Consider the following 140,179-nt stretch of genomic DNA (forward strand, 5'->3'; position numbering starts at 1 on the left):
AATCTTGGAAACTTTTATTCTGTTTTTTTCTTCGTTTCAAGATCTGTACACAACAATCAATCCATTATCAACAAACAGTCCATGATCAACGACTCAATCGTACGAAATGCTTTCTTCTAGATAAAAAGTGAGTCATGATTATATCTTTCTATATACGTTCTATACAAAGACCAGATTGAATAATAAACTTACAGTGGTTTCATTGTGTTCTTTTCTTTAATTTCAAGATCTATCTCCAATCAATTGAAGATAGATCCTTTCGGTCATATTATATTTTCTTTTCTTTTGTTAAAAGTCGTCTTAACTGCCATCGTTAGTTTTCAAAATAAAAAAACGTTTTTCTATTTAGAAGTGAGTAATTCAGACCTCGTCAATGATCTTGAGTATAAACTAACAGTCCGGGATTCTTTTTAGTTCTTTTTTGTTTGAAACGATCGTTTAGAATCGTTATTCTTTATCATTCTGCTACTTATCTTTCAAAAAGAAAGTATTGGAAGATTCACTCTAGCTTATCAAAGGGTATAAGCTGATCTTTTAAAAAGTAAGTATTCAAAGATTTACTTTCGCTTATTAGAGGGTCTAAGCTGATTTCTCTTGAATTATGTTGTCATATTCAAGTTATTCTCTTTTTATATCACCCTCCTCTCCGCTACGATACCCATTCCGAGCGGAATGGCATCTTCCGACCAGCGCAAACGGCCGGAGGCTATGGCTCACGTAACTGGCAAGAAACGCAAACGCATTGCAGAGACGAGCTCAAAGGCGTCGAGTTCAGAAACTGATGACGCTTCTGTTTTGTCGGACGCCGACCCTGAGGCCTACGGGACACCATCCTCTTTACCCAATTTGGCCAATCCAGGTCCTAGTGAGTCTCTTTTCAGTCAACTTCACTTCAAAAATTGTTAATTTGTACTAATGACAACTTTTCTATCCTTTAGGCCGATCAACTGGGTTCGTTCGCGGCGCCACCCCAATCCTCACCACACCGCAAGCAACCTTGCTGCAGGGAAAAAAACAATACATCGAAAGGACAGCCTACATAGCTCAGCTTGAGCGCAAGCTCAAGTGGATAACTGACACATTGGAAGAGGAGAAATGCTCCCCGTCTTTTTTTGATGCCCTTCAGGAAAGCGGGCGCCTAGCCGAAGTGGATCTTATGAGTAAGTTTTTTTGGTTTCTCTATGTCTGTCAAGCACTAATCAAAATTTGCCCTTTTGTAGAACTCGCCAACGGAACCTTTCAAAACAACCTGAAGTCGTTGTTCCACGTTACTGGCCTTCTTCCCCCCCTCAAAAAGCCTATCTTCGACCCAAGCATCGAAGAAATCCACCAAAATGCGTCGTCTCAAGATGCAACCCAAGCTACATCCCGGACCTCGCCGCAGGCCAAGAAGCGCAAGGCCAACCCCGCACCCCCGCGTCCTCAACTCGACCGTGCCGCCAAGGGCAAAGCCATTGACGAGGGCTCCTCTGCCGGCTCAACATCAACCCCACGTGCCAAACGCCGACCTCCCCGCACGCCTAGTCAAACTACCTCGGCCCAAGCACTTGGCGACGGAGACGAGACCCCAAGTCCTGTGAATTCTCGAGCTTCCCCCCCAACTGGATCCCGAGGACCTACACCACGCCCACACTCTCCTACCCTCCCCCGCGGTCCACCCGATCCAACACCCCCTCGCCTTGACGTCAAGGCCATTGAAGAAGGGTATCACACCCTCATTAACGAAATAACCGACCTTTCTGCCCTCCCTTCGACACTCAAACCCATGCGTGTCTCCCTGGACGACCCTTTTTTCGCCTTTTTTTCTTCCTCGATGGCGTTTCCAACAAAGAATTCCAACGCTCCTCTTTTGGCTTATTTGAACTACCAGTTCGACAAGAATTTCCCGCGACCACAATTCCGGGAGATGTTCCCACGTGGTGAGCGGGCGTACACCTTTGTCACACAATTTTTCAATATGGCTCGACTTCACGAGGATTGGACCCCCGTGGACACTATGGGCATTATGTCCCGAATCCAGGCCATCAGAGACAATCTGAAGCGGGCCGTCATTCGAGATCCTCCTGTCGCGCCCCTTCCCAAGCCACCTCTTGCCTCTCCCACCACCTCAGCCCCCGAGGACACTGCCAAGCACACTGCTTTGTTTCACGACAATTCCACCAATCACCCTGACAACGACATGGACTTGGACGGTGATCCTGTGGTTCAGGATGATCATACCCTGGCCACAGGGGGCGAGAGTTTGTCTGATGCCAGCATTGGACCTGATCCACCCCTTCCTGCCGACCAGGAAGAACTCGTAGCTGCTATTGAAAAAGCTGGCAAGCTACCTTCAAATATTCCCTTGGGCCATCCCGAGGATGTGTTGGCTAGGTACTTCAGTGGCACATTCTTCTTGCCTGAAGATGTGGAGCCTGACGATGCTTGGCCATATCTCGACGGCGAGCTCAACGTGAAGATTGGGAAGGACACCTTTGACACTCTACTGAGGGTTGGCCCACACGGCATCGATGGCCTAATACGTGGGTGGTTGGTCAGGTCCCACCGAAACCCTGCTTGGAATGTTACCTTTGATTGGGGTACCAATGTCAAGCTCGGCGGAATCAAGGAGTACATGGCCAAAAAGGTAAAGGTAATCATGCCGAACAACCATGCTCCTCCTGCGACTCAATCAGTCACCACCCAGCTTACACCCTCCGCCTCTAACTCTGCTGGTCCATCTGACCTCGATGTCACTGAAGACTCCACAGACGCCACAACTGCGAGCACCTCTTTGCCGCTTGATGCACCGCCAACTTTTCCTGAGGCCGATCCTTCTCACTCTCAAGCTCAAGCTGACTCTCCTGCCACTCAACCAAGACCTCTCCAGTCTACAGCCGAACGTGAAGACACCAATCTTTTAGATGAATTCTTGAATTTCATGGATTCCCCCAATGCCCAACCAAACTCGCCTCGACGCGACTCGTCTGCTCCGTCTGCGCTACCGGTGCAAGCAACTACCTTAGGTTCTGCTCTCCCACCCCCAAACCCTCCTACGGCGGATCCAAGACTGCCAGCATCTCTCTCTCCTGACCAGTCTATGACGATGGACCCTCGACTCGAAACTTTGACAGCTCTGCCTGCCCAGCCCCAAGCCTCTACCGGCACTGAGACTATGGAAATTACCACCAGCACTCACTCACAGTCAGTTTCTGGCGTTGAGAAATCAGCTTCTCACCCACCTAGACCAGGCCAGACTCTAGGCTCACTTCCTATCAATCCGGATGTACGCATTGTTGGACCCGTCGAGAAAGAGCCCACCACCACCATTTGGAAAGTATCCGATGCCTCGGGGGTCATGGCTCAATCTGTGAGATTGGGAAAGATTGTCAATGAAGACGTGCCTTCCATCTTCACTGCGGTTCTCAGGCTCCTTGCTCTTCGGCGTCGATCTTCTGGAAAGTCCATTGTTACTGCGGAGACCCCAGTGGATGTGAATTTCAAGGTCGAGCCCGATTTGAACGCTGTCGAGTGGCTTTCGCACAAATCAAGTAAGTCTTATTCAATATTTCTTGTCCGTCTAATGTTTACTTATTTCAATTTCAATCTTTATAGACAAAGCAGTCTTGCTCCCCTCCGATTCCCTGGCCCATTGCCCAGAGATTTTCGACTTGACCATGGCCATCCCTGGATTCAAAACTCCTCACCAAGAAGAAAAAAAGAGTTCGATGATCAGAGGGATGTTGACACAGTTTGTCAAACCCACTCCTCACAACCTTGATCTCGCGCTCAAGTCCGTCCTTGCCGCCGTTGCCTATGCCAACATGGATTCTTCGGCCCTCATCACCACGACCAATACTTCCGATCTCGTCTTTCCAAGTAAAACCATCAAGAACGGCTTACAAGCAGCGGTTCACTTCCACAAATTGCAAGCCAAGGCTCCCGAGGAAGTGATGATTGCTTGCGTCAAGACTCTGTGGGAATTGCAAAACCAAATTTATGGTATGGTTGAAGCTATTGCAAGCATTCGCGCTCGAATTCGCCACAATCAACATGTCCTTACACTCCCTGTCGGTGATCGAGAAAGACTCAATGCAGAGTACGACGCCCTTATCAAACACCTTGGTACCGGAAGCCTCCCAGCTAAGACCCTTGGCCCTCTCGTGGGCTTCCTTGTCGGCGGGTTCAGAGGACTACTAGTCTTTTCTAAAAATGAAGGCAAGTTTGGTCCGGTCAAAGTCAGTTACTGTGCGGTGGTAATCAATGACCTTCAAGAAGACGGCCCTGTGGAAGAATCCATATGGAAGCACACCCAGTGCTTCATCATGGACTTGATCGAATCCAGCCTGTTTCCTCAAGGTTTTGAGAGTGCACTTGGTGATCCTGACAATGTGGTAAATGAGGATCAATGGCAGCATGCCAACTGTAACAAGATGCAGCTAGCCAAGTGCATTCAGATGGATCTTGGCAATTTCTTCAAGAGCCACGCCCTCCTCCAGGCTGATGTGCCCTATAAGCTTCCGGAGTTTAAACTACCTACTACCACTGTCAATAAGCCTCTCCCACAAAAAAAGAAAAAGAAAACCCAAGCCGCAATCCAAAACTGAAGTGGTTTTCCTATTCAATTTTTTTTATTTGTCTTTCAATACTTTTTATTTCAACTCTTGTTAGTTTTGTAGCCCTACTTGAGCTGGACTTTTTGATGGAACAGTTGTTGAAACTTTCTTCTTCACTGCTTACTATGTAATTCATTCTACAAACTCTTGTGCTTGCTTACTGTGTGATTCCTTATGCAAATGGATCTTCACATGTAAGTCATACTGTAGCTTGGGAAAACTGTAAATTCTTGTCTATAAACACAAGACTCAGTACCATGATTGGTTGACTTTCAGTATCAAGTGTGTTTGAATTTTGCCAATCACTTTGTGAAAGCATTAATTCCTTACGTGTGAGTGAATTTGACGTATCACCTTGTGAGAGCACTCTGCAAATACCATGTTTCAAGAGGGTACATCTTGAGGAATTCAAAAGCCTTATAGCCATTTCTCTCCACTTGCCAGAAGATTGACACTATATTTCAATCTTCTGGAGAGTGGAGTTGTACCTGTTGAATCTTGGTGTATTGAGTATAGAGTATGTAGTGTATGTAGCCATGCCAAATATGTGAAGTGGATGTGTAAGTTACATGTATGGAGAGACAACCCTAACCCTATGCCTCTACAAAGATAAATTGATTACATATGAGCATGACCATCAGAACCACAAGCTGGCCGTTGCCACTGCGGCCACCAGCTGAACACTTTACAAAGCATTGCGACTTATCCACTTTCTGCTACTCACCCCCTTTGAGTCCACAAACACCTTCATAGCACTTACTAGTCATGCCTCTCACATTGGGTCCACATGCCACCATGGTGGATAGCAATCATATTCTTTGTGCCTGTCCACAACACGGCTGCTCTGAAAAGACTATAGAATTTAGAGACAAGATACACAATGGCAGAATATTCAGTCGCAAGAATTATCCGTGTCACCTACAACAAGCTCCTAATGGTCAGCCATCAAATTTGAACACTGCTTTGCCCGGGATTCAACCTGTTCCATCCACACAGCTGCCAAACGCCCAGGCTGGAGTGAGTTCCTTTTGTTGCCACTCAAAATTCATTCCCTGGCACTAAATCTTCACACAGCCTTCAAATCAGGGCTCCACTATGGCCTCAACCAGCAGGCAGGTTATCACCCTTCCATCCATTGGGGCTGCGGTTCCAATGCGTCAACATCCACCCATCGGTGCAGCAGTGGCGGTTACCCAAGTTCTCCGCATTGGACCGGCAGAAGCAGCTACCAGCAAGAAACGTGGTAGAGATGATTCGAATGCCAATTCAGATGATGATTCAAGTGATGACGCCTCAGGGACAAGACGGAGTAAGGCACCACGTCGTCAACACACCTCCACATTCCATACAACATCAGTGCCACACCAGTTCTTGCAGCACCCATTGTGTCTGAGAGAAATGCTCAAAGTCACATATGACCATCTGTTTCAAGGACGTGGTGAAACTGCTTGTCGAAACAGTCTCCATTCTGCAGTGTTGACCAACAGCTCACAATGTCTGATGCAGTTGCCAAAAAGGCCATTGTGAAACAGATTCCGCTCAGCCTTCCAACACTTTTGAAAACTTGGCAACTCAATCCTGTGATACAATCTAAAATCTGCTGCCCCTACTGTTGCGCCTTACATCCATTACCTTTGTCCGAACCCAACATCAACCCACTTCTATGTTGCAATTACCCAAGATTCACAACCAAATCATCTGCAAAGCTTGCACGTTTACCTTGCGAACGACCTCTCTATGAACAATCTTCTGAGACAAAAATAGGGAAACCATCTAGACTATTTTTCTATCAATCGGTCCACTCCTGGCTGGGTAAGATGCTCAAGTTCTCAGACTTTGAGACCGCTCTTGATGCATCTCTGAACCGCCAATCTCCTCCAAATCACCAAATGGACGACATCTGGGATGGAAAGTTGTGGAAAACATTCCGAAAGTCAGGCTATGTCTTTACAGCAACCTCTGGAAAGCTAGTCTTTGGCTTGTGGTGTGACTGGTTCAATCCTGCTGGCAAGAACGCGGCCCAGAAGACCTCCGTCGGTGTCATGCTTCTCACATGTTTCAATTTACCACCAACCATACGTTACAAAAAGGAAAACATCTGTCTTTATGGAATCATGCCAGGTCCTGGTGAACCGTCCACCACAGAAATGAATCACTTCCTACGCCCTCTTGTTGAGGAGATGAAGGATTTCTGGAACGGTATCACCTTCACCTCCACCTCTAGATTTCCTCAAGGGCGCCAAATTCAAGCTGCACTTTGGCCAATACATGGAGATGTTCCAGCCATGAAGAAGGTTACTGCGTTTACCTCACACTCATCAACTCATTTCTGTTCTTTATGTCACATAACTAGAGATGAATATCGCTCTCAATCCCCTGCACCCAAGTGCCAATGTCGAACGTCTGCTGAAGTCAAGGTCCAAGCTCTATCATGGGAACGTGCGGTTACCGCCAAAGATCAATCTGTCCTGGCAGACTCTAATGGAGTGCAATACACAGTCCTTCAAGAGCTTCCCTATTGGAAATCAGTCGAATTCTATACAGTAGACATCATGCACAATGGATTCCTGGGTATGTTCAAAGATTTTTCAACCCAGTATTTACAAGTGCCTGCTGCTGGAAAGGGTTTGGCAGCTGAAAAGGAAAGAAAGGAGTTCCGCCAGCGTCAGTACCATACTCGACTATCACCACCACCACCACCCAGTCCACCACCCAGCCAGCAAGCAGAGACATCAGAGATGCGACCCCCACCTAAACCTCTATCACACCGTTCTCACGATACTAGATCAGCAGCCCCATCAGATCTTCATAACTTACCGTCATCGTCAGGTGGATCTGACCGCACCCTCCGGGGAAAGAAGAGAGCAAGGGTGGAACAATCACCAACACCCCCACCCCCAGTACCTGCTATTGTTCCATCAGTCACCCCCTATGAACTGAGTTTGCTTCAGCACTGTCTTGAAAGTGCCATTGCTCCCTCTTGGACCACTCGACCTCAGCCAAACTTTGGGATGGCCAGCGCTGGCACACCTAAAGCAGCTGACTGGCACTATTTATTCAAAGTCTATATAGTCCTTGCTTGGGTACCTCATTTCAACACTGGCGAGCCTGGGTCCACCTCTGCCAAAATACTCAACTGCCTCCTGCAGCTCATTCAAATTGGTAACATATGTACTTTGAGATCATTCAAAGATGGTGATGGTGAAAAGCTCACAAAGTTGGTGGAACAGCACCAAGCCAGCCTGGGAGATGGATGGCCTCATATAATGAAAAAGCCTAACCTGCATTTTGCTGAACACATTGGCTCCATCTCAACACTTCTTGGGCCACCTGCTTATATGGCTAGCTGGTCCGGGGAGCGGATAATTGGAAGCCTAGTTGCTGCGCACAAAAATGGAAATCAGAGTCTGTCCCTATCTCAATATTAGTCCTATAAACAATCAGCTGACATTCTTTTTCCATGACCAGAACGGGAGGGCGAGTCATTACTTCAGTACTATTCCAGGCGTAGCTTTTTCCAAGCCATGATGAATAACAATCATGTGGTGTTTGAAAATGATCCAGTTCTTGGAAAATACATCTTCAGGAAGCGCTTGACAAAGTGGAGAGAAAAACAACTTAGTCCTATCACCTTTGAGATGCTTCGAAAGAATGGTCATATAGGGGCAGAGTACACTGGACGCTCGAAATTTGATGTGACCACGAGCATCCTCATTTCGAGAAAGCCACATAGCACTTACAAGAAGATGCCTGGAAATAGCTACATCTCGTATTTTCACAACTCATGTAAATGGAAGGGATGTATCACTGACATTATCAAGCTTCCCAATTCCAAACATCCACTACTTGTTGTCAATTCATTGATACCTCTTTCTGATGATGACAACAAACACAAAAATCTGTACTATTCGTTGCCAGACTTGCTGAACGCCTCAGTGCTATACGACAAGCATGGAGGATATCATGTCATTGAGTGCGACAAGGTCATTGGGCAGCTAGTGGTCGTCAAGAACGAAACAGGCACTTTTGATATTCAACACCCAACAATCTCAACAGTTGAATTGATGAATCTGGTGAGTCTTTGTTGAAGATGAGTTTCTGATGTATACTGATTTTTTCAATTCATTCAGGGATTTGTACAAGCACTGGATGATGAGATGGATATGGACGAATTATAGTCTAGTTTACCAAAGACTTGAAATTCAATTGTAGAGGGAGTTGATCAAGGCACCATCTTTGTTCGAAAACACTTGTACAATTGACAATGACATTATGGCTGTACCTCATTCAGGGGACTGCCTAAGAGCCTGACAGACATTTCCGAATTGTTCTTCATTACTTGCCACCTATCATGAATGTAATCTTGAGCTAATACTGACTGTTTAGTGTGGTAGTGACTGGTTCATAACTTAACAATTAACAGTTGTCATCTGTCCAATAAATACCTCACATAAGTTTAACAAACGTATTATACATGTTCAATAAAAGTCTCATTTTTGCCCAACGTCAGTTGGTCACCCTGGCCTGCCAGTGACCTGTGATTGGGGGCTGTGAATGTTATACTTCTCTTTCATATTCTAACCTTCTTGAACCTTCAAAACAATGAATATTAACCTAAAAACCATGTTCCAACTATTATACGTATATTTTCATTTTTTTTCAACTTCCCTAATTTTGTCCTTTTAATTGCATTCTTCTCATAACAGTTTCCATTCTTAATGACTCAAACTAAATTTTCTTCTCAATGGATCCTTTTCTTACTAATTCTTTTTAATTTATTTTCACTCATATACTATTGTTATAAAATTTTGTCTTGTAATTGTTCTTATCAAATGATATAATCAATATAAGATTAAAATGTTAAGATACTATCTTGGTAATTGGTCAAAGATCATTATTCCTGTTTTGGCAATTGAAGATTATTTAGTGTAGGTTGTAGGAGCTCCTTTAGAAGGAAGATTATGTGAGTGTTGAAGTTACGCGGTTGGTAAAATTGAGATGTATAAAGGGGTAATGATGAAGACTAATGCAAGGGCTATTTGGAAGGAACAATTTTTGGGTTCTCTTATATACTTTTGAAATTTGTCTTTCTCCTTTTCTGATTCTTTTTGTGTCAAAAAGAATCAGTAAGTTTTTCCTCCAGTGTCATTGTCAACTTTTTGTTCTGTTCACTTTACTAATATCTCTACTATTGGTCCAGTAACTTTTTATGTGTTCTAAATCTTTTCCTTTACGCATGCTCTGCAACAATTCCTTTCGAGCATTGCAGGTTAGTACTTCTTGTTCACAACAAGACTACCTTAGCTTTAGTCTCATCTGGAACCTGTGCCCTCAGGTTAGTACTTCTTGTTCTTGACAAGACTGCCTTAGCTACACAGTGCCCGTTGAAAGTGTCCTCAATGTCAAGGTCACACCTTGTGTGTAGTTTTTTTCACATTTTGTTCACACAAAAGAGTTATCTGTCACACAGTTCTCTGAGACAACAAACAAAGGGGAGATTTTGCTCAGAGCTGAACGATAGTAACTTCACCCTTGGTCAACACCATTCAGCTCCTTCTCCCTGAGTGCTCACCTACCGTCAGTGACTCCAAGCCAAACTACTCACTTCCAACTCAAGTTTAAGTCTGATTCTAACTCAAGTTTGAGTTCAAAGTTGTGGAGATGTTTACTGAGTAAATACTTGTCTGTTTCACGCTATCCCATATCCAGTGAGGTTATACAATGTTCAACAGGCTATTTTAACTTGAATTCATCTTTCTTCTTGACCGTGATCAATCTAAGAACCTTTGACACCAATCAATTAAATCAATCAAAAAGTTCAATATCACAACTTCACATAGTATGGACTGTCTTCTTTGATCTTCAATTTCAACGTTTGATAGTTCTCTCCCAATGATTTCCTCAAGCTCAGTTTCAAAGTCTCCAGGTTTAGTTTGAAGCCGTTCATACATTGTAGGGAATTCTCTTGAATTGTGGCCTGTGATTTGCATCGATTACTCAAGAAGGGTAAAAAAACACCTGCCCAAGAACTTTTACTGTCCGATCTTTTTGTCCAAGCTTTCAACGACAGAGAGAACTTTTCTCACTTGCACACCGGCATCTTCTGTACTCAGTTCTGTAACCATGAAGATCAACTCATTGTTCCCCTTTTACAATTGATGATGAAGTTTGTCTGTCCTTAAACCTCAAGGCTAACTGCATCTCTATGAACGTTCTGAGCTTCTGAATCACTTGAGATCTCCAAGCTTCTTGTTTGCTTTGTTATCAAAATCCTGAGTTAATGTTATTAATGATGAAAGCTGTTAGTACTTATTGATCTGGATGTAAAGGAACATTAATGACTAGCTCATGTCATATATGTCTTGACAATCTACAAGACATCGGAGTTGTCTGAGAGAAAGGAGGAAGAGATCCAACACTCAATGAGTTGATCTCCCTTGACTCAAACGGAAGGGAGTGTATGTGTTACCGACTGGTGGAAATCTGAATGAGTTTGCCTACGTGATTTACACCTTCATGAGCCTTCATGTCCATCAAGAGTTTCAAGCCCCATATTACTCAGTAGATGTTGAGTTTCAGTCAAAGGCTAAGCCTTGACTGTATAAGCCATTATCCTCAGTTGGCTGATTCAATATTGTTTGGAAACAATTCAATTGCGAGCGAATCAAAAATTGGGTAAAATAATGTAAATGTCCAAAACTAATCAATAGAAGATTGAAGGGATGTGTAGTGCGCCTTCACAATAAGTAGATGGAACTATTGAAAAATTGAAAGGTGAAACAATACGATTCAAAAAGATGACTGCATCTAACTTCTGTACCCTCACATTTCATAGGGTAATCCAGCCAAAACAGCTCCCAATCACCTTTTGGCTAGCTTTTTGTTTGATGAGTGTGGATTGATACCTATTGATACCTCTTCATGTGTCTTGACCTCAACTGATTTATCACACCCAATATCAGATCACCTTCTAATTTATTACTTGCTTGTCCAAATCTCAAACATTTAACAATGGATTTTAGAAATCCAATTCCATTATGTTTAAAACCTCAAGCATTACCAAATTTAAAATACTTTCATTCTTCTATTACAAAAGAAAACACCCAATGTATGGCCAATATATATGAAACAACTAAAAAAAACTTTAAAATTGATTGCTTATTTACTTCTTACTGAACCTGAAGAAGGAGCTGAGGTGATCTTTGAATTGATCCAGGACAGACTTGAAGGTAAGTGTGATTTTCAAGACCGTAGTGCAAGAGAAGATTACAAGCCACTAGAACAGTCAAGGGTAATTTATCAGGCTTCCAAAACTGAATCCAATGTCAATTTTGATGCATATAGGAATCATCCAAAACCACAGCATAGTTGAAAAACCAAAGACTGTAAATCAGTATCAATTGGTTGTCAAACATCTAAGGCTATATGCCGGGATTGCAATTGGAAAAGAAAGATAGAAATTTGCCGTTGTGAGAAGCCCAAGTAGAATACTTGTCATTCGCTGGCTGTGGCTTTCAAAGATATCACTATGTGAGACTCAATATAAAGCTTGTTCAAGCAAATCTTGATCTTTGAGATCAGTCTCTGTTGGTGTCAAGAAATATCAAAGATATCATTAACTGTATGGGTACGTCAAGATTTCTCTCTTCGCTTGAAATTGAAAAGAAGTTGAAATTTTTCTGAGAATCGATTTGTTTTGAAGAGGAACTTCTGAGAGTTGAATAAAGGTGAATCGGTTGCCTTTGAAACATGTAGCACAATGCAAGGGACTTGTGCAAGAGGTAGATATCTTGAAAGAGTGGTGTCATCGTAATATTGAGACCAATCGAGATGAAATGTTGCTTCTTTTGGCAATATTCAGGGATATTTGATCAATGGTGAATGATATTTGACAGATTTCGCAGTGACATGAGGTGAAAACAGATGATAAGACGCTCCAGGCGCTGCAAGCGTCAAAGTGTGACCCTAGCGCCTGGGGCGCAGCGGAAGTAATTTCATCCAACAATACATTTGGAAAAGCGCTGCTCAGTTCACGCTTTGGGGTTTGAAAAACCCTGAAGCGGAACTGGCGGGCACCTCCGCAGTGCTGCCGCCAGCGCTTCAGCTTTTCCCTGTGCTGCTGGTCCACTGTTGGTTGCGGTGTCCAAGTCCACAACTTCCTTCAATCATGAATCTTGTTCACATTATGTTCACATCAGGTTCACATGTTACCCTTGAGCTGTACCATGCACAATATAGTATATACCACATAGATCAACAGCTCACCGCAAAGTGCTTTGATGCAACCCTTCTGCCAGCTCTGCCAGTGAGCCTGGAGTCAAAGATGTTGAAAGACAATCAAGACCAACGTCAAGAGTGTAATCAAGTGTGAAAGGTGTAGAAGGACGGCAAGGTTCCCTTATTATTTCAATCTTGTCTATGAGTGATTTGATGTTATGTTTGCGATGCTTGTTTTGTTCTTTGTGTTTTCCCCAACCAATGTTAGCGCTGATCTTTCCCAATGATTTTTATTCAAGTTATTGAGATATATATGTTATCACTTTCCTCTCATCTGAATCTCTCTTTCCCCATCTATTGGAAAGAGAGTACGTCTTTTATCATACTTTAAACTCAAATCAGTACTAATGTTATCGCACTAAAAAGAATCCCATAGATCACGAGCCCCTTTCATTAGCTCACTTCTATATTATTCTTGTTTTATTTTCCCTCCATAAAACTTAGGTTAGTTTCCCAGGTCTGCATACCTGCGTGTTGGAGAAGAGTGCTAAGCGTTCAAGCACTGTCTTACTAGGTACACGGTGTTGTTAGCCATTTACAAAAGACTAGCACAATTGGGCGGCGGGCGCCGCACTGACATTTTTGTCACAACCTGGAGAATAACTGTGGGGTGTGTCAGTAGATATTTTGAGAATTTGGTGCACTCCTAGGCGCGCGTGAACTTTGACACCCCTTTTTGTGCTTTTTGTGCCCCACCCTGAATGACTGCATGGTGAAAAATGTGTAGATAAAATTATATCCTGCCTCAGGATGAGCCCCAAGACCCGACAAATCGGGGATCCCCGCGGTCCACCCCGGCGAGTCAGGGGGTTGTTCTGGCCTCCGAATGGGCCCAGAACCGCGGGGAGAGTCGGGTCCGGGGGTTGTTCTGAGAGTTGAAAAAAAGCGATTCTCCTCGGGGACCCCAAGGAAAATATCTGTGTGAAAAGCAGACAAATCGATGTTGGGGAACGGTCGTGCGCTGCGGTATTTGCCGGGTACTCAGGATCCCTGTGAATTCTCCGGGAAATTAGTGGCCCGTCGGGGGTCAGGGTACAGGTGCCGGGCTTGGTTTCAAGGAGAGAATAAGCTTGGGGAATGGCGGGGTTGGTCCTTGTTCTGCCTTTTGAAAAACATTGGTCGCCCGGGCAGCGCAATCCCTGGCATTTGCGGGTCGGGGCTCATCCTGAATCCTGCCCCAAGCCTAACCTTCTAATCCTAACACCCTAATCCTAACCCCTAATCCTAACACCCTGGTCCTAACACCCTAATCCTAACCACCTAATCCTAATGCCCAAATCCTAATCCCCTAATCCTAATGCCCTAACCCTTACCCCCTAACCCTAACCCCTAACCCTAACATTTCCTAGCCAGTTTTTTCTTCTTCAGTCTCACCAGAAGTTCAGTGTGCTTATCTGGAATAGATTTTCTGGTGTGCAAAAATTACAAATATCCAATCAATGATGCCAAATGATAGTTATTTTGTATTTTCTTTCAATTTATAACTTTTGTACTTTGCAAAAGGTTTGTGTTTCATAGCTATCTTGCAATGGTTTTCACAGTATTGCAAAGGATTTGGGTATGGCCCAAAGAGAAAAACCATATGCCTTAATCTGGCACATATTGCACAGATTTTCCAGCAAGGAAACTGCTCCCCTCCATGAACAAAATTGCTTCAAAGTTTTGGCTTCAATAGTTGTACATGTAGACCACACATGTAACCACTGCAAATGGGAAGTTCCGGTGACACCACCGGAATCAATTAGTTTAAACCCCAATTGAACCAAATTCCACCACCAACATATTTATCTTGGATTTTGTAATCTGAGGTATCCTCGGATGCAAAACCTCGGACAGAAGCTTCCCGAGGTTTTGATCTGAGGTAATTCTCAGGGCAAAAAAATACCTTGGGCAAAAACCTCAGACAAGGTCTGTCCAAGGATTTGCCTCCGATGATGCCTTGGATTTCTCAACCCGAGGCATCTATGCTGGCAGTGTTCTGGTGTCCGGGTTTGAAATTTCCTTGAATCATGAAATTTGTTCACAACCTGTTTGCAATACGTTCGCCAATTTCCCTTGAGTGGTACTATGTTGGACCAGCGTATGTATGTACAAGTAAATGCAGAAATTATACACCACCCTGTAGTGATCTTTTGGCCCCAAGGTTTTTGTATCTGTTCTGCGTCTACTTGTACAGCTTTATCATACAACAACAACCCCAATTCCAACCATTCGACCATCTTTCCTTTGTCATGCACTAGAGCATCGGTGGGCGGCCAGCCGCCCCATCGGGTCAGGCATCACTATAGAAATGAAGCAACGTAACGTAGATGTAGACTTAAGCAACGCGCTTAGATACGGTGCAACCAGCAGCGGCACACAAACAAATACCCGGAGGTAAGGATTCCGCCTTTTTCTACAAATCCTTTAGTGAGAATTTCCATTGAGGTCATAACGGAGACCAAATTCTCCACGTGAGGCGAGGTTTTTGCTCAGCAAATTGTATGTGCAGCCATTGTCATTGAACACAGAAGAAATGTAATGATGACTTGGAGATCTGCTCCTCAAGGCTTTAGATATATAGAGCTAGCATTGTAAAGAGTGTATGGGTAACGCACATCGACTCAGTCGCAGTCTTTCAGCGATCAGCAAGACCGGCTGTTACATAGTATCATCGCCACAACCCTTCTGCTTCTTTCGAGATGACACATCATCTGGAAACACATCCTGTGGTCCACCCACTCTCACAACTGATGTGAACGCCTGACGCGAAGTGCGCTTATTGCAAACCCCAATTTCCTGCTTGCCAATCACGTCCTTGATTCCTTCCTCAGGTCTAAAGGACAATATCAAAGTTAGCTGTTGATTTGCCACATCGACCAATCGAAGTCAAAAGGCTTACATCGGGCTCAAACCGTATCGAACCTTATGGTTCCTGAGCCGACCACGACATGATTGCATTACATTCACCTGCGTGAGAACCAATTTAATCATGGTCACATTCAGCATGCAGGATGCGAAGAATACCTTGCTGATCCACATGGAGGACTCCACATCATATCCTGTGATGTCGCCTGATACGTAGACAATCACACCAATCTGCCACATAGACTTCGCGCTTTGCAATGTCGGCATCCTTTCAAGATGGTGCTTTGTCATCCACATGACAGGCCTTTGACTCTAGTAAACATACATCGTGGTCAGCCATGCTTATTAAATGAATGGAGTCTACATCGTAAACTGACTGTGGGATCGATATCAGTAGATTGTAGCGTAATCATGCAGCCATCGGATGCACCAGGCAGGGTCGGTGGCATTGTTTTGATCGCCATGACCATACCCCGAGTCGTGAATGACACTTTGTCGATGGTCGTGTTCAGGAAATTCTCACTGACCTCTGCCATAGGACCGTGGTTGACACAGGTTGAATCATCGACGTGTAAGTAATCCGGCTTCGCATCATTGGATGCAATCAATTTGCACTTCATGGTGTATAGATTTCCGACCTTGATTCGACTTGCGGTTGATTTGGTGGTAATGAGGTTGACGTCGGTACTTCGGATACCTGCGTTGCCGACACCTGATGTTTCTATGGTGCCATGATGAACAACAAAGCCATCATCATTCAGAGACATCCGCGGAATCTACACAGTGAAAGCATAATGAAAACATCAAATCAACCATAGTGCGTTATATAGATAGCTATTCACAGTCACCTCACGACCGGCACGCCCTATGAAATACACATCGATTGGGTGGATGCGACAGGTGGCTGTGTTAAGTGACATGATCAAAGTCGAAAATCAAGATACGACGGTCGGGTGACTTGGAAAGAGTGGATGCACTCGGATTGTGTGGTTCAGTCAGGAATGAAGCAATGAATGTCAGACGCGATCCAATCAGCGGGAGCGCAATGCAATCGATGAGAAATATATTATAACCACTCACGTCGTCTGTTGCTACTATATATACACTATCCCCATCGCTGATGATTGTTCATGGTCGAAGTCACAGTGGGTCAGGCCCTGATCTCCGGTGAGCCTCCTACTACACCTACAGTGACAACTCCTTCTGTCTTAGCAATCCGTTGCCCACCCATTAGAATCAGATTTACACCTTTTTAGATAGCCAGTGTGTTGAATGAGCAATCCCATTCCTCAGCAGCCGATGACCCGGAACTTCTGCCACACCACATCAGCCACGTTCCACAGAATCCGGAGTCCCACAGTTCATCTTTGCTCAATCGGTGTGTCCAGTCATGCCTTTGCCTGCCGACATTCCGATCTCAATGTCTCGTCGTGTTAAAAGGATGGAGTCGAAGCCGCGACAAATTCGGTCATTTGGAGGTATCCATTTATTACCCTAGCCCCAAGGAGAACACCAACCATACACAATTCAGGGGCTGTCACGCATCACTCTACTTAGCAGAAGACTGACCGAGTTCGCACGGGTGGCAAATTGCGGGCAGGCAGTGAATGGGACATAAATGCCTAAGAAAACCATTCCATCACTCGCTTCACCAACTGCAAAACAAAGGAGGTGTTACCATATCCATACTGTGGTACATGCAAGCGATCACATGAGATAGTAACAACCCAAAAAACCATTTCAACACATGCTGGAATAAACGCACGACACAGCCACCCTGACCTCATACTTCCAGGGCATCACATGAAGTACCCCATCAAGAGAACTCCGCACACGCTACATTATCGAATTGCGTCTGTAGAGCCTCTTGCGGGCCGCGTCACGACCTGAGCCCATGTGGCGAGCGCCATTACGCATACCAATGCGTGCCATGTTCCTACTGGCATAGGCACGTATCATTTGTTGCCAGATACCATCGTTGGCAGCAATCACCGCCCTGCAATGCGTCACAGCAGAAAGTTAGTCAGTCCACGTGTTGCACACATCAATAAACATAAAGTACTGACCCTTGTCTTATCTGACGTCGAGATCTACGAACACGTTGGACACCGTTGGCATCACCGGGACCGACAACACTAATGCAGTTGACCTGGTACAAAAAGTTGAATGTCAGTAGTGGAATCACAGGAGTCGAAACAAAGCGGCATACACTACTGATCCACATAAACGACACCGAATCGTATCCTACAACTACCCCAGAGATATGAACAATGGCACCTTCTTGCCACATCCTCGCAGCACTCTCTAAAGACGGCATAGGGCAAATATGGTGTTTGGTAAACCACACAACAGGACTCTTTGTCTGCCAATATAAACGGTCAATATTTACTCAAACCGCAAGAAGAGTAAAAGTCGCTTACGATCGGATCAATATCCACAGATTTCAAGGTGATGGTACAGCCAGACGGATGGTCAGCATCGCCAGGAACGATCTCTTTACCAACTATGGTACCCAAAGCGGTGAGTGAGACTCTGTCGACAGCGCCACGGATCAAGTTCTCACCCACCGGGTAGACAGAGGTAACATCGAGAGAAGTGGCGCTGTCGAAGTGCAAATGATCCGCATTGGCGTCGTTTGAAGCAATCAATTTACAACTCATTGAGTACATGTCTCCGACATTGATTTCGTTTTGAGACCAATTGAAAGCAGTCAAGTTGACGTCGGTCGAAGTAATGTGGTTACCCTTCAGACCTGAAGTGTTGATGCTGGCGGTATGAGAAACGAATCCTCGGTTGCGCAAAGAGGTCTGCACAAACTATCATTGGTAACATGACATCAACATCACGAACAAAATAATTTGAAGGAGGATTTGAAAGTGGTTACCTCACGCCCAGCTCGACCAATGAATTGCAACTGAATAGGATGCTGTAGAATGCTGGAATTGACTATTGACATTATTACGGATGAAAGAGTGACTTCGAGGTGATTAATTGTGAATGACAAAAGAGTGTGTTGTAGCAAAAGAATGCACGTCGTGGTTGCGGCCGGGAACCTAATTACCTGTTCGTGGCCACCTTTTATACCAAGGACCGTTAGCCAAATCATGACGGCCATCACTACTGAAAGAGGTTGTTGCCGGCAACGACAAAGTGACACCGGTAAGCTGAGTATTGTCATCAGGGTCTCACTAACGTGCAGCTCACAATTGCTTTGCTCCGAGATTACCCTGGGGCCTCTCCACCAGATTCCGAACGTTTTCCGATCAAAGGATTCTGTCCCAACTGATCCACATGGCGAGCCACGTAGTGTCATCGAGCCCAGGGTCCACCAACATCGTCAATCAATATTCAGTCTTGGTGGCTTTGAATAACTTACTGCCGTCGAGGATGCCGATTCTCGTAACGGTGTTCTGCGGAGTTGATTGATCACGGAAAGTAAGTACCAAGGTTGGGGTCGCATTTTGAAACACTGGCTGACGCTTGCGCCCTTGGCGATGATTAAATATCTCCTGCCCAAACCCTTCACAATCAATGAACTTTGGGGGCCTTCTGTGAAATCCATGTGAAACGTACCGATGTCGTCATGTCACCTTTCATCAACGTTCATTGCACAGGGCCACAGCTTCGAATTTGGTAGATGGGCCTCCATCGCCGTCATGAACTCGTGTCAGCATGATCATGGAAAGTTGAACGATACTCATGACCTTTCCCGCTGTGACGGATGACTATAAATTGAGTCCACAAAGTTGTGTGTTGATCTCATTACCCCCAACCACATCATCAACAAAAAACGCGTTGATTATGCCTTCATCGCCAAATGCCGAGGTACTTTCACCTACCTTCACCTCTTATCTCTTTCTTTCCTCGCCCAGAGCTGAAATCAACCTTGTTGTTACAATTTCATTCCACAGACAAATGACACCCACCAAACGATGACTCCGCAGACACCATTTTGGCAGTCTTCTCCTCAGCGAATTCCACACAGATGCATCTTGCAAACACGTGAAGATTCAAATGATGGCTCCTCGTCATGCCGATTCCGGTACTACGTTTGCACTGTGTCCTATGAATTTCAAAATCGTGGACCCCCTCATAGTCATTTTACAATCATTCCTATGTTCCATTCGAGCCAATGAGTGTTTCATTGTTTGTTTCCAGTCAGAGAAACATTTTCAGACATCATTGTAAATACCGCTGTTCACTCGCCATTGTTAGCATTGGAGTCTCCATAACATGTCATTAACCAACCATGAAAAGTTTTCAGCTCCATCTGAGGAAGAGTTCACCGTCACCCATCGCATACCGTTGTACTTATACCGTTGTACTCATACCTCTTAGAGGCCGGACTGTTTCATGCCGTGTGATCACAATTGCAGTGCCAAGTGCTTTTTCCTTCCACATAATTGTTAATAGCTTCTGTAGCGTCATGCTAGGTAAGCGCGTCACACGCATGCTCATGAGCCTCATCTTCACTTCATGCAAAGCACAATGAGAAACGTTCGGCATGTCTACAACTGAACCATTAATGCAAACCACCCATAACTCCTCTCTGAAGCATCAAAGTTGACCTCGGTCTCGGTCATCACAAATTCTACCGCGTGGTTGACATGCAATGGAATTTACAGGTCAAGTTCAAATCCAAACCAAAACTTCCATCGCATTTGGAAATAACACAAAATCCCATTGAGCACGTCACACATTGACTAAATTATTGTTCAAAATCCAGAGGCTCATTTTCTAAAACATGAATTCAGACATCAAATAGAACACATGGTCTTGCCGGCAGCCCGCGTAAGTGTCGACTCCGACGCAAGTTGGGAACCAATCCGAACAGCAGGACCTCAGTTACCTATTGTAAACGAAGGACATGATGAGTGTAGTTAAGGTTTGAAAACGACGACGCAAACTGACGTTAACAACCCATTGAGCTTCATGGGCATCCCCATGTATCACATTGCCGACAAATTGCACGACATTGTCACGCTTTAATGCATGCCTGTTGAGCCACGTCACCTCCAAGTTACATTCATATATGATACGAAATTCAATCCAGGTCAATGTCTAAGAAAGATGGTCAGCCGATTAATAGAAAGATGGTCAGCTGATTAATGATTGATTTCGTCGTCGAGATCAAGGTTAGCTCACAGTTGGGTCCCAGTCTCTATGGATTGTAGTGATTGTCACCCCGTCAAAGACGCCTGCAGGTGTCACTCGACGGGCAGAGTCAATAATGCGGCCTACGCTAGTTACAGAGATCTTGTTTGCCAAGGATTTGACGCGGACTTCGGCGTCGTCAATGAAAATGGTGTTGTTGGGATTGACTAATAACACCGTGTCGGAACGGGCAGCCGTCATGATAACTGGACCTTCAATCCGGTAAGCATGTCGAGATTTGAGTACGGTCTCTGAAATCCCTTCGGCAAGCAAGAAGCGGAAAGATTCAAAATTTTCATGTTTTAACACGGTGTTGGTTTCGAAATACCGTTGCGCAACGTGTGCATACGGTGGGCCGTCGAACTAAATTAGGAAGTCAGTCTGTGTATTAAAACCAAAAAGTAGCATAGTCTACGCACTTTATCACCAACCCAGCAGATGCTGCTCCACCGCATTGGTAATCGACGGAGAATAAAGTCGCGGTCCATGGCCGCAAATGTAAGAGAAGATGAGGTTGATAAGGTCAATGAGACCTTGGAGCGACAAAAGATGTGCAGTGGTTCGTGCAACGCAACACTATTGACAGAATAATCTCAGAGATAGGAGAGGCCGAAATTGAATGTCGTTACAGCCATCTGTCGTATGGCGCTCTTATGTACGCATTTGCACCATAGAAAATTTCCTCGGCCACCATACTATCTCAGTAGGCGTGGCCAATTTCACCCAGTGAACCGTGTCAAATCTCAGTCGGTCTGCGATCAAACACCCTCAGCTACTTCATTCTTTTGTGAGGCATGTTAACAAATCTATATCCGGTCATAATACAACGCTTAGTGGTCCTGGCGAATACCATGAAGATTACTGAATCACACGTCAGATGGTTTACCACGACATACAATCAGCTTCATTCTTGCGTGAAGCACGTCGCCAATCCTGCTCGAACATTCGGCATACAATACTCAACACTCTTTAGCCCTTGACTTACCATCAGTGATACACCACTGGGACCGAGCAGATGTGTCACACATTTCCACTGATTCGGATCATCATTCTCGGTGCCTCGGCCTGTACCTGTCCTGATGTGAGTATCACGTCATTACAAACTCAGCAGCTGTGACTTCAATGAACCATCCAACAATTATCGACGGCGATCGGGAGACACTTCGTGTCAGTATCAACTTGAGGCAATGTTCCACCCACCGGGTTACCCTCCACTGCACAGGTCCTGTCCTATACATATCTCAAAAGGATAGTGAACAGTCTCAAAATTTTGATTCACGATTCAGGACTGAATCCGACCGCGTACAAAATAATGCGGTGCTTACCACCCAAGATACAGTTCCAGCCAATCCACAGGCAACATCAATAAAACGGCAATATCTTGTCGCGATGTTATAGCGATGGATGATAAACAACAAAAGTCATGTATGAAACTTGATTAAGACAATGTCAAAATCAGGCTCCACAAACGTCATTACTTCCATCATTATAAATAAAATGAGTGTAAGGTACCAAAGCGAATGTAAAAGAATGACAAATTTTTGAACCGACAGAGACCTTTGACACATTGATCCAGTGGGAATGACTTCCCCGGCAAACACGGCACAACATCGAATCATGATACACATATGCGTTCATCATCACTATCAGATAATTGAGGCTTTGAACACGGGTGCTGCAACAATCACATTATCGAGTTGCGACGACGTTATTGCTTGCGCTCAACGATCTGTCGGCCTCGCCAGGCTCCCACTCCACCTTTGTTCATCAAGCGGATTCTTTGTGGATCCCCGTGCTTAGCATTGTAACGGCGTACAAATCCCTGGTACCTGTGCGCATTGAGAGCATTCCTACCCAGGATCAAGGTCAGGATCGGTGCTGACATTGATTATCTGTTGATGACGATGCTCACCGTGGGTTACGTTGGAACTCTCTCTCCATCATGACTCGGGCTCCAGGAATTTGACCCTTGCAGATAGCGATGGAAGAGACCTAGGATAAGAATCAATCAGTAAGTGTCGCATGATGAGATGTAATCTCGCGCTCACCTCCGAGTGCCACATGAAGTCAGTGTTGTCATAACCCATCACCATTCCCGAAATCTGCACCTTCTGACCAACATTGAATATTTCATTTGGATTCTTTCCGTTTGGGCGTGGTAGCACATGATGCTTGCTAAGCCACTCAACGACGATTTGGCTCTAAGGAATTCCAGAGGTTCAGCGCAGTATTCCGAATGGAGTCAAGCGGAGGGGTGGAGTGGACAAAGAGAGCAGGGACTAACCACCGGATCCATATCAGCTGATTTCAAAGTCACAATCAAAGGATATACACCCATACCCCAATCTTCATCGGTTTGAAATTTTGACACAATGGTACCGTAAGCCGTCACAGCAACCTTATTTACAAAGGTATCGTTGGACCTCTGCAGAAAATCATCGCCGTCACCGAGATGCATGCGCGCGGCGGATGTGAAGTGCAATTGATTTAATTCGGCTTTGTTTGATCCTATCATCTTGCAGTTGATTGTATAAACATCTCCTTCTTTGAGACTGTTTTCTTCCATGTCTACAGCAACCAGTTCGATTGGTGTCGAAGCATTAGAGAGACCTCTTGATCCAGACGTTTCAATGGAGGCAGCGTGCACCGCAAAACCACGCCAATTCAAAAGGTCCTTCGCCACCTACAATTCGAAAGAGTAAGAATATTTGCGCGTTCTGAGTGAAGTAATCAGTGGAGAAAATAGTAGTCACGAACTTGTTTGCCAACACGGCCTATGAATTGAAACTGCATGTCTTGTAGGTCAAGGGGAACGTCTTGGATGGAGCAGAATGATAAGGAGTTATTCGCTTCAGAAGTGAAAAACGCAGTAAAGAATGTAGAGGCGAAAACAGTGCAATTCGCGATCCTACCACGGCTATATAGATCCTGTTACTGTCTCATCCTCCGCTTCAAAGATCAATACTATGCATGACAATGAAATCGGTTGCAAGGGTCCCCCTCCTCGCTCATCAACATAATGCTTCTGACGCCTTAAAACCCCAGGGTTTGCGCATTTGTAGTAGATCGGTCGCTCTTTGCGTACGACGCTTCGGACGGCACGATTCTTGCAATGCACCGCTGTGGTCTGCCTGGCTTTCACCTCTCGCGGCAATCATAGTAACCACCATGTATGGTTGCCATGAAGCCAACTTTCAAAGCCAAGTCTCACTGCCCCCAAATACGCATTCAGCCTCGCGATGATTCGCAAGCCTAGAGACACAACATATTCAATCTTGACAGCGAACGCTGTTGAACCCTGTTTTTTGCACAATTGTTGTCTTTTGCGGAGCGCAGGGCCGCGTACATATCCACCAAATCTAAATTTGATTGCAGCAGAGGAACTCAAAATCATTAATAACGGTATCTCATCGTGATGTAGCTAGTAAACTCGGTAAGAAACATGACTTGTGACAATGATCTATGCGACTAATGCTCATTGCGACAAACTCCGCGGCATCAACGGGTGCCACGTGTTAGTATATTCCTGAGGACAATGTTGACTGTGCTTCGAACGTCCTCCGATTTTGAAATACAAACACTGATACCTCCCACGTCCGTGCATCTTGACAGAGCAACGTAAAGTTGTCCATGCGAGAACACAGGACTGGGAAGGAACACTAAGACTTTATTTAGACTTTGACCTTGAGACTTATTAATTGTCATACAAAAGGCAGAGGCTACTGGAAACTGAAATCGATAGAATGGTAATGGGCACATGGAATTACCCGGGTGACGTAGATACATCCTTGGAATGCATACCTCCGTGCCCCTCCGCGGTCCAGTGATTATCCTACACGTTAACGTGGAATCACCGACTTTGACGGCTACCAATCTCGTCCCGTTGCAGAGCCCTTGTTTCAGATTCAAATTCCTGAGCAAGATGATTGGCATTCCAACCTTCAGCTTCAATATATGTGCCGGGAAGTTTGGTACGCAAAATGAGTTCAGGACTTCGGGGGTCAAGGGCTCGCAAGTTGTTGCCGGATCATTCGAATCCAAAGACTTCCGTATCTTTTCTTCACTGATAAGACCACAGATTACTTCTTCGTTGACCAACCTGACGGTTTTATTGAGAGGCGTGACAATGCACCTTGCAGCGTAGAAATCCGCGAGCGCGGTCCAATTCTGACGATGTATGTAATAATTTGCCTCCGCATAAAAATTGTTTGCCATCCGTTCGTCAAAAATGGATACTGGTGAGATCACCTTAATCTCAATGTGCTCTAAAGCTACCACTTCCGCAGTCGTATCTTGCAAGTCACCCGATCCAAGGGCCAATAACCACTTTGCATACTCGGCATTTCTTTGCGACGTGTCTCCAGGGCTTGCTTCACATCCTAATAATCGCACGTTCCGCGTTAAGGCGTATTGTTTGATAAGCCGCCAAAGATATGAGTTTTTCAGTGAAGCTTCTGCTTGCTCTTCAATTGTCAATCTTGGGATGACGGGTAGCGTCTGACGAAAATCCCCAGAGAAAAGCATTGTAATACCACCAAAAGGAGCGTCATTGCACCGAAGAGCTCTCAATGATCTATCGGCACAATGTATGTCAGCCTTGTTTTGCATGGATATCTCATCCCATACTATTACTCTACACTGTCGAAGTCTCTCTCCAAGTGAATCACAGGTAGAGAAAAGGCATATCGATTCCTCTGTGCTGTCAATTGGAATTTTTAACGCCGTATGCGCGGTAGCCCCCTTGTAGAGCAGCAGCGCGGCTATTCCTGAAGATGCCATCGCAAGGACCGGCGCGCCAACCACGTTACAATAATGCAAAACTGCATTTAACACAAAGGTTTTTCCTGTCCCACCCGGGCCGTCCAGAAAGAAAAGCCCGCCTTTCTGCTCTTGGATCGCCCGTTTGACATCCACAAACAACGCCAGTTGCTCGTCGTTCATTCTGTGGACCGCCGGTTCGAGATAAGCAAAGCTCTTGTCACTCGTCATTTCATCGTCATTGTTACTGCCTATTAACGTACTATATCCCGTCAATAAAGTGAGATCCGGCCGTGGCAGTGCGGTCCCTTTGAGCGTCAAACCAACTTCCTCTAAGGCGACAGACATTCGATAAAGCCCCAAGGTAAGCACCATCGCGGAGGTTGGTTCTTGCCGCGGTTGAACCTTCAACATAGAATGCCGACAGTCATCAGAGAGCGAGACCGAAAACATTTCCCACAATTGCAGAGGATCGCTCGGAGGGCCGAATTTGAGAATAAGGGCAAACATCGAGCGTAGTTGATATGCACTCTGAACCAATGCACATTCTTTCATAGCCGCTATGTAATGATTGTTGTCCAGAAGCAATCCGTGGGCCCTGGCAGCCTCGTTGAATGTGGGATAGATGACACCATCAACAGTCCTGAGGTGTTCGAATGATTCTGGACCCGGTACATGAAATAGCAGCAACCTCAGATAAAACCTTTCTCCCTGCGATATGCTGGCAAAATAAACTCTTGAGATAGTCTTCCAATCCTTTGTCCTGATTTTCCAGTGGTTGGTTTTTTTAACCCAACTGAAATACTTCACAATTTCAGGGTACGTGAGAGTGTTGATTGTCGAATTGATCTTTGGAACCTCCACTTTATTCTTGCACATTTCGCAGAACTCAGTCAAGGGCGACCGTGCTGCTCTGCCAGAGTCGATTTGGCGACGCAGCGTCTCCGTGCAGTTAAAGTACAAAACGTTATCAAAAGGCAGATGAAGAGGTAGTCGAAAAACCGCCGGATATCTTGATGACAGTAAGAATTGGAACAATCTCCAACAACCTAAGAACTCAGGTTAGATCACATTTCTATCCGTTGAATGGAGATGGAAACTAACCTTCGGTGCCAGTTAAACTGCGTCCATTTATGTGGACATCCAGCTCATTTTTTGCAACCATTGACAACGCAGCCCTGTCATGTCCCTTTGTAATGTACTTATAAAGGTACTTGAGAGCTTGCATACTGACAGCTACCTCAACATTGATATGACAGTTATATTTCATTAATAAATACGGATTATAAGGCACTACGTCTTGATTGGTATATGTATAGCCATTCTTGGTGAAGGTTACACCGTTGTCGGAGCGTCGATATGTCGGATAGGCGTCATCCGTCATAGTGGTATGCTCATTGAATGGCTTTGGATAATCGAAACAACATCTGTCGGTTTTCCAACACGGACTACCTTCCTTGCACGGACCGTGCAGCATGAAATTTGTCACCGCCTTGTATAGGTCAGGTTCTTTCACCCTATCGGGAATCTCAGCCCTGACCACCAAGTCAATATTATCTGGAGTTCGAGGAGCACCACCAGCTGCCATAATTGGTATGAAGTGTGCATGTGGGCGGCCACGGTTCTGAAACTTGATGGTATGGACATGCGAAATTCCAGGTCCCAGTCGTTCCTTATGATTTATATCCTCCATTAAGTCCCGCAACTTCAATTGAAAAACCCTAACTAAAATATCAGGTCTATTGATTGCAGTTTGACCATATCGGAGCTCGTCTTGTACTTCCTTCCAGTCGTCATTGGCTGTCATTGTAATGAAAAACATCGGCTGGCCATAATGTTGCACTAACGCCATAGCGTCATGGTAAATTTGCACCATGTGCCTTGCACCTCCGGTATGAGACGCGGGAAGTATGACTGGTCTACCGATCTGTTTAAAATCATTGCGGCCTAATGCTTCTACTGCGCCTGAGTACAATTCAGCACGTATTTCTTGTTGATGAAATCGGAACCAAGTGAGTCTTTGATTTTCAATGCAGGCGTAGAGATCCGTACACAACTCCTGGAGTAGCATGTGGGACGATAGGACGATTGAAAATTCTTGCGCGCGTTGGAAGAGCAGATAAGCAAACCATTGCAGAGTTGACACCGTCTTTCCAGTACCTGGTAATTATCGCCCAACAGAGTGTCATTAAAATAGCACATCAGCACCAATGTATTCAATCGCGCAAAGGGGATGCACTCACTGGGGACACGATAATATTCATCATATCCTGCCTGACCAAAGGGAAACAGAATTGGGTATCTCAAGGGGAGATATCCAGTGTGCAACTCCGAAATCCGCTTAAACTTCCCATCATTACTGTGCAAGATTATATCCCTATCACCCTCGCCTACGTCACCACCACCGCGAATCACCATCGCAACCTCTGTAGCTGATGGTCGTGCGTAAGTCCGGATGTCATGGCCGGCTGAGTTCTCTGCTGTTGCCGGAATTGATTTGAGTCTCAGCGAGATTGTCTTGTATTCCTTCATGATGTTGCCCGCGTGTTTAAATTGCTGTGCGTAGGGATTATACTTGTACATAAATCTCATGAATAGTTCCACCAGCTTAGGATCTATGGGGGATTGTGAGACCTTGACCCTGTGTAAAGCCTCAGCCGCTGGTGCGGCGTCCATCATATAAATCTGCGCAAATGCAGCCTTGCCTTTGGCGGGCTGCATTATTGTACCGAGATCATGATATAATTCCCCATCAATCTTGAAGCATCGAATGCCGTAGGGGCCATTGACCAATTGATCAATCTCAGCTCCCAATGAAGTAAAGCTCAACGCATTGTTGTAGCCACGGATATGACTACGAAAGTGTTCCGCTTCTATGAGTGGCATATAGTCAGCTACGCCCGGCTGATAAAAAGCTAGCCACAAACAACGCACGCGGTGTGTTCAGAGTCAACAGATCGATAAGGAACTGAGGAGCCGGTGGGAAATCAAAGTAATGTTCAGGTAGCTCGACCTTGCCACCCTGACAGCATATCGAGTACGCCAATCCTCCTGCAACCGCAGTAGTCCGATATTTTTCTCCCTTCCAATGGGAAGCATTACAACAGGCACAAAGCTGATCGCAAACGCCAAGCGAGTGGGGGATCTCTGACTTGAATTGGTGCTTGATGGAGAGTTCGTGGCCTTCAGCCGGAAATCGCACTGCTCGTTTGCCCATGGCAGTCACTCCATGGTATGTCAAATCGCTGGGAAGCGCGAAGCAGAGAGTCCAAGTTACAGTTGTGAGGTTTCTCGGTCGTTTGATATCTTCAGCGTTACAATCCGCTTTGCGTTCGTAATGTCAAGATGTCGATAGAAGCAGGATGTGAGTTGTCTATTCTAACGAAGGACGATAAATCGTGAACAACTTGATGTAGGCCTTGAGTCTGACCAATCAGTTTGTGTTTAAAATTTTCCAATGTCTCACCCTCCAATACCGGTACGAAAACAGAGACTCCCGGTGAGCAATGGCATTGGGCCACGCATGGACGTGGGTCTCACTTGGCCAACAAATATCCATCCCACGCAGCACCTAGTGTGCCACTTTCATATTTTCTGTACTCGAGTCTCGAGCCAATGTGCGTTCATAAGTAACTCCCAAGAATTTTCAGCATTTCTGTCGGGACTAAGTTGAACAGATTGCATAAATCTCGTCAAAGTTTTTCACTGAGCATCACCATGTGGGGTATGATGATTACCGATAATTTGTCTCTGCAAGGGTTTCCAGCTATTGATCCACAGGCAGTGACCGAGTTGAGTGAAGTTGTGGCGGAGAACGTGAAGCGGAACACCCAATGTCTATAATTGGGGTCTTGCGGCTATAAGTGGCAATGCATGAAGTCAATAAGGTTTTTTACTCCTACCGCAGAAGACTGACAACATTGGCAATAATAGCCGCTGACTTATGACCGTTGCAAAGCTTCAATGAGGACCTCGACTGATATTTAAGCATTGTTGCCGAATTCTCCCTGGCATAAAACACAATTGCACGCTAACCCAACAAATAACAAACGTATCAATTCAATTTGATTTCGGAATTCAAAGACTACATATAAAGGACCGCCTCGGATGGTACAACTCAAGAGGTGGAAGAACACCGATAAATCTAATGAGTGGAACGGTTGAGATGTTGTGATGGAACGTTGATTGCAGGAATGTGACTAACCTCACCAAGCAAGGGAACAAACAGATAGAGAGAAATAGATGCAGAAGGGATTACAAAAGCGCAAACACAATTGACAACTTGTAACGGCACCGCACGCAGTCGAGAGCACTTGTTCACCCCAAGCTTGAGCGACACGCCTATTCCCGACGACGCCATTCACACCTAACCACGACGGAGTCTCTTGCTCATGCCCAACACAGCACTGTCCTTCTCAAGAGCGTCGTTCTCAATCCCAGCGTTGGTATTGAGCCTGTTCTCAATGGCACCATCAACGCGTCTGCCCGGGCTGGATTCAACATCATCGAGCTTGAATTCATTGTTGTCAACAGCGTTAGTTGACGTACTGGCGACATTGGAAGCCAAACCACGTTTCCTGCCGGCAAAGCAATCAGCAATGCCCGCGATAATTCCAGATCGAGTAAAGCTCACCTTCCCAGCGGGATTTGGCCACCGTTTGGCATTCCAGGCTTGGTGGGGCTGGCGGCCGCACCAGTAAGGTGACCGCTGGTGACACTGATCGCATTGACCTATACAAAAATCAATCATCAACCATAGTGATGATCGCATCCCTCGGAAATGAAACTTACTTCAATTTCCCACATGTGATTGTTGGTGTCGTAATCTTTGAAAACCCCGACCAACTGGAGCTCCCTCCCCAATTGACAGAGGTTCTGAGCTTTCTCCAAGTTTCGGAGCGGCGGAATGAAGTGTTTCATTAACCAGCTGACAGGCCCCTTGGTCTAAAGAATGAGAGCCGTCAGTCATGGGAACGGTTGAGGGAATGCGGATTGCAAGACAATGAGTCGCTCACAATGGGATCATAGTCAGTCGATTTCGTGGTCACCACTACCGTTGGCTTGCCCTTGTAAACAGGATCCTTGATGATATCACGGGCAACAACCGTACCCAATGCGACTATGCTGACCTTGTCCATCAAGCTGTCACAAAAACTTTCCGGAAAATTCTCAGTAGGGCCCCAGTTGATGCGGTGGGCGTTTTCAAAATGTAAATGATCATCACGTTCGTCGTTTGAACCGATGAATTTGCAACTCATTGAGTAAATGTGTTGCGGGATCAATGCTTCGGCAGTGGAGCCGTACGCAGTCACATTGATGGGGTTAGCAAAGTCTTCACCACCGTTCATGCCAGAAGTGGAGATCGATGCGTGATGAGATATAAAGCCCTTGTTCTTGGAGAGCAGAGCCGCAACCTAAAGAAACATGTCAGGTAGTTGACACAAACAATGTCAGGGAACACATAAGGATGACGAACTTCAGCGCCAGCTTCGCCGGTGAAATAGACTCGGATTGGATGAGAAATCGTGCGTGATTCAGAGCGAGACATGATTGACAATGAAAACAATGAGTAAACGTTATGGGTTTAAGTGCTGTTAGGGTACTGTGGAAGCGAGATACTGCAACTGGATATGCAATGTCAGTGTGATAATGAAAGGAATTATTATAAATGAGTGTGTAGTCCAGTGAATGTCTATCTGCAGCTGACTTCTCCTCCGCCAGACTAAGAGGCCATGCAATGCCTTATATACGCATGCTAATGCTTGCACCGGAACTTCGAAGACATTGGCTGATGCTTCCAACGGAACCTCGAAGACATCGCCTGGGGGGTCGCCCTGATTGGTTTGAACAACATTCCATGGGAAAGTGTATTCCGAATCGGTGGTGAAGACTTCGCCCCAGCTGAAACGTTTGCTGGAATGAAATTCCAGAAACGATTGTACGTACTGACTGCCGTGAATTGTGGGAGGAGACAACCTGCGGTCGTGCCAAACTCAGGCTGACAGATTATAGACGTCAGCATCGAACCATCGCAGTAACATTCCGGGAGTAGTGTATAGCCATGATCTTTTTGAGCACATTGATCAGGAATGTTGTCCTGACGTGGGGAGGGTCCTCCCGGAAGCCACGCCAATGAAGACAGATGTCGTGGGTCCCGATCCCAGCCAGGTTGTTCGACGATTAAAATCGCTAACACCACTGCTTTTGACAGTCGATCCGGATGGCGACGAACGCTATGATGGTGGTAGAAAGCTTAGGATTGTCTCGTAAGACCAAGATGAATACGTCGGTAATGGCAACATTCCGGGCGTAGTGTATAGCCATGATCTTTTTGAGCACATTGATCAGGAATGTTGTCCTGACGTGGGGAGGGTCCTCCCGGAAGCAACGCCAATGAAGACAGATGTCGTGGGTCCCGATCCCAGGCAGGTTGTTCAACGATTAAAGTCGCTAACACCACTGCTTTTGACAGTCGATCCGGATGGCGACAAACGCTATGAGGGCAATAGGAAGTTTAGGATTGTCTCGTAAGACCAAGATGAACACGTCGGTAATGCCGCTTTCAAACGCTGATGCCTTGGTATGGAAATGATTGCATCATTGTGGCGGCGCCCTGCTATGCGAAGTATCGATATTCGACGGACAGAAAACAGCGATGGGTTCACAGAAGAATGGGATACGCCGAAGGCAAGCATGTATACAACGTGTGATGCTGAGGGCGAGTATCACACGCAGATCAGAGAGTCCGGGTTTGGGGCTAAGGTCACGGGGTACCGGGCAAAGGTCTCGACTGAGGAATGTATTTTTTTCAAAAACATCGGATTTCCTTCTTTATGTGTGATCTTCAGTCTTGGTCCTTTGTACAATTGGTGACTCTGTGGTGACTGATGTTGAAAGGTGTTGTTGTTGTATGATGTGTGAGCAGAGTATTGCTTGAGGGAAATCAGCAAACATATTGCAAAGAAGTTGTGAACAAAATTCACAAGTCAAGGAAACTTCAAACCTGGACACCAAAATTTGGTTCAATTGGGTTCTGAACTGATTACTTCCCGTGGTGTGAGATTAGTTGATTTTGTTCATCTACTATCTGTGTAATAAGGGTGCTTTCCTTGATGAAAAAATGTACAATATGTGCCTTATGTGGCTCATATTTTTTCTCTTCGGACCATGCCTGAATCCTTGGTGTGGAAACAGATAAAGGGGATTGAAGGATGCTCCCTGCAAAACCGGACGTTGTTAATATTATGAATCCTTGAGATTTTTAAGGAAAAAAATTATAATTTGATGTATTGATGTCAAAGTAACCATTACCTGTGTAGAATAAGTTTGAGGACTGTAGATGATGATGATTTGAAGTGGATAAGAAAGTGATTGGATTAGTTTGATTAAAGATGATCAAACTTTGAAAGAAAAGACTTACATTGGATGAGGTTTAGGTTGAGATTCAGCACGGGGAGTAGATTGAGTTTGCTTTGAAGGAGAAGAAGATTGTTGAAGTCAATATTGATAAAAAATCTTTGATTAGGTGGTAGTCGGGAAATGAGTCATGACTGGCAAACCAAGTCAAATCTGTGATTGGGACTATGTACCATCATAAAAAGTCAGAAACATTAAGTACTCAAAACTATCAAATTTTTGAGCAGGTAAGGGGTTTTGCCTAGTTTTGTTCAAATTGATGGTTCTCCTTCAATGTTTATGATATGAATGGGTTTGATGATGGCTGATACTATGAAAGGGACTATTATGTGTGTATATATGCTTTGTACATACAGCAAATAGACAGGGCATATCAAGGGTAACCTGTGAACCCATTGTGAACATATTGTGAACCAAATCCACAATTGAAGGAAGTTGCAGACTTGGACACTGCAACTTCCCTCAATATTTGGGTTTTGAACTAATCCTTTCTTGCGGTGTGACAAAACTCCTGACAACAGATACTGCGGCTTTCCACATTTCAAGTAAATTTCATCACATGTTGGTGTTGTGAAAGGCAGTGAAACATCTCAAGGACTTGTGATGAAACTCCAGACAGACAAAACAGGATAAAACCTGTCCTTGAGTTATGGGTGAAGCCGGGGACACACTTGGCGTTTTTTTTTTAGTGCTTTTTGCTTTTATTGCATACAACACTAGCTAAACAACTTAAATTAGAGAAAGACTATTTTACCTTGGAGAGACGGCCATATAGTCGGAGCAAGGGATTGTGTTGACTTTTTGGACTTCAGATTATGAACTAGTTTTTTTTTTAAAAATTTATGACCACATTGTAATTTCCTCGTATTGAGAAACTTTTGTGTTGAAATGTGAATGTTATTATCTTTCCTTAAGGAATTGAGATAAATGAATCATTCAGAGTTGGAATATTGAATATTTGTAACTTTGTTGTTAATCATCTTTAGGCATTTAGCACCCGAAGGAGGCGATGATAGGACCCCGGAAAGCTCCCCTTAAACCTCCCGACGTGTTTGGTATGATTTGAGTGGTCAAGATTTGGTCATGTTACCGACCAAACTGGTATGAAAATGGTTTGTTAGTCATTTATCTTACAGACGTGCCCGGTATGATTTTCAAAATCTCATCTTCATACCAACGTTTTTGGCACTGAATGGCACCAAAACATAGCTTTGTAGCCCGGGGCTCACTTTTGGTACTGAAATGTTACCGACCAATTTGGTATGAAAGCTCCAAAAGTCCGGGATTTTTGGGTATGAAAATCCTCAAAATCCGGGTTTTACATCGGTTGGTTCAGGGGGAGCTTTCCGGGGTCCTGCGATGATCCTCTGCTTCTTTGCGTCTATGTGTGCACTAAGCACTCCCAGTTTTGGGATTCAGCGTTGAAGGTGCAAGTCATTTAGACTACAAAATTCTTCTGGTTTCACAACATTGCTGAGCAGGCATTTGGTCCTCCTTCCCAACCCCCTATCCTAGAGTCAACCGGAGTCACGGGGGAGAAGGGAAGTTGCTTGTGGTGTGAGGTAACAGAGATGAACCGTACCAAGTTATTGGATGGACCAAACAAGTACTTGTTTGAGCTAAGCATGGATCTGTCTCAGTGGAATTATCTCCACCGGACCCTTTAAATGGGATTGAACAGTCCGAGACCCTTGTTCTGCGGCTGTTCTCCTTGGTCTAGGTCCTGTATATAAGAATGGAAATGCATAAATCTTTTAGTTTCTAGTATGTAAGTAGCTAATAAAGGAAAAACTTTTGGAGTATCCAGCAATTTTGTTGTATTGTTCCAATTGACCTTGACACCCTCCTCTTTTATTCTTGTCCTTAGTCGTTTTCTTGCTTTCAAATATCTCCTGCAATAAAGTAAAAAGTGATGACTATTTTCGATCATTCCACACTTGGCACAATTTGGGGATTCAGTTAGGTTTCGTTTGAAGAGGTGAGCATTCAGCGGACTGTGGCCCGCTCTAAGTTGACAATTTGTGGCTGTTCCTCCTTTTTCAAGACCTGCAAGGCTTTCAGCAATCAATTTAAGGTTAGTAGTAAAGGCATTTTTCCCCGGTCTAAAAGGAAAGTCTTTAACATCGAAATTTTCTCTTGTTCTCTTTTTCAAACTACCAATGCTTGTGGGCAGGGGTGCAGGGTTGACTGGGTTACTTAGCGGTTTGCCAGGGGCTTATCTCCGCAGGAACTCAAAAGTCACTGTTGAGGTTCAATCAACACAAGCATACAAGTGCTGTTTCCTGGATTATGCTTATGGCAGATTCACCCCAATCTTCTTACATATATATACAATAACAAACTATCTTCGATCAGTCTTCTTTTCCTCATCTATGAAAAGAAGACTGTGAGTGAACTCCTTTTCTTTATTCCTTATTCTTGATCTTTGTGACCTTATCTGACCTATGTTATCTTATCCTAGTCCTAGTTGTTATCTTTGTTAGACCCAAGATAAGGCTCTGAGATATTCTGTTTCCCCAACTTTGGTATTTTTCATTATCTATGAAAAGAAGACTTCCTAGTTGTTATCTTTGTTAGACCCAAGATAAGGCTCTGAGATATTTTGTTTTCCCCAACTTAGACCGTGTTCCAAGACTTTCTCAGTCAAATTTTACATCAGTATTCCTTATAGGAGCATACCGGGGTCCTGATGGCGCCCAATTTACCCATCCTGCTGCACATATGTAGACTGGGTGCTATGGCTCAGGTGTGTAATGATCAATGCTTTATGACCAATTATACTTACAATCATTTTCCCGTGCTCAATTGAAGAGTAGTTGAAAATGTCTACAAGACTTGGAATACGGTCTGTGATAAATGTTCCTGTGACAAAGAGGAACTGATATGTGCTATAAGTTAGATAAGGATCACTTGAAGTTCTCCTGTTATAGGAATGAACTCTGACCTGATATGCGCTATAAGTTAGATAAGGATCACTTGAAGTTCTCCTGTTATAGGAATGAACTCTGACCTATAATGTAGATAGATTTGATAAAGTAGAGCACACGATGTGAAGGTGAGCTCTCAGTGATCTAAGTGAAAGATAGGTTTCTCTTTCCAAAGATTATTAATTACCTGATATGTGCTATAAGTTAGATAAGGATCACTTGAAGTTCTCCTGTTATAGGAATGAACTCTGACCTACAACAAGTAAGAGAAAAATACAAATATAAATATGACAGATAAGTCTCGATTCTTCTATTATTGATAACAAAAGTAAATACCTATAATGTAGATAGATTTGATAAAGTAGAGCACACGATGTTAAGGTGAGCTCTCAGTGATCTAAGTGAAAGATAGCTACAATGTTATAACAGTTAGTTGGATACATAATATGAAAAGGTTCTAAGATAGGATACGTACGTTTCTCTTTCCAAAGATGAGGAAAGAGAAAACGTTACAAATGAAGAGTAACTATCTTATAAAGGCTTTCAGATACATTGACGTCATAGTAAGTGTTTTCATTTCGTCATAGCTTTCGTAACATGTAATTAGTTAATTGTGACTCCTCGCTTCTAATCTTCATCTTCTCATCCTGAGTCGATTGGACACCAACAGTAGTTGCTTGATGTTTGCAGTGAAGCCGAGAAAGTTTTGAAATCAAAGTGGCTATATTTCCCCGGTGGTTTTGATCAAAGTTCACGAGGAAGAGGAATTCAAGTGTCTGGAATCTGGATGCACTTAATTACTTGGACTGCTTTGATGGTGTTGAGTTGGGATTCAGTTGTTAACGACGAAACCAAAAGGACGGCATGGGCGTGACCAAAATAAGTTTACTGAAATGTCTGACATGGCTCGTCACCCTCGACCATTTCAAAGACCCGCCAGATGTCCATCCCGCTGGGTCTGAGACCTCAGCTTTACATCTGCTTTGACTGAATGTGACTGATTCTAAAAAACCCTGAGTAGAGTAGACTAGTTCTCTATGGGTCGTTTGAGGACATGATCCCGCTCAGGCTCACGGGGTGCTCACGCGCCCTCGGCTCAAGAGGAGTTTTGTTAAGCCCATCCACAGGGTGCACATGGGTCTTGCGGCTCAGCCTAGAGCATCATACCAGCGCTTGGGTTCACTAAATCGGGACGCATGATGCGTTTCCGCTTGAGCGGTTGCAAAGGCAGTCCCGATAGTCATGTGGCCGGACGACACTGGCGTGATCAGGCCGAGATTGACCGAATTCAGTTCAATCAAGACCCCACTCGCCGCCCGATGTAAGCTTATTAGGATGTTGAACCCCCGACAAACCCAACATAACTTTCTTCCTGGCATGTCATGTTTGTTTTCCTTCACAAACCCCAGTGTGCCTTTTCTCCCTTGAAATAACGTGTTGTAAGCGCTGTTGAGAAACTCCTTATCAAGTTCGACAAAGATGGACCCTCATTCCAAAGCTTCCCTCGTGCCTGCGCGTCCACTGCAAGGGTTCTTTTTTGTATATCGCTCAGGAAGATTTGAAATGCATACATTGTTCAATTTGGACCCCTCTATTATTCTCTCAAGTAAAGGTCTTGACCCCATGAGTAGTCGCAACGCTGTCAGGACTAGCAGCCCGGAGACGAACCAGACCCTCGGTAATCCTTGTGATCCCGGGTTTCTTTTATCTCACCCTAGCCCAATATATTGTGCGAGATTGTAGAGGAATATAAAATGTCTGTTAAACTAACCCTTGAAATCTCGACATAATTTCCTACCCAGTGCCTATCAATAGCCGGATCTCAAAATCCAAAAATCTTAACCCTCTGTGTAAAGCTTCATATACCATTTTTTTTTCTCGTTATTCTTTTGAAAACGCCATCAACATCATATAATCTCAGAGCAATAGTTCAAAAATTCCATCAAACCACTTCAGAAAAACATGTTTAAATCCTTTTTTGCCGTAGTCCTCTGTGTAGTCTTCGCCAGTGTCTCTCAGATCGCAGCCGACAGGGATCCATCGGGAGCGTACATTAGTTCTGGGAGTAAGTTTCCTTTCCTCTTCTTGACAACGAGGCTTCATGAAGTCAACCGGCTTGATATGAAATTAACAGATTCGTTCACATCTACGTAGAGACGTGCTCACAAGCCTGGCTTCCACCACTGCCGAGAAGCCACGACAGAGGAATTAGTAAGAACCCTCTGTGATGTGTGACTATGTACCTCAAAAAGATTTATCCCAAATCTCATGACGCGTCTCAATTCTTCCGGTCTTTTGCTCGACAGACTGCATCGGCGGTGGTAACTGGTACGTGTGTCAAAGAAGCGGAGTTGCTCAGGAGTACGGTCGAAAAGCACCTAGTTGAGTGCTTTCTAATACACACATAAGCGGGTTGAGCGTGGAATCTCGGGTTTCTCACCTTCACCTGTTTCACCACTTCCTCTCTGTCTTCACAATCACAAAGGACTGATTGATTTTGTTATTTGTGCTCTTTGCTTTGACTTACTTCAGATGGTAAGGTTTGTACCAGTAATGGGGCCAGTATCAAGGACCAAGTGTGCATTGGAGGCTTTCAAAGCTTTAATGGCTTTGGTAAGTCAGGTTTTCTATCAGTTTTAATCCCATCTCACTTGATCTATAAGATTTCTTTTGGGTTGTTATTTTGACTTTTTATGGAATTCTTTTCAACAGTCGAATGTTTTCCGGACGCCGACAGAAGCCGAACCGTCCGTTGCAAAAGTGTAGAAGCAATGTGTATGTTATGATTCCGTCTTGAAAACCCTGATTCAAAGCCCTTTTTGAGATTTGATCTGGTGACTGATATGTACTGGTTTGGTTTGATCTCTTGATAATCAAAGTTGCTGCGGGGGGTGATTGTGATAAATGAGGAATAATTTCTTGACTTTCAACATACGCACATGTCTATTGTGTTTGATTGCCTGTTTTCTTTCTTTCTTTGAATAATATTTGTACCAGATTTTAGTTCTTCCCTGTGGAAAGGCATGTTGCGATCTGAAGGCGGGTTTCTTTTCCTTACTCTTCCTTCCAATCAAGCAAAGACTTGTCTCTTTCCATCTGATTCCTACCTTGTGATTGTAAAATAAATCCATCTCATTGTGTTTTCAGACTCGAAGGCTTGTGTGGGTCCGACCTATCTGTCACAGTAAGCCTCGATGGTAAATAAGCTTGAGGTCCAACTGGCAATGTATTCACGGCCGGCAACCAGTTGGCTTTCTCAGCTTTCTCAGCTTTGCTCAAAGAGATCGACTGAAACTCTAACAGCCTGAATGGTCAACAACTGGACAAATCACTGTGCAAAAAAGAGAAGGGTTTTTTTCACACCTCTTCAAACTTATCCAAAAAGTAAAATCCGTGATTATAATCCTCGATTCTTCTACATATGTGATGAAAGAATCATGATGAATATAAATTCAAAATCATCTAACCCAAGAGTTTCCAAAAATAGATTTTAGAAACGATGATATCTAACCGGTGATGATGACAATCCGAATCAGAAGAAGACCTGACAAACCAATACATATATACCAACAAGATCATCCGAAAAAGAACCTTCATGCAAAAAAATACAACAAGAAATATCATTGAACAAAACAGTTCATGAATCTAAACTTGAGACTAATTCAGTTAATCTTTCCAAGTAAGGATCTTTAACACCTTCCCAAAGTTTATGAACTTCAGTATTCAAATTGTACAAGTAATCCTACAAGATCCAATAGAAAGAAAATGATCAATCAATCATCAAGAAGATCGATTCCAAAGATAAATGAGACTTTACCTTATTAGGTCCTGAAGGTCCTACACTTTTATAAATCAACTCTGATAATTCATCTAAAGGAGTCACACCAGCAAAACTAGGATTATCAGTATGACCAACATAAACTGAAGCCTGCAAAAACAATCCAATCAATCCGATCAGCTTCATCCTTGATCAAAAGAAACAAGATTCCAAACCTTTGTAAGAAGACTCTCGTTTCCATCTGTTTGATTGTATACAGAGACTTCAATCATTTCATATCCATCCTTTTCTCTTTCATCTAAATACTCTTTGACTTCTTTTTCATAAATCGGATTGATGGTATATACTACTCCCCAGACTACATTTGATACAAACAAATCTGAATCTGTTAAGCTTGTCCATTCTTCTGTTGGTACTAAGGTGACTACTCTACCAGGTTTCTTTTTTTCATAAAGTCAAAGGTAAACATCTTTGATCAGTTGTTGTATACAATTGGTTTTGGACCATAGCTGAATGTGATATTGGATCCTTACCTCGATTGTACCTCTATGATCATGTGAAGATTCTTTACATCAAAAAATTAGATTCATCGAATTGTGCAATCAAAAGAAACACAGAACCAAACAGAACCAACAAAGAATAACCAAATCAAATAAATTACTGAATTCAAATCAAACCCAAATCCTAATCAATGAGAAAGTTTGTGAGTATGATAGACTTACGAGCAAACCGACGAACAAAGCCTTTAATAAATCCAATCTGACGATCAACAAAATGAGGTGGAGGTTTCCAAATCAAAGCTAATCGATCCAAACCCCCATCAACACCATCGTTTTAAAAATAATCAAAACCATCATTCACAGTCATATCAAAAAGATGACTTACATCCATACCTAATCTTTCGAAATTATTACATGTGTATCAGTTCAATTGAAATCAAAAACAGACCAAAAAAAAACAAGAAAGACTTACCCAAAGATTTTGAATGGATTCGAATGCTGAGCCTTACTTTCTAGGTTATAATCTTCATTAATCATTTCGTTAATTTATCGTTCGTTCATCAACTGTTTCTTTTGGATAATCCCTGTGTTCTTTTTGATCGATATGATATGTAAAATATCTCTGATCAACTGCGGCACAGTCATCTCCCCATCGCTTATTAGGGCGTCTCAAGTTGAAAGTTTTTGACTTTCATTTCACACTTGGACCCTGTTCGTATTTTTCATTTACTAGCTCCAAGTGATCGAATCAAACAGAGGCTTAGGGCCTCTGAGCTCAGGTAACGATAAGCGGCTCGTGATGCTGGAACACGAGGCCCCAGAGGAATGGCCCTTTTTGGGCCATTCTAAACCCATGATATATGCTGAGACTTATGTTATGTACACGATTTATTATGTGGTACTTAGCGTAATCTGTGGTACCCCTTTTCCTTCTCTTCTCAGCCATTTTCCATCTTTCCATCTCATCTGTCTATTCAACTTCAATTGCACCAACATGTGCGTTCACTATGCATATGCAACGCTCTCAATCCTCTCAATCAACCTCCGAGTCACATTCTCCCTCTTTCCCTTACAACAATACTCAAACCAACAACTACAGCCAGGCACCCTACATATTCACCCGATATACGAGCTCTCCTTTGCTCCATCAACGTGAGCCGACTCCAACTGGTACCTCTTCTCACAATCACTCTTTCGATCGGCGTGGCCCAACTCCGACCGGTACCTACCTTTCTCCCTCTCCCAATGTTCATCAACAATCGTTTACTGCCCAACCGGCACCGACACCGACGAATTTCATACATCACAGTAACCATCAATCAATTGCCCCGATCATATTGCCCAGGCCATTGCTTAATCTCAATCCCTTGTTAAATCAATCCCAACCTCCTCCAATTACTTTCAGCCGCTACGTCCATCAAAGTCAGAGCAAGAGCAATCATTATCAACCATCTGATCTGATCATATCGCCAAGCCCATCAGTCAAGTCCCTTCCATCTCGCGGCGAGTCACAGCCAAATTTAACGCATAGCCCATGTTTTGAAAGACAAGATTATCTGAACATAATCGATTATCTCTCAAATCCAAAGAACTACAACATATTGTTTGGAGCTGGAAAGAAAACGGAGATCAAGGGTCAATCATTGAGTTCTACTGGGTCTTGGGATGTCTTCGCCACTCACATCAATTCACTGTACAATCAACGCATGAAAAATCCTTCAAACTCAATGGCACTAAGCGGAAGTGATCTTTGGCAACGTTTCATCAGATACCGCCGCGCGTACGCAGTCGCAAAGGCCAAGGCCAAACGCACCGGCTCAGGTGTCACTGACAAAGACCGATTGGAAGGGATCAACACAACGACACTCAAAGGAGAGGCTAATTGCCCTTGTTTCGATGAGATGGATGCGCTTTTTGGTGAGAAAGCTAATATCACTGTGTTAGGTACAATGGACAGTAGCCTAATTACAACAGATGTGGAGGATTCGGGCTCAGAAGACTCTGACATCGAATCTTTGACTGAGCTCAACAAGGACAAGCAACAACGTGAGTTACAGAGTTACCCATTCAATCGGCGATTTCTGACATCAACTCATTTATTATTTATCTTTATTCTCATAGAATCAAATACTAAAGTTCTCCCAACTGTGATGAGTCGCACTTCGACTTTGGCCAGAGTCATCGACAAAGGAAATGGTCATCAGTCATCGGGGGTAGTCCAAACTCCAGGTTGGTTGACTAACTATCAACTCATCAGTTTGATCTAACTTCTATTTTTGGTTGGATCACTGACTTTTTTCTCTAGGTCTCATTTCTGATCTCGATGAAGTCTTTCAACCTCTTCGATTGACGGTAGAAAACTTGAACAGTTTAATGGACGATCCTCCGAGTGTTTGGGATAACATCCCTATCGCTAAAAACCTGTCACCGGCCAGTAATCCTTCCAACGTCCTTCCGCTGCCCTCTGAAGATCCCATTCCAGGCAACTCGCAATCAGTCAGCGAATCTCGTTCGTCCGTCCCCAAAAATGATCAACCTAAACGTCAAATTGCAACTACGCGTCAGTCAAAGACCAAAGAGAAGCCAGATTCAGATTCAGCTCTTGCAGCAAATCCTAAACCTCCCATTGTAGCACCCCCGAAATCAGAATCAAAGAATCCGTTGGCACAAGCCCTCTTAGCAATCAGCCAGTCGAAGGCACAAATGTACGAAGTCACAAATAAGCGGGAGCTAGACCTGGAGGAACGTATGATAGAGAATGAAGCAAAAAAATTGAAGAATGAAGACTATCGAATGTTGCAAGAGATCGCCGCTGACAAACATAAGCAGGAACAACAAGAAAAGAAGGAGAAGCAAGAAGAACTTGCGGTCAGCTTACAACTTGCTTGGGATAAAGAAAAATTTCTCCATGAAAAACAGGAAAGAGTTCAAGACAAACGTATTGAACAGATGAATAGGTGGTTAGCTGAAGGGAAGTCGGTCGCAGACGTAGGACTGCTTTTGGAGATGAGTGGTTTGGCTCATCCCAAGGAGCCAAGCAGTTTGGCTCAGCCATAAAGTTGGATCATTTCATATCTTTTTTCTGTCATGTTTTTGCTCGATTGATTTTCCACTTGTCCTTATCCTTGTCTCTTTTTTTTCCCAGTTTATGTTTAATTCACTTCTGTCTGTCATTCATCAATATCTCGTTCCTCTTGTCTTATCCTTATCCTCATCTGTTTTTTCTGTCATGTTTTTGATTTTCCTGGTTTATGTTATTTCATTCACTTCACTCATTAATAACTCCAGTTTGATGCTGTGTCGCCAGTTTGTATCCTCATCTCACAATTCATCTCACGATATGTTTTTTTATTTAATTGCTTTATGTTTTATTCACTTCACTCATTCTTTTGATGATGTGTAACCCCTTTTTGTTCTATTCTCTCGTTTAGTCTTGTATTCATTGTATCCAATTTCACTACACTCGTTAATCAATACCTTACACTTGTTGATACATTTTTTTGGCCCCATCGTTTCCCAGCTCGCCTCGGTCATAATCTTATATTTCCAAGAGTTGATTGGATCAAGGTGCCTTGATTGCGCACACCCCTTCAATGAGTAGATTTCCCCAAGGAGTTCTTGATTGCGCGCGCTGTAAACTTGAATTGATACCTTTTGAAAAAGCTTGATCAGGAAACTCGATCAAAGGCTGAAAGTTGAATATCGATCACGAACTTGATAATCAAACTAAATCAAAGGCCAAACAACACCATGGAATCAAGCTGTATGTCCACCTATCCACCTTTCCACCTCAAGATCAACCGTCTATTGATGATGTCATCAAAATATCTTGGCACTGATGTAATTCACTATTTAAGTCAACATCATCACTTATCTGCTTTTTCGTCACCTTCACCTTCATAGTCTGTCTCTATTTTTGTTATACTTGAGTTTCACTTTCTACTCACTCTATTCACATCAAGTCTGTCTCTCTATATTTTCTACTCGAGTTTCACTTACAACCTATTCTATCTCGATCTTCATCTACCTTCAAATTCTCTATCTAACTATTTCAGCGATGAATAAATATGAGTCTCGCAGTCGATACCTTGTGGGCATCATCTCAGATGAACTCGAGGGCAACACCAAGTTGCCTCGCTCGAGTTGGAACAAGATAACCAAGCAGTTTAACAGCAAGTACCCTGGCGGGTTCTCCGTTTCGTTGTTGAGACACCATTTTGATCGTGTAAGTTGCTGTGCTCGTTATTTGATCTCATCCAATCAATTGAAGAGATTTTTGCTTGAATGTAGCTTGAATTGCATTGCGACATTCTTCGGAGCTTTGAAAGTCATCCTGAGTTCAACTTGATTGAAGAGATAGGCTGGGTAACCGCATCCGAGGAAGCATGGAAAAAACATCTCCAGGTTGGTCAGGCTGGTCGACTTCTTATTGTCCATATTTTTTCATATGTGTCTCTCATCATTCTCATAATGTCTTTTGTTCATCATTTCCAGCTTCATCCTGAGGCACAGCTTGTACGAGGTCGTGAATTTCCTTTATTCAACACCATGAAAGAACTCAACGTTACACAACCGGGTCGTAAAGCAGCAGCATTTAATCGTGAACTTGTTAAACCAAACTGCGATGTTAAAGAAGCCCTTGAAGACTACACAACTCTGCAGAGCCATGAAGAGATGCTGAGTGGGGTTTTAGGTAACTTTTTTTTATTTACATCTTACTTTGGGATTGTAGTCTCCACTGTGTTGACCAGAAATTTCCTGCTCGGGCTTGGTGTTAGATCTAGATAATCCACTTGTCACCCCCAGCATTGTATACGAGCTCATCGTCAACAAGTTCAGGTATTGGTACTAGATCATCCACCACTAGATCTAGTACCAAGAGATCGAAACAACAATCCAAGCCAGTAGTGAAGAAGGCGAAAATTACGCACAAAATCTCCTTCTCCTTCTCTGAGATAGCATTGAAACTAATCGAACGAGAAGGAGAAACCAGAATTCCATCTCGGGTAATTTGTCTTAGGGCCCCTCGTGTGATGCGATCTGAGAAAGCGAGCCTTCTATTCTTACACCTTGCTGATGATATAAGATGGGCCTGGCTTGCTGATGAGGCTGAGAAGGAGCAGTACGATGCTCGATCAAGCCAAGTTTTGGCTGGTGACAACGATTTTTTCCACTCTTATTTGACCAGTATGATGCTTGAGTAGCCCAACACTTCGCGTGTGATCCTTTCATCTGAATTTTAGATCATTAATCTATTATCTTTCATTCCTTGGATTCTCTTTCACTCGTTTACGTTGGATTCTCGGAACAGAAATGATTACCTTTCTTCTCAATCAAACTTTTTTTAATACGTCTTTCACTATCACTATTTTCGATTTTACTTTGTGTAGCAGGTAATCTTAATCCTATTATGTTTCATTCCTTGGATTCTCTTTCACTCGTTTACGTTGGATTCTCGGAACAAGAAATATTACCTTTCTTCTCAATCAAACTTTTTTAATCCGTCTTTTGCTATTTTCTATTTTACTTTTTGTCAACCTGGTAATCTTAATCCATATTTTGTAATTTTAATGTTTGATGTATGTTCAACACCTTATACGTAATTCATTTAAAATCCAAATTGTTGTCGAACAAACTAGAGTTTACAAATCTAAACATCAATCTAAATCTCAAACAAAAAAAGGTCCAAAAAAACCGTTGGCAATGTACAAAGCATAAGCATGATGATTGAGAAAGTAAAACAAAATGACAAAGTAGGAATGAAAATAAATTTTAAGAAAAGAAACAAAATATTAAAAGAAAAACTTGACAAAAAGAAGTCACCAGCTTAGGCCTTTATTGGAAGGACACCGGTATGATAATTGAAGGGTACTGCATAATCTCGGACGGCCTCACGTTTCTTAGAACCAAGTTGACCCGGTCTAAGCAAACTCCTTGTTGTAATTCTAGGGATTACAAAATTATCCTCAATATCATCCTGAATGAACTCCCATGCATTACCAAGACCGGCGAGCATGTTATGTAGTATCACACACGCTAGGATCCAATCAAGATAATAGCGCATATGACTTGCTTCATACAGGATTAATCAAAGGCACTGCAGCGACATCCAGCGTGTCTTGAGGACCCCAATGGAGTGTTCATTGACAACTCGCACTTTGGCAACGCAATAGTTAAAATCTCGATTTTCGGGTTGCAATGCCGCTTGGCCCTTGAAGCTGGGAACTACGGTCTCCTCACACATGTACGCAGAGTCGGCGATTAGATATTCGCCTATGCAATCAGAGACAGTATAGTCAGTTCGTATACCAAGCTGAAAACAGATCGTGCTCACCTTCTGAAAAGAATTTGGATGGCTCTATTGCTAAAGCCATTTTACTAAATACTGAAACATCAGCACATGATCCAGGCCAGCCCGCATAAATTGCAGTAATACGTCTGTCACAATCACAAATAATCTGGGCATTGATCGAGTATCGTTTTTTGCGATCGAAAAAAACTTCGCCGTCCTTTCCGGGGCGTTGAAAGATTGGAAAAGTCGTCCCATCCACGAATCCAACACATCCAGGGAATCCTTCTTGAGCCATCACAGCCGAGATGGATTTTTGACGCTCCTCGCATGGCCAGACTAGATATTCCTTTCCTCGATCAATGATAGCTTTAATTACCCGACGAGTACATATAACTACAGATCCTTCTCCCATCTTGTAGTTGCGCGCTAATCGGCGTATCGAGGTAGAATTACCGTGAGATCCCAATCGCTCAAGTGTGACAGCGAGCTGACGATCAACATGGGGGGGTTGATTGTTGCTAGTCGAATGGAATACCGGATGATCACTGATAAGATGCAAAAGTGCCTGGAATCCGCTGTGGTCAGTCCGCATAGCCTGCCTAAACTCGGTTTCGCGGGAGCGAAGCATGTCCGTGAGTTCGAATGGATTATGATGGGGTTCTTTCCACCGAGCATTGATGTACCGCAGATTCGTTGCAACCTCTAATATTTCCAAAATCATAGCTTCTTCACTGAATTCCATTTCCATCCATCGGGCCAAGCGCCTTTTCCTACGGAACCTTACAACTTCCATGAGACTCATGGACCCCATCGAGTGTTGATATCGCCTGGTACGCAAACGGCGAGCGAGTCCATCGTTGGAATCGACAGTTGCAAAAATCCCCAACCAGGTAAGGTCACGAATGACCTGTTGACGTTGTGATGTTCGAGGCATATGATATCTTTGAAGAATGAATGATAATGAATGATAAGGTGAAATGGCGAGAAGATCAAGGAAGGAAAGATGACAAGGTGAATCGAAGACAACTGGTGTATCTGTCTAATCCCATACTTAAGTCCCACTCGGACAGCAGACACGGCCATTTCATCTCAATAACTCTCATGTTGAGGTGTGAGAACGGAACCCGTGCTGAAAACAAACAGAACTCACAGGGCGCTTAGCTATGGTATCAAGAGGGTCGTGGCTCAGCATGGCTCTCAGATAGCTGTTTGAATCACACTTGGACCCTGTTCGAAAATCACCAAAAAAACGTCTACTTGAGACGCCCTAATCTCGTCACTTTGAAATGAAATTTGAATTGGCACCCCCTGAATCGGCTACTTACCGATTGCAAAGATCATCAACTTATTAAACGATTTCCAAATGGTAAAAAAGGTCATAGTGTTGATCGGTAGATTACCCGACGATCGGTCTGTTAATCAACTCCATAGAATCATCGAATAATCATGTACGGTTGACCCCTTATCTGAGACGGTGGGACCCCTTTATATGATTTCAAGAATAAGGACATGAAAAGTATCAAGTACTAAAGTTTTGGTGTTGGTGTTCATGGTACCACTCCTGATCGTTTGGGGTCTTTTGCTGATGAGAATGATATTGAAGGAGAAGTTTGTTTGAAAGAAATTGTACAAAAGAGTTTAATTTCTTACTTGGATTAAAGTTGGAAGTTCAACTCTTGCAAGCCTGATGAAAGGTTGAGATAAATAAACCAAAAGTATGGATGGAATATGATCGATAGATAGTTTTCTTCAAGTAGGTAGGTCCTAGGGGTATGAGATAGTTTGATTAAAATTTTGGTCAATTCATTTTTGTTTCCGAGGTTCATATCCAAATCAAAAGATCATTTCTTGATCACTTTCAAGTTTCGATCCATCCTTCCCATCGATTGATTTCGATTTCGATTTCGATCCAACTTCTTTTTCTTATTATCTCTTTCTTCATTCATCATGACTGATTCTACACTCCATCAACGTATTCCTCATTCTCAATCAAATCCTCCCATCATTCATCTTTCTAGATCTTCATCTTCATCTTCTCTATCAAATCAAGATACACTTTCAAGCTTTACTCCACCTGATTTTACTATCAAAGAACTTTTGGCTGCAATTCCTTCTCATTGTTTTGAAAGATCAGCTATTAAAAGTTTTAGTTATTTGATTTGGGATCTCTTTTTATCTAGCGTTTTGATTTATGCAGCTAGTTTTATTGATACCAAATTTGGTGGATCGGGTTCAATTATCAATGGTCATTTAGGTCGATTGGTTTCATTGGCTGCTTGGTCTCTTTACGCTTATTCAATCGGTTTGGTTTGGACAGGTAATTGTCGTTCTAAAAAACTTTTCAACTTTTTAAAAACTTCTTGTTGATCTGATAATCTTGATTCTTTTTTGAATTTGAAACAAATCATAATATAGGTATTTGGGTCCTTGCACACGAATGTGGTCATCAATCCTTTTCAACTTCAAAGACTCTTAATAATACAGTTGGATGGTTCTTACATTCGGCTCTCTTGGTGCCTTATCATTCTTGGAGAATCACTCATTCTCAACATCATGCTGCTACTGGTCATATGTCTCGTGATCAAGTCTTTGTTCCTAAGACTCGTACTCAACGTGGTGTTAAACCTCTTCCAGAGAATGCTACCAAACGAGAACGTGATGGTGCACTCGATCAAAGTTTGTAAGTTTTAATCTTTAGTTTTTATATCAAACTCGATGGTATGCTAAGCGATGAAGTCTTCTTTTAGGTATGAGAAGATGGATGATTTGCTTGAAGATGCTCCGATCTACGCTCTTATTAACTTGACTATCCAACAATTGGTCGGATGGCCTGCATATATCTTGATGAATGCGTCTGGTCAAGCTCGTTATCCATCATGGACTAACCGTTGAGTCAAGCTTTCCTTTCTGTTTGTTTGCCGTTGTGCTTCCTTCAGGATCACTAATTTAGTTAAGCTTTCGATCATTATAGACTTCAACCCTCAATCGATCATGTTCGATAAACGACACCGATCTCAAGTCCTCTTATCTGATCTCGGTATCGGTATCATGTTCACCATCCTTTTCCTCTTCGGTTTACGTACTAGCTTTCTCAATGTTGTCAAGTACTATGTCGTGCCTTATTTCTGGGTCAACGTTAGTTTTTCAGGTTCAGTTTTGATTACACTAGTTGACTGATTTATCTGTTATTCTGTAGCACTGGCTAGTCTTGATTACCTACCTTCAACACACCGATCCTAATCTTCCACATTACCGAGAAGGCGCTTTCAACTTTCAACGAGGAGCCTTATGTACCATTGATCGAAAGATTCATGGGTTCTTCTTTCATGGAATTGCTGAGACTCATGTAGCTCATCATCTTTGTTCCAAGATCCCACATTACAATGCTTGGGATGCTACTGAAGCTCTTAAGAAGAAACTTGGAGATCATTATATGTCTACCGACGAAAACTTCTGGTACAGCTTATGGAAGAGTTACACCCAATGCAGAGTATGTTGTTTTTTTGCCCCTTGGGTTGGTTTCTTGGGTTAAGTTGAATGCTTACAACTCTTGTTTTGGTTCTACTTGATGTATAGTTTGTTGAAGATGAAGGAGATGTAGTGTTTTACAAGAACGCTAAAGGGAAAGCGATGAGAAGAGTAGTGATTTCAGATAAAAAGGATCAATTGAGTGATTCAGGTGTAGATGTGGGAGAGAAGTAGTAACATCTATTTGACTGCTTCGAATCACTTTATGATTTTGTTAGATTGATCCTCAAATCGTTTTATCCTGTTTTTCTTTCTGTTTGCTCTTTATACTATTTTTTTACTCCGATTTATATTAGATAGATGAAGAGGGTGGGTGAGGAAGGGTTTTTAATTCTTGTTGAATTTAGAAGATGAATGATGGACTGAGTTGGGCAAGCTAAAAATCATGAGTAAATGATCATGACTCGTGTGTTAGATTTATGAAGTTTTAGAATTAGACAGTTTGTCTTGAAAAGTTGTATTGATCAGGCTATAGTAGCCTTACAGAATGATCAAGTTTAGATGTTTTGTTCTTGTCATATGAGCTTTGAGAAGATTCATCAGTAAATGGTATAAACACTTTGCAAGGTTACAATAAGGTTCTTTTGTTGAATCAATGAAGATGTGTTGTAATTCTTTACAGCTTCTAGAGATGAGAAGATTTGTGACAACTTACCAAGACTCAAGCCCCTTTAATGTGATGATTTTTTTGAAGGCTTTTTTTTACAAGAGAGCAGGCTTTGAATCCCTAATTGATCATACCACCTGTGAAGCTGTGAAAGCAGGTATCAAATAAAAAATCTGAGGGCACAAGATTAAAAAGTCATCCAACCTGTTGGACTAAAACTGACATGAGTTGAAGAGACATACTCCCAGGTTTAAAGTTTCCAAAAAGGTTAATTGAGATTTGCTCGCCAAAGTTAAGTGATTTGGCTTAGAATTTTTTTTTTTTTTTTTTTTTTTTTTTTTTGAGTGCTTTTGATTTCACATATTGCACTAGCTAACTTTGTGTGTAAATACTGTAACTACTGTACAACAGCTTCAAGTGTGTCTTCTACTATGATCCGGACTACGCTTAGAATTCTTGTCAAGCTTTGTGAGATTGACTGTACAAGCAGACGCAAAAAAGTTTACGTCACCCCGGGCCCCGACCAGCTTGATTCTGTAGTACACCTCTCGGGTTAGTGAACTGGTCGGGCCCAGGGGGTGACGTAAACTTTTTGCGTCTGCTTGTATTACTTTTGCTAAAAAGCTTGGCCCGGTTGAGAAAAAATAAAACAGAATTAAGACCCAGATTTCACCGCAGCAGAGAGGAAAAGGTTTTAGGGTGCACTTGAGCTCCCGTCCGTTCCATCGCTATGATTGCCCTGCCACCGCCAATATTTTTCATATTCTTCAAATCACTGTCGATGACTTCGTTTTCCTCACTCAACTCAACTAGCGTGTCTATCCATTGTGGCCAATTGATCTCTGATCTCTGTAAGGAAAAAGGTATGTACACTTTATTGCTTCAATTCCTCCCATTTCTCTCTTCAGTGCATTTCACTCAACTTACTGATAATCTCTAATATCATCTCTAGGTACCCTTCTCCAATACCTACCCATACTGTGCCGAGTTGAACCCTATCAAGTTTGGAGTCAATGCGTTGAAGTTTGATGTCCAAAGATCACATGTTTCATCATCTACATAGGTCAAATTCAGTCAAACGGATCCGGAAGGTAGCCCATAAGACCTTTACAGCTGAACTAACGAGCTAGATTGTTTATACAGTCAACTCTGATATAACCGATACACTGTCAAAACCGATAATCTCGGCAAAACCAATAATTTTCGGCCATTTTTTTGAAATTTTCAGTGAAGTTGGCTCTGACAAAACCGATACTCCGTGAAAACTGATACAATTTTTTGGGTATTGGTTATATCAGAGTCGACTGTAATAGATGAATTGTAGTTAGAGGAGATTTACTTTTTATAGGAATTAGAGTCGAGGAATTCTAGATAAGATTGGTGTGAAAATTAAAATTGTTTCAATCTTCTTCATAGGATTGAGAGCAAATCGATTGATTTTGATCTTGTTCAAAAAAATCGGTCTCTAGATTATATAAGAGAGCTGAGATTGTTCACAATCTCTTCCATAGGAACAAAGGAAGGTTGACTGGTTTGACCGAGCAAAACCAGTTGATTCTTGGATTTTGAATGTCCTCAAGAAAACTGAGATCGTTTTTCATCGCGTTCATAGGACCATAGACAAGATGACAGAGTTTGAATGACTTCAAACCCAATAGTATCTTTCTGAGTTTCTTCTCAACTCATGATCATAGGCTGACTGCTTTTGACAAACGCTTATTATTGACATATGAGGAACAGTGTACAATACATAGAAAGTTTCACACATCGGATGGCTGCTTTCCTTATTGAGCAGTGTTCTGTTTCTTAGTCATCAAGAGCCTGAATATATGAGCATTGTTATAAAGTGTAGAAATCATGACCTTGGAAAGTTGTTGCTGAATCAAATCCTTACGAAGTAACTCATTTTGATTGATCAATCTATAGTCGGTAATATCAGTATCTTCAAAACGATCGGCACCTTTTTTTCTTCTGGTAAAGTGCCGAAGTGGAGGAATCCATCGCTTGGTTCATCTGGATCATCTGCAGTGGATGATGAAGGTGACAGGTGCGCTGGATTTCTTTGAGGTAGTTGACAAGGTGATGGTGAACTCGAGGTGGGTGATGGATCAGTGGAAGGTCGCACCACAGCTGACAGCACCCTAAAACCTTTTCCTCTCTGCTCCGTTGTGACTGCTGCGGTGAAATCTGGGTCTAATTCTGTTTTATTTTTTCTCAACCGGACCAAGCTTTTTAGCAAAAGTAATACAAGTAGACGCAGAAAGTTCACGTCACCCCCGGGGCCAGGAACATCACACCATATGTAATACACGCAGGGTGGGGCCCCGGGGGTGACGTGAACTTTCTGTGTCTACTTGTACATAGCTGATCATGAGGTGTATGTAGATCCTATTCTTTTTAAATTATGAAAGGATTGGGAGTCATGAGAAAATCATATGAAGGATGTATGTATGTAAACATTTGTATTTGGTTGATTGGTGTTTTGATAGGTTTTGATGGTTTTAAAAACTTGGGATATTTAGTTTGTACCATTGGTATTGCTTGCAAGTTGAGAAGTTCAACAAAACTTGTATCAAGATGGTATCATGAAATATTTTGGTACAAGATGACATCTAGGAAGTTCCAACAATCAATAGATTAGTAATAGTTCAACAGTCATTTCTAGTTGATAAATGAAGGAAAAGTCTTGGTATGTTTGGCAGAACAAAAGAATTCAGGAGGTTTGGATCTTTGGAATGGAAGTTTGAAGATGATTGAGAGGTTAAAGAGCAGTACATAGGAGATCAGGTCATGAACTTGAAGGCAGTGTTGAGTCGAAGTGGGTAAATTTGATTGCCTTATCCGGTAACCGGTTATGTGTTGGAAATTGATAACCGGTTATCACCAATGGCCGATTTAAAGTCAAAACCTTAGAGCATCTCCTATCGTCTCGGTAAAGGGCTTCGGTACGGTAAATTTTACTGTACCGACCCTTAAATTCCCCAATCGTGTCTAAAACACGATTCGGTATCCACCGAATCGGTCAAAATTCTGTAGAGGTCCAGCAAATTTACTGGACCTCTACCGATTCGGTATCTGCGGGGAAACCATTGTTCTCACCATTTGGTACTGTACCGAGGCACTTTCTTTCCAACGATAGTGGATTTCGACAGTTCTGTACCGATTGATACTGTACCGAACACCTACGTACAGAAAATTTACTGAAAATTTACTCGAACGATAGGAGATGCTCTTAATCGATGATTGGTGTTGCAAGAACTGTGCAATAGGTTTACACTGCGCTTTTTTGCCAGTTGTGAATGAACTTTGAACATACTTTAGAAACAATTTGTTGGTTTGAAAGGAATTTCACTGTACTTCGGTTGAGCTGTGTGAGAGGTACATACGTTTGAATGGTTGTTGAGCTTTGTGATGAGTGAGGATTTGAAGTGATCTTCCAAGAAACCATTCAGAGTTGATTTGAACTGGTAAATCTTTGATCGAATCTGTCAGATCTTGAGTGCTTCTGCTTCAGGGTGATGGAGATCGATGAGTTCGAGATCTCATGAGTTCTGGTTGGGTTGATTCGATTGGAAGTTCTTGGTTACCAATCTAGAAACGATCACTCAAAGAATAGTTTTCAAGAAAAGTCAAGAAATGATCAAATGAAAACTTATCATCATCATCATCATCATGAGTTCATCAAACGAATCATCAACCAGCAATACCATCACCATCACCACCACCACCTCATCAAAACCCATCACATCTCAGGATCTCATTCAGTCAATCTACACAATTCTTAATTCTGATCAAAGTTCAGATCAAACTCAGGATCATCTTATCACCCTCGACTGTGGTCATTCAATCTCCAATGATCATCACCAAAAACAAAGTAAGTCAATCTAAATCACCATCACAATAGGAGTATGAAAACTTACTCTTTCTACATATATTGATCAACTTTAGCAGACTCGACGAATCTAATCCGATGTCCAAAACCAAATTGTGATCAAAGACCACAACCGATCCCATCGACCAATTTCACCATCCAAAGTATTTTAACACACATACAAAAAGACTCGCACTCAAGCAGTAAAGAAGAAGAAGAAAAAGACAAAGAAAAAGACAAAGAAGAAAAAGAAACGAAATTAATTCAAACGATTTCCACCGAATTAGAATGTTCATTATGTTCATTAATCTTTGAATTACCAAGTACGACCAGATGTGGTCATACGTTTTGTAAAGGATGTTTAGAAAGATCATTAGATTATACGAACCGATGTCCAGTTTGTCGACAAAGCTTAATCCGACAAACTTTATCAATCGATCAAACCATTCAAGAGCTAATCATGAAATGTTTTTCAACCCGATTTCAAACCACAAGGTCTTCTAATCCATCAGAATCACAAGAATTATCCAATCAAGTTTCATTATTCATTTGTGGTTTAGCTTTTCCTAAGCTACCGACATTCTTACATGTCTTTGAACCTCATTATAGGTTTTTGATCAGAAGATCATTATCTACTAATCGTCGGTTCGGTATAGTCTTACCCACCGAAACAGGCGCCATCAATCAGTTTGGTACATTAGTCGAAATCAAATCTATTGAGTTTTTACAAGACGGTAGATCATTAGTTGAAACCATTGGAATCATTCGATTTGAAATTTTAAATCTGACTTGTCTTGATGGATATCAAGTAGCTAATGTGAAATGGATAGAAGATATCGATCCTTCCATCGAATCAGAACTAGATATAAATGTCGAAAAAGAAGAATCGATTGAAGATCTAATCCAAGTTTGTAATGGGTTTGTAGAAGTCTTAAGATCAGGTAGTACTCCTTGGGTCCTTCAAAGACTTAATGTAAGATTATCGGTGTTTTTTCTTTCTTGGCTAAGATTCGGTTCAGGTTTGGGTTCATTGTTTTTGAAAGGCTTAAAGCCTTTTTTTGGGTTGGAATTGATTTTTTGTAGAATACTTTTGGTCCTACTCCTACTGATCCTGCTCAGTTCTCGTATTGGATGGCCATGGTCTTACCTATGTCAGATCAACACAAATCTCAATTATTACCGTTTGTCCTCTTTTGATTTTCTTTCAAATATTTGATCGGAATTGATGGATTGATTGATTGATTAAATGATGGGGGTTTGGTCTTGGGTTTAGGATCACTTCTGTTAGGTTGAGATTAAAATTGATTGTACATTGGATACATGGATTTAAGTAAGTGTGAGCTATTTGACTTCATTGGGGTTTTCTTGGAAAGGTTATTCGAATTTAGACTCATGAACTGTATCTCTCATATTTTTGATGGAAAAAAATCATTTATAGAACTCAATGGTGGTTCAGAGGTTGTTTGATTTCTTAATCTATTTTTCTTTTTCCAATTTTTTTGCGTTTATCTGAACTTTATAGTATTTAGTATGCATCTGTATTTCTTTTATCTCTTTTTTTTTCTGCTGATTCTAATTGACTGAAAATACCTACTTATCAAGTTTTTCTTTTTTTTTTCTTTCTTTTTTTCTTTTCCTTATGATATATATGTATGATTTAAACCTACAAGTCTTTTTCTTTCAAAAATATCTTAGATCAATTCTCTTTGATCCTTTTTTCTTTTTCTTTTTGATCATTCTTTTTGTAAGTTTTTATCTGAAGAGTTGATTTGTTGATCACTCTTTTTTCTTCTTCTTCTTCTTCTTCTTCTTCTTCTGTGAAAGTGTTGTTGTATATGTTTAGGTTTTGATGTTGTATTTTTGTCTTGTTGCTCTTTTCTGTTGTTTGCTTTATAAAGAATCGTTTGATAATATATATACATGATTTAATTAACTGATTGGTTTGTGATCTTTATCTTTGGATCATTTCTTTTATGGAGAAAACTGGTTGTCTGATTTGTTATTGTTCGAACTCGATTTGCATGCAAGTTGTCTCAACTGTTCCTTCTTTATGTTTTCTCATTTGGATCTCATGAGCTACCTCAGGCTCTAAAAGTGCTGTAAACAAACGTTTTGGACAAGAGTCTGTCTTGAGTCTGATTGGTTTGACGTTTACCTTTTCCTTGGATGTTGCAAGCCTTGAAGGGATGTTTTGATCACGTGATGAAGAAATTGATTGAGTCGTGACGTCATCTTTGGTGAGTGATATATGAAGTGATCTGGCATAGCAACGGTGCTTCGTCGGCGATATGTTCTTAACATCCTGAATACATATCAGCCGAAGCTGAGTCAGAAAGAGTGACTGAGTACATACCATGAGTGGATAGGCTGATGAGGAATGAAAGAAAAGAAAAGGGCAAACAGTTGAATGAGAAGTTGAGATGGTTTAGTTACTGGGCAATCATCAATCTTCATCAACTTTATACACAATCCCTTTTTGAGATCACTTGTATCTACCAAACTTTGGTTACTAGTGATCATCAGATTGAGATGAACAGCTATCTATCGATTTCTTTCATCTGCATAACTCTTTCTAATCTCGCTATCTTCTTTAAAAATGACTCGTAAATCAAATCAGAGGTAGGTAACCGATTCCTATGACCTATTCCTGAAAATATATAGTCGTTACCAACTCCGTAACCAAATCTTTTTTTTTTGACTATATCTTTATCCTTCTTCCGGTCTCGTTAATCCTCATCACGCGTCGTTGGCATACTAAAACTTGTTGCCAAGTGATTTCCTATTGTTCAAAACCTCATCTCGTTTTCTACTTAATTGCACGTTTCAGTTTCACCTTTTTTAACTTTTATCAATTTATACACTTTTGGTTTACCTACCACCTTTTTGAACTTCTTTACAACTCTTTTTTTTTTCGAAGTTTATCTTATTCGGAAATCCTGATTTCAGTCTTCTAATTTTGACTTCTTTACCAAGACGTCAGTTTTTTTCTTCTGCTCAAGTTAGTCATCATTTATTCTTTATCTCCTTTACTTCTTTACTTTTCTAATCTTGATTCTTTTTTTTTGACTATTATTAGAAATTCATTCAGCTGGTTCATCTTTACGAAGTTTTTACGTTTCATTATAGATCAAGAAGGGAGAATCATTAAGGATTTGGGTTTCTTTTGAACTTTAAACTGCTGGTCGGTATTTCGATTGAAATCGGAATTGGGTTTAGCTTTTCCAGTTTTCTTTTGTTCGTTTGGTTTGGTTTGTGTGAAGTTGAAGGAGGATTGTAGAGAATCTCTTTTTGAAGAAGATCACTTGTTGTTTTGGTAAGCTTGGTTTTCTTTTGTGATTCTTTTTTTTGTTTCATCAGTTACCCATTACGTTACCAGAGCATACAAAACAAGCGTTCAGGATGATCTTCTTCCTCAGTTCTTTTATTGTTGAGAACCATGTTGAGCTTAGAGCTTTGAACTTCAACTGAAGCTCTGAGCCATCATTCTTGACTCAGGATGAATATTATGAAGTGATACCATTTAAAACCTTTTAGACTTTCAAATCCTCCAATCGGTTTTTATCTTTCTTGAACCGTTATCTTCATTTCAAACCTTTTTCAAATACTGATCTAACCCACATCTGATTTTATCATTTAACAAACTCGGTCCTACTTAGCACAAGAATCTTCAAAGATGGGTAGACTGATTTGGCATCAATGGGGACGTTTGATGGCTCTCACAAGTGGAGCGTGTAAGTGATTTTCACTATCGTCATTCAAACATAATATTTTAGAGTCATTCAACCATCTTCTTTGGTTTGGTTCAATAGGGACAGCTTGGGGTGGTGCATGGGCCATCTTTTATCGAAAGTTTCTGTGGGATTTTATTGATGGGAGATTAGGGCCAGTAGGCATCATGTAAGTCTTTCAAAGAAGTTGATGTGGGGTTTTGTTTGGAATCGAATTGATTGGGATCTCATTTTGTATTTTTTGTTTGTTTGGATTAGACCACCACCTGAAGCGGCTCCATTTATTAGTTTGATTGTCAAAACACCAGTACTACAATTTGCATGTATTGTGAGTTTGCGAAACTGATGTTTATTCACGATGAAAGATGAGACTGATTTGATGAATTGGTTTATAGGTTAATGGACTTCTGACGATTTTAATAGATTGGCCAATCTTACCAAACTCTTTCTTATATAGGAGTTTAGTTTTCAAATCTGTATTCTTTTTACAAGCAGGTATCATTGCAGGTATGTTTTGAATCTTGACCCCATCAAGCTTTTGAGTCTTCTGAAATGAAGCTTCAATATAAATTGACCAAATGGTTTTTTTTGCATGGTTTTTTGATTTTTGGTAGGATTGTTGTATCAAACTGCTGATGCTTCTGTACTTTATGGGATCACTATTTTGGCTTATATTATAGCTGTGTGTAAAGCAGAAGTGGTTGGAGAAAAGAAGGCTAGAACGGACTCGGTTTGATCAAAAGAAATGACATTAATGTTTTTTTTTTCGTATACTTCATTCTTTTACTTAATTGGTTTCATTTTGGGATTGTTCTTTTTGACCAAAAATTTCAACTTTTAAAACTGTCGTCCTTTTTAGAGCAACTCTTCTTTTGAAGTTTTTTTTTTCGATTTCGAATTTTGTTGTAAGTTTGTAAGGTTTTTTTTTTATTTTCAAATCTCATTTGTACAATCATGAGTGTGTCTTTTTGAAATCTTTCTTTTTATGATTCTTTTTCACTCTGACTCATCCTTTGTCTATGTACCTTAATTTGAGTGTGATTTTTTAAAAAAAAAACTTTGAAAGACATTTTAATGGTTTTGGAAGTTTTTGAAGTTTGTATGGAAATCTGATTTCATGAATTGATTGGAGAAGTGAGTTTGAGGTGATGAAGTGATGTTTGTTGATCAGCTCCCCAAAATGGATGACAAAGCTATCAGTTTTCAAGGATCATGGCTAATAGAAGAAGAGACAGTTCATGTATGTCATAAAAGTGAGACGGGGTTCAATTCACAGTCCAAAAAACACACAAAGGGCGTTCAATGATCAATTGAGGGACTAAACTTTCGAGATCTGACTGAGAGGAGCTTTGATAGAGGATTCATAAAATCCGTGAAATTCGTATTGCGGACATAAACATGTGAATAACATCTAAAGCCCTTCTATGTGTTTGGGCTTCTTCAAAGTTGTGTAACTACTGACTTGACTTGACATCGACAAACCAGTGGGATTGGATTCCATTTTTCATGAATTTTCACCAGCTTGACACTGATCAAGGCTAAAATCCATGAGCTCTATAGTCCAGGGAGTGCTGATATCTGGAACAGCATACTCCGGGGGTATATCTTCAATCTATGTAATTTCAAAGATCATTTTGTGTGTGATGAGTCTAAGATTCCTTCGTTATACTTTTCGATACAATCAGAACAAGAAAGTTACTTACCTCAGGTACCACTACTGGAGGTAATGATTTGTTTTCAGGTACACAAGCCATATACAAATACCTTCTGGTATAATATTCAAGGTTTTTCAAATTCATACCAGTCCTAGTAGAAATACAAGACACGCTTAAGCAGATGGTCTTTTAGATTCATGAGTTCATAAGTAAAAATTGTCACAAACTTGGCACTCGGATAAATAGGTCTATCATTCTTATCTAAAAAGTATTGCTAATGAGAAGGTAAAGAATAAAGAAGTTTTAAATTATTGTAAGAAATCGAAAAAGAGTCATAAAGATTTACTTTACAGTTTTCACATTGAGCTACGCCTTGATTACCACTATTGATGAGCGTTTCAGCCGCGCTATGATCACACAAAAAAAGAATAAAAGGGATGTGTAGTCAGTGTTTTGTTATGTACCACTTTTCGTAGGGATGTGCACAGTGACAAACTTAAGGCAGGCGTCTACGGTGGTTTTGTAAGCATAGGGTGTAGCACCTGGTGAGTTTGGAAATTTCATACAGTTGATGGGTTCTGTGTCGGGATAAGCATTTTTGTAGGGATTAAACCGATTGGATTCGACTTTAGGATTGGATTGGATGTTTTTGGATATCGTATTGAAGTAAAAGGTTGAAGAGAGGAGTAAGATGAATGTGATCGATTTCATTTTCTGGATTCAAGTGATTAAAAAAAGGTATCCTTGGAACAGAAGAGGAAGATATCAAGTTATTCGGTGTATGTGGAAAGTGAATATATTTTCATCCAGGCAAGAGCTGCACCTTTTATTCTCTTTCATCTTCAAAGAAATATGCGTATCTCAATAAACTTGAAAAACTCCCACAGGTGTCAACACGTCTTCCTGTGCGCTCAACCAAGTCCCTCGCTGCTTCTCGCACGCTTCAAGCGCAAAGGGACCCGGAGAGTTACATAAATTGATCACCTCAACTTTATAAATGACCTTTAACAAATTCTAAAAATAGCGTGTTTTGCTGCGCCCTTTTGGGGAAGTTTATTGTTAACACACAGCAGAGCTTGACTCGCCTCGCGCAGCTTGGAAGATGATCACACCGCCACGCAATGCCATCCATGAAATTCCACCAGGGGACGCTTCCTCGGACCTCAGCAATGCATGAAACACTCCGAATTTGGGCCAAGAGAGCCCACACACAGTGGGCGCAGCTGGCACGATCATGTAAATGTAAACTATGTGAGCGATGACTGCTTTCAGGCTGGTCATAGTCTGAGGCACCCGAGAGTTAGCTATTGCTTGGTTTTATAAGCAGAATATGACTGTTCCTTGATCATCATGATTTCTACACGCGAATGGAGGAAGAGTATTTAAGTTTGTATGTGCCACCTCTGTTCTCGCACCAATCCTCTTAAAATGATTACTTTTGCCAGTTTTTTTCCGTTGTAACATTGACCATGGGGCGTCCTGGATTTAAAATGGCTAAAATCCAAAAGCGCAATTTGCAACCATTCCATCAACAGAAGCATCTGCGGATAATCAAGTCAATTTTCAAGTCGTCTTCAATTGGGCGGATCTCTCCGAATTGTACTGACATTTGTACAGTGACACATTTCGCCTTGTCAAAAAACATCGTAGGGGACGAGAGTAGGAGAGGCTGGGTAGCTTGAGTTCGCGGATCACAAAAAAGGGATATTTGTTTGATAGTTGAAGTCTGCTCAAAGTATTGCGCATGAGGTTGGGGACAGAGGCTTTCAGGTTGGCATCTCGGAGTGGTAGTATTGGCAATGCTTGGTGGTATTTCCATACTTGTTATGGAAGCTTATTGTCAGATCTTAGTAGGACACGAGCGATCCGTACAGACGGATGAATAGTGTAAAGTTGTAAGATTGCATAGATGACAACAAGATATCCTAAGTAGCAATGGTAACCTCAACCTCTACTCCGGGTTCGATGGACATGGAGGTCTGGAGAGATTGATGGCGCCATCAGTGAATGAACCAAGGGCGACAGAGCAGCAAAAAGCGTACGATTTGTTTCACGGTCTCCGCTGGACTCTGGAGGTCGATGAGTCGCTTGTGAATCTTCATCTCGAATCGGTCCCAGGTCTTGGAACCCTCACCACAAGGCTAGAGAGGTAATAAGGGCAGCAAATTGAATTAGTTGTGTCCAGTCACAACGAGTGGAATTGGTACTCTGGCTTACTGTCTTACGAGTGGTGATTGTAAGTCGCTTGGTAGGAAGTCGAACGGGTCCCTTGACGCGAAGGTCCTTGTCTTTGGCTCGGTTGACCAAGTCAGAGCAGACTACAAAAACACAGTGGATAAAATGTGATGATCAGAATAGGTATCACAGTGGAAAAAAACATATGAAGGGGATACATACCTTTCTCAAGAGCCTTGACATTCTTACTAGTCAAAGTAATTCGAATACGGTGAGACTTGGCCGGAGGAAGACCGGCTTGATCGTATTCCTTTTCACCACCTTTTGCGACGTAACTCATCTTGACTTTCCCGTGTTGTGAAGGGGGTAAACAGTTGAGTCAGCGGTGACTAAAGACACACGCACAGCAAAACGCATGAACTGATCAGTTTGGTAGGTCATGACGGATTGGTTAGTTGGTAGTAGTTCAAAGGTGGCTCACCTGAAAGGTCTATAATTTTTGCTGGGGGAGGGTGATCGTCGGCGCCAACTTTCGCCCGAGTGCCGTAGAGTTCTGAAACCTAAGTGTGAGATGGACAAAACTATGGTGCGCCCACCGGTACTGCCCGTTCTGACGCACCTGACATGCATCAAGCGGGCCGGCCTGTGAATGACGTGCGGCTCGTGACTGCGCATTCGTGGTGACTTGTCGTTCAGCAATCCTTGCCTAGAGAACCTCACGTACTTACTTTGGAGTCAGCAATTGTGTGCTTGTCACCTATGTCTCTACCAAAAGGAAACGGAAGGCCAAACAAACAAAAGGCAATTTCCAAAGCAGGCCAGATAAATCTTCCAATTTGCTTTGTTCAGGAAAGTCCCAAGCTTCAAGAGCCTCAATCCCGGGATTGTAATCTCAGGCGGAATGTTTGACAACAGGTTTTTTCCAAAGAGCAACCATTGTCTAGAATTTTCAGCCTATCCTTTGACATCATATCTGTAAACTTCATCAATGCAAAGGAAAGACCCAGCCAGTTGGCTTTTCTACTCACACAAATTCACTGTAGAGTCGGATTCTTGTTTGCCCAATTAGGTCAAATTATCAAGCTCGGTAAACCAAACTATCCCACATTCATTACCTCTCAAGGTGTAGCCAAATTACCTGCACCAACTCAACCCCAAATATTTGAATCACTGAGGAAGACTTATCTGCCTTAGATGGAAACACAGATGAAATTGTTTTGGGAAATAAAACTGGTGTGAAATCATTTTTCTTATGTGTGCCATGTCATTTAGTTCCACAAGCTCTTATCTATAAGATTTCATCAGCAAAAAACAAAGTGAATAATGTTTAGTAGCTAAAAGGATCAAGGTGAATCAAAGGGTGTCCATTTCAGAACCTGAAGTTGACCCTTCAATGGCGGACATTCACAGACCAGCACCGTCAAAGACTAGAGGCGCCAGGTCAACAAAAGGTTGGTTTTGACAATTTCAAAAGGAGTTCTTGTGGAAAATGACAATTTAGTGTCAAAATCAAACTCTCCAAAAGGTGAGACATTACATAAATTAACATAACATAGTCCGCAGCTCATGTGTTGCCTGTTGTTTGTGCAACAAAAGCCCAATGCTGTAAAGGGTGGGAAATTGTTGAAGATGAGGCTCTCAATGAGGCTGATGTAGTGATAAGTCAAGCGGTAACATCACAAGTTGATATGAGGAAGTCAAAGCATAAGAGATGAGGATGATGTTCTTGTTCTTGTCTTCTCTTGATTTGTTTGCTCATTTTCATCAACCAGTGAATCAAATTGTGGCTTTGCTTTCTCCTTTCAAAATTCTATACATTCATTCTTTTGTGGTTATTTCCTTGTATTCTGGCATTAGTTTCTTTAACCCATTTTGTTGGAACCTGTCAAAATATGTTTTCCAGAGTCCAAAGCAACAAAAAGTTTGAAGAGGAGCACAAATTTCTCTAAAAGATGGTTATTTTTTGGTCTGTACAAACAATTGTAAAGGTTTACAATTGCAGCACAAAGTGCATTTTTTGGAATGTCCAAGTCTCAGGTATAATGTTTTGATTGAGCAGGTTTGATGAGTTGTTCAAAAGGGTGGACTGTATCTTTTAGAATAGTCAATCATTGGGTATACTATGATGATTTGAAGGCATTTGAAAAGACACAAAATGCATTTCAAGCATGAAATTTCAAAATCACAACATGCTCATTTCTTTGGGTGTAAAAGGAAGAGACAATTTTATACATTGGTGGAAACAAATGGGTGTCAAATTCAATCTGAGGTGGCTCATATGAAAGTTTACACAGGAAACCTTTTATAGTCATTATCTGGTGGAAAGAATCTGGGTGGGAAATTCAATTTTGCTGAAACCAGCATGCAATTTCCTACCCTCTTTGTTCTACCTTTTGATTTTCACTTGCAAGAAAGAATGGAAGAAAAGGCAGAAAATTGCATATAACCTCCCGGCTTATCCACTTTTCCACCCACTGGTTCTTTGCACCACAAAACATGCGGAAAAATATAGGGCCCCCTTTTTTGTTCTGGTTCATAACCTTGGCCACACTGGCTGCAGAAATGTATGTCCCCGTCAATAGGATTCCACTCCACTCCACTGTCTTGAATCAAAAAAAAATCTTGAATCATGCTGTGAAGGATAGACTAAGTGTCACTAGGCTAATCTGAGAGCTACAGTTTGTGAGTATTCAAGTGACCTTAAGCAGAATTGTATACAATGGGAAACATAAGCACAAGTGAAATGAGAATCAGCCAAAAGCAGACCTATTCAGATAAGATAACAAAGGTATTTGATCAACCCAGAGAACATAAAACTCCAACAAAACTTCTCATAAAGATAGACATGATCATCTCATCTTGAGCATATCAATTACCATTTACTCATGAAAAACAGAAACATGTATGCACAGGATCTTGTGTGAGATTGGGTAAGTACTTCATATACCAGATTTTAACATGTGCAATAGGAAGCAACACAGTTAGAGACTGATCTATATGAAAGAAAGACAAGTTAAGTTGGGATCTAGTTGAGTTAATCCCAGATTTTGGGATGAAGTGAAAATCACTTGTTTCATTGAATACAAAATATGCACACCTACTAGGACACAACACATTGAGATGATGAACTATATGAAAGAGAGAGATAGAGTTGAGATCTACTTGATTTGATCCAAGAGTTTGGGATGAAGTGAAAATGACTTGTGTCCAAACATCTGGTGGCGTGAAGAGTACATATATATATATATAGACTGATATAAAAATACGTGAATCGGGTATGTTTATAAGGTAAAAGTAACATTGGTTGTATGAGATAGTGGAGGCATGTTAACATATCAAGCGTAGACATCATGAACACAGAGTACATATAACAACAAAAAGTTTGTAAAAATATTTTCTACACAAGCTTATACTTGGTAGATGCCACTTGGACTTGATGAAGCAATCAATGTTGTGGGAGTGCTTAATTTTTTTGTTCCCAATTCCTTTGTTAATGACTCTTAAACTGAAGATCAATATACATACCGAAAATCTGTGGGATTTGATTAGTTATTTGACATGGACTCTTCTTTGTAAAGATTAAATGATGACATACCTCTGTTCTGGAGATCTGTCAGATCCATAAACGCTTTGTCTACCTTGGGTGCCAGCCCTGTTGGGTGGTGTTTGTTTTCTGAACTTCCTTCCACATCTGTTTTCGGCGATCCAGCACATGTTGCAAGCTCCTCTTGATCTCTTATCCGATTCTGTTTCTTCAAGTAAAACATCATTCCGATGATAAAGATGGTACAAAACGAGTAGCAAGCCAATATCAATGACCAAGGGACGATGTTTCTAGGCTTGTACTGGGATTGCCACAGCTGTGGGGCTGGAGTGAGAATGATAGTCACAAAATGATAACGGATTAAGCATTGTGAATTTGTGTTCTTTGAAGTGATAAAAGAATGGAGTTGGACTATACCAATGATGTTGCCAATACTGTAAGCTAAATATTTCAAATTATGATAGCAAAGATATCTGTCAACATGTGTTTGCAAGAATAAAGTGAGGAGAGGGCGATCCTACCTATCATAACTATAGATTGTACAGTTACTCTTTCTAAGGATTGAGGTTCATAGATTTTGGATGATCAGGTGAGTTCTAGTCCATAAGCGCATTTGTCGCGTGTGATGCCGTTTTATTTATAAATCACAAACTGGAACTTACTGGTATGCCCGGCGGTAGTGGATGTGATCCATCCTAGTACAATGACATATGGCTATACATGGCCGCAGAATTGGAGATGAGGTTAAGATTCGTCTTGTTTCTGTACAAAGATACATCAAGATAGGTTGTTGAAGCCGACTTACTACCGAAGAAAACCAGGTAAGATAGATAGCGATGAGAAGAGCAACTCTCGAGCTCCAAGGAAGGACGATAGAAATTATGGTGGCGGAAATGTTCGGTATTGACATAATTACTTTGTAGTTGCAAGAGAGTAAGAGTTTTGATCAATTTTGTTGTATCCCATGGTCAAGAGCGCATTGGATTTCTCCAATCGGAATGAAGAGAAATGTATGAACATACCTGCTACAATAGCTCGCGAGTTTTTGAACGCTCTCACTAACAACATCCCGATGAGTATCGCGCCGGCTTGTACGAAGCCAATGACCGAGCTCAAAAGTGTAGTAGAAAGGGTCGAATGCCCTAAAGATTTTATCTGAGTAAGAAAGGCAGAAATCAACTGTTTAGATACAATCGGTTTCGACCAGTCCTCATGAAGGATGTTGAACTCGAGACAGAATAGGATGATACTGACTATGAGTGATTGTTGATTGGTGATGTTAGGTATGCTACCTATAAGAAAATAGGTAAACCATGCCCAGGTCTTGGGGTCTTTCAAAGCCTCCATAACTTGATGTCGCTTCAAATGCTTGTTTTCAACCTGAGGTGTGTAATTAAATTTTCACCCGTTGGTCATCCCACAGTTTATGCGTTATCTCAGACTCTAGAAAGAACAGCTTCGATGATGACTTACGCCTGTCTGATTGACTTTGATGCGTAAGATAGCTTTCACCCTTTCTTCCGGTGTCAGAAACCAAGCGGTCGCAGGGGAGTCTGGAAAGAGAAAGAGCAACAGCAGTGATACAACCATTGTGATCATTGCCGTGAAAATACAAAACCATTGCCAGGGATGGAACTACGTTGAGGTCAATTGATGAGCTGATTTTTCAACGGAATGGAAACAAGTGGGATTCAAACTTTGTGAGACTTACGTGTGTGGTGCGGATATGAAGCACACCAAAGCCAAGGAAGCTGCTAGTAGCCACCGAAATACCCTTGAGAAAAATAAATTGATGGCTTCAGCAACACATCCCCACATAAACCAGCCAGTTATAATTGTTTACATTCATTAGGTACCAGTAACCTGTCCTTGGTCCTTGCTCTCGATGAGTGTAGAACCTATACATCGTTTTTCACGTTGTGACATCAGCGCTTTGTGCGGGGATTGAAGTAAAGAGACCTTACATTGAGGTGCTGATCATGAAAGCCGACGTAGCACATCCCTCGCAAGCTCCCAAAAGAAACCGGCACAACATTAGTTGCCAAAAATTCTTGCAAGCCTAGAAGCAGGGGATTCAAAAAATGAGACAGCCGAACTTCAATTTAATGAAGAGTGAGCCACGAGGTAGTAAGTGAAGGGATATTCACGACTTGAGAGGCGACTAGAATTGTCCAAAGTATTGCATTTAAAGCTAGCCATTTTCCAAGTGGGTAACGTTGAAGGGCGAGGTTCTGAGGATATTCAAACAGCAAGTATGATACTTTGCGCGTTGAAGGTGCAAAGATTGAAGCCACGTTCGGTTGATCATTATGTACTTCCAAGAGTAGGTGCATTTGACAGACTTGGCTTACCATAAAATATGGTCCCCAGCCAATTGTACTCAGCCGCAGTCAGCTTCAAATCCTCTTGTAATCCGAGCAGAGCGGCGTTTCCTAAGGACCGTACGCAGAAGACAAGTTCTATCAGAACTGGTCACCAAACTGAACCGTACATGGCTATCAATTACCCAAAGTGGTTTTATCCATGCTGAATTGTATTGATCATTTATGGCTCTCATCAGTAGAGTTTTCAAGGAGCTTTAGATACAAAAAAGCATTTTGATCCGATTTCAACTTACAAGTGCGCAAAATTCGTGACCATCATTCTGTTCAGAAGAAAGAAGTAATGTTTCATCAGGCGTCACGGTTAGACATTGCGCGACAAATTCTAATCTGAGGTATCTTATAATCGGCGTACAAAGGGAGCACTGTAATGGTAAAAGGCTCGAGAATGAGTCATAGGCTGGGAGAAACTGCCAACATCGAGTCTCAAAATATCCAAGCTTACGATTCCTATCAATCTTGCGTCGGATCCTGACATCCTCCTCTGGAGTAAGACCGGTGAGTTCTTGGCCGGCAACTACCTTCGCTGCTACGTCCAAGTCTCTTTTATCGATCGATGACGAACGTGTAGGACCTTCATCTTCGAGGCATTTCGAATCTCGAACGACCCCGTTTAAAGAGACACTCATTATAGTCTGTTTTGCCTTTTATTGATGATAGAAAAGTATGTGTGAAATTTACTAATGCTTCAATGCATACAATAAACAAGAAAAGCTGGAATCGTGAGACGCGTAAGAATGGATGAAGCGATATAGCTTTTGAGGAGCGCTTATTGTAAAGATACGAGGATACAAACAATCGGTTCTCGTTGGACGTTGGGGTTCGTAGTCGTGTTAAGATTCAACCGAGATACTTACTCCAGAAATTGATTCCGATACGGATTTCGGAACTTTGGTTCAGGTTTGAACTCAATCATCAGAACGAGATATTCAGGTTTAAGCTGTGTGACCTTTGACGTAGGCGTACGAGATGTGGACGTGGAGGTATGACCGTATGGTATAGAAACGTGCATTTCACGGTGCGGTGGCGATGCTCTTAAAGGAGAATGAATCTTTATGAGTGTGCGAGAGCTTCAAATGATTTGTCCAAATTGAAAGTTGACAAGTAGATGATGATTGCCTCCTATTGCCTCTTTTACAAATGGCACACATCGTAAGGCTAGCCCATGAAGAGAAGGGAGCACGCTCTTTAGGAAGAACAACCCTAATGTGGTCAAAAATAAATAGAGCGGGCAAACGAAAGAAATCCTTTACCACTTTCAGAGTTGATGATTCAGTATGTAACTTCTTACCAAAAGGGAAGAGAGGCATCACTCTTCGTCATAGCCCATTAACAGGATTTCGGCACACGAAAGGAAGTAACACTCACATCGTCTCTTCATGGTTTCCCCCCGTCCGACATCTCACCTACTACATATTATTATCCCATTCAGGATTCTTTCCTCTTTTCTGATTACACAACATAAGAAACAATCTTTTGATTTTCTTGTTGATTTTCTTGTAAGTCACTGAGAAGATACAAGAGTAACTACTGAGAATGAATATATTGTCTGACATTGGAGCTGCAATTTGTGATTTGCATGAAAGAAGGAATTTGGTGACATTAACCTCAGCCAGTTTGGTAAGGAAGCAGGAGGAAATCTCAGTGACAAGAATAATCCAAGAGATTGACAATTCTCAACTGATCATGTGGAGCGCAAACCAATAGGAGTGTATGGAAATTCTGAAAAATGAAGCTTTGTCTCAGAGTGACTTATCAAAAAACTTGTTTTGATTTATATATGAAGACTTTGTTACATTCCTTGAACAAATTTCTTTGAATGGTCTACTTCGAGGGTAATGGAACCCAAGCTATCAATCCAACAAAATATCTGACTCTAGATATATATCCTTGAACAACCTTGAGTCATATGAACAACCCCTAAACTAAGTTGTGATTTAGAGCCCAGCTTTGTTTGATCATTGTCAATGTCAGGTAATCCCAATCGTGCCCAGCATCATTCTTAATCATCTGGGCTTATCACCTATGAGAGTCAGGGTGGAGGCTTTCAGCCTATCAGTGGGTCTCCGCCCGCTGATGTGCATGTCATAGCAATGCACTCTGATGAAGAACTCTTGATAAATCCAGCTATAAACCAAGGGGAGATAAATTATGCAGATTGATCAACTGCCAGAAAGTTTGCCCAACTTTACTTGATTGATCACAAAGGTCTGCTACAAAATTGTTCTTGGGAGGTACAGGCATACCTTTGTAAATTACCTGGCCATTTTCTTGGCGGTGGGGATACTGATCTTGCATGGCTCGTGACTAAAATGATCGGCTGATGAATTGAGTTACAAAAACTCAATGTGGATCAACTTGATCAGGCAAGAGTGCAGAGATAGCTTGAAGATGCAGTACAGTCAAACCCGCGCAATTGCATACCCGCGCAACTGCATAATCAGCCTTTTTGCATAGGCCAGGACTTTCCCCGACTAGGTGCGGGCTAAAAATTGCATTTATTGCATAATTTTGTCAAAAATGATAATGCATAAGTCAAAACCCAAAAAAACCGGGTCTTGGAAGCCCAATTGCATAGCTTTTACTCAAAATACAGGATAAAAAGTACATAATTAGGCATAAACCTTGAGCCCTAAGTCTTAAAGCCTAGCTCATAACCTGCAAAAATGCATAATGTTATGTATTTTGGCCTATTTCCGCATATATGCATAACTTTATGCATTTTAACCTATCCTGTATTTTACCTCACTTTGCATAACCTATGAAATTGCATAGGCCCGATGTTCCCCCCAAATTATGCAATTGCGCGGGTTCGACTGTATATCGTATGAGTCTCTTACTCAGAGTCAAGCTGATTAGCCAAGCTGTTTTGGCTGTTATCAAGATTCGATCGCAGTTTGAAGTTTGAAGATCAGATGTTACAGCTGCGTACCCTGCTAAAGTGACCCGTGACAGAACAAGCTTGAAGAAGTGTAACGAGAAATGAAGGATGTTATGGAACGATCAAGCTTGTGAAATTATCCAAATTCGGATTTTTCCTTGAACATTCTTGATTTGATTTGGATTGAGAGTTGAAATCATCAAGTAGTCAGACTCCCGAGCCGGAGTTTTAACTTTCATCGAATCCAAGTCGATTTCAAATTCTGCTTAAACTTCCCCACCATCGATATCAACCAGTCATCATAAACTCTTTACTTACTCACCTCGATTACGTCTGCATTTATTGGCAGCTTTTTTGGCAATATTATCTCGCAAAAAGAAATCAAAAACTCAAGAAACTATCGATCCATCGCTTTCTGCGCTTTCCTTCATCCTCAGGTTCAATTTCGGTCTTGAAGAAGAATCAAGGCTGATAATCTTTTCAAGCATCATCAACATCAAATCCCTTCAACCCCGAATGAGCAAGACCGACCGTTCAAGTTCATTCTGCGTTTCCTCTCCTAACCCTGACACAGTCGGAGGCAGGTAAATCATTGCCTTTTATGCATCACTATCAAATCTTTCATTTTCTTTCTTCCTCCCTTGACCGTTCAAGACCGTTCATCACGTACCAAGATGGTTTGGCCGTAAATCCATTATTATGTTTCGACTGGGCTCCTTTATTATATATCGTCTTTTTGGAGTCACGTTCTCACACCTTCCTCGGTCGAGCACCAATTCCAGAGTTCTATCTTCGTCATCCTTTAAGTTTGGGTTGATATCCCGTTTTTGCAATCCCATCAATCTAATCATAGCCGGCTGACAAACTTCATCAGACATCTTACCAACCTCAACTTACTTATCCAAAAGCTTTGGATGGCAAGTCTTGATTCCGGTTGTCAAGCCTTTGCTGTACCAGGCTGTACCTGAACCTCTTAAATTTATTGCCTTGGCATCACCCTAGTTGGGATTATCATTTGGTCAACTGTTCCTAATTCTCCCGAATTACAGGCCTGAACCGGTTCATTGTAGCATACATCTCCTTTCACTAAGGCACGCAGCTCAACCCATTGTGCCTTAACTCGTCTGACCTGATCTCCGCCATTGGGTGCAGAGTTTATATCACTATTATCTAACTGCGCTCAACCCCCTTCTCTCCATCTTTCAAATCGTCATCAGTGCGCTTGCTCTTGTATTAACTTTCAGTCCGACCTGGTCACTTCTCACAAGCTTCCGCCTTCCATAACTTGCCTTTCATCACTTTACTGACCTTTTTTTATCTTGATTTGGTCTACTCTACGTGCCTTCTTCGTTTTGTCATTGGCGTATTTATACAACAACATCAGTTGTTTCTCCAGCTTATCAATCGATCTCCGCTCAAGAGTTCAACTTGCTACTCAACCCATCGATTCATCCCCAACATCAATGAAAGACTCCTTCGGACTTTCCCTCTACATCTTCTCCGTCGGTCCACGAGCGCTGCAAGCACCATTCTTGGCAGGTCTAGACCCTACTCCAATCAACCGCCGACTCTAGTCTCTCCTCGCCTTCTTATCTGGCTAGCTCGAATTATTCCCGGGCTTCTCAATCACAAACAAACATTCTGGACAACAACTAACAACCTGAGAAATTTGCTCAAACGTTGGTGACCTTTCCTAATGCTTGTAACTCGGCCTTGGATTTCAGACTGACCCCACATACATTTTCAGATTGTCTAGTCATCTCCTATAAAAATGGTCGCCATCAAGAGCCTTACGCAACTCTCCCTCTCTCGCTCCGCTTCTCAAAACTCTACTCCCCGGTCTATGACCTCATCGCCCTCACCTACCACGGTTCAGCCCACCGTCCCTTCTCGCTTAACTTCCAACGAGGATTACTACCTCTCTGACGAACAATTGGTCATTCATCGGCCCACGCCTCGCACCAAATCAGCCAGTTCGATGGCTCCTAAGAGTGACTTGAATATCACTTACACCACCCCTCCCAATGTGCAGCTTTCTTGGGGTAACTCCAACGACGAACCGCATGTCGTGGCCCCTCTGCCTGCTAAGCCATCTTCACTGGTACCCTTGACTCGTAGGCCTCATCACACGATGGTAATGGCGCCTGCGCCTACTGTGGCATGCGGTCACACAATCCAACCTACTCCTCACACCTCTGGAGCCCACAGGCCTCTTCTATCAACTTTGCTATCTGTCAGCACGAAGGCGTCTCCTAACATCAGTCGAGCTAGTTCACCCAAGGAAGTCGCTCATGTGGGCCCTTCGCCATTGACCCAGGATGCTAAAATGCCTCTTCAACAACTAGAGGCTAGCTATGTCAGCAAGGTCGGCACTCGAATGAGGGACCTGGTCAACAAGGTTTTCCCGTCGGCCGTTGAGAATGGCTTGGCCTGCAATGGGCGCTCTGCCCCAAAGCCTACGGTCGCTTCTTCGTTTTCAGAAGCTTTGAGACAGTAAGCTCGTCTTGCAAGTCTGAACGTAGCCGGTAGATTGCTGACATTTTCATCTTTACTTCAGTGAGCTTACTGTTGCCAGCCGCGATTCGTACATCCTACGAGCTTTATTGCGCACAGCTATCATCCCGGCTCTCACCATATATGTGGGACGTTTAGACCCGCTACTTGTGCCCATTGCTTCCAACCCATCGCTACTTTTCGTTCCCAAGAATGCGAAGGAGGTCGATGGTTCTCTTCCACTGGAGTTGCGGTACAACATCGAAGTCGTCAAATCTGCCTGGGTGGTTCGCAATTGTGTTGATGAGATTTGTGCTGGTGTAGGGTGGGAAGGTGAAGTCCCAAAGGTCTTATTGGATGGTCTCGGTCCGTTCGGTTCAAAGCTCGATGCGATTATTCAACGCTTCATGGGGCCTTACTTGATGGAGATCAAAAGCCAAGTTATGTCGCGAATCTCGCGTTTTCGGCTTAGTGATCCTAACGGCCTTCAGTCATCACTCAAGGTCTTGCCTCTTGCACTCGGTCGCGCCTCTGGAGTCGGCGTTTTGAGCAGCTCCTGGGGTTCACCTGCACACACCCCCGACCATCTCAGCGAACTCACTTCGATTCTCGAGGGCGTCCGCCGGCTCTTGATGGTCAAGCTCGCTTGCGGACCGGAAAGTAAGAAGTGGATGGTTAGTGTGGCTTCACAAGCTGTCTGGAAAGGCATGTTGGCCTTTGCGGCCCGACCGGCTGTCCCATCGTACGGTCAACCACCATTACAGCTTCCTACCGTACATCACGACTCTGCGTACTTGGGACTCCGAGGGGCTCGCCATATTCTTCGAGGCGTGAAAAGATCACCTTCTCCTCCACTCACGCCCGAATATGTAATCTACAATGAGCTGGCATTGGAGGTCAAAGCCTTTTCGGTAACGATCAACCAGTTTGTGAAGGACATCGCTGGACTAGGTCAGAACGACAATGCCGGTGCTTCACTTACTCCAAACAGTCTCGATTGTGTTTTTTGCACACACGGCTTCCTGGTCAATACGGGCGACGATGGAGATCTGGTGCGGGACGCCATGAATGAAGCTCTAGAGGCTTTATCGGCCTTTCAACTCATTTTACTTGCACTACTTCATCCAGCCAAGCTGTACAATTGTCTCGAGGCCTCTGTAGCCAACAACGGCCTGTCTCTCAACAATCACGATCGTGGTCACATCCCCGGTACATCAATCTGTTTGACCTTGACACGAGCATTACAAGAGCTGCCGCCGTTGATACTGTCACACGCTATTGGATCCCGGATTTCTAAAAGGTCTGGATTCAGATTGCCTCACGAGATTTGGGGAGAGAGTTGGAGCGAGTACGAAAGCGAGCTAAAAGGGTTTGTGGCGGCTGAGTCTTGGACCCCCGAGATCGGCACTGAGATGATGAGGGAGATTAAAAGGATTGTCAAGCATGACAAAGGAGATGACACAGGATTAACTGGTCAAGATAAAGAAATGATGGGGTTGCTTGAATATGTTTGTAAATTTCAAATCGGCATTTGAAGTAAGTTGTTAATCGGAAGTTGAGAAACTCTTTCGTGTTCTTCATCTGTTGATTGTGAAGTTTTTTCCTTTTCGAATCTTTTTTTTCTTATTATTGAAACACATTTATTTGACTTCTTGTGTGATTGAGAAGAAGTAAAGAATCTGTTTGATTTGTCGTTGTTGTTTTTTTTAATTAGAAAGTTAAAGTGTCTTGTTATTCACTAATTCTTTTTTTTTGCTTTCTCGATTAGTGTTTCACATTTTGATTTTTGATTTTTTTTTCTTCTCTCTCTCTCTCTTGGCAACTTATTTAACATCTTTTTTTATGTCAATTAATTTTTTTTATCTTTTTATCCCTTTATGTTCTAAAAGAAATCATCATTTTATTTTTGAATGAAAGTAATTTTTGAGGAAGGTAACATATCCTCCATTAACAATTGTGAATTTACTTGAGCTTGATCTTTTATCTGTGCTTTGGTTCGTCTCAAATCATGTATCTTGGCTATACGATAAGATTCTGAGTAGTTGTATGATTCCTGATAATTATATAGCGTTGAGCTGTCTTGTCCTCATACTCACTCGTTGACAAAGCTCACAACGATTGATAGTGCAGGTTTACCTAAGAATCAAGAAATCTGCTTCCAATATAATTTTAGGCGATTGATAAACCACGCCGACTTCAAAGCTGGTTTGACGCCGGTTTTTTCAAACCGGATTCCTTTAGAAGATGTACAGCTGCTATACTGAGGTACAGAGCTGTACCACTTCTACAGCCTTCAAACCTCTTCAAACTATTTCTGACGCCGGGTTTTGACAGACTCGGCGTTATTCCTTTTGAAAGTTTTTGGATTGTTTTCACCGCTGATCAATCCTAATTCTTGTTTCTGAGAAGGTGACTAGAGAAATTCATGTTCTACATACTCAATTTCGGTAGTTGTAGTAAACATTGAGAGTTTCTACTTGTCTGAGATGAAGGGCTATTGAAAATGTTTCCATTTGCAATGTTGGACGATTGAACAAAGCTTGGACCAATCACAAGAAACATGATATACATCAAAATGCGGCATATCTCTGTCTTTGACTCATCGTTCATCGACTTCTTTGACACTACTAGAAATCACCGATTATTGTGATAGCATGCTCTGTTTTGAGGTTTCCATTGTGAAGAAGCAAACCAATTGCAAACCTCATGATTGTTTCTATCTACTCGCGGCTCCTAGTTCTTAAAGGTAGGCAGCGGCTTCAGTTATTTTTGTCCAAACTTCAAACATCTTTATCCGAATCAAAAGCCGGCGTCAGAAGCAAAACAAAACCCCGGCTGCAGAAAAACCTAGAAAAACTCTGAAGGCAGTAGAAGTGGTACAGCTCTGTACCAGTCTGTACCTCAGTATAGCAGCTGTACATCTTCTGAAGGAATCCGGTTTGAAAAAACCGGCGTCAAACCAGCTTTGAAGTCGGCGTGGTTTATCAATCGCCTAATTTTAAACTCTTATACTATTACATTGCCGTAAGCTGGAAATTCACAAACTTAGTAAAAACTTGAGTAGGGATCTGTTCTGTGAGTGAGTGATTGAGTTACTTATAAGTTCTCTTCAAAATTGCACATTTGTCTCACTGTAGAAATTGATCTTTACAAATTTGATAGATTTGGTTAGTCAATCAAAATTTGATCTTATTTGTTTCTTCTCAAAGAAATCTTATTGCTTTGAAAAGTAACGCATGAGAAAAAATCTGGGGCACCAGATCTAGTAAACAGCCTTTAGGGTTTACTCACCAACTAAAGTTCAACTTTGACCAACCATGTGTAGCACCAAACAGGACAAACCATCTGATCACCTTTCATCTAGCTTCATGAGGTTGCATTGTACCTTGTACTTTCTGGCTGTGTTAGATTTCTAATGGGTTACATTAGCTAGAAATTTCAAAACAAAAAAACTCCTTCCTTACTTAATCTTTTGAGGTAAGTAATATTACTTGGTCTCTACCACCAGTTTTTCAGCTCATCACTAACAAGATCTCTGAAGTTTGGCTCAGGTTGCTCTACATCAAATTTCAGAATAGAAAACCAGCTTATCTTCTGTCATCAGACAGTAGATAGAACTCACCTTTATTTGGCTTTGTTCACTGTAATCCTTTAGTTACCAATTGACCAGTTGATCATATTTAACCAGTAATATGATAGTCAGGACTGTAAGTAAGTGTTGGCTAGACCACTTACCTTCTTGATGTTTTGTTGATTGATTGTTGTTATTTTTGAAAGTTATCTTATCTTCTATGTTGTTCACTGGCCAACCTGTAGGGTGATGATTAAACATAAATTATCATCATACTCTGGACAGTTAGCCTTGGGGAAATTTCACCCAAATATTTTTCCAAAACTTGTTTGGTATTTCTGCTAAGTTTTATCATCAGTTTTGATAATTCTGATTTCCAGGTTTGTCATACTTTTACTGCTTCTGCATTCATCAGCAATTATTTTTTTGCATTCTGAATCCCAGGCAGCAGACTGTGCTTTATCTCAATACAACTTGCACCTTAGTAGGTCTCCTAAGACATGTGACTATGGAACCCCAAAATTTCAAAAACCTGGCTGTTTGTGGAAAAGTAAGATGTTTATATTTTTCAAGTAGCTAAGAATCTAGGTTGGTGATATTAAGATCTGGAAGAATGATTACAAGCTTGCTATGTGATGATTTGTAGGTGTTTGTAAATATATTGAGCCAGTAAGGAGAATATTTTGTTCATGTGTGACAACAGCTGGGTAAACATTTATGCGCTTTGGCCTCCCAGCCCTTCATCTTTTTACAAAACATGAATTACCAGGAATGTGCTTTTCAGGCAGGTATTTCTAAAGTGTTTTCAAAATTCAAAATTTATAAGTAGTGTCTTGATGTAGTATTTTAGACATTTTTCCAGCTTGAAGCTTGCCAATATCATTCATTGTTAGGTTCTGTCCCATCATTTAGCTTTGGCCACAGGCTGAAAAAGTCATCCAAGCCATTGAGGATCAACTTGGCTCCATTTGAATGCAATGAGTTCATCAAGGCTCATCTACAATAAGGAACAAACATACTCTTCTTAGGAAGGACTCAGTTTGTTAATTGCTGTGCTGAATGTGTGACCAACTTGTGCACCACCAAAAAGGTACAACATAATGCTTACATATGCAGTTTTGTACCAGATCAAAATTGATTGCTTATAAATTCTATCTTATTCAATGGCCAAAATCAATGGCCATATTTAAATTTTGAATCATTGAAACATCCAATCTTAAGTCATGTTGAAGCCATTCATTTTATCTGAAAAATATCAATTCAATTCCTTGAAAGGTTCAGGGAAATTATAGGTTGTATATCTGAAGTAGGACATGCTATCATTGGCTTAAACTGAGGATATAATGCATTAGTGATGATGTTTGAAAAGGCCAATAATTGATGTTAGATCTCTCCCCTGAGATCATGTTGAAATCATTTTGAAATCTTGTTGAGATCCTATTCAAGTTGCAATAATCTCTGGCCTACAGCTGGGGGCAGTGCATTAAGGGTATTCAAGATTTGAGAAGTGGCCTTGAGAAGTGAACCCCATGTAGACCCCTTGTGCACATGTTCACGATGTGCAGCTTCTTTGAGTATTAAGACTTGCTGCCAGACTGAGACCCACAGCATGATAAGGTCATATGAACATGATGTGATGAGGAACAGCACTTGATGGGGCTCTCAAAGTTACAAAGGCACTCCAGAAGTGTCACTCAAGAAACCTCTGACACAACTTCTGGATGTCAATTCTTGACACTTCCAGAGGCACCTTCTCAAATCTTGAATAGCCTTATTATACGCAAGACACATGCAAAAGTAGAATCATCCCAAAAAAGCTCAAAATGGTGAGAGATAAGATCCATTCTTGATGGAATGAACACAAAAATGATTGCTTGCCTACCCAATTTGAATTTTGCCCCGCAGAAGATGATATGCTGAACTGCTACCCCAGGGCTCCGCACATTTCTCCGCACAAGAGATACAAAGTAACAGGGTCCATTGCATGTTTTTATCGCTTCTGCATGCCAATCAGTCCTTTTGCGCCCTTTCAACCCAAGTAGCACACCAGGCTCTACTAACTGGAAACTTGTGCCTAGATATGTGTACTAAAATATATGACTGCACAACCTCAAACTCGGTATAACCCAACAGATGCCTGTATTATCAAACTGACTAGGGCTATAAGTTAATCATGTTGAGAGTTGTATGAAAGATCACAAGGTCGCTGGGAATCAAGATTGAGCCAGTCTTGCCGATAGTGTGATTGAGCGTGACGATATCTGTTGTGGTTAGGTGCTGTCCCGTCGTTTCACTTCGGCCACAGGCTAAAAATGTCAATCAAGATACCAAGGATCAGTTTGAGTCAATATAAATGTGATGAATTTCTTCAGACACATCTGTTAAGGAACAAACATACCTTAAAGGCGTATTTCATCATCTCGCCAATCTTACCTTTACCTTCTTCAAACATAGGACTAAAGAATTCAGCAGTATGTTCAAACCTCTGACGATAAAGTCCAAAATCTCCATAACTAATACATTGAGACCAACCCCGAGCAGCTAAAACGAATTCACAATCATCACTTCTATAACTTAAATCATGAATTGAAGCTGAAATGGTAGCTTCTAGACGATCAGTTGATTGAAATAAAAATTGAATCAATCCAAACCACATTCTAAAGACAGGTGTAGCAGCTAAATCTAAATGATCGAATGGATTGATCTTAAGTTGATGCCAACAATCTACGATTCCTAATAAAGTTAAATGACTGTTTGGTGGTGAAGGTGAATCTGATGGTTCTCCTACTGCAAAATCTGAAAAGAATTCATCTGAAGGAAAGATTGGTGAAGCAGTTGCATGATATGAACCTGGTAAACCAAATACGTAGTCTCTTGCGCTTAAGATTCGGGTTTTTAGTTCTTCTTCTTTCGCTGAGATCATCATGGTGAATAATTCAGTGACTGATCGTGCATATTGGTCTATCATACGTTTTGCGGCTGGATTCAAGATGGCCAAACCGGCATAAACATGCCACTTTGCAGAATAAATTCGTAGAGCCTAAGAAGAATTCATGCAAAGGTTAGAGAGATGATCGAGAAAGTGAGGAGTTGAAAATTGAGTCCAATCAGCTCTTTCTTAGGGGAAGAACGCACGATATTGATTTTGGCCACTTCGATACCACGAACATACCTTCCAAGTTCCCAGGGGAAGTTACCGGCTGCATGCCATGCCGTTCCCATACTGCCAAAGTTGATCTTGTTAATTTGAAGAAATGTAATTTGGATTATGAACTGTAAAGACCAGGTACTAACCTGAGAAATGCTGCATGGGTACATGCTTGGGTGTTGGCGGTCACCTCATCGTGTTCTTCATAAGTAAGTTCGACATATCTACTACGCATTGGCGCAAGTACGTGTTTGACCAGTTCCTTATCTGCATCTGAACATCGATGTGGTACCAGGATCTACCAACAAATCATTCGATCACCAATAATTCTCATCTAAAACAAGGAAAAAGAACTCACGAGTGCCTCTCCGTCGGGTGAAATTGATGGTCCATGAAGTGAGTGAACCGAACAAATCTTCACATCTGGTGGTAAACATTTTTCAAATGCAGCTCGTTCGGGTGCTTTAACGGAAGTTTGACCAGCGACTATTGCACCTGGTTTAGTAGCTGATCATTTCCGCAAAAATCGATCGGATATGCATAATCAAGAATTTTGAGTATACTGCAATTTGAATTCAATTTTTCTTGAGACCATTATGATTTAAGTGAGAAGATGAGAGAAGTAGATTTACATGGACCATATTGAGCCACAACTGATTCTAAGAATTCTGCATCGACTGAATAAATTATAAAATCGGCGGCTCGACTGACTAAATGACCGTTTTTCATGACTTCTACATTTGGACGATCTGAAACCGACAATCCAGTGAAATATCAGCGTGAGTCAAGAAGGGTAGTGGGACATCAAAGATCGATGACTGAAAACGAACCTTTGTAATCGGCTTTCAACGACTCATAACGTTCAGCACGATCACATACTAACAGACTGTTAAATCCATGACCAACAAAGAAGAGAATGGTATCAATCAAGTTTTTATCGATGAGTTGAACCGTTGAAAGTGTTTTGAAAGATAGAGCTTACCGACGCTTGGGGTCTTGGGATAATCGATCGGCATACATCCGACCCATATCACCCATTCCGATCAACCCGATCACTTTATCATCTATCTCTGTCGCCATCACTGCTGGAGACTGATGTGGTTATGCTGGTCGTTGGGAGTGGAAAGAAACCGATATGTATTCTCGAAACAACCTTGAATACTTCGAATCGATGTCGAGATGGATGGTCAATGTTATGTAGCAGTGTCAAATACACAAACGAGTGTTACTTCACAGCGAAATTTGTTGGCAGGTTTTTAAAATAAACTCCACCTTGAACCGTCTCGAGAATCAGATGCTGAGAGGTACACACCCAACTTAATTCCCCTTCGATCCACCCCGCTGAACTAGCGATTTGTTGATTTGGATCATATTATATCCAGTGCTCATGATCCCTGTCAAAACTTCTGTGCACAGGTACAATTTTGGAATTAAGAATGCTACATTCATTGGGTCATAGACTTATACAAAACACAAATCATGTCTAAACTTTTGAACCAATCAATGTCCAAAGAAGTGGACTGAAGGACATGAGCTAGCGGTGTAAATTTGATTAAAACTCAGCTCTACCCAAATCAAACCCAAATCTGTTGACTTCTTTACATATTTATGCCTCCACGGATCAGACTGAAACTGATTCTAAAACTTGCATGATGGTTGAACAAGCAAAACCGACCTTAAAATAGATGAAAGACTAAATAGAAGGCTTTCCCGTGCCTACAGCCCGAAGTTCTGAGACATATTGAAATTACTCAGCCGTGCCAGATTCAACTGGGTACTAGAAAAGGCACATGTGGTACCAATGATTAAGGAATTGATCCTCATCATGAAAAGGTTGAGTAGGAGATTGATACCATGATGACTCGTACCGAAGTATCAACTAATTAGTTCAACCAAACACAAATACACAAATCAAACGATAATAACGACGAGAAATTGGGATCTCTCCACGATAAATAATTTTACATATACTATGTTCCCAACCATATCAAGCCGGGTTCCAAGTGGCAAAATTCCTTCGATTGAGTAACATACCTTTTAAACTACGCATTTCATTTTTAAATTCATTGATAACCTTTTGATGTCTATCTACCGTTTCAGGCTTTCCACTCTGTGAATCAGAAAACTGTGGAAGAAATTGACTGAAATGACGTGCTGTGCCAAAATGACTATGATGGATCGAATTCGAAGATCGGATTGCTTCCATCTCTTCTGCAAAGGTTTTTAGAGTATGATGTAATGTGATCACTTGAGGGCCTTGTGGTTCAACTGGAATTCCGTGCCGCTTAAGACGCTCTTCAAATGGTGAAGATGTGGTTTTCCTCAATTCTCTTTGTCGGAGTAGATCAGCGAGACGAGCAAGTGATTGGTTTATTGACTGGTTATGTTCTTGAAGTTTTGATTGAACTTCTGAAGAAGGTGGGATTGGTGCATCATTTGAAACCGCTGTGGTCTCATCTTCGAGTTTAGTTACAGGTGCTGGATCGGATTCGGATATTCCGGTTTGTTGAGGCTCAATTTCTTTCGTCTGTTTACCTAGAAGTCCGGAATATGATTTCGCAATATCCCCTACGCGCTCGAGACATCCAGTGTATAACTTCACTCCGAGGGCGGTCAAAGCTGTGAGTGCGCGTGTGCGAGCCTCTAGAGAGGGGAAGAGATATCGCTAGAGACAAGATAAATTTGGGTTAACTTTATCTTGAATCTCATGAGAAGTTGAAATGATTTCAAGACTGAGCTGGAGATTGAAAAGCTCACCTGATATAGAAGGACGATGATACCTGATAAGGTGCCACCGTACAAGAACCATCGAGATGATAAGCGCATAAATCGAATTATGCTCTGATTGGATCTCGGAAGTTGAGAATAGGAAGAACTGATGATTGGATGATCATATGGATTACGTGGAGGTAATTGCGGTAAACCTGAACCAGGCTATCATATAAGCTGATAAGTAATTTGTCAACAAAAACCAAAAGTCAATGTACTCATCAATGTACTCACTCGATCATCTTCAGCAATATTTGACATCGAAGTAGAGGGATTGGGACGAATTTCTTCTGTTGGATTATTACTCATTTTTTGTTCTTCTGCCGATTGGATAGGTCGTTCAATGGGTAGTCTTGATAAAGGTTCAACAGGCTCCAATTCGTTGGCAAATCCACGAGCTCTTTGGTCCAGATGAACTGGGGTTGCGATCGATCGTTGATCATCATCTTCAGTCATCTGCTCCGGGGAATCGTGGCTGCTATGTGTCGTAGGGGAGGCATCAGACTCTGACGGGATGTGAACCAAACTTGATTTGACATTTGCGCTCATTTTGATGGAATAGTTGGTCAAGACAAGTTGGACAGAGCTCCAGAGTCCAAACGCAAGGAAGTTGAAGAATCAAGTGCGTCAGCTCAATGTACCGCCCCTATACGCGCACCCCGAAACGCACGTGGCGCCTCTCGAGATGGAGACGCGGGTTGCGCCCTTCCCTCAAAGACAACCTTTGATCGTCAGGCTGAGGCACCATCAAGAACCAACACAGTGGACAATCAACCAAGCCCCCCCTGCCATGGCAAAAAAAGCTGAGACATCGATAATCAAGTTTGTAAATTGTAATCCACTGCAAAGTATTGATGTTCTTCTCGTCAACGAGCTTTCTGGCTCTTTTTTTGATTCTACCAATTCCGATGACTATTATCAAAACCTGACAACATTTCAAGGATCAAGGAGCCCTTTACTACATACACTTACAAAATATATTGGATTGTTGGAACTGTGCAAAGAAGGCTTCAGCTCATGTATCATGCCAGTACTACCAAAGACTGCGCTTAAACAAAACCCCGACAACTTGACACCGGAAATGAATGGGGTTTGGTTTTGCTGTTGTGGAGTACGTAGATGACTTGCACTTAGATTCGCTTGGGTCTACAAGGTCGTATGAGGTCGTATGAGGTCGTATGATAGGAAATGCAACACTTGCTCCTCTTTACTAGGTAGAATCAAAGTCGAGACACCATATTACTTTCAACCTCATGCGGCCTCGTGGTGCTCAGCGGATTGAGACTAAACCGAAGGGGCATCGTGGAGGTGTTCACGTTGGCAATGGAGGTGTTGGATCGTACTCTACTCCTAGCCCCAGCCATCCCGTTAGCGTTTTCTATCGGGCTCATCAAGGATATGTAGATACGCAGTGATGATTGGCAACGCTTCTTCTACGTCCATGCCAGCTGCAAGCTTTCAGGGCTTTGAGACGCGTTGGTCTGTAAAAATCAAGCTCGTGAGACGGGTCTCAAAGGGTCTCAAAGGTATCTCTCCAATGTGCTTTTCGGGACCCCTTCGTAAATAATTCGGCTCAATAAGTGTCCTTTACGTATTCGCTCATGTTTTGTTTTGCACTGCCAGTTGGGCCTATTTGGGCATTCGACTTTGAATAGCATTGAATACATATTTGAGGAACCTCTTCGTTCCTTGCGTCCTCGAAACACTAATTTCAACACCAGTGGTTTGCAAAACTTTTATGTCGGTCTCTCGATGGATTGTGAGCTTGTGTGGTCAGCATCGGTGGAGAGGTGCTAGCTTCATATACATAATACAATGTACCTCGCTGATTTCCCACCCATCTGATTACCTGTCATTGGACTCTACGTAGACCAAGTCCAAGTCAACAGTTTTCGTTAGGGGACCTGACTAGAGATTGCAAAGAACTGGGTGAGAGAGAAGACACATCCGCACAGACCAAAGAGGGGAAATACTTAAATTCAATCAATCTGGTATCATTGACTGCGAATTCGAGGAAACAAAACGAGTGTGGGAAAGCAAAGTGTTTGCTACTCTCTGACATTCAAAATTACGTGCGTCACACGAAAACTTTGAATCTCCCTATGAAGTTATGATTCATGAACCCTTTCCTTTTTCAAAGTCGACTGCAAATAGCTGCAAATGCGCACGCAGCTCAAGACCAGCCATTGTACTCATCTCACCTACACCGGCTTCCGTCCGGATTTCAAATTCCCCAACGCGACGCTTTTGCTATCTCAAGGCTCATATTACGATCTGTGCATGTTCAAAAATTTGAATAGAGAAATGCATCCGAGGAAATTTGATAAAATTTGAATTTAGTAAGTTTTTTGATATTTTTTAGCACCAGCTACACAAATTGATTGCTTGTAAAACCATCCTCGAAAGGGTATAACAAGGTGTAGTACACAACCTGTCCTTATTGCTCCCTATTCCCCTTCCTGTCTAAATTCTTCATCAGGCCTGTCGAAAGTTTCCATCCTTCAAGTTGTCCAAACGTCCATTTCATCTCAACTTTCTAAACTCTTTTATACTTGTCAACTAATCCTGAGATCACATAATCCATCCCACATCTGCCCAAACCAAGTCTCAATCTTCCGCCAGGGTGAGTCCTTCCTCTTTAACTCATGTCTTTTTGCCATTCCTCGTCTTTGGTGATCATGACGCCTTCATGCTACCGTCCAACCATCTCGCCCATCTGTTTCATACAATTTCTGTTCCATCTCACATAATTTTTCTCCGCAATTGAACCAGTTGTGATTTTGGTCATAAAGTGCCATCAAGATTTTCCTTCTCCCATCATGTCTCCCATCCTTCTCCCATCCTTGTCCGCTATGCGTCCTTCGCGCTGGATCACAAGTCGCGGCGTGTGAATTCCGCTCGTGCGAGAGTTGGCCATCAAATCTTTCCTCGCTTTTGATTTCTTTAGCTCAACAACATTCCTGCGGTGCCATTGCTTGTGAAACAGTCCGGCGAATCAAGATTGCTTTTTCCCGAGCAGGCTCGATGTTGCTTTCCCCAAATGCCCGACACACCATCCTGTTGACCCTTATAACGGCAGCAGGTATGGCTGGGAACGATTTGTCACATTCCCAACAGAATTATGCGCATCTATCCCGCTAGAGTTACTTGACTCTATTTCAGCCTTCACGGTACATGAATGTAGTGCGTTACCAGATCTCCCCCTTCCCTTTCCACAAACGCCTCTTTCATGCCTACAGCGGGCTCTTGCCTGCTTGCTTCGTTTGGCGAAGCTCCAGATGTCACGCTTACCTGCAATGGCGCTCAGTCCTTGTCACCTCATCGATCTCTCCGAGTATATCCATTGTCTTCTCCTTGATCTGCGAGGTACTCGAGACTTTTACCTTGTGAAGTACGCGGTTGGTCAGAATGACTTCCTTCGTAGTAGCATTGCGCCTGCGCCACATCGGCTTTTGTGGTGTCGCTTACCGCTTTTTGCTTCAGCCCTTTTTTACGATGCGTAAGGGACAAGAACATCTCGCTGGAGGTGCTGAATGACAGTCACTCAAATCTGACGGAAGAGTTGTCCTGTCTGCTGTTTCGGCTCAATTTTACAGTTTTTAATCCTTCAGGCTTTATAATCTTGTCTATCTTGTGGTTCCTGCTGTCTAAAGCTGTCGCCTGCTTAATTTCCTCATCATACTACAGCGTCATTGTGGTCGGAGTAGCTTATATTTCGGTACACGCTTGTCACCCCGCTCCGAAAAGATTTACCGCATGGCTCTTGCTTAGTTCATGCCGTCTCAATGCTTGACAGCGGAACGCCTATCTCATTACTTTCTAGATAACTTTCCTCTTGACCAATTGCCTCATACCTGAAGATCAAACTTTACTGACCAAGACTGTCGATCGGTCTCTACACCCAGATATAATTTTCTCCCCGCTAACTCTGCAGAAGACATATTTCTTGTTTGCGCAACTTCGTCCTCAATGTGAGTTACTTGGTCCATCATTTTGGTATGATATTCGGGATTTGCTGATTGTATCTCTCTATGAAGACTCGCAAGGGACGTAACTGTGTACCTCTCGACTTTTGTCTCGTCAGGGTGCGCTAGCGCTCCGCCATCGATAATATCAGCTGTCAAAGTATTTTCACTCTTTGCCTCCAGCTGATCGACAGGCGCCATTGGAAAGTATCAAGTTGGCGCACAACTTAATATTCCCAGTCAAAGGCATACCCCATCGCGTTAAATTCTATCATTCAAATTGAACTCTCAACTCTTCCGCCATCGTCCCATCGACAACGCCGCTATCATGAACTCGAAGCCAGTAGGCACTGCTCTTACGTCTCACCAGCTCTCACTCTCTCCCCCACCATCCGCGGGTTACCAATCCGCATACCGCACCCAAAACAATTCCTCTTACAACCAATACTCTGCCTCAACTTGCCCTTCCTCTCGCTCGTCCCCAGATTCGTCTTCCGCCTTCGCAAATCAAAATAGTCTTCATCCGACCACCAACAGTTATGTTTCCAATGATACATTACCCTGTAGCCGTGGCGCGAGTCCGCCCGATCAGCAGGACGCGGATGAGCATATACCACCAACTAAACGACTTCGTACAACTACTTTCTTCTCTCAAATCGACAGCCGCAATTCAGACAAGCCGTCACACCTCGTGCTTACCCCGTCCCACTTTGCAATTTCAGCCCAAGATGTATATCGCGGTGTATCGGGGGCCGAAGATACAAAGGCCTTGCCTCCTATAATGACTCGAGAAGAACAAGCTCAAGGAACAGGGCATGCGGACAACAGGTTGCCCCTTATTCGACCCGGTTTCAACAGCGAGAGACACCACAATCTTCATTCTACTCCGGGCAGTGACGATGCTCATGAAAATTCGCTATCGTCGCATAAACCCACTGATCAAAATTCTAATCCTGTGCGTTTCCAATCCCTTTCCTCTCAAATTATTCAGCTCCAATCCCATACAATCAACAAATCCATCTTCTAGACCCAGCCGCAGAGCTATAAGCCTCGAATTAGTCCTTCATTCTTCTCCGTCGAACCAGTGTATCTTGTGGGCTGACTTTTTGCTGCCTTCCTCGTTTATGCCGATAATGTCTTCCCAATTGTTCTTGATTTAACGATACCCGACGCACCATTTCAATTCAAACTGATCTTCCTTGTCTATGCGTGGAATGAATGAACCTCTTGCCGCCATGTTGATCAGTCTGCTCAACTTGATCGACAATTTTCACAGTCCCCAAGTGTTCCGACAAATCCAGTTTCAGCGAAGCAGTCGGCAAGCTCTGAACACCCTTCATTCGTTCAACTTGAACATCAGCATGGGTCTGCTGCCTCTCATCCCGCCAGCCCCCTTGTGTTATCAAGTCACCATCCACAGCCTCTCCTTTCGGCTCATCCTGCTGGGTATATGCCTTCCTTGCCATCCCCGGTTGGTACTACCAATGCTCACCACTCCCAGCATGCCCTTCATCATCGTGCCTCTTACCCTGGCTCTCCGTCCATGACGATCACACCAAGCTCGGCAACTTTCTCGCCGAATACAACTACCGCGTTCGGCCGGATATCACCCCCTACTGTTCATGAGCCTTCCTCACCGGCGTATTGCACTTCTGCCAGCGCGTTTCCTCATCACGCTGCTGCACATCTCATGGGGTCTCCGTACCCTGCCAGTGGTACCGCGACACTCGGAAATCAGACCGGCGTTTCCTCGGGCAACCGTTCGGTCTCACAACCGTCGTTGACCGCTGCCGATGCTTCCAAAAGCGATGGAGGTCGATGGGCCACCTCTGATGGGCAAGCACCCCGTCGGCGTGGAAAGCTTCCGCAAGCAGGTTGGTTTGTTTTATTTGTGATAGGCTAACCCGAGCTGACCACGTCTGGTTACCTTCTCAGTCACTGCTTTGCTTCGCAATTGGTTGATGTCTCACACGAGCCACCCTTATCCGACAGAGGAAGAGAAGAAGTTTCTGTGCGAGCAGACTGCTCTTAATATGAACCAAGGTGCGTTTTACCTCCTTAGAATGCGATTGCGTGTTTGTTTGTTGATGAATTTCGCTATGTCATATCATAGTCAGCAACTGGTTCATCAATGCACGTCGCCGAATCCTCGTGCCACCCACAGGCTGTAACTCGACCCACCAGGTGCGACAGCCCATTCGCAGACAGGCTCAAACCCAACTGGCGCGTGCCGCTGCTGATGCGGCGGTAGGGATGGCGCACAGTTTACCTTCCCCATCTCCCACCTTTCCCTCGGGAGCTTTTGACTTCCGCGGTCCGCACTTTGCCAATCCTCGCAGTCCTCATGGAGCTATAAGCCGTTCGCCAACCTCGCCGGTTACTGGGCAATACGCAACGTATCCATCCTCCTACCAGATGTCCTCTTCATCAGCACCAGCGACCCCTCAATATGGCTCATCACCCTACCCATCTTATCAAGCTTATTACCATCCGACACCCGCATATGCCCATTTGAACGCGAGTTCTAGACTTCCTTCACCTCGCTCGCAGCCGAACACCCCTGGCTACCCCCCACCGCAAATTGTCTGCCACGCGCCTGAGAGCCAAGAAGCGTGAGTATTTTTGTCGGACCTGTACCAGAACTTATGCTTATATATCCGAATCGGCAGTTATTCTCGCCCAGTCGCAGTGCATCCCCCCGAACACCCTGATACACGTCCGGGCTCCACGGATATGCCGAGTTCCCTCAAACTTCCATGGCAGCACACCCAATCGCACATTGAAGATACCAGCGCGAATGCCTGCGAGGGTGGTAACTGAGCACACCGCTCGTCGAAGCTGTCCCTTCGCTAGATTTTGACCTATGAACTATGGCAACATAGTCCCACTTACAGTCCCTTTGATTCATTTGACTCGCGCCTCTATCAAAAGGAAAATCACAAATGATTGTGACATCCATCATCTGCCCTATGTCCCAATATTCTATAACCTCTTTTCGACCCAAGATAGTAGTTTCTGTATTTGATCATTACACATCAGTTTGAGCAAGAACGTCATAGCAAAATTTTCCTTTAGCTTACCCACACACACCCTTTCTCTGTCTTGCTTGAAATAGTATATCAAAAGTTTTTAATGGTAATAACCACAATAAGTTTTTCTAATTGTCAATCTTCTTTCTTCATTGTTACTTTCTTGTGTCAAAAACCCAATCTTTTAAATCTTATATCCTTAGCACAAAAAAATAATACTCATCTGTTTATTTTGAAAATCATTTTCATTCATCTTGTTCCTTTTGATTTTATATCAACCAATCGTCAAAACTTAATCACTACACTAAACTATGCAAATTATAAACACCATTAATGCTGCTTTTGATCAATCCTCTGTAGCCAAGGCCACAAATGCGCCTTAACTTTGGTCTGAAGTGAAATTTGCAAAGTCACTCCCTCTTGCTCTCTCTCAAGTTTAACTTTGGGGTGCTGACACAATCAAGGGTGCCACTATACTAGCTCGCCGTTGTGTATGTACATCTGAATACCAAAAAAGTGGACCACTCACATGAATTTGATGCTGTTCTCTTCTCTATTGCTTGGGCCCGCCTCTGGATATCACATTCATTCTGTTTTGTTTTTCCAATACTCGGCTACATCCATTTCATTATATGTTAAATGTCCTTCAATGTACTTGCTCAGATAGTGTTATATGGAAATAAGCAATCACACACTTAAAACAAACAATATATGGGATGTTGAGAAAAAATAATCAAGTTTTCTAATATGTTAAAGAAGATTAAACTTCCAAATTTACCACTGAAAACCAAAAAAATACAGTCTTTGCTGTATAGAAATCCAGATTAAAACTGAAATTTGAACTTTTTCATTTTTCCTCAATTAGGGGATACAAAGTTAAAACTGGGAGTTTTTTCCCAGTTTCCCAAATACATACCGCCAAAAACACAAACTGAGAAACTGGGAGAACATGGGAAAGTTCCAAACACAGCCAAAAACAAAAACTGGGAAACTGGGAAAAAAATCCCAGTTTTAACTTTGTATCCCACAAATGTCCAAAATATAATTAAATGGTTGTACATCACCAGAGGGGTTTGAATATTTTGAACTCAAACCACCAGTTGTCTACATTCACATCATTTCTCCCATCTTCAAACCAATCATAAACCTCTCTATTGTTCTCAGAATTCTTACATGCCACCTAACTCCCTCTCTATCACCCAAAAAACATGTTTTGCACCAACAACAGGCCAGAGCATACTTTAGACTACAAAAGTTACAGATGACTGCTGTGATTTTTTGTCTGAGTAATAGTTAGGGGATACAAAGTTAAAACTGGGATTTTTTTCCCAGTTTCCCAGTTTTTGTTTTAGGCTGTGTTTGGAACTTTCCCACGTTCTCCCAGTTTCCCAGTTTGCTAAGTTTACGTTTTTGGCGGTATTTGGGAAACTGGGAAACTGGGAAAAATCTCCCAGTTTTAACTTTGTATCCCCTAAGTATTTACAGCTATGTATTCACAGCCATTTGGTTCTTTGTATTTGAATGAAAACCCTTGCGGTTTCATGTACCATCTAAGCCCTTCAAGTGTCTTGTCTTGGAAAGACTTGACTCAACAAGAGCCTAATCCTTCTCAATTCCAAGGCCAATTTGTGATCTTGTAGCCTCGATATACAGACATTCTTCTGTTTAAACAATGATCTGATATGATGTGCATGCAGAGGTGCAGTGTAATGCACCGACCCGGCCCCAACCCGGTAATTCTGAGGTGGGCCGGGCCAAACCACCCTTCAGGCCGGGCCGACCCGGTCCGGTAGCCCTAACTCAGTGAGAACCGCTGGAAAAACCCAAAAAAAACCCTCTGGGGCCCATTTGATATTGAACTTTAAAGTTTACCGCGAAATCCATTGAACTTAATCGATCCAAACACGCCGAAGATGCCGCCAAAACTCCCTCGCCCTTCTTCCACGATTATCCTAACCGACTCCGAAGATCAATCCCAGTCCCAAACGTCGAAAACGTCAATCAACGCAGTCAAACTCACCCAGAATCAAAAATCTTGGGTTTGGAAATACTTCAAGACCAAAGTTCATCAAGGTGTTGCTAAATACGTGTGTCAGGCTGCAAAACCTGCCCGTAGTACTCGTATTTGTGGAGCTCTAATGACCCCCGATCCAACTCAGAGGACCAAGTCTCTAGCTCGACATCTCCAGCGTTATCACAACATCGAGTCTAAAACTGAGCCACAACAAGGTGCTATCAAATCATTTCTTGACACTGGGACGATGAAAAAGGTAAGTTGTTTTTCTTTTACTCATCTTTCCTTCCATTTATCCTTTCGATCATCTCATTTTTGATTCATTTATCCTTTTGATTTTTCAATTACTCGTCATCTAGCTTCCCAAGCTGTCTCGCGATTCTCTCAAGTATCAACTGGTCAAACTTATTGCCAACTGCAAACTGCCGGCTGCCATTGTTGATTGTGAAGATTTCACGTTCCTATTCTTGGAATCACAGCTCACTGGATCGACGATCAATTCAAAATGCAAGAAGTCATATTAGCTATGCAAGAGATTGACGGACCAAAGACTGGTCTAAACCTTTCAAAGTACTTTATTGATTGTCTTGACAAGTTTAACATCCAATCAAAAATTTATTGTGTCACTGCTGACAACGCTTCGACTAACGGTGTGATGGCTCGAGAAATTGCTCATGAGATCAAAGATTTTGAGAAGGATAAAAACTTACTGGGATGTGTGGCCCACGTTATAAATCTTGTTGCTCGGGCTGGGTTAGCTGTATTCTCAAAGAAGCTGGGTGAGACGACTTTGGTCGACATAGTAGATATACTCAAAGATGATTCATTTAATCAAGTCAATGCTCCTGGAGCCCTTAGTCGACTCTTGGGATTCATCACAGCGGTCATGAAGACTCCGAAGCGCAAGAAAAGTTTTGAAAAACTAGTTGAATCTGAACTTGGTCGCTCTCTTGGTCTTATCCAAAACGTCGAAACTCAATGGAACTCTGATCTCAACGCCCTCAAGAAAGCTTTGGTACTCAAGGATGTCATTGATTTGAAATGCTCACAAGACCAAGATATGAGCAAGTTTAAACTCACTCCGGTCAAATGGGAATTGATTGCCCACCTTGTTTGATTCCTTGAACCTTTTGAAAAAGCGACCAATATGCTTTCTCAGTTGACTTACACAAGCATCGATGCTGTCTTGCCTGTCTATGAGTGGCTCGAGTCTCAGCTTGACAAGGTAAGACATATTTCATTTTTTATCTTTTGCATTCTAATCTACAATAAGTTCTAATGTTGATTCTCCTCATAGGCTTTGATCATGTTAGAAAACAATCCGATCCACCCAGCCATTGCTCCAATGAAGACCAAGCTCACCAATTATTTCAACAAAGCAATTCTCAAGCCTGTCTATCTTTGTGCTCATCTATTGGACCCTCGCAGCAAGGATCAAGAGCTTTCTTCAAACACTCTTCTCCGAGCTGGAATCATCAATCAAGCGGACTGGCGAGATCTCTTTTTGGATGAGGCTCGCCAATTTATCCCAAGCCCCGAGCAAGACAATGACGACATGGACGCAATCACCCAACCTGAAGAAGACGGACCTTGATCATTCATATCAGCACCTAAGAAGAAGAGAACTTTAGATGTAGAACTTGTTGCTTACCTTGCCGAACCTCGAGAGCCAGGGAATCGTGATCCCTTGGTTTATTGGAAGGAAAACGTGAAGAAGTACCCCTTGCTCTCCATGATGGCTCGCATCTTCCTCTCAATTCCAGCCTGCAGCACTCCTTCTGAACGGGCTTTTTCAGCTGGAGGACGTGTTCTCACTAAACGTCGCCACGGTCTCAAATCTGACACCTTTGAAGCGCTTGTATGCCTCAAGACTTGGTACAAGGTGTTAACTACAATCACTTTATTTTTTTCATTATTTTTCTTTTCAATTCCTTTCTGAAAATATTTGTTTACTAGTACCTAGCTCACAATGAGCTTATAAAGACACAAATGAAAGTTTTTATACATGATATTTAAAGAAATGCAGATTTGTTTGGCCTGATTTGAGCCTTTTCTCCTATACTTGCCCCCCCTACCAAAATAGCGGGTCGGTCCGGGTCAACCCGGATTCACTCAAAATCTTGCCGAGACCCGCTTGCCCCGGTCCCGGCCCCGGTACCAGACCGGGTTTCGCAGACCGGGTCGGCGCATTAGTGCAGTGTTGTGAATTTTCAGGGAGGCTATGATTTATTACAAGAGAGGTCTAGTACTCACAATGTAATTGGTCCTGACTAAGGTATTCCGCTGGTTACGGGGAATATGAGTTGATAGTTATACAGTTGCTCCAGTCTAGTCACGACTGGAGCCTGGCCCCGGCCCCGGCCCCGGGACGCAAATGTTAGGGGGTCCCAGTAATACCAAAAAAAAAAATCGCAGAGGTTTTTTTTGCGAAAGTTCCTCTGTATTGCCACATTTTATCCCCACATTTCAGTGCATCGTCACTTTATCGCCACTTCCCATAAACTCTAACATCATGGCAAATAAATCCAAAGCTTTGAAAGCTCAAGCACGACGATGGAAGAAGGTTCGTGCAGCAAAATCGAAGAATTTCATAGTTCTCTCCGACTTGGAAGATCAGGAAATCACGGAAATCACGGATATCACTGTGGATCCTGATCTTCAATTCATATCCGGCAATGACTCAGAGACTGTTCTTCAACCATCTCCTCCAATCATGATTCCACTCGACTCCATTTCCAAAGTTGAGGAATCAAAAACCCCTCAGCCTCCTCAATCTGTCATTCTTCAACCTTCTGAGCTTTATTGGATGCGTATCGATCCTAATTATCTTACCGAGGAGGACGACATGGATCCCTTAGACATCCCACTCTACGCACAAGCCGATATCGCTGATTCTTCTGATGATGAAGCATCTAATAATGAAATTATCAATAATGCTCTATTCCCAGTTTTCACTTGACCTTCTTTTTATCAACCAACTCTTGGTAAACGGAAAACCAAGAGCGGTGGAATCCTCAAAGGCTATAAGAAGCCGTGTGTTCAACCTAATTCAAGAAAACTTGTCCCACAAAAAATACCAAAAGAAACAAAGAGGCAATACCGAATCAACTGAGAAAAAGCTCTTGGCAAGTCTAACAACACGTTCAACTTTAACAACTGGCTTATTTGTGATCCAGCTCCAGCTCCCTTCGCATCACCCGGAATCGCCTCATCTGATACCTTCAAAACCTCTGTTAACGATAATCCTAATCATGGCAATGCATCATCTGAAACTACTTCTGATTACATTCACAATATCGATCAAGATGAAAATGAAAATTCAACCAAAACTGAAACTGAAGCTGAAAATGAAGATGAAACTGAAAAAGGAAATGGACTTGGAGCAGTTGTATCAGATTCATGGATTGATGCTTGTGTCAAAAATTATTGATCCAGCAAGACCAAACTCTCACTCCCTCAAAAAATCAAACAAGCGGCCCAGGATCAATACGACAAATTAGATGCCGACATTTTATTCATTGAAATTAAGTCTCGTGAAAACGCAAAACAAAATCCACACTTCAAATACCCATCTGCTATCATTGACGACCTGCAAGAGTACAATTCACGACGAATGGAACTCACCCTCAAAGGTGAAAAAGAACCTTCCGCCACTGCTTCCATTCTAACTGCGGCCTCATCGATTCGCAGACGACCCGTAACTTACAAGTCTTCTAATACACCATCCACGGGAGTCAGTCACGCCAAGAAAATACGACAGCAAGCTATCAATGTCTCACAATTCAAGGAGTTGATTACAAGTCAGCGAGGATTTGGTTCATCACATAAATCTATGCTTGATGATGAGAACCTTTATAACTCTCTTCATTCATGGGCGATATCTAAAAAACCCGGAGAGGTATGTTGCATTCGATCTTTTCTTTTTTTCTTTCTACACAAGTTTCCAAGTGCTGACTTTTGGTGATCATCTCTTGCAGCTTTCTCCTCTTTCTCTGCTTCATCACGTCAACACTGTTGCATTACCAGAACATGGTATTGACAAAACCACCTGTGTCAACACAGCCAATTGATGGCTTCATTGCTTAGGATTCCGGGCACGCGAGTACAGTAAAGGCCTGTACTTCGATGGGCACGAACGACCTGATGTCGTCGCGTACCGCCACAAATATCTAGAGATGATAGCTGAGCTTCAAAAGTGTTCTTGAGTCTATCATGGAGAGGATCTGGAGCTCTCAATTGCTCCAGATCCTCTTGTCCTTCAAGATGAGAAAGAGACAATCTTTCTTTACCACGACGAGTCAACGGTTCATGCTAACAAACGACCCAAACAAGCCTGGATGAAAGACAACACTCAAGAACTGCGCAAGAAGAGCGATGGAAGACTAATCCACGATTCGGACTGGATCACACCAGCCACCACCACTGGCCGACTTGAATTCACTTCTGAAGCTGAACACGGATGACTTCCTTTGCCTCCATTCACCAATGCAGCTGTAGTTACTTACCCAGGAAGCAAAGGTGATCCCTGGTGGGATTGCATGCAACTAATCGACCAAGTGAAAACTCGAGCAATTCCCATCTTCAATTATCTTTTCCCTGATGCACAGGGGGTGTTCATTTTCGATTGTTCTTCAGCACATGAATCTTACGGGCCCTCCGCTCTTTGAGTGTCTAACATGAACCTTGGTCCCGGCGGCAAGAAATCATCATTACGAGATACCGAGATCCCATCTGACGACCCTAGAATCCCTCTTGAAAAACAAGGTCTTCCTCAATCCATGGTGTATCCGGCCGACTATCAAGACCCTAATCTTGCTGGGAAAAATAAGGGAATCCGTTGTGTCCTAGCCGAGCGTGGCTTGTGGGACCTCTACGAAGCCAAAGCCAAGGAATCAGGTAACAAACCTGTCTTATGCTGTGCAACATGTAAACTATCGAATACAAAGCGAGATTTAGCTGCGCGAGAAGCCCGATTACAACGCGAAAAGGATGCACAAGATGCTTACGAGAACGGCAAATCCCCAGTCACCTCCTCCATCAACATCTCTGACGATCCATACTGCTGTGCTTCAAAGGTTTTGAGCTTGCAGTTGGACATTGCGAATGAAAAGCCATTACTTCAGATGGTCATCGAGGAGGCTGGCCATATATGCTTGTTCCTTCCCAAGTTTCACTGTGAGCTCAACCCGATAGAGCTCTACTGGTCTTTCATCAAGCATCGTAAGTGTTTCTGTTTCCAATTAACATCCACTTTATACATTTGACTAATTTTTTTAATTCAAAGACTATCGAGCCAACAGCTTCAAAGCCACAACATTCAAGGATTGCCAGGCTCTCTTCGAAGAGATACGCAAGCGCTGCCCGGTATCAACCATCCGAAAGTATTTTCGAAAGGTCGATCGTCATATGAGTATCTATTGGTATGTTTATTTTTTCTCGTCTTGTATCATCAAGATCTACTAATTCATGGCATTTTATGGCATTTCAGTGACGGTTTCACTGGGGTTCAAGCTGAGAACATGGCCAAAGACAAGCAATACCGCTCACACCGATGTATTCCACGTAAGGCTGCCATGAATCTTGATTTCATTTGCAACCCTTGATTTCTTTTTTTATTTTATTCTCTTTATGTTATCGTGACTCAATATATAAGATACAAGAATGTTATCCCAAATTTGTACACGAATGTTATCCTGACTTTATATACAAATGCTATCCTAAATTTATACACGAATTCCACCCAGTGAGTTGCGATGAGAGGTGATTGGAGTCGTACCCCTCAGGGTACTTAAGTAGCAGCTTAAGGGCTTATCTAAGTAGTTAAATACTTACGTTTAGTACTTAAGTACTTAACATTAGGTCCCTTAGGTACCTAGACCCAAATCTTGAGGTCTCGGGAAAAAAATTTTTTTTTAAAAAAATCAGCCAACCAGATTGACTCACTAATTAGTCATTTCTGACACCAACACCCCCCATTGAGCCCATAAATGACTTGTTACATGTGGTTTATCACTAGAGGTTTAGTGTATAACTTTGTGTAATCGAATTTCGATTTTGCGGAGCGCGTCTGGTCGTGACTAGACTGGAGCAACTGTACCTGTATAACACGTCAATTTAAACAAGGGGTAAGTTTCTTACACTACTCCAGATTTCAAATTTACCGCTGAGTTTAGAAAATCAATAAGACATAGAAAATTATACACAAGGTGGAAGGGGTCAAAAAATATGGAAAAATAAGGGTTGCATTCCCCTGTGTGTGCCCATCATTTTGCATATTTTTACAGATTTTTACGGCAGCAGTGTATATCAGGCCAGAAACTCAGTTTATGTCCCAAACTGGCAGTCATGGAGGCATTAACCTTGTGATACCAATAAAATTGTGAATTTTGTGTCAACATCTGGAATGTCTGCCCATCCTGAAAGCTACATGTTTAATTTACCAGATACACATTAGAATGAGTGGTGTGTGTCCAAAAATGAAGAAGGTACAGCAATCACTGTCCCCAACAGCAAAGCTAGAAAAGCTTATAAATCTGTTCTGCAAGGGTTTTAGCATCCAAATGGAAACTGTAGATCCAGTATGTGGCTTTCATAATGTGCAACTCCCAAATTGATCAAAAGAAAATAGTTGTATTTGTGAGTGTTGAAAACTTTCTGCCCAAGCCTGGGTAGTTTTGGACAAAATTTGAGTTTCTGACCAAATACACCCCAAAATCATTTTTCTATGGAACGACTTCAAAACTCAAGGTAAAAATATGAAAAAATATGCAAAATTATGGGAAATCACAGACTGATTCAACCATAATTTTTTCAAATTTTTCCTACATCTCATGCATTGCTGAGAATTTTCTACATCTTGACTTTTCTAAACTCCATGGTAAATTATTGATTTGGTGTAGTGTTATATTGTAATATAAATAATTTTCCTTGAGGAGAGTACCCGGGCCTACTGTTGTTAACAGAAGAGGATGGTCTATCCTTAGACCCGAATTAATTCTCTAAAGCACAAGGCTTAGAGTAGCCTGTATCCTAGGATAACAGGGATCTCGGACAACTTTGCGTTGCGAGAACTGAAGGTAGTGACCAAGTAGAAAAAACACTTACTCAAGATCAAGTAAGGTAAGAAGAGGGTTCTTTGCTGGATTCAAACAATAAGTGGGGAACAGACTGTGCCGGTATTTGAACTTGGATAGTTAAGCTAGGTAACTACAAGAGATTTGAATAGAGATATCAGAACTTATTCTGGACTAGAGGTTCAAGATCAAACTAGGAAGATGGAAAGATGGGAGTACGTTTATTTGACTAATGTCTATTTCTTTTAAGAAAGGATCAGGTGGCTGCTTTGAGAAGTGGAACACAAGAGAATAGTAAGTTCTAATATGCTGGACTTGCTGTTTAGAAGGAACACTAATGGTTTCCGCTGGAGATAGTATTGGTAAAATTCAATGCCTCTCATCTCCCGTTGATCAAGAGAACACCCTTTTATACCTTTTGTAAGCTTCTCTATCAACTTGCGACGCTCTCATAGACAAAAAGGCTCTAACTCCTTTTCCTACCTAGCTTAGTTTGTAAACTCAATGAACCTTTTGGTTCCATGGTTTTATTCTATGTCGGCTCTTTTAGTTGTACTCTGCCATTCTCGGTTGGGCATGTCTTTCTAGATCCTTTTACGTATCTATCTGTCAAAGTAAAAGGAAACGGCTCCTGCCGATTACTTCATCGAAATGGTACGTAAAATGTCCCGCTGAGAATTTCTAGATCTTTTGACTAATCATCTATAGTTCTTCTGATCTCTAGTCTAGGATTTTCTACTACGCTAGTTTTGAGTATATTCTCTTGACTTCTATATGGTTATTTCCCTTTGAATCTTTGGCCTGTTCTTGGCTCTTTGAATTACTTTTGTTCTCTTGTCAACTAGAGAATTCATAGTGGTTTTACTAATTATTCCTTTCTATATTATATTTTATTTGGACCTTTGAAACTAGGTCAATAAGTTGTATAATATCATTATTGCAGAACCTTTGATACTAGATTTGTAAGATGTTTCTTGTGAAATTTTTCATATATATATATTCTTTTATCTCATTTATATTTCATTTATGTTCATTGCTTCATTTGTACCTTGAAGTCCTTTGGGTGCTTTAGACCTAAGCACTCAAGGGCAGACATGAATCTTGTGACTTGGTGGGCACGGATTTGAAAGACAATCTCTAGCCTGGGTTAAATCTAACCCAGCTTGAAGATTTTTTGAAGATTTATTAACCAAAGCTTGCTTAAAGAGTCACTGTTGTGGATTTTGATCAGTCTTTAGGGTGAAATTTAGATGAATCCTTGATTAAAGCCACAATTGCAGAAATTTTAAGGAAATAAACGACTACTAAAGAGAGTGAGAGTCTACTGTGGTAGACCAGTCTCATAAAAGACAAAGACTTCTTAGCAAATGCAACATACCCAGGTGAAGATACATGTGTTACAGAATTAACTCCAAGAAAGACCTACTAATTTCTCACGCACAATACTGGAACAGAGTGCTTGAGTATGAGCCCCTGGTGTTTGGCAACCCCCTAGCATAAGCCTAAGAACCTGGCTATAGGCCTAGTGTGTAGCTAAGTACTTAAGCTCCACAACCAACAATCTGAAACCCAGAAAAAATAAAATCATATTTCTTTGGTTCACATAGTCACGGAGAAACTACCATTTTTATTTTTATTTTTCAAAAGAGTCAATTTTAATTTTAAAAGTCTCATCATAAGTTTTAATATACATATATGCCACCTAATAAAAATGGCAAGAATGAAGCATCAACATGCTGTCTATTTGATGATGTATAGAGGTAAACCTACATACAGTAAAGAGCTCAAAAAATTGATAGAGTACCCAAAGCCTGAGACGGTATCTCTGGAGTCCATTTTGGGGGAGGAGTGTACAGGGTCAGGAGAGGTCGAGGCAGGGGTAAAGCCATGAATGGGAAAGAACACTAGTCGTACCACAGTCATGGCTTTAGAAGGGTGCAAGGTGAGAGAACAGAATTTTCTCCTCTCCACGCTCCCACTCTCCCACACCCTGCCTACCGCACCTCATCCTGACACTTCACAAGTGATAACCCTTGGATTTCTCTCGCCTAGTAGCTTTTCTCTCTTGAACACTTCTACCAAAGTTTCTGATTCTAAATTTTCTTTTAATACTCTCTTCACCGGAAATTGTGAATGCATATAGAAGAAGAGGATAGTGGTCAATTTTTAAAATTCTACAAGAAACAACAAAAGAACCTCGGGAAAAGAGAAGAGAAACAGAAGAAAGAACTAGAGAAAAGAGAGGAACGGGAATCAAAAAGAAGAAGAAAACAGGAAGAACGAGCAAAGCGAGCGGCATCCAGAGCTCCAGCAAATTTTGACCGAGCAACAGAAGAGATGTCGAAGACCCAATACGTAGAGGAAGGCGGTAACGGAACGGGGGAACCGGACGGCAGGATGTTGGAGAATGGAACGGAGAGAGAAAACAACAAAGTTGAGACCAACACGGAACACTTTGCGGGACAAAACAAGCCGACTCTAGATCAGCAGGATGACCCGGAAGGACAAAAGGAAGAGCTACCCTCACCTTTTCTCAAACGCGAGGATCAAGGCAACTCGGACTCGGAGTCTTCACTCGAGTACCTAGAGGAAAACGCCACATTAGCTCAGATAGACGGTTTGATAGAGAAAAATAGCAGTGAGTTATGACCTCTAAACCTAGGGACGACCAACCCCCCCCCCCAAACCCACAACCGCGGGATGACAAATACCGCAACCGAACGCCTCCAGGACCATATAACCTGTCGAGAGCTCCCGGGCGAAGCATACCCCCCTTCTCACACCCAGATGATCCTGCAACTAAATCCTCCAGGCCTAAAAAGCCTGTCGGAGAGAGAGAGAGAGCAGATGAAGGCCAAGAACCTTCTCATCAGAGGCCCTTCCTGTTGAGAGACACCTCAGTCTCTCGTACCTAGGTTTCAGCCGTGGTGAAAGGTGAATAAGACTCTAAGTATCAAATCACTTTACATACTAAAATACAGTAGTTTTATTCAAACTTAAGATGTCAGACTCAAACTTAAATGATCCCTATTTAAATTGCGCCTCCCCCTTTTCGCGCTAATACTCTTTTCCTTTATCCGTCTTCTTACGGAAAGGAAAAGAGTAAGTTCAACCCCTTCACTACATTATCATCAATAGTCTCTACTCTCCATTAGTTTGATCTTCAATATGACTGTTACTAATTATCATACTGTGATGTTATCTTTTTCTTTTTCATCTGAATCATTGTCGACGCTAGATCTTACTGAACTCATCGCGTCGACCCTTTTCCTTATTTTATATTGTGACCTGAACAAACCTTATAGGTCAGATACATAGTCAACTGGTCTATTCTTTCTATTCTCTTCATCTAACAAGTAGTGTCCTTTTTGTACTTGTCTATTTCTATCTTTTGTTCTATATAGGTTAGTGTTTCAGGTATTGTGACGAGAAGTGATTGAGACTCACTTCTAGAAACTGTCACGGGAATTCAGGTGAAATTGATCCGTCTTCTTACGGAAAGGAAAAGAATCTTACTGAACTCATCGCGTCGACCCTTTTCCTTATTTTATATTGTGACCTGAACAAACCTTATAGGTTAGTGTTTCAGGTATTGTGACGAGAAGTGATTGAGACTCACTTCTAGAAACTGTCACGGGAATTCAGGTTAGTGTTTCAGGTATTGTGACGAGAAGTGATTGAGACTCACTTCTAGAAACTGTCACGGGAATTCAGGTATCTCGACAAAGGAGATTTGTCGCTTTTCACTTCCTTCCTACTCCAAAGGAAGGAAAGAATAAGGATCAGAACCGCGTTTCCTAACACACCAATTTATTTCCCTCTGTCTGTCCGCTCCACCGAACACGCATCAATCAAGTCGTAGAGAAGCCTGGGAAAAGCCAGAAACGGAAGAAGTTATCAGACCAAGAAGCCTTGATGGATGAGATGATTGCGGCTATCAACAAAGGCAAATACTCTAAAGTCGTCAAGCTCAGGAAATTGTACGACGAGAAGTATGGAGACCCACAAGAGGTAACAAAGAAGAAGGGGAAAGGAGAGAAAGAGGGAAGGAAGGAGAAAGGGAAAGGGAAGGAAGGAGGTAAAGAGGAGAAGAAAGGAAAGAAAGGAAAAGAGAAGGAGAAGAAGAAAAGGAACAGAAAGAAGAGACGTAGCACACCTTCCAGTTCAGACTCTTCGGACGGAGCCTCTGACTCATTGGGCTCCTCCAGCTCCTCAGACACGGACTCCTCTTTGTCGTCCTCATCAGACAGAAACAGGACACGCTCCAGATCCTCATCATCATCTTCTCAATCCTCGTCGTCGTTGTCATCCTCTAGCAATAGCTCACAAGACGAGAAAGCAATGAAGATTAAGCGATCAAAAATATCTTCATTCACCCTGAGGGACTTACCTCGACCATGGGCAAAAGGCTTCAAAAGACTACGTTACTACGTCCCACTCTCAGTCTTCAACAAAACCTACATCAATAGATACCACTCACTAAGCCAAGAACTGAGACCAGGTTCTAAGAAAGTGGTCATACCGGGGGTATCAGAGTGGGACCTGGAACGGCAGTTGACGTACGGAGAATTCATCCAAGCCTGCGACCTAGAAGCGCGCTATGCGTCAGAGATATTCAATATGAAAGACTACGCAAGATACATCGAGGACCAAAAAGATGTGATAAGTAGGCTCATGACGAAGCACAACTCATGGATGGTTGCCCTACGCTACCACCTAGCGATCAGGACCGTCACGTTCAGAGACCGCTCCACGTTGAAGAAGGACAAGAAAAAGAGAAAGAAGAAAAGCGAGCAAATCATCCTACCAAAGGGAATCCAACCTGAGATAGAAGAAGATGCGCGCTGGGAAGCACAACTAGCTGGCGGCCTACGCTTTGAAGGCAACCCCTATGCAACAGGGGGACCTAAGTTTGGAAACAACTTCTTGACAGGAGAGGCGATGGTGACACACACGATCCAAGGCGACGACTACTGGAGGCCGTCACAACGACAACGGGGAGGAAACAGAAACAGGAGCTCAGTGGGGTCGACACAGGTGGCAGGCGGGAGCGGAAATGGGAAAGGAAATTATGGGAGCGGAGCGAAAGGACCCTACGGGAAAACGCACCCCCAGACAGGAAACACCCACACTAGCACGTCGCAGGGCAACCACGACTGGGTTTCTCAAGGCCAGCAACACGCGAACCAGCAAGCGGCCCAATCCCAAAAAGGGAACCAAAAGGTAGCGGCACCCGCACCAAAACACCAGAGTACGAGGTAAGCCTACCCCAAGGCAAGTAAAGATGGGACAGTTTCTGACCAACTACCTTACCACTCCTTTTTGAACACCCACAACCCAAGAAACCCCTGATCACTCGACGGGCCGGAAACTGGGACGGATGGTACTGATGGGCGGGTGTGATAACTTGGGTACGGCTGATTCTTAGACAATGAAATGAAAAGATAGCCAACTTGTGTTTGAGAAAACTCACCAAGTGAACGTTTGCACTGCCTCCCCCCCCAAATACCTTGCCCCCGCCTTAACCCCAACCCCACGCTCCTCTTAGTCACTATTGACAGACCCAAAGAACCAAATGAGACTGAGTTCGTGAGAGATGCGAGAAGACCACCGGTCAACCAAGACCGAGAAGATCCAAAGAAGATCCCGGTCACCATTGACCTGAGGGACATCCAAGATACGGATGAAGAGGAACTCACCGAGAACACCGAGGCTAAGAAGCCACACGTGAAACGGAAGAGATCCCCACTGCCCCTCAAATCGAGGAAGATCTACTCAGTACCAGTGGAAGTCCAATGGCCAAAACCGGTAGAAACAGAGATGGTCTTAAGCGAATGGGAGAAGCTAATGAACCAAGTAGGACTGGCGGAAGACATACCATATATAATTGACGGATTCAGAAACGGATTCTGCTTAGGCATACCTCAACACGACATACCAAACATGCCTTGGTACACCCCCGAAAACCACAGATCGGTGTTGAAAGCCAAAGACCAAATTGTAAGGTCACTGGCCAAGGAGGTATCGGCAGGAAGAATAGCAGGCCCCTACGCCCACGAGGAGCTGAGGAGGCAGTATGGATTTTTCCGTTCCAACCCGCTGGGAAGCTCAGAGAACGGCGATGGCACGATACAAATGATCAGTGATTTGTCATGCCCAGTCAACGACCCGGAGATCCCGTTGGTGAACTCGTTCGTTGATAAACACAACTATACGACCAGCTGGGACGACTTTGCCATGGTAGCACTATTCTTCGAAAATAAACAAGGAAGCTGGGAAATGGCGCTGGTGGACTGGGAGAAGGCCTACCGACAACTCCACGCACACCCAAGTCAGCGCAGGTTCTTATGCATACGAGATTTCGAAGGACGTATCTGCGTAGACCTAGCGGTAGGTTTTGGAGGGGTAGCGAGCTGCGGGGTCTTTGGCGCACCAGCAGATGTGTGGAAAGTGATCGTCTTAAAAACCCTGGGGTTCACGAAGATATGCCGATGGGTCGACAACAACCTAGTCTTCAGGAAAGCGGGAGAGGCAATGTCGCTGAAAGACATAACAGACCTCAGCAACAGACTTGGCGTCAAGACAAACCCAAAGAAGAACCGTGAGTTCAACCAGGAACAGAAGTACCTAGCCTTCATATGGAACGGCTTCGATCACACGGTTAGACTCCCCGACGGGAAGCTGACAGAAAGACGGGGTCAAATCGATGACATCCTCAAACCCGAATCAAGCTTGAGTTACTCACATGTCAACAGCTTTGTGGGACGACTAGTGCACACAGTACACATAGTCCCACACATGGCACCATACCTCAATTCCATCTACAGATGGCTGCACTCGTGGGTGAACCTGAAAGCACTGAGGAAAGCCCCAGAGGATGTCGTCGAGGATCTGACAGAATGGCAAATATGCCTAAGGGAATTCAAGGTAAGACCTCTAATCCAAGACCCAGAACCCATAGAGGTAAGCTGGGTAGGGGACGCAGCGTCATCAGCAGGCATAGGAGTTATAGTCAGAACAAGCTGGGCAATGTTCAAACTCACGGAGAACTGGCAAACCGTAGGGCTTGAATCAGGAAAACGCATGATTGTGTGGGCCAAAACCGTGGCAATTAGACTGGGTCTCCTCATCCTAAATAGAGTATACCCAGTGGACGGCAAAGTGTTCAAAGTCTACACAAACAACACTACGACCGAGATGTGCATAAAGAACAGGAAGTCTAAGGATAAGGGAGTGAACAACGAATGGAAAATGATCCAACGATTACTCATGAAGTTCAACTGCAACCTCACAGAGGTGAGGGTAGCGTCCAAAGAGAATGACACTGATGCCTTATCGAGGGGAATAGTGCCTAAGGAGTTGAATTGGTGGGACAAGGTCATGATTGACGTGCCGGCAGACCTCAGACACCTGATCAGCCAAGTGCGCTGCATAGGGGTAAAGAAAGACAAAGTCAATATGTTTGAATGAAATGCACCATCTAATGAGACAGTGACAGACCTACGCATTCCAACAAGAGAGCCACAAATAAGAGGGCCTGACGTGAGACAACCGAGCCACGCTCCGTACACGCCCGGCCATCTGAGAGTAATGAGACCTGAAACGCGGCCTACACAAAGCCGTGTGGAGTCACATTCTCAACAGAGCAAATCGCTGAGCACTCCCCCGATGAACCGGACCCAGAGGGGTGAAACGTGAGACAAAACAGCACACACCCACCTCAAGGTAATGCCGAAGTCCTGTCACTCAACCGAGATTGTCAAAAACCCCAAAAGTAGAGCCGAGTCCAACAAGATGATAGTTGACAAACGAACGAGACAGATGAAGCTGTTCGGACGGTTCAGGAAAAATGCACAAGGCATAGACAAATCCGAATCAGACAAGGTCCAGCGCCAATTCCTGAGTGGGGCGTGGGCCGACGGGACGCTGAAGCACTACAACTCGGCGATCGTAAAACTGTTCAGATTCGCGAAACTGAGAGGGGTGAACAAGAAAGACCTCCTGCCGATCTCGGGTGCACTGATAACGAAGTTCGTCGCGTGGGCCTCAAAAAAGAACTACCAAGACGTAACGAAAGATGAATCAGTAAAAGCGTCGACGCTGAAGGCATACGTAGCGGGGATAAAAGCTTGGCACATGTTCCATGGCGAAACTTACCCCAGTACGGTCGACAATACGGTAAACACCCTCCTACAAGCAGCTACAAAGATCGAAGCACTCTTATACGAAAGAAACAAGACAAGACCACCAGTCCTAGTATCCGATCTTGTCGTCCTGCTAGAAAATCTCCCCCAAGATAAAGAGGAGAACCTCGCCTTGCAGGCGATAGCGCTGACGGCCTTCTGGGGCACAGCGAGGCTAGGAGAACTGATCTCTGACGGCGAGTCGAAGCGCCTTCCCCGTTGGAGCGACGTGAAGTGGGCAAAAAGCGGGAAATATGCGACAATAACCCTGAGAGATGCGAAGACAGCAGGCCCGGACGAAACTCAGGAACTACACCTGGAGCGCCAAAAATCGAAACTCGACCCGCTGCGAGCACTAGAGAAACTCTACCTGTTCAGACCTAGAAAAGATTCAGAAGGCATCTTTGAGATAATGGAACAGAACACGAGGGTACGGATGAAAAAGTCAGCAGTCATCGAGAAATTCACGGTGATATGGAATGCCCACAGACCTAAAAGGAAGCAAATACTATACGGCCACTCCTTCCGGATAGGAGGCGCCTCACTGCAATGGAACTTAGGCGAGCCCAACGAGGAAATAAAACGAGCAGGGAGGTGGAAATCAAATGCTTACCAGCTGTATTTGCGGAAGTTTGACCAGAAAGAACTCAGGAAAACAATCAAGGTCCTGAAGGACCAGAAACAATAAGGAGATGTAGGAGGAGGTATCGGAAGCGGAAGTATCAAGCAAGGAGTGGATGAAGGAATTAAGATCGGCGTACAGGAAACACCCGACGCCACAAAACCATATTACGGATTGGGAACAAGCAGAACCTACAAGGTCACACACAAGAGGAGAGTACAAAGGGGGTTTCTCGGAGCTCACGGCTCTCCCCCTGTGAGTGAAATGGGGTCGAGAAACCCCCTATTCTTATACAGCCTGTTCTCGCCTCGTAGGGCGGTACTCTGGTACGGCAACTACTCGTTGCCCATACCAAGCACCCCCCTTCGAGGCCCCCCCCCACACCACGTACAGGGACTTATGGTTTACAGTAGCTTAAATCAAACAGACTCTAATACGGGTAGAACGGGATGTAATGTAATAAGGTTTCCGGGACATACATATAACACTGAGGAACCAAAACACAATAAACGGGTACCTCAGAGAGACTTGTGACAAAACTCCCCCTAACTAATGGATTTACTTGGTCAATCACCAATGGGTGGATCTGCCCTTGGCTGCAATGACAGCTTGAATTTGCTTGGGCATTGAATTTGAGGCAGCCAGGTGTTCTAATTTCTCAGTAGGTAAACTCTCCCATGACTCCAACACATTGGCCTTCATGGAATCCAGATCCTTGATTGGATGTTGGGTTGAGATATTGGATTTCACAATGGACCAAAGATTTTTGATTGGGTTCAGATTGGGTGACTGCGCTGGCCATTTTAACTTCATTATCCCTTCTTTCTTGCACCATTTGGAAGACAGTTGGGAGTGGTCAACTGGGCCTCCATCCTCCATCAAAATCAATTGTTGGCATTGGAAGAGTTGTGTAAAACAGGGCTGAGTGATTTTCCATACACTTGCTCAATGAAGTTTTCTGAATTTTGACAACCAGGCTCCATCTTGACAAGCTTGAGCTTGTGTCCAGGAATGAAACCACCCCAGACCATCACTGAACTACGGCCCTACTTGAAAGAGGGTGTCAAGCATGATGCTTCATATTTTTCTGTCACTTTTTGCCAAACCCAAAGTTTGCAATAAGGCTTCCCAATCTCAAAGGTTGATTCATCCATCCAGATGACTTGGTTCCAATCATCCACTCTCCACACCTCATGATTTTTTGCAAACTTGAGACGTGCAGCTTAATGTTTAGCATTCAAATACAGTTTGACTATTGCCACTCTCCAGTTGTAACCATGTGCTTTCAGAGCCAGGCGGATTGTAGTAGCACTAGCTTTTGTCCCCAATTCCTGGACCAACTCATGCATGAGAGCTTGGTGAGTTTTTTTGAAATCATGTTCAAGATGTCAGAGTGTGTGGTTGGTCAACAGAGATGGTCAACCCATAGGTTTTTGATGCTTAACTGAACCTTTGATCTTAAATCTAGCAATGACAAATTGGACTGTTGTGACTGGACACCCAGGGGCATTGCTGATATCAATGTTCCTCATCTTTGCTAGGGGCATTCCAACCATCCGGTTTTTGATATCAGATGCTAAGGGCTTCATATTGAAAATTTGAGAAGGTATGAATTACATGTTTGACCACAAGATGGGTCAACAGCAAAAATTGAAATCTCACAAAATCCAAATTTAAAAATAAAAACCGTAGCTTTTATGGCACTACTGTACATACCATATTTCCAGATTCATAAAAGTATTCTCCTTGATCTGTGTGCCCGACTCCAGTCCCAAACATTCAAATTGAGTGCCCCAGCTTTGACCCAAAATGTGATATTTTGGTTCTGCAGGGCAGCTCAAAACATATATGTACTTGGTTTTATCCTGAATTTATCAGAGTCCCACCCGCTCAAGTAGTTGAGGGAGGGACTTACAGCTGAAGTCCCCCTTTTTAACTCACAGCATCATGATTTTCGGCAGTTTTTGCTTTATCACTCATTATGAGGATTCTAGACCTCATCAAGTCTTGCTTCCATTGGACTAGGGGGAACGGTGGAGGATCCAACCTGGGGAGAGAGGGAGACTACAAGAGAGACTACCAGAGAGACTTTGGAAATAAATGCTGTATCAAAATGCATTTTCATTCAAAAATGAAATAACATCCTTTGCCACATTCCTCCACATTCTTGATATTTCCTCAAGCCCTAAGCCTAAGCCCAAACCCCTAACCCCCCTAACCAGGCCTAACCAATTGCTTTTTATCAATTTTCTCATGTTTATGTCAACGATTTCAAGTTTTTATCCTCATGTTTTCATCACTGTTATCCTGTTTTTGACATTGTTCTTGCATTGATTATCTCTATGTGCATCTTTGACCCTTGTTACTGTATCTTTGATCTTCATTTTTGTATTTTTATTGTTGTTTTGACATTTCTTATTGTTGTTCTGGTATATTTTATCATTGTTCTTGTTTGTTTTTGTATTGCGTCTCTCTTCTTGATTTTGATTAGTACCTTTTTGTGTTTCTTTTTCATTTTTTTATTTATCGTTCTCATTTTTCCCGTGAATGATTTTTTTGCAAGAAGACTCTATGATCAGCTACTGTGATCACACGGTGACAATTTTATCCTCATATGGGTGTAGATTGGTGCAATCATCAAAGAGTTTTGTTGAATGACATACAAATTGATTGAAGTGTTGATTTGCGAGCTATACATCATCGTACAGGACCGTAAAAGGCCAGATAAACAAAGCCGAACGCCTCACAGCGCCTTTTTTTCTCAATTTTTGAAGTCTCTTGGATAGTCTCCCGCCAGGTTGGATCCTCCAACTTACCGGGACTAGGAGCGAGCTTCTAGAGAAGAGAATAGGTGTCACGTGTTAAAATCTGTGAAAGAGCTTCGGCGAACTCGGAAGAGATCATTCTCTTGGTAATTGATCTGCACGCTGTGCTCTTTACCATTCTTAAGAATCACTGAGTAATCTCTTTACCTTTTTAGATGATCTTAACTCATGATGCCTTATATATTGGACTGGTTGGTGAAGTACTATACTTCTTCCCACTTTATATTTTCATCAATTTATAATTCTTCACAAAAAATATATTCGATACGGATTGAACAGTATATTCTTCTATCTTTTTAGTTATACAGTCAAAACTCTCCAAATCCATAACTCGCTAAATCCATAAACCCCTCAAAGCCATAGGGTATGGTTTCCACATTTGTGGTGCAGGCCAAAATTTGGATTAACCCCTCTAGCCCCTTAACCCATACCAAAATAGTGGGAAAATGTGGTTTTTATCCCCGCTAGACCCATACTTTACCACAGAGTTAACTGCTCAGCAGTCTACCATCACCGACTTCTTCCGCTGTTCTCCTCTACCCTCAACCTGAAGATCTATGTGTGTTCATAAACCTCTGTCACCCTTACTGTTCTTCACTTTTGTGATTGATTGTTCTCTTTGCTCAGCCCTCTAAATCTATGATTATCATGGCCTGATAGAGTTTTTGTTTCTAAAGAACCATACATCTATGGCATTAGAGGGTGTTTCTGATAAAGCCATACTTCTATGGTATTAGAGGGTTTTTTTAGTAAAACCATAGATAGGCTAAAACCCTATAAGCCCATAGCCCCTGGATTCCACAGAATGGTATGGCTTTAGGGAGTTTTGACTGTACTTATTTTTTTGTGTCCCGCCCACCTCTCCCTTGTGTATTCTTTTTAGGCCGCCCCATAGCGGACCTGTTTGATGCCTTGGAGTTTTGCACATGTACTTAACTATTCTGTATAGTTTTAACCATTACATTGCAATTAGGGCTCTATGCCCCGATTCATGCTAAAAACTCCTCTCGTGAGCTTCAGCTTGAATCACACTAACACAGAACCTATTCTGCCCCTGGGATCTTCATTTGCACCTTGTGCATGTCCTCATGTGTTTTTTAACATCTGTTGTATTCATCGAGCTCACTCAGAAGAGTTGTAAAAAGTTGTAGCTGGAAAACCTAATTTGATACACGACCCCAAGGTGTGCAGATGTCTCCAAAAAACACAGTGTCCAAGAATTGCAATAGCACCAAATCTATCCACAATGAAGATCTGAAAACGGCACCGGGAGACCCACAAGAGGTCAAGGAAGCTGTGTGCGGCTGGAAGCGAGATTTCATGAGGTGTGGAACCCTCATAATGGGCAAAAACAAACAAGTCGTCAAAACTCTTGCTGTTGTGAGTTGCTCGAGAACCTCATCAGAGTCTCACGCTGTCGCTTGCGACCCGAGCCCCAGTTTACCCACTGGCATAACTTGACTTCGTGGATCCCGCTCGCCTGCGAATTCGTTCTTCGTTGGCTCTCGTCGTCTTCTGTCAGATCTCTCTTCTGTGGCCCTCGAGACCAAGAAGGGGTTCAAAGCTGTCCGGGCTTCCCTGAAATCGCAACAGGCTCAGCACCGCACAAACCAACACAGCTCGGTCTGAGTGAAATCGAAAGGCCGCACATCTACCCACTGCATCCTCGGTGAATCTGGACATTCAGGCTATGTATTACCCCCTAGTCGGGAATCGCCCTGAATCAGGAATCTAACGATGAGAGACGAAGAAATCAAAGGGGTCAGTGTCACTAGGATCTCACACTCACAGTTTCGTGCATCACTCCCTTGCGGCGGACTTGGTTTCACATCGTTTCACAATCGAAGCTGAACAGTCTCACGGTTCAGACTCATGAGTTCCAATTATGGTTCACACCAGATTATCTCAATTTTTTAAAACTAGTATTTAATTCTTGAGCGACCTGCAACTTTCTTTTGGATATTCCTAAATCAATTTCTCTCATTCGTACATCACATCTGCGATACATCATGACTTGCGATACCCTACTTTTATTCATCTTAGCCGTTCATATTTTCATCGGTGAAGTGATACCATCTCATCACCTTAAATCCCGTCAGGCCCAACACCGCCCAAATGCGTTGGTGAACTTTGAAGTTATGGCGGTAAGTCTATTCGATTGCAAATGGCACCCTGTCGAGAACCAATGCTGATTTGATCACCTTTTTTCCCTCCAAAACTTCATACCTTTTAGCCACCGGTTGCATCCAAGGGTAAAAAGTTTTGCGAGGTAAAACTGATTGAACATGTAGGTTTTTTGATTGTTTGTATGCTTCCTACCTCAACCCAGATCTTTTACCGAACTTGAAAATTTGTCGATATACAGACATTTGCCAGCTCTTACGGTAAACCAGCGACCGTTAATTTTGTTCCGCCCACCGATTGCGGGCCGGCAGGCAGCTGGGCATCAGTAGTATTCAACCTAACAGCGAGTAAGTTCCTTAAGATTTGGTACCACGTCAAGTATGGAGTTGATCGATTGACATCAACACCTTAATAGCTTCTCGGGGCAGGCAATATGATAGATTGGTGGTGAGCCATGTTCTGATATAGAACTCTTGAAATATTTCCATCTCCTTTGATGATTTTGAAGTGTTGATTTTGGATTTTGTAAAATTACATAGCAAGTATTTCTCGATGAAGTTGAAAGTCCGTAATTCATCTCTACTCATAATACATTTTGAAACTGATTGTTTGTGTATTGTGATAGTATGGCGATCTTCGACTCGTGAGTGTAGCTTTTGAATCATACTCTAACCTTGATTCTTGCTTAAGCTGTACTCGAGCTGAATTTGGGTTGATTTTTTTTGATCACTAGCTGAGCCCACCAAGAAAGGAATCATATGGACCGCGTTAGTAAGATTCGAATTATAAACCTCTCCTCGTTTCATTTGTTATATCTGACGGTATGATTCTATTTAGCACCCGTGATATGTCAAGATACATGCCACTTTTGGCTAAATGCAGTCCACTTACCCTGGTTCTCAATAACATCGTTGATCCAAAACTGAAGTTAGACGGTCAATATGAGGTAACTTTATCAGCTCGATTTTACGTACCTACCACCGATTTCCCTGCAGTGGCACAGCTGGGGGAGATTTCCACAGTTGGTCATGATGAAGGGTATCGGATTGAGAAACAGCTCAATTTCGCAAAGGTGATTGATCATCCAACCTTACTCATCTCAGTCCCATCTGGTATCAACTCTGTCTAACTTGTACTTTCGAACAGAACACGGCTACCGCTTTTGTAGAAATCTTCGCAAGTGGGAGTGAGCAGGAAGAAGTTAGTTCACAACCAACACCTCTTTCCAAACAAGTCATTATCACTAACACCCAAAATTGTCTCTCTCCATAAGTTTTGGGTCAGTTTGCGCAATGTCGATATATTGGAGAATGTAACTCTTGCTGAATACCTTGTGGTTGTAGTATAACAATGTACCCGACGAAGCACTCCCTCGTCTTGACCCAAACAAGACAGGCTCGTTCACTGGGGCTGGTTCATTTCGAGAAGTCCAGCTTTTGATTGGTTTGCTCCAAATCCTATCTTTCCTTCTAAATGGCTTTGAACTGACGCAGTCATCACTCTCACTAAATGTCCACAAGATGGCAAACTGGCCGGTGTGGCTTACCCATTTCCAGTAATTTACACTGGGGGAATCCTACTCAGTTGGTGGAGGTGAGTTTGATCAAATTGGCTAGGCTGTTCAAAACTGACGATAAAGACGATTTTCAAAGACCGATTGCCGCGATTGGAGCCTTGAATGCGCCTTCATATACCATGGACATAACCCCCTTTGTGCCACTCTTGACTGATGACAAGAATCACAACTTTACGATTGTCGTTGAAGGGCAAGGACAGGGCAACACATCCACCAACCCAAAGTGGATTTTGAGCGGATCCGTTGGTATCACTCTCGATCCCAGTGGAGCTCGAACCACCGGAAAACTTGAAAGTGTCCATAGTACACCACATTTCAAAACTACACCACTCCCTGATGATGCCCAAGGAAGAATAAGGTTCAAGACTGAAGCCTCTCGTCAACTTAGCTTGAAAGCTACCGTTGTCACTGGGACTACTGGCCAACAATCAGTATCTGTTACACAAGATTTCAAGTTTTCAAATGTCCAAATTCAAGCGGCGAGTGGAAAATTTTCGGTATGTCCAATTTAAGCTCCACCCGGAAAAAACAGCAACAGTTTGGAATGCTGATGATGAACCTTTCTCGAAAACATTTTACTCCGATGCTTCCCTCTTGTATCTATTGATCAGAATGTACTCCAATCCTCAGAGGGTTTGACTGAATCGGTACATAATGGAGCAACACATCTTCACGATGAATTTTCATACCCTTTCAACCTAACCATGACCCAAACTACACCTGACCAAAACGGAACTGTAATATCCGGTCATCTTTCACATGGTTATACTCGTACAGAGGATCATGTTTATCCTGCTGGATCGAAGTCTAAAATCGTAACCCAACAAACCTCAGAAGGCGACTTACTATTAGATGGCGATGGTCGAGCTGTCAGTGGTATTGGCAGAACTTCGCAACAATATACATTCAAAAATGAAGCCGGAGAAGATTATTCACGTGATATCGAAATCTTCAATATCACCAAAGTTATTCGAGACAGAATCTCAGGAACACTTGCATCACCTTCTACAAGACTAGATGAATCTAAACTGAATCAAATTCAATTACCTGGACCTGATCCTCTAGATAATGTTGCCTTTATCATCACAGATTTCTTTGATAACTCATTCTTTGGTTCACCTATTCGACTTATCAACAGTAAGTTCTCTTACCAACTGTTCATTTTTGAGACTATCTCGATGAGCGCTGACAAAACAACCCAAGCAGATAACCTCGATGCAAGCTCAACGACTTCCTTTCCTGAAATTTACACTTGAAGATTGCGGGCTGACTTCACAATCGGCTTGTCGTACGCACTCTGTTTTTTGGTCACAAGGACATTGACCTGTCGGCGGACAACATTTAGTTTCAATGTGTTTTCAATGTATTTCCAATGTACTTTCATTGTATCTTCTTGGCAACTTTTTTCTGATCACAATTTCTGAATTCTTGGACTATGCTGAATTTCACCTTCCTTTGAATGTTTCTTTGTATTCATCGTCGTATCCATATGTTGTCATATGAAACCTAACACAAAAGCTATGGGCATGTAAAGAAAAGTCTGCATTTTAAACCCTGACTGTGGATATAGCACAATGGTTGTGTGACGGTGCACATTCTATTTTTCGGTCACAAGGATATTGTCGCTTTTCCAGACAACATATATTGTTGTTTGATTTTCATTGCAGCTTTTTTGATTACAATTTTTGTACTATCAGACCATGCTGAATCGTTTCTTTGTATTCATTTTTCTCCATATAAGATTGAAGACAAAAGCTATGGGCTTAGAAACAACGCTTTACATTACAAAATCTGACTGTGGATGTGACCCATTGGTTGTGTCACAGGCTGTGAGACATGCACACATGTTGAAAAGCAAAGTCCAGGAGGCCTTCACTTCAGCAAACAGAAGAGTCCTGACAGAGAGAGCAATTGAAGGAGCAAAGAAATATGGGCGGCCCATGTCCCAGAGGCCTTACCTTTTGGGTATAATACATGTCAGTATACATACACCCGCACGGGCTTTCTTCCCACAAAAGCCTGTCAGAGCATCCCCAGCCACGTGCTGTAGGTTGTGCCGTACATAGATTTGGGGTATTTTCATCCACAGCTGTTACCCCCAAACACATACTTAGCTTGGGCAATTCTCTATGTGCGAGTCAAAATAGGCCAAATATGTTCTTTTTCCACTTGCAACCTAGAACCTTCTGTACCTCATCTCTCCCATAAACTCCAACTTGTACAGTTGTTTCCAAAAAGGATGAAATCAAGGCGCTTCAAAAACGGAGAGGTGGACCGTGCACCACCTGTGAAAGGTGGCAGAAATGCATAAATAAATGCTATTCTGAAAGCATAACCACTGCTCTTCCAAAAATGACTGTGGCGGAGTTGGTTGAGAGCCCCCATTGCGCTTGTCCAACCACCTCTTGAGCCTCCTCCCATTTTGGGTTTGAGCAGGACTGGCTTGCCTTTTTGTCATCATACATTTTGACAATTTTTTATTATTCAATCTTCTTGTTATCATAAAACAAAACAATGAAATCGCTCCACTATACTTGTTTGCTGGCATAAAATGGTTTTTGCTCTATCCGTAAGTCAAGACAAAAATATTGGTGATTAAAAGAGGCAAACCAAGTTGAACACGGGACTGCCAGTAGCAAACCACACCCTCTGACCACTGTGCCACCAAGGATTGAGCTAAAGCAAGTGGACAACTTATTCATTACCGTACAATGGTCAATCTGTCAGGTAAGCTGGATACCTTTCACAGGTGGCGCACGGTCCATCTCTTAATTTTTGAAAGACCTCGATTTCATCCTTTTTGAAAACAACTGTACGATTGGACGCTCTGCAAATCATGCACCTCAATAATCATCTGAGCCATAACACAGCTCCCAAATTATGTTACAAGCCAAACTGTAGGGAACCACAGCTGTACATGCTTCAAATTTCATACCTCAAATGGTTCCCTGAATGATCTGTGCAACCCTCAGTATGTTACCAATTTACGGCATGGCTGGGGATGCTCTCACCACAGAAAGTGTACAGAAATGTGAGAACATGACTTAAGCCACTCTCACTAAGTCTTACTGCACAAAAATAGGTTAAGCACAGGATCATCATACAGTTGATATATAGTGGGTCATAGCTTCTCACAGGAGTAATTTGTAGCCCATTTCAATGAAGCTCTATGCCCTAGATCAGGCTTGTGGGATGGATTGGTGCATAAAGTACCACAAATGCAGCATATTGTACTTCACAATGGATGTATATTGGATGGGTTTTTTTCATCAGATGGCAAGATGGGAGATTGATTTGGCTGGAGATAAGAAGTATGGTGCAGATAGGAACCCGTATGTACAAGGCCAGCCAAAGTATGGCTCCCATTTCCAGATCAGAGCAGAGCTGGTGGGTTGTGTAGAGCAGATTTTTTACAACAAGAGTGCAACAGAAGAATTGGAAGGGAAGGATTCCTTAAAGCCAAACTGGAAACTGAATAGGAGAAATTGGGGATATGTTGGTGTCCTCTTTCTTTATTGGGTGCAATTCCAAACCTGTGTAGTTGCCCACAATAGGTCAACCAGAGCATCTCCTGAGACAAAGAAAGCCCCAGATACACCAGCAAGATCTGAAGTTCTAGTCAATCAATTGTCAGGTGAGAGAGAGTGAGAGAAGGGGTTCAACAGAAAAATCATGAGTCAGAACCAGAATCAGAACAAGAATTGAGTAAATCCTTGTCATCAGAAGGTTCAGTAGATTAAAAGAAGGTTGTTTTACCTCTGACTCAGTACAAGATATTCACAGTACCAACAAGCAAAAAGTGACCAGTGTGGGAGTCAAGTGTGAAATGAGTGGGAAAGAGTGGGAAGTCCTCATGAAAGAGGTAGGATTAGAAGAAGACATTCTGTATATGGTAGGTGGATTTGTTGATGGTTTCGTTTTGGAATCCCACCACTGAATTATGAGTTGGCAAGAGAGGCAATGGACCAGATCAAGAATATGTTAGCAAAGGAATCAAAGACAGGAAACATCATTGGTACATTTACAAAGGAACCAGTATATGAAAAAATTGGCTTCAATGCAAGACCAATCCCATGGGGAGTGCCATTAATGGCAATGGGTCAGATTGATTAATCAACAACCTTTAGAGCATCCAAAAAATCAGAAATTGGTTACATTTGACAACTCTTTTGTAGAAAAGAAAAATCATGAAACAAACTGGGATGATTTCAATGGAGTGGCAAGATTCTTTAGGAGGAATCCAGGTAGATGGTTGGTGGTGATGTTTGACTGTGAGAAAGTGTATGGTCAGTTAGGAAATCATCCATCACAAAGGCCTTTTTTTGTGTATTTTGGATTTTGAGGGAAGGGTGTGGATAGACCTGGCTGTTGAATTTGGGGGAGTAGCGAGTTGTGGGTTATTTGGGGGACCATCCAAGACATGTAAATTTCTTATGACAAAACTTCCAAAAATCCCAAAAAGCTTTAGGTGGGTAGATGATAACTTACTCTTGAAAAGACCTGAGGACACAGTTACACTAGCAGAGGTGAAAATGTTGAGCAATAGCCTTAGAGTCAAGACAAATACAATAAGTAATCATGACTTTAGTGAAGAACAAAATTTCTAGGTTTCATTTGGAATAGGACTGAACATATGGTTTGTTTACCTCATGACAAATTGGACAAGAGGCTAGCCCAGTTTATAATTTTTTTAGAGGAAGAAGGAGCTTGGAAATCATCATAGGTATTGGTGGGGCAGCTTTGCTGCACAGTCAATACAGTCCCTCACATGTATGGTGGCTTTCTGGTGATTGATGTACATGATTGAAATGCAATGTACTCTCAGAGTGTGTGACAGACTACAGTGTGTTTTGTGTTAAGGAGTGCTGCAGCAATGATTGCTTGGTAGCGGCATGTGGAGCCCAACCAGGGAAGCAGGAAGTAGTAATCTGTACCCAGATGAGGATAATGTAGGCAAGGGTTGAATTTCCAATGGGTGACTTTCTGCCTAGTACTTTGTACCCTATAAATTGGTAAGGACTGAAACTTTGGCCTTGAACGATTCCAGTTTTTTTGGTAAGTTTCCACTAAAGAAAATCAACAGAAAATCTCATGCTACCCATTTATTCCAGTTTGGATGGTACGTTGGCAAGTACAGAAATACAATTTCAGCATTCACTGTAAACATTTATACATTTAAGGGATACAAAAACTAGAAATCCAGTTGTTTTTTTCCCGGTTTAAACTTGAAATAACCTTGAGATCTCCAGTTTTTGCACCAGGTCAGTATGGCTTCAGAGTCTCATGAACCAGCTTTAAGATTAGGGGAGTCAAAGTTGACCAAAAAGTGTCTAACATTGTTTGTCCTTTTGCCTCCCATTCCTTCAAATCTCGTTTTCTTTTTACAAAAACACACACACACACTAAAATGTGCTTCTCAGGAAAGTCTTTTTGTTTTTTTTTTAAAAAAATGATTAAAAGCAGTATTTTGATACAGGGACATTTGTATTTTAGACATTTTTTCTATAAATTGAACTTCCCTATTTTATAGTAGAATACCATTACAATTTCAAAAAGGTTGAAATTCTTTTCTTGGTTCAAGATAGGAAAAAAAGCATGTCTTTTTTTGTGTCAAGAGAATGTGTACAATATTATTGTTTTTTGGTTCTTACATAAGGGTTATCTTTTTTGTCTTTCTCTATCATTGAATTTATAACATGAGCAGATATACAATTTTTTAAGCTTGTGTACCTTTTTCTCAGAGCTTGTTTTCTTCTACCGTCATTTGGCGGGCATGGATTACCATCGTATGTCAAGACCCGCTTGGTGTTGAACGGCGGTCAAAAGGCAAGATTGCCTGACTACCGTTAGATAGACCGTCCGGCGGCCCATGACTTGTCTTTTCCCTGGTATTTTCCAACAAAAAGTGACCCCGTGGTGTACCATAACTCCTTGCAATTCTTTAGCTCAACTTGTGTTTCAAAAGTTTGTTCGGAAGTCATGATCTACACACATATTTCCTGCTCTGGATTTTTGACTTCAACCCCACTAATATGTTTTGTTTGGAACATCTATTCACACAGTGTTGTCTTCCACAACTAAAAGGGGAAGCTTGACCCTTGAGAGGGGACTCATCCCTGGATCAAGAAAGGGAGATCCCAAAAGATGATGATGTGCTTACTTAAGCTAACTAAGTTCCTCTTAGCTTAGATGTACCGATGATATTTGTAAGTGTGCATATTGATTTGGTGCAAAGCATTCGAATTAGAATATCTAGCTGTATGCACATATTTCGGTGATAAACTAGGACCCTGGAATACCCCTACAGAGGGTACTTACCAAAAATCCGACCTTTTCGTGGTAAGTTTTTTCAAAAATCTCCAAATCCGACCTTTTTCGTAAGTACCCTTTTTTTTTGGCAGAGATCTGGTACCGTTTGACAAGTAGCACAAAGAGGGGTCAACGAAGCCATATGGGAATGTATTTCAAAGTGATGACAGGGCTGTTTGACCAAAAACATCGAGAGGAATTGATGGATAGTGTATCACAAAAGATAAACACGATCATTGAGAAATAGGAAATTACATTTGTTGTTGCTATTGATCACTATCAATCGTCTAAGTCATGTGCTTGAGCGCTTTTCAAAGTTTTTAACTGGGCTTCAAATGCTCTGATAAAGTTCGGGGTATCAATAGAAATAATAAAGCGGCGTAGAATAGCAGGTACAGAGTAAGAACCTTCGCCCAAGTCAGAAAAGTTAGAGCTTCGTGAGGGTAAGAATACATATACTATGTGAGATGCTTCTATGCGAGCAAAAGTCCACACATCGGGAGTCAATATGTCAGCTACTGTGGCCACAGGTTGATGTGGGTTGTGCAAGAGGATCTGAACTGAAACATATGAAAGTTCATTTCGAGTCTTGGAACTTTTGACCCAAGCGTGCTTCTTATTCTTATAGATGTATACCGCTAGAGTTTTTCCGAGGTATAGTTTCTACATACCAGCCACGCTTAATGTCAGTAAAGTCATTCAAACGAGTTCAATTGGGCAAATTAGGTGGTGCTTACGCCGTTCTTGATCAACACTACAAACTTTCCCATTTCAATTGGATTGTGGGCAGTGATTCCACCGCCTGTGAGATCGGCATGAGAGGAGGAGTCGAGATGAGTTGAGGTGTTTTGAAAACGCTGCAGAAGATTCAGCTTCACATTGATGCTCCATCGATGGATTCGTGAAAGACCGGTAGGCGTAGCTTCAGCGTTCTTCATTACAACAGCAACAAGCTTGCTACACTCGCTGGGCTTCAAAAGCTCTCCTGGTGACTTGCGTAAGTCGTCTACATTGATCTTTGCCCGCTCGTTTCCCCGATGCCTTTGGACCTGACTGTCGTGGGCAACTCGTAGCTGCAGTAATTTGGACTTTTCCAGATTGATGCCCTCTTGATTGTTCAAGATCAATGTGTCGAGTTTGTGATCAATTCCAGCTAAGTCGCTCAAGGTACCTTCGCTACGGGCTTCAGATGAGCCGCCCTCATTCGGATTTAGGATTGTTGACAAAGACATGGCTACATTTTTGAATATTACTTCATCAATATCTTCCGGTATGGCAGACAGTAGCACATCAGTCTGCTGTTGTTCATCTATAGCCTCTGCTGCTGTGGTCACAGCTTCTTCAAGAGGGTCTTCTGGACCATTTTTATACACAACATCGTACTTTTCAGCCATGCAAGTTGAGACATCTAGAAGATGGTGTACGTCAGAAAGTGAATAAAGAAGTTCTTCGCACGTGATAGACCTAGACTTACCTTCTGAAACTTGGTTTTCAGAGATCACAATAGGAGTATCAACAATCGAAGCATCGTGCATTCCAACAAAAGCAGCCAAACTTATGGCTCGCTTCTTGGCAACATTCAAGTCGTATTCAATCTCTTCATCAGTTGGAAAGTAACGGAGCCGATCAATGTGCTCTGAATTGGGTTCGTCTGAGAAAGCAAATTCGTATCCTGTAATTGAAATGTGATTAGTAATGGTTTTTAATTGGAATTTAAAGAGAGTCTTACCAGCATGTAAGTGTTCTGATTTCGATATCTTCACTATTCCACTCATGACACTTTTGACCACTGCGTGGATCTTTGGCACCATCTGTCTAGCATCGAGAACAGTAAAGTTTGGCGATAACACACGCATCCATCCAAATACATGTTCAATTGGCTCGGTTCCGTGTTTCCAGGGCATTAGAGGCACATCAGGGTAGTATTTTCGATGCGAAATGATGAGGCCAAGTAAGCGACTGGCCATGGTTGAAAATATTTTCAAGCTTTGGGGAGAGATGCAATTTGCTGATAGACTCATCAGTGAGTCTGGTTCGTCTTGTCGTCTGATGAGGTAGTTTCTCCAAATACGAAGAAAGAACTCGGCGGTCCAGCTTGAACGAACACGTTGCCGATGTCCTATGCTTTGATTGAGCCAGGCGTCTACCATCTCTCCGAAGACAAAGAGATACACTGCAAGTCCGGTACACTCTTCACGGTTAAGAGCAGCTTTGAGTGTTTTGGCAGAGAACATGCGATATGCACGACCATCGTCCTGTCGGTCACTATCAAATACATCACGCTTGTAAAGCGGACTAGCTGACTCTTCAAGTAAAACAGCCAACTGTTGAATGTCAACATGGAATCGACCCAAAGATATCACGCGAGCACCTGAAAGTGGTTGATTGGCTGCCGTCTTCCGAGCGTGTTTCGGATCTTGTATCATTACAATCGGCCTGGCTTCTTGGCCAAAAAGAGGGACTTTGATATACACCTCTAGTGCTTCATTTGTATACGTAAGATAGCGTGTTCTAGAATCAATGAGTTGCTCTTGAGCTGCCAACTCTGTAGCTGCCCCGTCCGAGCCGAGTGAGAGAAGGTGAATGCCAGCTTCTTGACATTTTTCAATGAAATCGAGATTCTGAGCAGCCAGGTCTTTGGCTTTATCCTGGCTGCGACTGGCTATTATCGCAACTACATATGTTGACATATTTGGTAAGGGTATCTGAATTGTATAAGCTCGGATCTGATCACAATTGAAAGTGTGTAAGTTTACTCGAAAAGAAATAGTAAAGGAAACATAAGGAAGGTGTTGTACAAACTTTGGAACAAAGTTGATTATTGGTGACTGCTGACTTCACCAAGCGCTCGATTTCATCACCATTTTCGAAGGGGATATCACCGCCTTGTGCTCCTACCAAGTAGCCATTGTAATGCCGCATTGCCTTTACACAAACTGTCTCGTCAGTTGCAGCAGCAACTGGGCCGGAATACTCAAGCTCAGCTAAGATAGTAGCAAGTCTCTTGAAGTTGTTTGCGTGTAGGCCATCTTCAAGATGCATACCCTGGACTTTTCGGATTTGTCGCATGCTACGTGCCCCACGGCCTGCAAAGTTGTCGTTGAAAAGCCTAAGAGCTCGAGGACTGATGGCTGCCAAGGTGGTGAGGAAGTTGTCGAAGTAAAAATCAAATCGACGACCACGCATTGACTTTCCGTTTGATTCACGTTCAGCTCGCACACCAACTGCCATCATTAGACCACGGATGACCTCTTTATCCTTGAACAACCCAGCTTTTCCATACACACCAATTGCTTTCCAGAATTCTTCATCGCCTTTTTTAGATGTTTTCTCCAATGATGTCTGAAGGACTTGTAGCTCAGCATGTTTCATTAGAACTGCTTGGAATTGATCACCTGTCATGAATACCTTTGCAATAAACTTGATTTTATCTTCAGTCGCGTATGGTACATTGATGGCTGTGATCAGGCTTCGATCGTGTTTCAAACCCTCGCAGTCGTCACAGAGAGGATACAAAGTTTTGGCAGTGGTCATTACTGTTCGAGTACATCTAGGAGAGTGTATTGATTCCTGAGCCCCATGTCGCTTGATGATCCAGGTTGCCTGGGACTCTAGAGCGGCGTGGAATTGTTTGCGCTGCTCGTCCGATAGCGAGACTTCATGAGTAGTTTTGAAAAGCTGGAAACAAACTTTCCATCGCTTCACCCCGTGGTAAGGCGTAGGTGAGTGCTTGATACAGTTCTCAATACGAAGCTTGGCGGTGGGTCGTTTCCAGGTATCATCGTTTAGACCAGCACAGGGCTTCGTTACAGCATTCTTTTTAACTGTTGTCGTAGTCACCCAAGATGTGAGGCTGGCATTGGCACAAATCGTGTTCGTCTTCTTCTTACATTTGTCTGGGAGGTAGAAAACACACACATCAGTTTACATTTGAATTCTCACTTGCTCGAAAAACAGGAAGACATACCGTTGGCCCAGTGGTCTACAGCAGCTTCCACACGCCCCTTTCTCAACACAATCTTGCTTCCACAATGACAATAGAGTGTCTTTTGTGAAACAGTGTCATTTGTCTTGCAAAGAGTACAAGGAGCATTTGGCTTAGACAAGGGACAGGATTTGATGACATCCTTTTGAGGCGTCTTACCGCAGCCCTTCTTGGTTTGTTTTTTGGTTTCATCCTTTTTAGATTCATCTTCGATAATGATAATTTCTTCATTGTTTTTGGATTCATCTTCAATAACAATAATTTTTTCATTCTTATCGGATTCATCCTTTTCACATTCATCCTTGTCTGATCCGTCTTCTATGACAATGACTTCAAGTGTATCACGAGATGTTCCTGCTGCTGAATCTAAAGTTCGTTTGACCATTTTTGAGGATAGATACGAGAGCAAAAACGATAATCTGAAGAAAAACGAAGCAAGACAAGTTCAAGGGGAACCAACAGGAATATAGTCTTATACATGAATAGGAACTATTGACTACAACCTAAGTACAATTCGTAGTCTAAAATCGTACAATTTCAAATTTGAAAAGAGAACTGCTGAGAAATGACAGCTTTGACAACCATCAGTGCCAGGCCAGCTACTGTCGAATACATAAGTACTGTCGAGCCAGATCAAGGCTCGAGCTAGCTCGAGCTGGCTTGCCTGCTCGGCTCTGTACTAGTCTGTACTATCACCACTTGACACCTTGGCAAGTCGGAACCCCAAAATCCGACCTTTTTGGTAAGTATCCTGCTTGGAAAATTCCCAAAATCCGACCTTTTTCGTCAGTACCCTACTGACAAAAATCAGTCGAAATCCGACCTTTTTCGTCAGTACCATCTGCAGGGGTATTCCAGGGTCCTGATAAACTGATGAATCCAAATGTGATGTGATTTGATGTGATGGATGATAAATAAATCGCTCGGCTATACATGTATCCTTAAATCGAATGTTTTGAAGATGATCTACAGATTGATATGCATAGTTTACCTCTTCTTCTTTGTGATCAGACTAAGAGTATACATTCCAAATCCGATGAACATTTGTGATTTCTCGGTAGACCAAATGTTGAACTTGAAGTGAGGGGTGATGAAGTAGAATTGATGACTTTGTATTGTACTCGGGTAGATGAGACCTTTGAATGGGTGAGGATGAATTTGATGATTGATTGGATTGATTAGTGATTTGAATTTGAATTTGTGATTTGTATTCTCTAGGTAGTTGGTAGATAGGAGTGAGTTTATTGATATAGGAGATGAAGTGAAAGATATGTAGCTATCACTATGGCTATGGATCTGAGTTGAAATTAAAGTTTGATGAAGTATAAATCACCTTGACTGCGATTTTGATTTTGATTCTGATTCTGATGAGAATGATGTGATTGATTTCCTGATTTGCCCTTTTTAGTAAGAATTGTTTTTGAATTTTTGTATTTCATCGCATTCAACCAGAATTCTTATCATCAAACTACTTACTAGAACTAGAACTAGAACTAGAACTAGAACTAGAACTAGAACTAGAACTAGAACTAGAACTAGAACTAGAACTAGAACTAGCTATTCTTCAAGATGACTGTCTTTTCATCACTCGTCAAGAAACGTTCAATCTTACAATCTTCTTCAAATCATTCAATCAACAATAACAACTCATCAAAACCGCAGGTCGGTAAACTACAAAAATCACCACCAACAACCCATCAATCTATTCCTTCTTCTCAATCCATCAACTCAATCAACCATCATCAATCCCTAAATCATTCAAATTCAATCAATCGAAATTCAACTTCAATCAACCATCGATCTTCAAATTCAACTAACCATCGAACTTCTCTTTACTCAGATTCTCATCATCCACTACCTCCCAGATCATCATCAATCCATCGAAAACAACTTCCTCCACCTCCCTTACCTCCCATGCCAAACCTACAATCTTATTCAATTCAATCTCAACAACATCCATCATTAAAAAGTCCAAACAGATTGATTCCAAGAAAATCTAGACAGATTCCTACTTTCAATTTAATCTTAGTAGGTTCAATCGAAACCGGTAAAACTTCTTTTCTTAAAACTATCTTGGCTACTTTTGGTATCAGTTTAGATTCAGTCACTACTACTACTACTCATGGAGGTATTCAACATCATTCGATTGGTACGGTTCCGGGTTTGAATGGTGATCGAATCGCTTTGACAATCATTGATACGCCTTCACTTGATCTTCTTTCAAATGGTATGTGAAATCTTCAAAAACTGAAAATTCTGCAAAAACTGATGATCTTTCTTTCATGATACAGATGAATTAAAAGTAGAACATCAAGTCAACGAGATCCTCCGATGTAAGTTTCTAAACATCAATCCAAACCAACTTCACTTCCAATCTAATTTCTCTTTTTTCTTCCAGGTCTCGAATCTAAATTTGAACATACATTAAATCATGAACAACAAGTGAAAAGAGAACCGATCAGATTCACCGATTCACATGTCCATTGTTGTCTTTATTTTCTAAACCCAACGATCATCGAATCAGCCCAAAGAGCATCCCAATCAGACACACCTAATCTTTATCAATCATCAAGAATCTCAATGTCTAAGATGGAATTAAGAGCCATGAAACGGATTGGAAAACGATCGAATGTGTTACCTGTAAGTGTATTTCCAAACAAACCAAGTGTTTTTCTCCAAAATGGATTTGAATTATAAAATTGAATTTGAATTTGATTGATAGGTAATTGGAAGATCAGACGAATTAACCATTCAACAATTAACCAATATCAGAACATGGCTACGAACCGAAATGAAACAATCAGGTTTAGACCTAAGTCTGTTTACCGGATCGAGCGAAGAAACTGATGATTCCGAAGGATCCGATGAACCCGAAGCCATCACCACCTCATCATCTATAAGTTCATCAGATAGTCAAAACCCAGAAGCCACAGCCAATCCATTAAAAACTAGACGTAAATCACTTTCAGTAACCGCAAGTCTTTCACATCACAAACGAATCCAATGTACACTAACTTTATCAAGATCAGAAGAAGCTTTGTTTAACTTGATTCCCTTATCATTAATCAATCCTGAAAGTCTTCATGTCTTATCAAATGAAGAATTGATGGGTTTAAACAAACTTAATCCCATTGATCCTCATCTTCATTCCATTGATCCTAACCGGTTTAGTGGTCCGAATCTTTCTAGACAGTTTAGATGGGGTACTCTTAATGTCTTGGACCCTTTGCATTGTGAACTCGTTTTACTTAGAGCTGTCTTATTTGGAACGCATTTTAGTAAACTAAAAGAATCGACTCGATTAGAAAAAGTAAGTCACTTTCTCCAATTCGTTTCCCTACACTTGATATCCAACATGAGAAGAAATTTTTTTAATGTTTTTTCGTGTTTTTTTGGTTTGGGTTTTTTAGTATGAAAGTTTTCGAACCGAAAGATTGATTAGAAGAGAAAGGTTTACTAAACTCATGAGTCATGATCAACAAGTCGAATTGATGAAAGAAATGGAAAAGATTAATTTGTCTTCTTCTACTTCTGATCCTCATTTACTTCTTCCTCTTCATCATCATCTTCTTCATCATGACGATCATCATTTGAAAGTCGATCAAAGCTTGGGTCACTTACAGGATCATCATGATCAACTTCAGTTTGATCATTCTCAATATGAACCGATTGTTTTGTAAAATCAAAAAGAAGAAATCTTTTGTTTGATATTAAAAGGAGGTCAAAAGAATCATCATTTTCTTATTTTTTTTTCTTCTGAAAAATTCAATTCAATTCTCATCCAATTCTCATTCATTCAACTTTTTTTCTTCGTTTGACTATGAAATTGACTTTTCTTGTTGATCATCTCTAATCGATTCTTTTCTTTCGTTTTTTTTTTCAAAAAAAACAAATCCTTTTTTTATTCTTGAAGAATATGACACACACCTTTTCAAAAAAAATGATGGTCTTTACAATCAAAGCTTTAAAAATTTAAATTGAATGCTTGGAATTCGTCAAATTAACTTGATTTCCTACTTTTTGTTTCTTACTTCTTTTCTTTCTTTTTCTTTTTCTTTTTCTTTTTCTTTTTCTTTTTGTTTATGTGTGATTTTTTATAAGAAATTCTTTGATTTGTTCAGATAACGAACAAATCAACAAACTGTTGTTTTAAGTAAACCGAGTAGTCGACTCTTGTGTTTTTGCTTTTCTTTTCCTTTCAAACTCGTTTGTTTTTTTCTTTAATGTGTTTTATTTATTTGAGATATAAATAATTTGGTTGTTGATTTCTAGTATGACAGTGAAGATACAAAATTGGTTTGTTTTTTTCCTTTTGATTGTTTCTGGATTGGTTTTCTTAATATGGGTATTTGTTGTTGTTGTGTTTTTTGTGTGTGTTTGTTGTTTTTGTATGAGGGTTTCCTTTTTTTGTGGTTGAAATCAAAATCGAATGCTAGTTTGTTTGAAAAGAAATCTTCTAAACTCTAAGAGAGATCTTCTTTTCAAACTTGAAAGGTAAAGGGAATCATGATGCACAAAATGATGACGTCATTCGTGCTGTGACAGTGAGTTGAGGCCCGGTTTTATGCCGGCCCGGATGTCGATAGATCTCTTGAATGATCACGATCTGATAAGAAAAGAAACCAATCTGCTGGAAGAAAGATTCTAATCGAATTTCTAGTTCTCAACTTCCTACTCCAGTATAACATACATAAGCGTCAAAGGAAGTCTAGTTATAACTTCTTCACTTGAAGATGTCAGATGAAATGAGATATGTTGGTTACGGACCTGATAATTTGGTTCCAGTGGGTCCAATAGGATACGGACTAATGGTACCAATCAACTCATTCTATCCCATCAATTCTCTTCTCCTCTCCTCAAAATCAAACTGATCTTGATTTTTATCTTAGAATCTAACATGGACACCAGAAGAAACACCCGACGCCCAAGCCTTCAAATCCATCCAAACATTCCTAACCAGCGGTAACCGATTCCTAAACGCCGGAGAGTTTTATGGAACAGGACCAGATCGAACATACTCCAACTTACAATTACTTTCGAGATTCTTTGATAAGTTTCCTGAATATCTTAAAGAAGGAAAATGTTTTTTAAGTGTTAAAGGTGCAGCTATTTTAAAAGAAGGAAGAATTATTGGAGTCAATGGAAGTGAGGATCATTTAAGACGCTCTGTGAAAATTATTAATGAAAAATTAGGAGGAAAGAAAAAGATGGATTTGTTTCAAGTTAAGTCACTTTCCCCTTCTCCCAATCCACTGAAGAAAGTTGATGGGTTTTCTTTGGTTTCTTTTTTTTTTTTTTTTTTTGGGGGGGGGGGGTTTAGATGGCAAGAGTAGATAAAAATATCGAGATTGAAAAAGTGATGGAGACTTTAAAAACTTTGAAATTTGAAGGATGCTTTTCTCATATTGGTCTTTCAGAAGTTTCGGCTTTAACTATTGAAAGAGCTCATAAAGTTCATCCGATTTCGGCTGTTGAAATCGAATATTCTCCTGTAAGAAAGAAATCATTTTGGTTTCCCAAAAAAAAAGAATAGTTTTCATTAATTTTTCATAATAGAAAGATTTATTCATAAGTTTTGCTTGGTTGGGTTTTGGGTCTTTAGTGGTCATTAGATATCGAAAAGAATGGAGTACTAGAAACCTGTGAAAGACTTGGAATTCCGATCATCGCATATAGGTTTGCATCTTATCTTTTCATTGTACTCTTACTTTATAATAATGGTTAAATTGATCAGTTGGTGTTTTCTTTTATATGTATAGTCCATTAGGTCGAGGAATGTTAACAGGAACATTAAGATCACCTTCAGATATTCCAAAAGGAGACATACGTCATGATCTAGACAGGTTCAAACCCGAAAACTTTGCTCAAAACCTAAAAGTAAATCATACCATCCTCCGCCAGAAAAAATCAAAAGATAATGAACTAATCCAAATTATGTGTGTCTGTTTAATAAAAGATTGTAGAAAAACTAAAACTCATCTCAGATTCCAAACCATGTACAATCACTCAACTATGTATAAGTTGGATCCTGAACCAATCAAAGTTAATTATACCGATTCCAGGATCTAGAAGACCAGAAGGAGTTCAAGAATCGATTGAATCGATACATGTTAAGTTGAGTGGTGATGAACTTTCAATGGTTCGAAAGGTTGTGGATGAAGCTGAGATTAAAGGTGGGAGATATAATGGTGAGGTTTTTTTCTTTTTTTTGGTAAAGAGTTTGTGGGTGAGGATTGATGGGATACTTGGGTGCGGATTCGGTAGATCATATGCAAGCTGGACTTGAAGGATAAAACTTCAAAAGAAATGAACAAATGGTCTTATATTGAAGAGATTACGTAAGTGAGAATGGTTTCATAAAGATTCTTTGATGATGTGATAATGTATTGATATGATAAAGATATGTTTTAGAATGATTTGATTATCAGTGATATTTGTTAAAGAGGTATATTAGAAACATGAAAACGAGGTTGGAAAAACGCGGTTTGTAGATTATTAGATATGAAGTTTCGTTGACGTCTTGGGTTACATGAAATTCAACCGTTTTTAGAAATGTGTAAGAGTTAATGAGTAGAAATCCATGATTTGCAAATTTATCATTGGGTTATAAATCATATTGCAAGATACATGGAAAAGGAGAGAGTAGATTGAGAGGATGAAAGATTTGGAATGATATAAGTTGGTTTATCTGATTCAATGTTTCTATAGAGAGGTTCAATTCACTGGTTTGATCAGTTTACATTGATCATGACTTGATGCTTCTTTTCAGAAGAGATTTGGTTTTAGAGAAACATGAGCATTGAGGTTTATGTTTGATGAAGTTTTGATGAACGATTGGAAATTCTTCTTTGTAGATGACAAAGAAGGTGATGAGGATTTGATCTTGACTTGTAATTCAATTTCAAGTCAAAAGGTCTAGCATTTAAGGTGTCTTTTAAAATTATAACACAGGAGAGTGAATCACTTGAAGTGTTTCTCATTTCTGGATTCACTGCCATACTTTCTTGTGAAGTTTGAACACACACAGTAAGTTGTTTTTATCAAGTGTTGGGTATCATTAATTGATTACAACCCGGGAGTAGGAAGGATTTACCCAAAGATTCGAATTAGAACACTTTGTGTTTTTTTTCAATACGAGAGATTTTTCATTGATGGTGTTCTATATAAGCCAAAGATTTCTTACAACATATAGTTTTGAATGATGGAAGATTGGAAGGAAAAAGTTGAGAGAATAGTAAAAGGTATAGGAAAACAAGATTATATGAGAGAGAAAAGTTGAAGTTTGTAAGGAGATCAATAAGTGATTTGGATGGTTTGATTTGTGGTTTTCAAGACTTTACATTGTGTGTTTGAACTTGGGTTTTCTAATTCATGCCCCTAGATAGATAGCCCTATAAGATACATAGCCATGTGCTTTCTGAAAGGAATCAAGACACACTTAACATAATCTGTTTTTTTTTGGATGACGATGCAAATGAGTTAGAGCCTTTAGAGACAAATGTGTAGGATTTCTCAAAGATGAATGACCGATCAAGCTTCTTGATCGCATTCATACCCGATTTGGTGTGTCTGACTGAGCGAAAGAGTGGTTTGTTTGGTTTTGAAGATGTAAACAAAGAAAATTATCTAAAAACACTATTAAAAGCCATTCCCACTTTTCTCTTTATTCTTTTAGGTCAAATATCTTTCATTGGTCTAGTTCTTCTATTCAATTCAATTGGATAGGATACGATTTTGTCATCATCTATTGTTTCTTATATTCCATTGGTTTTTGACTACCGAATTGATATCAGGGTAGGCTTTCTCTAATAGTCGATGTGGATATTTGTTTGTGTCTTTTAAATCCAATTTTGAAGTTCAGAAGGCTTTTGGAGTTACAATATGTTTTTTTTAGCTGATTCCACAATTCTTTGTAAACCAAAGGGTAAACAAAAGCTAAATCCAAATAAATAACAAAGCTTCATCATCATTCATGACTCGTGATCCTTTAATCCGGTCAAGGAGATTGATTTCATTGTGTTTGTTGTATCTGAGTTGTGTTTTTTGTCAATTGGATTTCCATTAAAGTGGTCCTCTCGTCTTTTTCATTTGTCCTCTTCAGTGACTATTCTGATCTTGAATCGATTGATTTAAACAGACTCATCTACGAAAGAACCACTCCAATTCTCTTATTTTGCAAAGTTGGATTGGATTGATGATACGATAGAACTGAAAACTCCTTTAGAATCAGTAAACGATCATACCCATCTAATCTCAATAGAAATTGATAGATATCTCTGCTTTACCTCTCAAGCTCCGTTTGATAGAATAGTGACCAAACTTGAAGGTAATCAAGCTTACAGACATTCTCATAGATACAATTTCAATCTTCAATCAAACATCACTTCATCATCATCATCTCCTTCGACTAACTCATACAAATCTACGTATCACCACACTTCACCACACTTCACTTTAACCCTTCAACTGAGATTCAGACGAGTTTCGTTATCTGACACACGCACTGGACTTTAATCATTATCATCTTCTTCAAATCGAAGCTCCTCGTTGGTAACAGCCTCAAGTTGTAAACTCATCAAACGCTTGTCTTCTCTACCAAACTCGTCTTCGGTCAGAGCGAAATAGGTGAAATTGTCAGTATTCAATTTGAATACCATCCTAAAACTATCAATGTAAGATATCTTTTAACACATGAATCACAAACAAATCACTGATTGTGGGACCAATGATCTGTATCACTTTGAATCTTCTTCAGATTTGTTTGAGGTAAGTGGGCAAAGTTGAAAAAATCAGCTGAATTCTTTAAAGTTGGAGGTGGAGTTGAGATCCTTCAATTGGTTTCCCCATCAGATTTGATTCATAAAAATATCTCTCAACGACGATCCGATTTGATTTTCATTTTTATTGTAAACTCATCGATTCCTTTATAATCCATCATCTTCATGGTTCTTTAACTTGGTTTTTAAGAAAATCTTACTACACAATCACTCTAACAAGACTTTGAGATCATCTTTCACTTTCATCCAATCCATCATCACATTTTACTAAATTTCATCAATCCATCGTCATCGTCATCATCATCAACTTCGTTCGAGTTTAGTTCTCAAGCTTGATTGGGTATTTTCCTTAGATCGACCGTTGCTGATCATCATCCACCGTAGATTTACCACCATACATAGCCCTGTCTTTAATCTGTTATCTTATACACCAATCCTCGTGGGCTCCTTGACTGCCGACATCAACTTTCTCGATCTCCTGTTCTTTAACTACCTCCACATACATACAGTTAGAATTCAATTTCACTTGTTTTAGTTTCCTTTCTTCAACATTTTGAGTTTGATTCGTTTTTCATTAAGATCAAATTCATTTAAAATTGTTTTCCTCCAACTCTTATCAACCATTCATTCTCATTGTAGTCTCAAGCTAGATAAATAGCTCAAAACCTTCAATCAATCTTCTCCCTTTCATTCAAAGATATATATATATATATAATCTTTATCTCATCTCTTTCTTCACCGACTATCAATCAATCAATTAATCCATCCATCAATCACACTTGACAAAAACTCTCCGCTATCTCCCTGAATTCGAAATCTATCTGAAAAATAACCTGTCAGTTCGCTTTCCTCGTTTACCATTTTCTTTCAACATCTAATTCCTCTCGCTTTCATTCAGTTTATGCTGACTCTCCGGTTTTAGTCAGATAATCTATATCATATCACCACCATCACCATACATTCAACTAGACTTTATCGCTCTAAATCCTTTTGCCCCTTTGCACAATCGCACAAGGATATACACGCAAACACCCATCCACACACACACACACACAAACAGAATAATAACTCACCAAGACCCACACAGAGCTGTATAAGAACATAATATTATACTTGCCTGTCATCTTCTGACACCTACGCCGATCATCTTCGGTACCTTATCGGTCTCTTGTCAATTCATACATACCTTTCTCCATCATCACGTCAATTTGCAAAAGGATTGGTTGGGGTGGATCTTCAACAAGCCATTTTTTCTGTTAAATCTTGAACCCATTTCCTTGGTGGTCTATAAATTCCATCTCGAATCACTTCATCACAGGTTATCCCCTCAATCTCATCCAACTACACATTCGCATTTCATTCTACTCCGTTATTCTCTCACCACCCTTGCTCGACCGTTTGTACTCTTTGTGGTTTGCAACTCTACTTTTCTCAACCGAAACATGTCTCAAACCGCTCCAATGATATCACAATCGACTTATCCACTAACCGATGAACATTTACCAGAAAATCAAGAAGAATTTTTCTCAACTCATCATCTTCCAAGTCATCCGATCTTAAAGACAATCCCTTCACTCGAATTTCAACATCTTTATAATCGATTAAACAATTGGAATTCACTTCATTCTTATCGAACTGGAAATGAATATCTATTTCAAAATTATTATCGTGAAAGTAATTGTGGACCTGAGATCTTATGGGCTTTACCACCTATTCCAGAACAAAGAATTGAACTTTTAACCAAATCACAACCTATAAACAGTGAGTGTTTGAATTGTTTCCCATTATACATGGATCATTTTTCCTGAGCTGATGTTTTGCTTTGGAAACTTTAGAACCAGGTCCGATGGATGAACTTAAACGAAAAAGAGTAGTTGAAGAAGAAATTGAAGAAGATGATGATGAATCAAGTACACCAAGTTTGGGTTGTTCTTCACTTTATAGTGGACCGGTCTCTAGTACATCTGAAGTACTTCAACTTATTTCTCCTCCTGCTATCTTTGGTTTTAATTCTTTTGAAGAATCTCAAATCGATCATCATCATCAACAACAACAACATCATCATCATCATCATCATCAACATGAGCTTAAGAAACGTAAAACTCAATGTTATTAAAACTTCATTTAGTTGTATTTTCGGATTTTCTTTCTATTATCGATAGTAGCATTTTATACTTATCTAAAAACCTTTCTCTTCTCTTCTCTCTCTCTCTATTTACTGTTAAACATTTTATTTCTTTGACTTTTTTTTTCTTTATCATCTGTACCAACTTCATATGTCTTCCTTTTTTGTGTTTTATTTAAGAAATCAAAACCTTTTTTTCTCTCTTTCTTTGATTTTCTCTCTCTTTTTGTCTATCTGTGTAGCTGGTTTTAAAAGGAGGATTATGTTTTTTGTGTTTTTGTTTTTCATGGACTTTTCATTTGTTTTGTTTTCTTTGTTGTTGTTTTTTTTTACTTTGTTGTTCTGAGTTTTGGTTTTATTTCATATATGAAAGAACTTATTTGTTTTGATAAGATCTTGAAACAAATTTGGATTATCTTCACAAGGTTTTTAGTTTTTTTTTGTGATTTGTGATTTGAAAATTGAGATGTTTTGAGATATATTGAGTTTCTTACAGAACCAAGTATTGTACAATTTAGAAACCCACAAAAAAAACTAATTTCAAAATTAAACTCAAGTTATCTTTTTTTTGTGGTTGATTCAATTTTTCTGGAGCAGTCTCTTCCAAGCTTTCAAGTTGATTGTTGTTCCCCAGAAAAAGATGTGTGTCATACAGTTCCTCATACTGATTCATAAGCTGGGGTCCTCAAGCAACTTTGCTTATCAAGTGTGTAATCATCCATTCAGAACTCTCTCAAAGTCATGTAGGCTAGCCAAGTCGAAGAGGATTTCAGATAATTTGTTGGATATCATCAAGTCACTTTTGGGTCTTTGAGCTCAGCAATCAGCTTCCACATGACACAGTTGACCTGCAGCAGGGCCAGTTTTGATGAACCCGATGCGTTCTCTGGGGTCGAATCGGACTCCTGGTCATCCCAGATATCTCAAGGCCGGATCCTATCGGCTCGAAAATGATTCCGAATCCGGCCACCTCCAACTCCAAGAATCCTTTAATTATTCTTCATCAAATCAACCGATCATTCAAAACCCTCGCATCAAAACCTCGCATCAAAAACTTCAACACTTACTTTACCAGAATCTTAAAAAATCAAAACAAGAAACCCCAAAGATGACAACCGATTCAAGTACCAAAGTAATTGAAATAGATCTAGAAACACCTTCACCTACTTCATCTGTAACCCAAGACCATGATCAAGATTATCAAGAATTTTGTCATGTTTGTCATACGAACTTGGCGATTTATGGACCTATTAATTGTTTACATGTTACTTTGTGTAAGAAGTGTGCTATGAAACAAGCTACAGGTGGGAGATGTAAAGTAAGTAAATACCTAATTAGTTTTACATAAATTCTTTTGGTTTTTTGAACTTGATGGGTTTACTGATTCTTGGGTTTTTTTGGGGGGTTTGGCGTAGGTTTGTAAGATTCTTTTTTCTGAACTTAAAAAGGTTTTACAAGATACTTGAGAATCAAGATTCGACTTCATTTAATTTTAACAAAGTTTTAGATTGCAAATCAAGTTTTCTATTTTAAACATACATGAAGATTATTTTTGATTTGATTGGTCTCCTTGCTCCTTTTTTCTTTATAATTACACATTTTCTTTACATTTTCTATTTTGATAAAACCAAACCACTTTGTATAAGTATTTCATGGATTATTGAGGGCATGGAAAGCAGAGGAGATTATATACAAGATTTTCCTTGTTGGTGGTCTGTTTCGATACTCGATTGTAAGATCATTCTCGTGTTGTATACTTGAAAAAAGTCTTTATCTTCTACTCAACACTTTCTCTTTAGAAATCCTGACTCATAGGAAAAGGTTACAAGTAACTTTGAAATTCTTTACTTTTGAGGTTTCGCACACTAAAACTTACAGATGGTTAAAATTGCAATATTCCATAATTTATAAATCACACATCTTATACAAATCGAAATATAGAGAAAAAAGATTGGGGTCATGATTTGATACGGATCGTATAGGTCTTGTGATAGGTATGGCTTCTGTGGATCTACTCCAAATTCATTTTTTATAAGGCATGTTATGAGCTTCTAGATCCTTGGATAAAAGAATGGATAAGAGAATGTGTTTGTATGTTGTGCTCACCTTGAAAAACAGTTTCTGATCAGTCCAAGCAAGCAGAAGAAGCTAGTCTATCGCGCAATGAGGATGATATGTCATGAACGTGTGTGAGATGAGACAAGGTCAGGTGTGATAGATTTGCCTCCTGCAAGATGACTAGGAGAAATAGCAGCAGCTCGAGCGGCCTTGAGGTCTTTGGCCGCATTCTGACTTCGTCTGTTGATCACGTCCATGTACGATGTAGGTGCCAATGGATGTGGATAAGACCCATGATGTTCGGGAGATAATGAGCTGGTGTGAATAGACGGTTGTGGGGTAGGTTGTGAAGCTGTAGGATTTGATTGATGCCATGCTTCCCAATCAAGTCTTTTATCACCAATAGGTTCAGATCGATGTGAATTGAAATTCGAAGAACCATTTGAATCTTGATACTTTTTGTTATGATCTAATAAAGGCATCACTTTCCAAGCTTGAAAACAATAAAACATCACACCCACACAACCTAGTGAAGAAATAAAGATTCCATTCTTGGTAAATAATCCATCACGTTCCCATTGTTCTTTAAAAGTTGAAGATGATTGATGGTATCGGGATGAAAACCAATGATCATCATCATCAGTTGAAGTAGTATATCGATTGGTTTCATTTCTTGGATTAGATGATGTCCAATCCCATAACGAACTTGGATAAAACGGTCGATAAGGTCGATCGGAGGAGGAAGAAGAAGGAGGGGCACGAGAAGCACGGCTAGATGAGTTTGAAGATCTTGGCCATCCTTCACCTGAATTTAAATAAACTTGACGTCTAGAAGGAGATTTTAAAAGTTCATAGGCTTCTACAATCTTCTTAAACCGATCTTCTGATCCAATACTTTGTGAACCGGTTTGATGAGCTTTTGATGGATTTGTGGTGCTGCTGCTGGGAAGATGAGTGATTGAAAACCCTAGATCGGGATGATGGATTTTGACTAATTGATAATATCTTGATTTGATTTCAATCGTGTTGGCTGTTTTTGGTAAATGAAAGATTTCATAAGGTGTTGGATAAGGATGGTTTGGAAATGGAAAATTCGTTGGGTTTCTTGTGGTACTACTTGTGGAAAACTTTGTGCGTGATGGGGTTGGTGTTGATGATGATGATGATGATGAGATTATGTATAGAGATTGACAATAAGTTTTTCTAGTCATCATTTTGATTAAGGTGTTCTTTGTTGTACCATTTATTGAAAAAGTGTTGAGAATGCTGAGGAGCTCGATGGTGATGCCAGATGGTGATGTTGATTTGCCGGTGATCATAGTTTTCTGAATAACCGGTGCTTGGCAAATTGCAATCTATCACAGTCTGTGACAGCTACGTAATCCACATGTCATCAATTCATTGAAATTTGAAGATCGATCAACTTTTGGTTTCTTTCAACTTCAACCAACTCATTTCATAGATTCTGCGGGGCATTGAGGGGTCATATTTAACCATCTTCTACACAATCGGATGTGGTAAGAACCAGATAGGATACCATCCCCGTTCTGGCATAGCCTTCTTTTTTTATGAAGTGTGTCATTTTCCTGGCAAATAAAATAGAAAATCAAAACAAGTGGGGAAGAAATTTTATCTTATTTATTCTGATAAGGTTTTCAGTGGTAAAATGATGCTTTTAAACAGTTCAAGGCTACTAATTATTGGCAATTGAATAGAGGAAGCATGCTCATTGCTGACACGTATCTTATGAATCTGTTTGAGTTTGGATCTTGATATATATAGAAAGAATTGCAAACAAATAAGAGAAATTTAAAGACACGCAGTCATTTGAGCCATTGGACTCACCGGAGAGTAGTTCTTGGGAAAAGCTTTGAGCGTGAATAAGAAGGGGCAGCGTGCGCCATATTTCATCCCCTGATATGGCCTCATATCTCAAACTTGATCTTAGGAATGGATTTTGAGAGTTACCTCGTGTCACACACACCTGTAGGGTTGTACCAAGAGGCATTCTTTGACACCTATTTTCCATGATTCAAATTGGATTCCTGAACCATTATGGATCCATAAAAAACAGAGACTCGTTTGGCGTTAAGGAAATGTTGTGCTGAGAGAACCATATAAAAGATCACCTTACACATTCACACAATCCACTTCTCTCTAAAAGTGACACTCAAACATGATACAATGATACAAAAAAACGAGGGGCTCTGTTTGAAATCAAATCAAAAATAGAGAACAGAAAAAGTCAAACGAGATGATGGAAATGCAATACAAAATTTAGGCAATCTAAGATCTTAGTACAACTTCAAGAATCAAGTTTATGAAGAATAGATCACATCTTACACCGTATAAAGTGATTCTAATCAGATCTTCTTGGTCAACTCACTTAACAACAAAACCAACACCAAACGTCAGTATGTCTCGCTCTACTCTCGAAGAATATCTGGAAGAAAAACCAAAAAACTTACGGTACAGCTTCAAAAAGATCGGCTACTAAGCCTACATCAGCCACTTGAAAGATAGGAGCTTCTGGATCTTTATTAATAGCTACAATCGTTTTACTATCCTTCATACCAGCTAAATGTTGAATAGCACCACTGATGCCAACAGCAATATAAA

General features: G+C 41.7%; 29 protein-coding genes across 29 annotated transcripts in view; 14 read left to right on the plus strand and 15 right to left on the minus strand.

The window, feature by feature from the left end:
• Positions 1 to 672: 672 nt before the first annotated feature.
• Positions 673 to 4,871, plus strand: MELLADRAFT_114775 (uncharacterized protein; the record flags this gene model as incomplete). Its single annotated transcript, XM_007403430.1, has 4 exons — positions 673 to 865; positions 939 to 1,160; positions 1,221 to 3,530; positions 3,595 to 4,871. 4 exons carry the CDS (start codon positions 673 to 675, stop codon positions 4,584 to 4,586), a joined length of 3,717 nt encoding a protein of 1,238 aa, XP_007403492.1.
• A 10,641-nt stretch (positions 4,872 to 15,512) lies between these two features.
• Positions 15,513 to 16,486, minus strand: MELLADRAFT_58310 (uncharacterized protein; the record flags this gene model as incomplete). The annotated part of the gene is made up of 3 exons (XM_007404120.1): positions 15,513 to 15,687; positions 15,754 to 16,031; positions 16,097 to 16,486. 3 exons carry the CDS (start codon positions 16,484 to 16,486, stop codon positions 15,513 to 15,515), a joined length of 843 nt encoding a protein of 280 aa, XP_007404182.1.
• An 832-nt stretch (positions 16,487 to 17,318) lies between these two features.
• Positions 17,319 to 19,181, minus strand: MELLADRAFT_123950 (uncharacterized protein; the record flags this gene model as incomplete). Its single annotated transcript, XM_007404119.1, has 7 exons — positions 17,319 to 17,715; positions 17,786 to 17,868; positions 17,929 to 18,081; positions 18,140 to 18,535; positions 18,604 to 18,839; positions 18,924 to 19,001; positions 19,096 to 19,181. 5 exons carry the CDS (start codon positions 18,673 to 18,675, stop codon positions 17,556 to 17,558), a joined length of 864 nt encoding a protein of 287 aa, XP_007404181.1.
• A 1,295-nt stretch (positions 19,182 to 20,476) lies between these two features.
• MELLADRAFT_86698 (uncharacterized protein) lies at positions 20,477 to 21,567 on the minus strand (the record flags this gene model as incomplete). The annotated part of the gene is made up of 5 exons (XM_007404118.1): positions 20,477 to 20,521; positions 20,631 to 20,780; positions 20,865 to 21,236; positions 21,293 to 21,449; positions 21,503 to 21,567. The coding sequence occupies 5 exons, from the start codon at positions 21,565 to 21,567 to the stop codon at positions 20,477 to 20,479; spliced, it is 789 nt and encodes a 262-aa protein (XP_007404180.1).
• A 1,014-nt stretch (positions 21,568 to 22,581) lies between these two features.
• On the minus strand, positions 22,582 to 23,666 carry MELLADRAFT_86699 (Hypothetical protein; the record flags this gene model as incomplete). The annotated part of the gene is made up of 5 exons (XM_007404117.1): positions 22,582 to 22,723; positions 22,786 to 22,865; positions 22,922 to 23,074; positions 23,158 to 23,556; positions 23,631 to 23,666. 5 exons carry the CDS (start codon positions 23,664 to 23,666, stop codon positions 22,582 to 22,584), a joined length of 810 nt encoding a protein of 269 aa, XP_007404179.1.
• Positions 23,667 to 29,997: 6,331 nt separating this feature from the next.
• On the minus strand, positions 29,998 to 31,179 carry MELLADRAFT_86701 (helix-turn-helix domain-containing protein; the record flags this gene model as incomplete). Its single annotated transcript, XM_007404116.1, has 5 exons — positions 29,998 to 30,208; positions 30,265 to 30,362; positions 30,423 to 30,575; positions 30,647 to 31,045; positions 31,108 to 31,179. The coding sequence occupies 5 exons, from the start codon at positions 31,177 to 31,179 to the stop codon at positions 29,998 to 30,000; spliced, it is 933 nt and encodes a 310-aa protein (XP_007404178.1).
• A 189-nt stretch (positions 31,180 to 31,368) lies between these two features.
• MELLADRAFT_100940 (uncharacterized protein) lies at positions 31,369 to 31,901 on the plus strand (the record flags this gene model as incomplete). Its single annotated transcript, XM_007403431.1, has 3 exons — positions 31,369 to 31,472; positions 31,498 to 31,569; positions 31,742 to 31,901. The coding sequence occupies 3 exons, from the start codon at positions 31,369 to 31,371 to the stop codon at positions 31,899 to 31,901; spliced, it is 336 nt and encodes a 111-aa protein (XP_007403493.1).
• A 7,710-nt stretch (positions 31,902 to 39,611) lies between these two features.
• Positions 39,612 to 40,789, minus strand: MELLADRAFT_86702 (uncharacterized protein; the record flags this gene model as incomplete). The annotated part of the gene is made up of 7 exons (XM_007404115.1): positions 39,612 to 39,716; positions 39,792 to 39,902; positions 39,968 to 40,192; positions 40,286 to 40,317; positions 40,475 to 40,552; positions 40,638 to 40,645; positions 40,725 to 40,789. 7 exons carry the CDS (start codon positions 40,787 to 40,789, stop codon positions 39,612 to 39,614), a joined length of 624 nt encoding a protein of 207 aa, XP_007404177.1.
• Positions 40,790 to 42,998: 2,209 nt separating this feature from the next.
• Positions 42,999 to 43,748, plus strand: MELLADRAFT_70374 (uncharacterized protein; the record flags this gene model as incomplete). The annotated part of the gene is made up of 1 exon (XM_007403432.1): positions 42,999 to 43,748. A coding segment is annotated over one exon (311 nt), but the record flags the coding sequence as incomplete, so codon positions are not given.
• Positions 43,749 to 44,135: 387 nt separating this feature from the next.
• MELLADRAFT_70375 (uncharacterized protein) lies at positions 44,136 to 46,504 on the plus strand (the record flags this gene model as incomplete). Its single annotated transcript, XM_007403433.1, has 4 exons — positions 44,136 to 44,477; positions 44,543 to 44,656; positions 44,747 to 44,945; positions 45,031 to 46,504. 4 exons carry the CDS (start codon positions 44,310 to 44,312, stop codon positions 45,102 to 45,104), a joined length of 555 nt encoding a protein of 184 aa, XP_007403495.1.
• A 1,920-nt stretch (positions 46,505 to 48,424) lies between these two features.
• Positions 48,425 to 50,724, plus strand: MELLADRAFT_70376 (uncharacterized protein; the record flags this gene model as incomplete). Its single annotated transcript, XM_007403434.1, has 6 exons — positions 48,425 to 48,861; positions 48,960 to 49,224; positions 49,292 to 49,431; positions 49,516 to 49,679; positions 49,741 to 50,034; positions 50,121 to 50,724. 6 exons carry the CDS (start codon positions 48,492 to 48,494, stop codon positions 50,244 to 50,246), a joined length of 1,359 nt encoding a protein of 452 aa, XP_007403496.1.
• A 3,627-nt stretch (positions 50,725 to 54,351) lies between these two features.
• MELLADRAFT_76217 (uncharacterized protein) lies at positions 54,352 to 56,594 on the plus strand (the record flags this gene model as incomplete). The annotated part of the gene is made up of 6 exons (XM_007403435.1): positions 54,352 to 54,553; positions 54,628 to 55,523; positions 55,634 to 55,731; positions 55,824 to 55,880; positions 55,989 to 56,008; positions 56,221 to 56,594. The coding sequence occupies 6 exons, from the start codon at positions 54,352 to 54,354 to the stop codon at positions 56,316 to 56,318; spliced, it is 1,371 nt and encodes a 456-aa protein (XP_007403497.1).
• A 1,629-nt stretch (positions 56,595 to 58,223) lies between these two features.
• On the plus strand, positions 58,224 to 59,014 carry MELLADRAFT_86708 (uncharacterized protein; the record flags this gene model as incomplete). The annotated part of the gene is made up of 5 exons (XM_007403436.1): positions 58,224 to 58,281; positions 58,360 to 58,447; positions 58,537 to 58,606; positions 58,674 to 58,785; positions 58,893 to 59,014. The coding sequence occupies 5 exons, from the start codon at positions 58,224 to 58,226 to the stop codon at positions 59,012 to 59,014; spliced, it is 450 nt and encodes a 149-aa protein (XP_007403498.1).
• Positions 59,015 to 59,782: 768 nt separating this feature from the next.
• Positions 59,783 to 60,644, minus strand: MELLADRAFT_100947 (uncharacterized protein; the record flags this gene model as incomplete). Its single annotated transcript, XM_007404114.1, has 5 exons — positions 59,783 to 59,890; positions 59,982 to 60,084; positions 60,161 to 60,207; positions 60,280 to 60,340; positions 60,430 to 60,644. The coding sequence occupies 5 exons, from the start codon at positions 60,642 to 60,644 to the stop codon at positions 59,783 to 59,785; spliced, it is 534 nt and encodes a 177-aa protein (XP_007404176.1).
• Positions 60,645 to 61,858: 1,214 nt separating this feature from the next.
• Positions 61,859 to 62,448, minus strand: MELLADRAFT_86709 (uncharacterized protein; the record flags this gene model as incomplete). The annotated part of the gene is made up of 4 exons (XM_007404113.1): positions 61,859 to 61,912; positions 61,976 to 62,074; positions 62,151 to 62,251; positions 62,331 to 62,448. The coding sequence occupies 4 exons, from the start codon at positions 62,446 to 62,448 to the stop codon at positions 61,859 to 61,861; spliced, it is 372 nt and encodes a 123-aa protein (XP_007404175.1).
• A 3,388-nt stretch (positions 62,449 to 65,836) lies between these two features.
• Positions 65,837 to 68,973, minus strand: MELLADRAFT_41383 (uncharacterized protein; the record flags this gene model as incomplete). The annotated part of the gene is made up of 15 exons (XM_007404112.1): positions 65,837 to 66,034; positions 66,301 to 66,366; positions 66,458 to 66,567; positions 66,675 to 66,807; positions 66,907 to 67,032; positions 67,126 to 67,287; positions 67,364 to 67,426; positions 67,496 to 67,550; positions 67,617 to 67,711; positions 67,800 to 67,912; positions 68,004 to 68,084; positions 68,159 to 68,178; positions 68,270 to 68,296; positions 68,389 to 68,398; positions 68,479 to 68,973. Coding segments are annotated over 15 exons (1,443 nt in total), but the record flags the coding sequence as incomplete, so codon positions are not given.
• Positions 68,974 to 71,126: 2,153 nt separating this feature from the next.
• Positions 71,127 to 75,497, plus strand: MELLADRAFT_76219 (uncharacterized protein; the record flags this gene model as incomplete). Its single annotated transcript, XM_007403437.1, has 4 exons — positions 71,127 to 71,498; positions 72,299 to 72,593; positions 72,662 to 73,407; positions 73,472 to 75,497. The coding sequence occupies 2 exons, from the start codon at positions 72,686 to 72,688 to the stop codon at positions 74,940 to 74,942; spliced, it is 2,193 nt and encodes a 730-aa protein (XP_007403499.1).
• Positions 75,498 to 79,058: 3,561 nt separating this feature from the next.
• Positions 79,059 to 81,289, minus strand: MELLADRAFT_41385 (uncharacterized protein; the record flags this gene model as incomplete). Its single annotated transcript, XM_007404111.1, has 8 exons — positions 79,059 to 79,284; positions 79,377 to 80,018; positions 80,114 to 80,201; positions 80,273 to 80,424; positions 80,485 to 80,633; positions 80,759 to 80,875; positions 80,957 to 81,012; positions 81,109 to 81,289. 8 exons carry the CDS (start codon positions 81,204 to 81,206, stop codon positions 79,249 to 79,251), a joined length of 1,338 nt encoding a protein of 445 aa, XP_007404173.1.
• A 618-nt stretch (positions 81,290 to 81,907) lies between these two features.
• On the minus strand, positions 81,908 to 83,457 carry MELLADRAFT_76221 (uncharacterized protein; the record flags this gene model as incomplete). Its single annotated transcript, XM_007404110.1, has 3 exons — positions 81,908 to 82,791; positions 82,884 to 83,060; positions 83,130 to 83,457. The coding sequence occupies 3 exons, from the start codon at positions 83,442 to 83,444 to the stop codon at positions 82,114 to 82,116; spliced, it is 1,170 nt and encodes a 389-aa protein (XP_007404172.1).
• A 2,978-nt stretch (positions 83,458 to 86,435) lies between these two features.
• MELLADRAFT_58326 (uncharacterized protein) lies at positions 86,436 to 87,061 on the minus strand (the record flags this gene model as incomplete). Its single annotated transcript, XM_007404109.1, has 2 exons — positions 86,436 to 86,576; positions 86,750 to 87,061. 2 exons carry the CDS (start codon positions 87,059 to 87,061, stop codon positions 86,436 to 86,438), a joined length of 453 nt encoding a protein of 150 aa, XP_007404171.1.
• A 127-nt stretch (positions 87,062 to 87,188) lies between these two features.
• Positions 87,189 to 89,680, plus strand: MELLADRAFT_86714 (uncharacterized protein; the record flags this gene model as incomplete). Its single annotated transcript, XM_007403438.1, has 6 exons — positions 87,189 to 87,815; positions 87,888 to 87,953; positions 88,107 to 88,734; positions 88,796 to 88,903; positions 88,974 to 89,472; positions 89,530 to 89,680. 6 exons carry the CDS (start codon positions 87,189 to 87,191, stop codon positions 89,678 to 89,680), a joined length of 2,079 nt encoding a protein of 692 aa, XP_007403500.1.
• Positions 89,681 to 101,313: 11,633 nt separating this feature from the next.
• Positions 101,314 to 101,625, plus strand: MELLADRAFT_58328 (uncharacterized protein; the record flags this gene model as incomplete). Its single annotated transcript, XM_007403439.1, has 1 exon — positions 101,314 to 101,625. One exon carries the CDS (start codon positions 101,314 to 101,316, stop codon positions 101,623 to 101,625), a length of 312 nt encoding a protein of 103 aa, XP_007403501.1.
• Positions 101,626 to 112,615: 10,990 nt separating this feature from the next.
• Positions 112,616 to 115,562, plus strand: MELLADRAFT_86715 (uncharacterized protein; the record flags this gene model as incomplete). Its single annotated transcript, XM_007403440.1, has 15 exons — positions 112,616 to 112,750; positions 112,840 to 112,893; positions 112,972 to 113,077; positions 113,146 to 113,177; positions 113,270 to 113,294; positions 113,356 to 113,373; positions 113,464 to 113,497; positions 113,568 to 113,802; positions 113,877 to 113,930; positions 114,004 to 114,009; positions 114,074 to 114,173; positions 114,224 to 114,323; positions 114,383 to 114,803; positions 114,918 to 115,443; positions 115,513 to 115,562. 15 exons carry the CDS (start codon positions 112,616 to 112,618, stop codon positions 115,560 to 115,562), a joined length of 1,896 nt encoding a protein of 631 aa, XP_007403502.1.
• Positions 115,563 to 120,894: 5,332 nt separating this feature from the next.
• MELLADRAFT_86716 (uncharacterized protein) lies at positions 120,895 to 124,985 on the minus strand (the record flags this gene model as incomplete). The annotated part of the gene is made up of 7 exons (XM_007404108.1): positions 120,895 to 121,278; positions 121,353 to 122,023; positions 122,090 to 122,287; positions 122,345 to 122,601; positions 122,788 to 123,267; positions 123,452 to 124,511; positions 124,583 to 124,985. 7 exons carry the CDS (start codon positions 124,983 to 124,985, stop codon positions 120,895 to 120,897), a joined length of 3,453 nt encoding a protein of 1,150 aa, XP_007404170.1.
• A 1,529-nt stretch (positions 124,986 to 126,514) lies between these two features.
• MELLADRAFT_86717 (uncharacterized protein) lies at positions 126,515 to 127,975 on the plus strand (the record flags this gene model as incomplete). Its single annotated transcript, XM_007403441.1, has 5 exons — positions 126,515 to 126,827; positions 126,892 to 126,933; positions 126,999 to 127,240; positions 127,323 to 127,910; positions 127,961 to 127,975. The coding sequence occupies 5 exons, from the start codon at positions 126,515 to 126,517 to the stop codon at positions 127,973 to 127,975; spliced, it is 1,200 nt and encodes a 399-aa protein (XP_007403503.1).
• Positions 127,976 to 129,236: 1,261 nt separating this feature from the next.
• Positions 129,237 to 130,893, plus strand: MELLADRAFT_114786 (uncharacterized protein; the record flags this gene model as incomplete). The annotated part of the gene is made up of 7 exons (XM_007403442.1): positions 129,237 to 129,411; positions 129,490 to 129,822; positions 129,921 to 130,091; positions 130,203 to 130,276; positions 130,360 to 130,477; positions 130,557 to 130,788; positions 130,865 to 130,893. The coding sequence occupies 7 exons, from the start codon at positions 129,334 to 129,336 to the stop codon at positions 130,891 to 130,893; spliced, it is 1,035 nt and encodes a 344-aa protein (XP_007403504.1).
• A 3,180-nt stretch (positions 130,894 to 134,073) lies between these two features.
• MELLADRAFT_76224 (uncharacterized protein) lies at positions 134,074 to 135,138 on the plus strand (the record flags this gene model as incomplete). The annotated part of the gene is made up of 2 exons (XM_007403443.1): positions 134,074 to 134,212; positions 134,300 to 135,138. A coding segment is annotated over one exon (318 nt), but the record flags the coding sequence as incomplete, so codon positions are not given.
• A 2,188-nt stretch (positions 135,139 to 137,326) lies between these two features.
• MELLADRAFT_70378 (uncharacterized protein) lies at positions 137,327 to 138,809 on the minus strand (the record flags this gene model as incomplete). The annotated part of the gene is made up of 2 exons (XM_007404107.1): positions 137,327 to 137,513; positions 137,609 to 138,809. The coding sequence occupies one exon, from the start codon at positions 138,772 to 138,774 to the stop codon at positions 137,680 to 137,682; it is 1,095 nt and encodes a 364-aa protein (XP_007404169.1).
• An 854-nt stretch (positions 138,810 to 139,663) lies between these two features.
• MELLADRAFT_70379 (uncharacterized protein) overlaps positions 139,664 to 140,179 on the minus strand; it is a gene marked incomplete at both ends in the record, with an annotated part of 1,495 nt that continues 979 nt past the window's right edge. The window contains 2 exons of the mRNA XM_007404106.1: positions 139,664 to 139,945; positions 140,029 to 140,179. The exon at positions 140,029 to 140,179 is cut by the window's right edge and continues 620 nt beyond it. Coding sequence (XP_007404168.1) covers positions 139,924 to 139,945; positions 140,029 to 140,179 — 173 coding nt within the window. The remainder of the gene's footprint in view (positions 139,946 to 140,028) is intronic.

This window comes from Melampsora larici-populina, assembly GCF_000204055.1.
Source record: "Melampsora larici-populina 98AG31 unplaced genomic scaffold MELLAscaffold_1, whole genome shotgun sequence".
Lineage (NCBI taxonomy): Eukaryota > Fungi > Basidiomycota > Pucciniomycetes > Pucciniales > Melampsoraceae > Melampsora > Melampsora laricis-populina.